Source organism: Ascidiella aspersa, chromosome 2, assembly GCF_963924565.1.
Source record: "Ascidiella aspersa chromosome 2, kaAscAspe10.2, whole genome shotgun sequence".
Classification (NCBI taxonomy): Eukaryota; Metazoa; Chordata; class Ascidiacea; order Phlebobranchia; family Ascidiidae; genus Ascidiella; species Ascidiella aspersa.
In genome coordinates this window covers 26,425,375-26,568,459 of record NC_139448.1, presented here as the reverse complement: position 1 = coordinate 26,568,459, position 143,085 = coordinate 26,425,375, and the positions used below count along the sequence as shown (strand labels likewise).

The window sequence follows — 143,085 nt, the reverse complement described above, 5'->3', positions numbered from 1 at the left end:
ACGATACTTAATTGTTCTATCAGATTGTTTAACTTAAAGGCTACATTAAATTTCATAACATTTGTTTGTATTTCGACTAAACAGAATTTTATTTATCTTTTTAGCAATGCATCAAGTTCTGAAATAATGGAAGATCATGTGCTCGAGGATTTCATGGGTAGGCTATGCAAAAAATACGTTTGTAATTTATCTGAACATTCATTTGAGTTTTGCTTAGATAATTATGCCATGCATTTAGTTATTGCAATAATTAATAACAATAGTCTGATTACCCATCAATTTATGATTTATATTGAATGAATTTATTGAATCGTAGATGAAGCACTGGAGCACCCAGGAGATGAAGCACTGGAACATCCAGGAGATCGTGATCAAAATATGGACTAGTAAGTGAATGTTGGAAGTACTTGTAACATCTCAAGTTTTTTATAGTGAAAAAATACAAAACAAAAAAAGTAAGATTTACCAATAAGTGTAAATATAACCTACAAATAAAACATAAATATTGAAACATTTCAGTACGATTTTCTTTATTTATTACTTTTGTATATTTTTTCGTTTTCAGATGCACGTAAATACAGATAAGAAGAATCACTGCCTGCGTGCTTTTATTCCCAAAGTGAACACTGAATAAAATACAAAAAATGAAGTGTTGTTGTGTTTTTTGCCAATGACTTTTCTAAGGGTTAATATAAATTTGTACGAAGTAGTCGATTTCGCGAATCATCTTTGCAATTTAAAAATAAATAAATACCTATTCAACATATAGGGTAAAACTAAAAACGTCTAACGATTATCAAATATTGCGAATATATTTGATTAATCAAATAAAAGTTTTTTTTATTGATATACAGTTAATGTGGGTTACTGCTAGCTGTGGATGTCGGATAATACGAGTGATACCCGATAAAAAATTATACCCGATGTGGTAGTACCGGTACTCATCTGACACTTGGGTTATGTCGGTGCTGACTGCTGATCCATATCAATTTGATTTAGGAATTTCCGACATGATTTGCGAAAATTAGCATAGGCTATAGTAACGATTGCAAGAATCACAGTCACTAAAGGCTGTTTTTACCGAAATGCGCGATTTAGCAAACGAGATAAAAATCGCGCTTTAAGAAAACAGTTGGCTTCCTTTTAGTATGGCGTAAGAGCAGGGGTTCTTACACTTTTTAGGCTATGAGGGTATTATGTAAGCACATGCTTCAACAAATACAATAGAACGATTGAAAAGTTTTCTGAATAAGTAGATAATTTAGCATAATTTTTGCAATATGCTATATAGGCTATATGGTTGTGTTAAAGGTGAGACATATTCTATTAATTATAGGATAAATTTAAGCCTCATTCGGTAGGCCTACTTTGTGTTTTATTCCGATGCCGATGAACTGTCATTCAAAATATACCAAATAACGTATTTACGAAAGTCAAATGAATTATTAGAATAAACCAGAGAATCGAAACGTTTGACTTTTCCGTATCAGCTTCGGGTTCAAGTATTTTTGCGGAATACGGTTCCGTTCCAGTTTCGGTTGAAAGCGATTTAAAAATTCCTGTTGGGCTTCGCTTCGATCATTGTTTTAGAATTTTCTAACCTGTTCTTAAATTCCGGTTCGGCTACAATATAAGTTGCATTGAATCCAAAAATGTGGGTTAATAAATTTAGCAAAAATTATTGATTTGTAACTCGCATTGAACCAAGTTTCGATGTGTTTTAAAAAGCAAGCAGCTCATTATTAAAATGTTAGAATCAAAAAGCAACATTTTATTTGATAAATAATAATTAATTTTTAGAATATTTTAAAAATACTGGTTCAATTAATGATTTGGCTCCATAAAAACTCGTAAAAACTGTTCAGGTTCGGGCAAAAATGTCCCAAAACCCGTTCTTAAAGTTCCTGTTCGGTTTGACTCCCTGAGATAAAAACGGGTAAAATTCATGGTTAGTGATTTGGTGAAAATTTGACCAAAACGCTTATTCACATTTCTCCAGTTATATTGACCTAATGTGTGGTGTTGTTAAGGTTACTTTAACTTTGTAACGTAATCTCGCGACAATTTTCTGTGCGGCCCGCCAAAGCCTGAGGCAATAATATAAAAAACTAGACGGGGTTGCGGTTGTTGTTTATTTTGTCAGGGGGTATACTTTCAAGGTTTAGTGCTATTTTTTTTTTACTTTTTAATTTTTTTTTTTTTTTTTTTTTTTAATATTTTTGATTGACTTAATTATTTATTTTTATTTTTCAATATTTTTATTTTTTAATATTTTTATTTTTATTTTTTATTTTTTTTATTTAGTTTTTTTTTTTTATTTTTGTTTTGATTTTTAATTTTTTTAGTTTTAATTTTTAATTTTTTATGTTTTATTTTTATTTTTATTTTCATTTTTTATTTTTTTATTTAATACTTTTTATTTTTTAATATTTTGTTATGTGTATTTTATATTATATATTTTGTTTTTCATTTTCCTTAACTTGTTTCTGCAAGCAAAAACAGATATGGGCCGAAAAATTCCCCACTTAACTTATGCCTTTGATGCGAAAGGGATTCAAATATGGCGTAGATTTTGGGAAATGATCGAAACATATATTTGATAAATAGAATTTACTTAGATAATGCATATGGCTATTTTATTAAATTTTGACCAGCTTACGTGTTTGAAAATCAAATATTATCATTCTCTTAAAGACTAAAAATGGTTTAACGCCTATGGTTTGCTATACTTTTGCAAACTTTCACTAGGTAATTTTTTACCATAGCTTGGTCCGAGCAATCACTGTTAAAACAGGCTTTAAATCTGTCGTTTCAAACAATATGAAAAACACTATTACGTGCCTAATACGCAAACTATTAAATCGAAAGTTTTGCTAGATAAGTTTAGGCCTGATGTTGGTATGCTGGTTGGAGCAAGATGCACAACAGGTGCTAACAGAGAGGCGTAGACTGCCTTAAGATTTCGCATTTAAACTTGCGGCGGTAAATACACCCTATTGACACTTAATTATTAGGCGAAGCTTATCGCGAAGTAATTGGTCGCCCCAAAAAATGCTGACGCCGCATTTAAAGCAAGCATTATAAATGTGTCGCCGATATTCTGCCTTGAACATCCCTACTCGAAATGCTTCCCTCCGTTAATTGTACGGTGGGTGAAACTTTATTCACGGCCTTACCTCTTTGTGTATTACCGCGACAATACGATGAAATACGATTTGGAGAATATTGGAAACATCGTATTTGGAGAATATTTGCTATTTGCACCTGTTCTGTATGTTACTCCAATCCAACATATCTACACACAATTATAAGTTGTGTATAATAATATAATAACTTATGGCTTTGAAGCGAAGGGGGTTCAAATATGGCGTAGATTTTGGCAAATGATCGAAACATACATTTGATCAATAAAAATTTACGTAGATAATGCTTACGGCCATGTTATTACATTTTGGTCAGCTAGCATGTTTAAAAAGTCAATATTTTCATTCTCTCTAAATGATTTAACGTCTATGGTTTGCTATACTTTTTCCAACTATTACTGTGTAAATTTTTACCATGCCTTGGTCTGAGCAATCACTGTTGAAACAGAGTTTAAATCTGTAGTTTTGAGCAATATGCAAACACGTTTATGTGCCTAATAAGCCACGTTTTATTTTGAAAGTTTTGCCAATTTAAATCCAATAAACGCAAGATTTATTTATTTATGACGCCATGTTATGACGTAGCTTTGTAACGTCGTCGTTAAGAATGCGTTAAACTTAAGCTTTTTGTTTTGCGGTCCTTGTATAATTATATTTGCTTAGACCTAGTGTTGATATGTTTGAATGGTGCAACAATTACAACATGTGCTAACAGAGATGTGTACACTGCCTGTAGGATTCGCATTTAAATTTGCGGTGGTAAAATATTTTGTGTTGTAAGAGCAATAGGTTTTTTTACTTAGAGAGGCCTCTTTATGAAAGGCAAGTCGCATGTGCATAGTTTTACTAGGCAAGCCACTTCCAACACAAATGTTGCACGCGCGGGACAATAGGGCGCAGCAGGGATGCCAGCAGCCGCCTCGTCGCGACGCGAGCTGGACAAAGCAAGCGAATATGAACGAATTCTGTATGAAAGTTTTTCTGCTGCTAGATGGCAGTTGTTAGCTACAAAGTGCTAAAACGCAATATTTCAGGTTTTTACCCCCCAAGCAAAGGCCCCTGGGGGTGCAGCCTCATAAACTTTTAGAAAGCACCTACATACCACTCTACGCCATGTCTGAAAATTTGAAGGTTCTACGATGTATACTTTTTCTATAAAGCTTCGGACAAAAACCGGTCTGAAACATACCATAGGAAACCAAAAAAGAATAGCGGCAAAAACAAGATATGTCCCGAAAATAAATTTTCGGCCCATATAAATAGCGGCAAAAACAAGATATGTCCCGAAAATAAATTTTCGGCCCATATAATAATAATAAAATTGCTTAAATAGTTTAATTATATACATTGTAGCCCGGCCGGCTTCTCGGTCAAATAAAACAATTGTCAATTTCTCTCATATAGTGTCATGTCTGCCGTACGATAAATGTGTGCTCCAGGCTTTAGGTTGCTAAACAGTCAAATACGTCACAATCGAAATTTCTGAGTTCGGCCTGTCGCATCACAAGGGATATCTTAGGATTAGTAGCTCTAGTTGTCTAGCATTTTGTTAATTTATGAGTGATGTACTTAGTTTAAAATAGTTTTGTGCGTGTACTCAGTGGTGTAACCAGCTGAAAATTTTGGGGGCCAAAAAGTTTGAACTTTTTTGTTTAGCTTTTATCATTGTATTACCTGCCATAACGAACACTAATAACAATGCAGGCAAACCGTTTTCGAGCAACTGACTGATTCTTAACGATATACTCAAAAGCCATTCAAAGAGCAAAACTGACTAAAAGTAGTAAAGCTACATTAATGTATAGCAAACGTATGATTAACAGTTAATCATTAACTACATCGTTTGTGACGCAACAGTGCATGACAATTAAATAAGAGGCATGCCCGTGATCGACTGTTGTGGACTTGTGGTACTCTCACGCCAAAATTGGTCCGGCCGGGTCGATTTTGGTCGTAATCAAGCGCCAAAACTGGTCCGGTTGGATCGATTTTGGCGTTGGAACAGCCGCTAAAACAGGTCTGGCTAGGCCAAAACTGGTCCGGCTTTTAAAATCCCTTATTTATTCTTTAAAATCTGATAAGAAGCCTGCAAATAGTTCAAGTGGTTAAAGTAAACTATGCTTAAAGTAAATATACTAAATATTACCGTACAAACGAAAATAAATTATCGAAACACTAAGTATAAAGAAAATCTAATCGGCTTTTGGGATATTCTATTTTTCAGTTCGTTTAAAACTAATAGCGCCCTCTAGTAATTACATATTCTGTCTAAGATCTTAGATATTATGTGCAAACTGAAAACGTCTTGGGCCTATTCAATAATGATTAATAATAAAATATAGAACGTTAATTATTATTAGTATTAGTATTTTAGGTTGTTGTCATTACTGCTATCAGTATCATTTTTTTGCCTTTTGGGCAAGTGGCCACCAAGGGCCTCTTATTATAATAGTATAAAACAACTATCCTACGCAGAGCCATGTATATTTTACAATGGAATAATGGAAGATTCCGAACCGAACGCCGATTTATTCTTGCACATTTTTAATCTCTTCGTTTCGATAATTTATTTTCGATTTTACGGTAATATTTAGTATATTTACTCTAAGCATAGTTTACTTCAACCATTTGAACTTTTTCCAGGCTTCTTATGACATTTTTAAGGATAAATAAGCGATTTAAAAGGCCGGACCAGTTTTGGCCTAGCCGGACCTGTTTTAGCGGCTGTTCCAACACCAAAATTGTTCCGACCGGATCAGTTCTGGCCCCGGACCAAATTTCGCGTTACAGTACTGCTTATAATTGCTACAAAACAAAATTTAATGAAAAGCTCGTGTTTTTACTACTTTATATTTCATGCTTTGCCTTATAATCTCAATTATACTATGGTGCGGCCCTCGAACAAATTCAGATTTTGAATGCAGCTCTCGAGACAAGAAGTTTGCCCACCCCTGATTTACACAGTTTGAAATCGCTGAAGCTGTTTCTCAATTGTTTGGGAAAGCTGCAACTGTATCACTAGCTGTAAATGCATTTAATAAATGTGGAATCTGGCCGATTAATGAAGATATATTCGAAGAACATGAATTTGCGGCTTCTGCAACAACGGACACTTCTGAGGAGGATTTTCAGAACATTCAACCAGATGTTCCTGGTTCGTCAACTGCAATTGAATCAATAACTGTTGAACAAAGGCCCGAAATTTCTCAAGAAGCTTTCACTTCTTTGCAAGATAAAAACGCTAACATTGAGGGTTTAGAATCCATCTCGGTTTATGATGTCAGTCCTCCACCAGTTGCCACTAACCAGAAAAAGAGTAGAAGGGCGCAGTCGTCTACTTTGCTAACAGCATCACCGTATAAAAAGACTTTGAAGGAAAAGGGAATTGGAAACAAAAACAATTACACTGCAGCAGGGACGTGCAGTCAGTGGAGGCAGGTGAGGCACTGCCTTCATACCAAGCGTTCACGTGGTCGAAATCATTCAGGGTTGCCAGATGGCCAAAATAAAAAAAGCCAAACTTACCAAAAAAAAAGCCAAATCTACTACAAACTCTAACAAGCCTATGTTTTTCCTTAAATTAATAAAAAAATGCAATAAATGGTCATACTTGTACATTGAATTTCGCTTTTTGTGGCAATTTTTCTCAATTTTTTGTAATTTTTTTGGAAATTTTTTCTATATTTGTAATTTTTTTTGGCAAATTTTCTCTTTTTGTTATTATTTTTTCTTTTTGTGATAGCTTGATCTCTTCTTAACATAACACTCATGTAATTTATGAATAAAGTAAAAAAGGCCTAAAAAAGCCATATTTCATTTGGATTTTTTTTTGAAAAAATAAAATCCAAATAAGTTCAAAAAAAGCCAACATTTTCAAATTTGGCTTTAAAAAATCCTCACTGGCAACCCTGAAATCATTAAGTACGCGAAGAGAGGCAGCGCCAAGCCGTGCCTCTCTTTAGATCGCAAATGTGCCATACACTGCATTATGTGTGCCTTTTTCTTTCGCTAATTCTCTCGGAAAACATGATGAACGATTTAGCTATGATTTGAGGCATGACTCAATTATGACGTCCACGCTATAAAACCTTTGTATGTCCAGCTTAAGTGCCCGCATATTGCGTGTACATTGACTTTTTGTAGTGTAAAGCTCTAAAGTGGAAGTCATAAATAAAGGCAGACCTATTGCAAATTTAAAAGTTTTGCATCAGACGACTGGACAAAAAAAAATAACACGCAACTTTCAAAGAGATTGATAAAGAAAGAAGCGGATGTGTGGCTATCACAGGCGTACCCAGGGTGGTCATGGCCACCCAAAAATTTATAAATATTGTACTCTTAATAATTATTTTGTTATGTAGCTTTTATGAGCAATAGTCTATACCACAACAGTCCATCACAGGCTTCCTACTCCATCAAATGTCATGTACTGTTCCGTCATAAAAGATGTAGTCATTATAACGTTTGCTATATTTAGGTGGTTTTACTACTGTACTTTTTGGTGATTTTGTTTTCACTCTTTGAATGATTTTTTAGTATTGCGCTAAAACTCAGTCAGTTGCTGCTCGAAACGGTTTGCTAGCATATTTATTTGTGTTTGATACGCAGTTCATACAATGGCAAAAGCTAAACAAAAAGAGTTCAAACTTTATTTTTATTTTTATTATTACGATACCGTTTTTGTAGTTGCAGGGAATGGGCACATGAGAAATGTGCTGACCCAGAAGGACCACTCTTTATATGTGATTTATGTGCATAATAAGCTCATGACTGTCAGTTTTAAACTTCTAATATTCATTGTTTTAATAAATTAAAAAAAATGGAAATGTCTGTTTTTTAAATGAATATTTTGAAATTTTTGTTTAGTCGAAGGTAAATTGAAAGCTTCTGTATTTCTTATGGTATACATCACGGGCAACCTTCCCCTACGATACGGAAATCTGATATTTTGAAGACAAATTACGGCAATCCGATAATGAATCACGATACTTTTGCTAATATTAACTTTCTTAAGTCGACGTTAAATAGTTACACAGCAGGATAGCCTTTTGGGGACTCCGGTGTTCTACAAAATTCAACTTCTGCCGAATTAACAGAACTTTTTTGCTGTTTGTGCAAATAAATAAGTCTGAGCACTATCGTCCATACCAGGGGTCGGCAACCTTTTGTAGGCAGTGTACCAGTTTATGAACAATGTCAAATGTTAGCAACTCGCGTGCCCAACATTTTTCTATGTTTGGTTTCGCACTGGCAATCAGGGCTACGGAGTTGGTTGAAAACAATCCGTGTCCGACTCTGGCCGAATATGAGATTTCATCGCGTCCCGAGTCCGACTCAGCCTCTGTATTTCACCAATTTCGTAACTAAAATAAGGTGGATATTCCGCAATCCACTCATAGGGTCATGAAAAATATGCCACGAGCATATGCTATTCCACCTTAACAATTTACAGTTTGCTGCCTAAATCAGTTTCAAAATTTGGTAGTGCGCATGCCGCACACGTCGGACTCGGGTAGTTTTACCTGGTCTTACTCGAGTCCCGAGTGCGACTCAGTAGTTCTGCTGTGACCTGACATGTAACTTACGTATCGTTTTTAAAATATACTTCGATGCATTTTAAGCCGATACCTGGAAGTGTTAACTATCAGTTTCGCTTTTTGTTGGTTTCTCAGTCGCACAAAAACACACGTGCTTCCTTTTATTGTAGAACAGTGGTTCTCAACGTTTTATGCTTTCGGACCGGTAAAATTTTAAAACAATTTTTGCGGACCGATGGACCTTCAAAAATTAAAATCAAACCAAAATGTAATTATGACAAAAGTATAAAACTTAAAAGCAAATAACGAAAACTTCAATGTAATGAGAAATTTGCTGCTGTCTTATTGATATCACACGTGTTATACGTGGTTCTATTGAAGTTTTTCACATACAACTGGTCTTAAAGTTTAAGACTTAAACAAGTTGTAGCCTACTTTTAAACAGTTGGGCACAATACTTGTAGCATTGTGACGTACGATAAAGTCCAAAGTAGAACATTTACTCTATGTTACGTCACAAAGCTGCAAATTACGGAACTATATATAGATTCTAAATTTGATGGACAAGGCTTCAACATCTTGCTTTTTGCAATTGAGATATAAATTTGTACTATATTTGGCGCACCGGCAGGAAAGTTGAGGCATACCGGCGGTTGAGAACCACTGATGTATAATGCCCTGCTTTAACGTAGTAAACGTTACGCCAAATTGGGGCATTGTGACGTAATACGAACGGTTAGTGGCAAACAACAAGTCTAAAGCCCGATTCCCACTGGCGTCGTAAGCTCGTCGTTAGGGCCTTCTGATCCGACAACGACGAACGTTAACGACGGCCTATGCCCACTGCGTCAGAGCATACGCAGAGCGGCTGTTTTTAGCGATGCTTACGACGCGTTAAGACGAGCTAACGACGCTACGACAAAGTAGAAACTGTTTCTACTTTGTCGGGCCTACGTAAGGACGTCGGGAGTGAAGTAGGCTAGTCAAATCATGGTCTGACTTGTATTTAGTTTTAACCAAGCATAATAATAGCACAGGACAAACAAACAGGGTAAAAGTATTTACAACTTGTATTGTCAACAACTGATTAATAGTCATACATTTATAAAAAAGTAAACACACCTTTAGTTTGCATCATTTTACATAAAAAATGTCTTTATCCTATCAATGGCAAATGCAATTATTGCGTGAAAAAGTTGTGTTGGTTCAACTAGAAGCAGCTTGTTTGTATAGTCTCTTGAAAACAAACGAAGCCAGGTATGTTGAGTAAATAAAGTTTATCGTTTTTCACAAAAAAACAGTTTTTTTGTAAGCAGAGAATTCTGGGCCGATGAGATTTTCATGGAAAGAGATAGTCAATCAGAATTTCTTCTTGTGGACAAACTACTTGCAAAAAAAAATCCAGAAAAATTTAGGCAATATATGCGAATGAACCCTGATCAATTTAATTATATTTTGGAATTGCTATCGCCTCATATAGCAAAAATTACAACAAACTTTCGAAAACCAATAACTCCCAAACAGAGGCTTGTATTGACTATCAGGTATGACATCAATATATTAAGTATAACATAAAACAATTAAAAACTAAATAATATAAATTCATCAGGTATCTGGCAACGGGATCTTCCCAAAAGCAGTTGTCATACTCTTTTAGAGTAGGTCATTCAACTATTGGGAAAATCCTTAGAGAAACCCTTTTAGCAATTTGGAATGTCCTTGGCAGACAAGTTTTAAAACCACCAAACCAGGAAGAATGGATCAAAATTGCTTCTGAATTTGAAACTCTTTGGAACTTTCCAAATTGTATTGGTGCAATTGATGGAAAGCATATTCGAATAAAAAGTCCACCACATAGTGGATCAGAGTATTTTAATTATAAGGGTTATTTTTCAATTGTCTTGTTGGCTGTGTGTGATGCACACTACAGATTTATTTTGGTTGACATTGGGGACTCTGGTCGTCATAGCGATGGAGGTATTCTTTTCAATTCTGAAATAGGACGAAGACTTGAGAGCAATCTCCTGGGTATTCCAGCTCCATCCAAATTAAAGCAATCCAGTATAACAGTTCCATACATGCTAGTTGGTGATGATGCCTTTCCGTTAAAAAAGTATCTGATGAAGCCATATCCTGGAAGATTTCTAACAAAGGAAAAAAATATATTCAATTATAGACTAAGTAGGGCCCGCAGAGTAGTGGAAAATGCGTTTGGTATTTTAGCTGTAAGATGGCAGATTTTTTACAATTTAATAAATTGTAAACCTGAGCTTGCAGAAATGGCAGTCCAAGCAAGTATTGCACTTCATAATTATTTGCAGTCACCATCCAGTAATTTTGGTGACATCCCAGATGAGTCTGGAGAGTGCATTCCCGGATCCTGGAGAAGTTCGATTCCCACCTCAGTCAACCTTAGCAGGGTCACAAATATCGGATCAAACTTCTATGCTAGAGAAGCAAGATTTATTAGGGATGAACTGTGTCAGCACTTTAACACAGTTGGTGCTGTGCCATGGCAGTGGACCATAGGAGACCATAATTAGACCTTACACTTATAAAGGCAATGTTATAAATGAATAACCACCGAGACAGTGTACTTTTTTCAGTCTTTAACATTATTGCAGTTTCAGACAGTGTAATAATTGAAAACAGCAATGTTATAAAAGTGAACAGCAGATGTTTTATTTCTTTGTGGAGAATATTTACTATAAAACATATTTGACATATTGTAAAATTGTTTTTGGTTTTCACAGCATAATAATTAATTAAGTACTGTATAATGGAGGAAGAGACTTGGAATCGGAAGCTGATTGACATTGTGTCAAGCCTACCTATTATATACAATCAATTTCACCCTGACAAAAAAAATAAAAACAAAAATGAAAGTACCTGGAAAGAAGTCGCTGCCAAAATGAATTCATCTGGTACTTTTGTTTTCAAAACTTTTCATTTAATATTATATTACTGTTATACACTATCTACTGCTCAAATCAGTTTACTGATATTCTTAAGTTAAAGCAATGCTTACCACTATTTGTTTCACAATACGCAGTACAGTTCTGCCAGATGCGATGGGGAAATTTGAGAAGCACCTATGCACGAAAGCATAAAAAGGTATCTGGTGCTTTAAGTGGATCTGGTGTGCAGGCTCCGGAAGCCTGGCCATACTTTTCACAGCTGTCTTTCTTGGAAAGTTATATAAAACACAGAAGGTGTGACTTGTTTGTACTCCCAGAAAAACTTCAAGGAAGAGTTATTAGAATGCCTTTAAAATCAGTGTTAATAGCATGTTTCAAATACTATACAGATTTGTTGGAAATTCATGCATTGATATTCATACAGATTTTGTTCCTTAAAAAATTTCAAATTGTAAGTTCTATTCCAGCACCAAATTCAGCCATAAAAGATAGGTAGCAACATTAAACCATATAAATATGCAGAGCTTTAGACAGATTTTTTTTCATTGTTTTCATTTGACAAACAACAAATATTTCTGCATCATTTTTCTAGCACAAAGGACAACTTTTTCTCCCAAGAAGTCACAGAAACTGAGGAAATGGTTACAGTTTCTGAAAATTTTGGTAAAAACACTACTTTATTGAACCTCTATCACTTTATGACAATAGTATGTAATATGTATATATTCAGATGATGTATAAACATTTTATTTCTCGAGTCTGAGGAGTGAGAATCGGTAGTAATTTTCGGACAAAGGAGTAGCATTAAAATGAAAAAAGGAGTTCTAAGTTACACAAATATTTAAAGCACAAATAGTAAATGTATGACTATTTATCAGAGTTATAATTGAAGGTTTCAGGCACAAGGTTTTAAATCAACTCCACAGCTCTGGTTGTAATGTAAATAGTTTTCTTCCTTTATATTTCAATGAATTTGCTTTTATATACTGCAAGTACAATACAGATTGTAGTGCCTTTTCAAATGGAGAATTGGAGGGACAGTTAAACAACAGTGACACTCCAACATGCAGTGAGACAGTTTATGATGCAAACGGCAGCAAGAAGAGGAAGACAGTAAAAGAAAGTGATCAAAGAGAATTCCAGGTAAATACATTGTTACTAATTACCATGTAGTCTTTTTTGCAGTTTAGTATGTAAAGAAAATGTTAGGTGTTTGGTCTATTGCAATATTACCATGCTAGTATTTTTTTGCAGAGAAAAATGCTCAATGTTTTAGAAACGTCACACTCAAGGTTGGCAAGTTTAAGTGAGCCCAGGCAGAATGATAGGTTTGACAATTTTGGTGCTTTTATAGCATCAGAGTTGAGAGCCAAGTCCCCACAGCATGTAACTCTATACATGCAACACATGACGCAAGTACTTTATGCTGATATATCTTCTGATTTTTGATACCATTTTGTATTTTCCTTGATGATTGCTTTCTGTTGCTCCTCTTTTTCTTTTGTGTAAAAAAATCAAAATGAAAAATGAAACTGAGTCTTATTTTCTGAGGTATATGATTATATCCAAAGCGTGAAGTAAGCCACGTGCACTGAGAAACCCTGCTTGAATAAGATATAACAGCTCTTTTATTTTAGTTAGACCTTGTTTTTTTGCATAATACCCTTTTATGCTGATCCTACGATCATAGTATATTAAAATTAGGTATGGTGTTGTTTTAAAACATTTTTATAGATACAGCTTAACATACTATAGCACCGTTATAAGTATTGAAATAAATCATTTTTTACTTGGTTACAAGTCTTTGTCAAACTGAAAATTTATTTACATGTAGGGCTTGTAGGCGTACGATATATTAGAATAAGGTCGTTTCACAATCGTAGCAGTGGGCATCGACCGTACGTAACCAACATCGCTGTCGGATCAGTCGTGTTTTTCAAAATCGGAGGAAGCATGGGGATTCCCCGATCGTAGTCGTATCGTTAACCAGTGGGAATCCCGCTTTACGTCCACAAAAAATAATGTTAAGTACAACACAGTTAAGACACTTATTTGTGACACAAACTGGCAGTGTGTGCAACCATTTAGTTAGCGCTAGTGTTAGTGATGTAATAGTAAGGTTAAAGATGTGGTAGTGATGTAATAATTGTTGCACTTTCTTAAGGTGATATGACGTGCGCGTTAAATCATTTGGCGTGCCATGCAAAATCATATTGCGAGCTACAAGTGGCACGCGTGTCAGGGGTTGCCGACCCCTGGTCTATACTACTGTATCGATAGTAATACCTAAGCAACTTATAAAATAATATAAATAACACTAATAGGTTTAATTACTTACAGATATCAACGTATTATTAAAAAAAATCAACGCAAATGATATCTGAAATTCTGACATCAAATTGATATCGGATCGGCACCGATACGGCACAAGTGTCAAACGTGTACCGGTAGCCAAGAACCACATGGCATCGGGTATCACTTATATATTATTATAGGACATCCCTAGTTAGCAGTAACCCACATTAACTGTATCTCCAATTAAAACTATTTTTATTTTAATATTCAGAATCATTCACAAATTGATGATTGAACAGTCGTTAAACGTTTTTCGACCCCTTGTCCTTTGTTTAATGGGTATTAATTTATTTTCCAATGGCAAAGATAAATTTTGAAATCAGCTACTTCAAATTAGCTTGCATTAAGCCCCAACAAAATCATTGTCAAGAAACACAACACCACTTCATTTTTTGTATAGAAAAGACACACAGGCAGTAATTCTTTTCTATCCAGTTACGTGCAGCAACTGGAAACGTAAAAAATACAAAAGTAACAAAGAAAGTGGTACTGAGATGTTGGAAGTATCCGTGTTTTTTTCCTTGTATTCCTGTTGGTTATATTTACACTTAATGCTGAGTAACATTCACTTATTAGTCCATATTTTGATCACGATCACGATCTGTCTCCTCGTGATCCAGTGCTTTATCTACGATACAATAAATTAGTTCCATATAAAATATAACTTACCGATAATTATGACAGACTATTGTTATTATTAGGTACTGCTATATAATGCATGGAACAAATTATCTAGTCAACTATATACCTAGACTCAAATAATAGTAGGATAGCTTAAAACGAAAATACTCGAACGAATGATCTTCCATTATTTCGGAACTTGATGTATTGCTAAAAATATAAATGAAAACTTATAATTAGTCAAAACACAAAAGCTCCTCAAATTTAATTTAGCTTTTATTTATAACTTAACTTAATGTAGCAACTTTCATTTAGTCCAGTGCTTTTCAACCCGTGGGATGGTACACACTTGTGTGGATGAAAAATATTGTAGGCCTAATGCGGATTACTAACGTCGTGCGAATAAATGTGCAAATGAAAATGGTGCATATTATTGTTTTTTATGATGTGTAATAGAGTAATGAAATAAGCTGGTGCGCCCACTTATGCGTTACAGGCTTAAGCTATCTATTTGATATCGGTCAAGGCTTAGGCACACGGTTTTAATACCCAAACCCTTTCATTGTTATTTCACAAATGAAACTAAAGGTTTCAAGCTTACTGTGCTTGTTTCGTGCGGATGGAAATTTTCCGAAATAAAAAAGTGCGGATGGAAATTTTAAAGGTTGAAAAGCACTGATTTAGTCAGTTACGAATTTCAGCAAGCAAAAACCAAAAATACACTTATATTATCCAGATTGAAACGACGACTGTAACGACAGCGCCTTCTCCACTACGCATCGGTTTCCACTAAAAGTAAAATGGAAAACAACAGGGAAAACACAGCTAACTTGTTCATAGTTTCTATTTCGATTTTCTAAAAGAGATAACATTGCTATTGCCAGTTATAGTTAGCATTTTATCACAGACCCAAATAAACTGCACAACTTTACATTTAACGTTAGCTTATATAGGTTGTACCTAGCATTGCTAACAACATGGTTAAAACTATAGAGTCTAGTAATAATTCCCAACATTTCACGAAACCCATATTTCGAGTGAGTCTGCTTGGAACACTTAAACTGCGGGTCTAATATCGTTGTCCGTGACACGCGGTTTAAATAGATTGCTATATAGCAGGGGTCGCAATACTGTGGCTGCTATTTCGTGCTTACTTTTAATGCAGAATGCCCTGCTTGAACGCTCAAAAAACATCACGCCAATGTTAGGACATTATGACGTAATACGAACGGTTATTCGTAAACAAGTTTAACCCCCACAAATAATAATGTTAAAATACAAGAGTTAAGACCAGTGATTCCCAAACTGTGTGCCTCAGGAGATTGTCAACTGTGTTGCGAAACTTTTTGTAATTTCAGAAAAGAGAGTATTTGTATTCCCAATAAGCATACACGCAAGCATTTTAGACTTAAATACGCACTATTTATTACGAATTACTAATATTGAGACATTGATATATAGCTTGTCGTGTGTTAATGGCGATTGTAAAATTACGCTTTTGTTGTTCTGTTAAAAGTGTGCGGCGAAATAGTTACGATTTTTTAGTGCGCCGCGAGCCAAAAAAGTTTTGGAACCACTGGTTAAGACACTAATTTGTGACACGAAACGCTTCGGATCGTGAGAAATAAATTTATTACGCTTTTCGACCAAAGTCCTCGCAATATGGTTTACGAAACGCGGTTACTGTCAAATGACAGTAGAAATTTAAAGCAAGGTTGACTTGAACCAAGTTTTTCCGCAAAAAAAAATCATTTTGTGGAACAAAACCCACATGTCGCAGCGCTCACAGCCGTACTAACATATGTTTGTTATACGCTGGGAAAAGTTTGACCATCCCAGTTCCCACACTGTGTGTGCCAATTGATTATAACCTTTGCACGTACCGCATAATGTTTTTTGCGTATTAGGCTACCTTGTTTTACAACACTGCTGGTTCCTAACCTATGGTTCCGCAGTCATCTAGAGCAGGGGTCCGCAAATAGTGGGTCGTGATCCAAGTTTGGGTCGCGAAAGCTTTGAAATATAGCATTATCGGCCTATTTGTGGTAAGTATTTATTGTGTGCATAAGTAGACAAAAAAAATATACAAGAGAGCCGTTTTACTTTGAGCACGACCAGCTTTGAAACTCGACATATACAGTGAGCCACATGCAAAGTCGTAATAATTGGACCGAGGTGACGGGGACCTTGAGCTACAACATTAGTTTTAGCCAACTATAACTACCAAACTCCTTTGATTAACCGGTATCTGCCTCTGTTTCCTAGTTTTTTCTTCTTTAAGCAACCCTTTTCATCTCGTCAGCTCGTTCACTGTAGCCAAAGCGTCGTGAGCATAAGTTGTACTCTGAACAACCTAAGTTGTGCCAACTTAATCTATAGATATAGGATTTTGCATCAACTTAATAGAAAGGTAATTTAACTTAGCTCTAATCTTTTTTGTGTGGTTATGTAATCGTTTATCCTTCTAAAATATAATTGCAGCAAACTGTGGGCTGCGACCATGGGCGCCGCACGGGGGGTCAAGGGGGGCACTTGCCCCCCCCCAGGAATTTCAAAATGCGATTATTAGTATTATTTATAAGTGTAATATGCATTATTTATGAAGGTTAAAAATATTATACATTATCCATTGCCCCCAGAGGCGTATCCAGGGCGGCGGGAATTCTTACCCCCTTTTTGTAAGTGATTTTATCGTTTTTTGTTCGTTTTTGTCATGGTTTAACAAACTGTTCGAAGCGGCGTGCTTTTTAAGCAATTGGGCCACGCGCCTTAATCTAATGCGAAACCAAAATCGAGGGCAAAACGCCGTTTTTCGTCTTTTGTTTGGTCGACCGTAAACGCTGGATAGTTTTTCTCTTTCGTTATTTGTTTGGATTGACTGTTTAGCAAGTGTGTATTCCACAATTGACAACTTATATTTACCAAACGTGTAGCGCCAAAAACAACTTATTTACCCTCAACCGCAGCTTGTAATGTAGCTTACTTGGCACACAGCTCGGCGCAGATCTTGTGCTAATCGTGGCGTAATAACACCCGTAAAAACGATCTTCGTTTAGTATTGCAGGTGGTGAAAGACGTCCTCATTCATTAACGTCAGAAGAAAAACAGGGGAATTCACTAAGTTGAAAATTCAGGACCCTCTCTTTTTGATTTTATGGTTATGTCCCTGATTGCCCCCCCTGGGAAATTTTCTGCCGGCGCCCCTGGCTGCAACCCAAATCTGGGCCACTTTTAATTTTTTCAGATTAATCGCTTATAGCTGTGTGCAATGTTCGTACCATACTTTTATTGTACCGTATTTGAAAAACGGCGTGGTTACGGGTTTGGACTCATTGGGGCATCATATTATCACCAAGGTATGGCCCCCTAAAATATACATTTAGCTAAGTTTAACTACACATTTTTTTCATTTTTAATTGAAACTTTCATTTTGTAAATTTTAATCCGTTTTAAGAAATAAGTCCAAATGTTCTACGGCTACTATAACACATTTTTAAGATTATTTGTTAGATGACGTAACTTTGTGACGTCATTCTAAAAATTCCATCCATCTGTAAAACATAAATCCTGGATCCGTGCCTGTTGTCGTAGTGATTAAACGTAGTGGGACGTCAAAAGCTCCTAAAAGTGCATTTCAGGTTACAATAAAAAAAATACCGAGCACGGTTCTTAACGAAAAGTTTAACTGAAAACAGATACAGGCGACTTGTTTCTGCTTTGTGCATTGAGTTCGTCTAAACATTGCAGGGTTTCCCAAGTTGCTTGTGTTATAAAACACACGGCTTTTCGAAGCTTTAGGGATCTTTCAGATGCTGTTAAAACATTTTCTCTTTTAACACAAATAAACGCACGCCACACATTTATCATTCTAATTATGGGACACATTAAATTATTGTATTTTTACCCCAGATATTCTATTAAAAACAGATATATTTGGATCGCAAGACCTTGGGACTTGTTTTTTCGGGTCGCGTCAAAAATTATTTATGGCCCATTTAATTGCTCTAGACTAGGGGACTGTGAACCGTAGGTTGAGAACCAGTAGCGTTCTAAAACAGTGCTCCGCAACGTTTTTTACTTGCGGCACACCCAGACCGGTAAACAAAATTGGCGGCACACCTACGAAATATATGACGATTGACAATAGACAACAAAAGCATTATAGTAGGCTGTCCAGAGAATAATGTGCAATTTGCGATTTAACGCGCCGGAGGCGCCGAAAATTTGACGTTTTACATTCTTTTATCTTCTACTAATACCCATAGTCATATCTTTCTACTAATACCCATAGTAATGGACTAATACCCATAGTCATATAATATTGTCAAATCGGAATAAGTCCTAACCTGTCAAAATTAGACCTAAATTTCGAGAATAAGGCGTATACAACCTTTTACCTAACCTCAAAGCCTACCCCTAAATTCATCACTAACTCCTCAACCCCAACCCTAACTTAATATTTAACCCCACTCATTACCCACCACTAATTCCAAAAAGATGAAACAATCCAATGTTAAAACAGAGGCGACTTAACAGCGCCGTAATCGCCGTTCAAAATTGAACGCCGAAACGTTGACATCCAATGCCAAACTGATGACCCCAGATCATTCCATAGCATTTCGTTACACTTTTAGGCATTGTTGTCAATTTAAGCATTATTCCCATCAACTTTAAGTTTATTCCGACAGGTTTACCCATTTTTAGACGATTTTAGATATATTTATATCGTGGTTAGAAATCATTTCCTGAAAATTTATACTCCTGTTATTGAGTTAGTTAAAAAGATGTTTTAAAATTTGGCTTCCGACGATTGAACGTAACATAGGTCATAGTTTTATATATTAGGGAAAATTTACATCGCTTATTGCATAAAGTTAAAATGCCTGCCTTGATGCACCATTTTCGTTATAATCTGCTGTAAAAAGTACAATTAAAAACGCAAGTAACACACATACGGGAACGTCGCAGCACACCTGACATGGTCTCGCGGTACACCGGTTGCGGAGCATTGTAATCTAAAACAAGGTGATATGTAGCGTAAATGAAAAGCCGTTACATGTGGTACGTGTAACGCTAATAACCAAATGGTACACACAGAGTGGGAACTGGATATAGTCAAACTTATTCCCAGCTTATAACAAACATATGCTCGAGCAGCTGTGAGCGCTGCTCCATACGGGCTTTGTTCCACACAATGAAGTGATTTTTACAGGAAATCTCTGTTCAAATTATGCCCGCTTTAAATTTCTACCGTTATTTGACAATGACCGCGTTTTCCAAAAAAAATTGCAAGGACTTTGATGGAAAAGTGTATTAAATTTATTTCTCACGACCAGAAGCGTTTTTTACATGAAAAAAGCCTATACAACAGTCAATTATATTGATCGTCCAATGTGGGTAGTGACATAGAAAAGCGTTTGCAAAAGAGCACAATTGTGCGAACGAAACTTTTGGTCATGTTTTGAAAGAGGTTTAAACCGCTTAACCTCGTTAAAAATTAAGTAAAAAAATCCTGCTATAGCAATCTATATAAACCGCGTGTCACTGATCATGACTTTAGACCCAATTAGGTGTTCCAGCCAGACTCACTCGAAACATGGGTTTCGCAAAATGCTGGGAAAAGTATTGGTTTAACCATGTTGCTGGCAATGCTAGGTACAACCTTTGTAAGCTAACGTTGAATGTAAAGTTGTGCAGTTAATTGGGTCTGCGATAAAATGATAACAATAACCTGGCAATAGCACTGACATTATCTCTTTCAGAAAATCGAAATAGAAACTATGAACAAGTTAACTCTTTTCGCCCTGCTGTTTGCCATTCTACTTCTAGTGGAAACCGATGCTTATTGCTATAGGCGACGTCGTAGTTTTCGTCGTCGTTACTATGCTCGTCGTCGTCGTCGACGTTCTGGAGAGTAGGTTTCCTCATTAATTTACGATACTTTATTGTTCTATCAGATTGTTTAACTTAAAGGCTACATTAAATTTCATAACATTTGTTTGTATTTCGACTAAACAGAATTTTATTTATCTTTTTAGCAATGCATCAAGTTCTGAAATAATGGAAGATCATGTGCTCGAGGATTTCATGGGTAGGCTATGCAGAAAATACGTTTGTAATTTATCTGAACATTCATTTGAGTTTTGCTTAGATAATTATGCCTTGCATTTAGTTATTGCAATAATTAATAACAATAGTCTGATTACCCATCAATTTATGATTTATATTGAATGAATTTATTGAATCGTAGATGAAGCACTGGAGCACCCAGGAGATGAAGCACTGGAACATCCAGGAGATCGTGATCAAAATATGGACTAGTAAGTGAGTGTTGGAAGTACTTGTAACATCTCAAGTTTTTTATAGTAAAAAAATACAAAACAAAAAAAGTAAGATTTACCAATAAGTGTGAATATAACCTACAAATAAAACATAAATATTGAAACATTTCAGTACGATTTTCTTTATTTATTACTTTTGTATATTTTTTCGTTTTCAGATGCACGTAAATACAGATAAGAAGAATCACTGCCTGCGTGCTTTTATTCCCAAAGTGAACACTGAATAAAATACAAAAAATGAAGTGTTGTTGTGTTTTTTGCCAATGACTTTTCTAAGGGTTAATATAAATTTGTACGAAGTAGTCGATTTCGCGAATCATCTTTGCAATTTAAAAATAAATAAATACCTATTCAACATATAGGGTAAAACTAAAAACGTCTAACGATTATCAAATATTGCGAATATATTTGATTAATCAAATAAAAGTTTTTTTTATTGATATACAGTTAATGTGGGTTACTGCTAGCTGTGGATGTCGGATAATACAAGTGATGCCCGAAAAAAAATTATACCCAATGTGGTAGTACCGGTACTCGTCTGACACTTGGGTTATATCGGTGCTGACTGCTGATCCATATCAATTTGATTTAGGAATTTCCGACATGATTTGCGAACATTAGCATAGGCTATAGTAACGATTGCAAGAATCACCAACAGTCACTAAAAGCTGTTTTTACCGAAATGCGTGATTTAGCAAACGAGATAAAAATCGCGCTTTAAGAAAACAGTTGGCTTCCTTTTAGTATGGCGTAAGAGCAGGGTTCTTACACTTTTTAGGCTATGAGGGTAGTATGAAAGCACATGCTTCAACAAATACAATAGAACGATTGAAAAGTTTTCTAAATAAGTAGATAATTTAGCATAATTTTTGCAATATGCTAAATAGGCTATATGGTTGCTTTAAAGGTGAGACATATTCTATTAATTATAGGATAAATTTAAGCCTCATTCGGTAGGCCTACTTTGTGTTTTATTCCGATGGCGATGAACTGTCATCCAAAAAATACCAAATAACGTATTTACGAAAGTCAAATGAATAAACTTATTAGAATAAACCAGAGAATCGAAACGTTTGACTTTTCCGTTTCAGCTTCGGTTGCAAGTATTTTTGCGGAATACGGTTCCGTTCCAGTTTCGGTTGAAAGCGATTTAAAAATTCCTGTTGGGCTCCGCTTCGACCATTGTTTTAAAATTTTAAAACCTGTTCTTAAATCCCGGTTCGGATACAATATAAGTTGCGTTGAATCTAAAAATGTGGGTTAATAAATTTAGAATAAATTATTGATTTGTAACTCGCATTAAACCAAGGTTCGTGGTGTTATTTTTCCTGTTTGTCCTGTTACGTTGTGTCATACATTCAAGACTGCCTATCACTTTCAATCTCAAGGATAAAAAGTTCTGCAAATTGCTGATTTATTGGTATATATTCCATTCGCAATATTTGAAAAATATAATGTTTTGTTTTATTAAGCATGAGGAAAAAACATTCATAATTGTTTTATGTAAACTATACTGTACAATTATATTTGGCATTCTTTCGTCCGGACCAAGGAAAGGGGGTTCATAAAACAATAAGGTTATCTACTCAAGTGTCAAGAAATGTAAAGACTTATAATTTTAGGAAAAATACGAGTGACGAGATAAACCACGGGGTAGATAAAATTAAAACATTTATAACCGCATACAAAAAGTAAAAATATACATTTGAATTAATCTATGCTATTCACATAATCAAATGTTCGCCAGGGCAACTGACGCAAGTGCATACAGAACAAAATATTTTCAATATCCTGATAGTAATAGTCGCTAACGAATAAACAGACGGAGATATGGTCAAAAAATTCACCAGTGCAATAAAATGTTTTAAGTAAAAATGTTGCTGCGTGTAGTGGTGTTTAGCTAATGCAAACGGTGTATAACGTTTTTATATATGGATTGTGTGGCCCCAGTATAAACGCAAAATCTCCGTAACTGGCTTTAGTTACTTATATCAAAAAGTTACAAATCATGCTGCGCGGTAAAACAACAAAAACAAACTCCTTACAGAGAACCTGTGACGACTAAAATTTTACTAAAACGGTTAAAATATTTTTACTGCTCATGTAATAGGACGTCGGCAATTTGTGCACGTTCCTCCTGGGGGCTGATTGAGCGTTATAATTTCCGAATTGGTCTTGCAATAACGACAACGAGCTTTCTTGAGAACTTTGATAGACTCAGCCTCGGCTCCGTTGTTTGTGTTGAACCCAATGAAGAACTCAACCCGGGTACACTGTTCCGAAAATCGGGTGCCGTGCAGCTCGTACTTTTTAGGTGTAAAGAAGAGCCTCACCTGAGACTTTGGTAATGGAACGTCAAGATCGAGTGAAATAAATCCAATAAGTGGCTGGCTGGATTTAATTAAAGTCCCGGTGCAAACTTTTAACTTACTAGTGGCTTCAGGGTCGCTCCAGGTTTTGCGCTCTCTTTGCCAAGAGCCCATCTTGCGACGCGGTATTAACTTTCGGATGGTTAGCTTGTCGTGGTCAGCCAACAGTTCCTTGCTCTTTATATAGTGCTGTTCGTACTTTGACCGCATTTTTATGGCAATTTCCTCTGCGTTTTTTAAATGCTGCTTTCTCATGTACTCCCCTGCGGAAAACATGGTCATCAGGAAGTGTACCACGTAAAGGTAGAATGTGGCGAATCCGAACTCTTTTCGGCTTTCCCACTGCTCCATCTTCTGAAGCACATCTATAAGATCATACTGGTCCGGGACAAGACGGTGTCGAATGGCGTCGAGCCATTCCTGCATTTCAACTGTAATGTGCAGTCGGTCGTAGAGGTCATTTGAAAGAACCTTTACGATAGTTTTACTGAGCAACTGCACCAACGTTTTTATATCTTTTTTGTCTGAAATATCATCGATATGATTAGATTTTTTACGGCCGGATGAATGTTTCATTTTGATCGCGGCAATTTTGCTTCGAACAAGAGGAATATCTGGATAGGTGTCGTCAAGTGTTTCTAGGGTAACCTGAACTTCCTTAAAGTATACATTAAACTTGTTGACACACTTAAAGTAGTCTGGAAGATTGCGCAGTTCGTCGGGCGTCGTGTATTGCTGACATTCGACCAAAATCTGATCACACACTGAGTGAGACTCTTTAACAAAGTCGCGCAGACGCACGTCTTCTTTGTTCACAGGACCGTTAAAAATTCTCGCAATATTGTACTTCTGGTCAAATATTTCAACCATAAGAAGGCGAACTCTCACTTCACCAAGATAACCGTACAAACGATTTTGAACGACGTAACGTCGACCCTGTGTAAAGTTATCTACCGCTAATTGCGCCGAAGTCAGTGCCTCTCTGGACCGATTGCAATCACGCTCGTATTCAACTCTACGCAAATAGGAATAGCCAAACATGTGATGGAGTCTTGCGCGTACATTGTCCCTTTGTTCAGGGTCTCTTTCTTTTCTTTCTTTGACGCGAAGTTCAACTGCCTTTGTTAGATAGGTTTCAGCATCATCAAATTTCTTGTACATACTACAGATACGTCCTAAATGTGCCAGGCATTCTGGCTGATCTGGAAAAGCTTTTGTGAGCTCCTTCATTACCGTTATCCGATCCTCTTGTGAAATGATGTCGTCCAACAGTCTTGAAAGCATATTTTTCTTTCCTTTACCATCGGTGATGTCGACGTCAACGTAATCTCTGGTGGTGACCATGTGGAAAAGTGGCTTTAGCAGTTTTTCCACTTTCATTTTTCCAACCCTAGATTTAATATATGTAATGAACTCGATAACAAACCAATGAAGTTTTCCTTGAGCCTGCTTAGATAATCTACCTGGCTTCGAGGTGGATGCGTCTCCACGAAGAGCGAGAACGAACTCAAGAATCTCTTTTGCCACTGCGTTATAATTGATTTTCCAATACCCTTTAGTTTCATTTACGAACTGCTTTCCCGCATGCAAACTTTCTCTAGATACATAGCGCTTCGTGTCTGTCAACATTGGCCGAAAGACCTCTCCCGGAATTCCGCATTGACCGTAGTACATCAACAAAGAAAGATAACCCACTATTCTCTGCCAGCTTTGTAGCCGGTCAGCCTTTGGTTCCATGTAACCACGGACATAACTTTTTACACCCTTAAACTCATGATTAAATGCAGCTAGCCCAAACTCAAAAACCTCCCTTGGTCTGTTTTTGCTTACATCTTGCGCCAAGCGCGTCAGAGCGGTTTTGCTCTCCGGAGCAAACTTGGTAAACACTTTTGAAAGTTGGTTGGCCTCCCCTATTTTCACATTTCCCGCCAAATAACAGCAACCTCCCTTTTCATATTGGCTTCGTTTAATTTCGAGGCAGTATCTTTGAACATGAATAATAACAACCGCGAATTTTCGACTTGTATACAACCTCTCTACGTCGAAATCGCTTCTTCCGTCCACTAGGATAACTACAGGCAACTGGGTAAGCTGATGCAGCCAGTTAATGCGTTCAACTAAGTCGCTTAATGGCATGATGAGTGTAGGTTCCATAACGCAACATGGAGCTGACTTTCGAAGTTCCCAAATAATCTGGCGACCAAATGTGGTACCACCACCACCAGGAGAATGTAAAATTCGAATTATGGTAGATTTACATTCCTCAATAGATTCCTGCAAAATAAAATCACACAGTCTTTGATGAATATCTCTTTCGACTGCGATTTCGTGCATGCTAACACTGTCCCACGCAACCGTGCCTCCTTTGACAAATTCAATTGCAATATCATCATTTGTCCGAGCCACTATTTCTTCCATTGGAGAAACGATCTCTAGTAAGTCCTTTACCCATGCTAATTCCTGCCTCGGAACTGGCACCTCAGTTAAAGTGCCGTCGTCATGACGTTTTGGTAAACACATTGTTGGTGCTTTACCTATGTTTGGCGTTTCAAGATTTTTCAACCAAAGTCCAAGAGTGTTTTCTGTCACATCGATCACCTTTTGGTCAAGGTTTTTTTCAATTTCTGTAATTCGCGAGTAGGTTTGAGGAGTGGAGGGTACACAAAGGACCATTTTAAAAGAGAGATCGTTTAATTCAAGCGAAAATACTTGGTCAATATATGTCAAGAGCTCCTGCAAATATTGCGCGCTTTCTTCGCTTTGGTCAAACCATGTTACCAGAAACACCGGAGTTTTTAGATACAAGCAATGAGTCATCATATTTTCACAGTGTTCCTGGATAATCTTAAAATATTGCTTCTTCCAACGATAGCAGTTGCCAGTATGGATGTTGCTGGCCTTTTCCCTCATTCCTTTCATAAATACCCAGGAGATAGATTGGTCAGAAATGGGCTGCACTGCGTCGGAAAGGTCAGATATGATTAGACGTTTGTTTTCTTTGGTTTGGTTTTCGACCAGTCCAAGAAGTCCGCTTGTCCTGCTGTCGGGATCAAAGTCAAACACTTGCAGAAAAGGTATTTTGGAGATGCTTTTTAAGTGTTTGGCTTGATCAAGTTTGCTACTTATCAAAAAAAAGGCGAGCCGTGTGTCCAATAGATTCATTCGTATTTTGAATGACTTCTCTTGGTCACTGATTAAAGGAACCTCTTTTTCGACCGGAAGAGGATCGTTTGATTCTTTTACCCATTTTTCCACGCGACTTGCGTCGGTGTCCTGTACTTCTTCACAGACGGAATGTAGCTGGGGATTAAACTTCTCTCCTCTGTGTTCTTGCACCAAAGATGTAACTTCTAAATGCGACAATGGCGGATCTTCGTTTGATTTGATAACCCTCAGGTTCCATTTTGAAAAAATATAATTGCCTTCTTTTGTCGTTAGAACTGAGTCACTGTCAGAGCCCTCAAACTTAAAATACTGAGAATTTATCAAAAAATTCTTCAACCCTTTAACCGCCAACTGACGAAATTTTCCAATTTGACGTTCGCATTGGTTGGTTAACTCCAGGTAAGTTAATTCTCCTGAATTGGATTTTAGGCAATCGCAAACTAGCAGAAACGCAAACAGTTCCATTTTCTCGCCAGGGTCCACGATACGAAGGTCATCTAAAAATAAAACACCTTAGAAAGAAACATAAAAAAGTCGAACTTACCGGTAGGTGCGAAAATTTGTTATCAGTGTAAGATTTTATATAACTTCTGGGAATCTTTAAAACCACATATAAAAAGTAGGTTTCAACTTTTATGTTATGCAAAGTATACCTTTTTCAAACTCAGTATTTAAATTAATAAAATCGTTATCAGCCAATTATTTTTGTACATCTTAGGACAGTAAAAATATATTTGATTGCCCATGCTACCGTTTGAAAACCGTACGAAATGCACATATAAACAAAAGAATAAGAATTGTTAGCGAAGTATTGTATTGACTTATTAATACAGGAAAAAGTTGATTACACATCGTTGTTCTACCGAAAACGTTAAATTGCCGAACTAATACGCAAGGTGAACCATTTCAGCTAACAACTTCTAATATTTGCCACGAGGTCAGTTTGCTGTCAGGTAAGTCTGTTCTTGCGGCTTTCCGCAGATGTATGTGTTACAACTATATAGGGATGTCCAATAACTCCGGTTTGGGGCCGATACCAATTGCCAAGCGGTAACATCGGTATTCGTCCGATACTATAAAGTGGAATCAGTACCGATCCGATACTAAATTTACGTGGGAATTTCAGAGATTTAAATTTAACCAACTTATATCATAGGTTAATAACTGGAGAAAAAAACTTACGAACCCTAAAGCAAATTGTGGTCTAATAACCTGGAAAAAAGCCTTTGAATGTTTCAAGTTCACCTATTTTGCTTGTTGGAGCATAGTAAGAACGTCATTTGGTTTCGTATAGCGTTTTATTCAAAATTTTTGGTCCAAAATATGGGGGTAAGCATCGGGACAAAATATCAAGTATCGGACATCCTAATTACAACCGCATGAAAAATTATTACGACTAATTGGTAACTTGCGGTACTCTTTTATTGTTTTTAACATACCTGACAATGCTACTGATTCGATGTAACGGATAGCATGCTTGACCACGTTCAAACAATTAAAGTCAATTTTCATTCTCTGGAATGTTCGAAAGTAGCTCTGGATGTGTTCAGTTTTCACATCAGTATCGTGTAGGACCAGCGTCGAGTGTAGCGGAAAATATGAAGGATGTCTCAGTGGTGCCAGTTCAGTTTGACACTCGGTCGAATTCTTGTCAAGACAAACTATTCTGTAGAGGCGAAAAAAAATTATGTCAGTAATTAAAGTCAACTAGATCTTAAATTGTACAACATGTTACTTTCCGATCCTCGAACAATAGTCCAGCTTTCCGTTAAAAAAAACAATATATAAGAATACTACTTTTTCCCGTTCCTATTAAAAACCATGAGTTCTCAATTTAGGACAGGGCTCCCACTGGTGTACTTTGGCAATTTTTCGCAACGGAGTGGTTAAAAGAAAATGATGCCTTTGTTTATATGGCGAACGACAAAAAGCTTTTCCGCTAATGTAAACAAATCAGCCACCACCTATTTTACAAAATGTGGGCACCAGGCCGCAATTGTTTCTGACACAGAAAACAGATATTTTGAAATAAGACTCATGTGATATGGACCAAAGCATTTAAATGCTGGATTGTCGCGGAACACACCTTGAATAGAAATGTGATCAAGGCAACCTTTTTTGCCCGAGAAAAACACATAGCCGACATTCTCAGTAGCGCAAATTGATAACATAATATAAGGTTGTAGTATTGTTTACTTTTCCACAATTATTAGATTTTATACGTATAGGCAATTGGAATTGGTGATTTTATTAACTTTATTTTACTTAGTTTGGTGCTGTGACGTCATGTCTTGCACCTAGTGTTGTAATAACCTGACTTGACTTGACTTAAGTCTTTTGTGCAAAATGACTTGACTTGACTTAAGTCTTTCCGAATGAAGTGACTTGATTTAAGTATTTTGGATAAATACTTTGGATTAAAATGAAGTGTTTTTTGTAAGCATTTTTGTTATAAAATCGAGATATTTATCGTAATTTTTGCGCATAAAATACTTTGCTTGCTATATGAAGCGTTTTTTTGTTTTTTACGTCGGTCAGTTAATAATCGTACTACATTAACAATTATGACTTTGACTTAAGTTATTTTACAAATGACTTGTTTAGGACTTAAGTCGTTCTAAAATGACTTGTTTAGTGTTTACAACTCTGCTTCAAGTTACCTACAACTAACATAATATATCATACCGGTACTATAACCACTGAAGAGTTGCTAAACCACAAATTTTACGTAATTTTTATCATTTTTATGGCGCATTAATGACGTCATAACTTGATTTAATCGATTAGGTCAATATAGACTGTTTAGCTTCCCTCCTTTGAAAATTTAAATATTTTGCCAAATCATATGTGATTATAGACCTAATTAGGTTAATGTTTAATACATTAAAATTTAAGGTTTTTGAAAACTTGAAAGGGGGTCGCAACATCAAAAAGGTAGGCATCCACGTATCTAGTGTTTATATAGGCCTATTTTGAATTTCATAACCCACAAGAAATACGGATAACGTCATTATGGCGTGTCTGGGAAAAAAGTCGAAAGGACTTTATGGCGTTCTTGACACCTTTCTCGTTATGATTTAAGAAAAAAATGTTCTGTTGCAATTGGTTTGATTTTTACACTACATGTTTACTTGCTTATGACGTTCCTTGTGTCCACAGTTTGGTGTGATGGTCCAACCTGAGTTTGGTAATTATTAATCTCCTAATGGCCAAGTTGGTTGGTGGACCTAGATAAGCGTTTTCTCTAGCAATGGAAATTGGCCCGAATACTTGTAACAGTAAAATGTAATCTATTTACTGAATCAAAATTTATAAAATGTTATTAAAAAATGTTTAATTTATACCACTTAACCTTTTCTTTTTCAGGGATTTTATACTTATGCGCGGTTCATTTTCAAGCGACAGTCCTGATGCTCGGGCGCTGGGAATTCAAAATATTTACCGCCAAAGAAATATCGGCCTATATATTAATGAGATATTTACAATAAGGAACTTAAAAATACTAATAAACGATACATGATGTCTTGCAGTATAACGTTATCTTTAACAAAAACAAAATAATTGATGTTAGTTGCAAGACATTGCAAGTTGCAACTGATGCTTTGTGTGACACGCACAATGTTAACAAACTCAATCGTTTAACAAATTAATTGTGTAAAAAATGTAAAGTTTAAACCTTGTTTTGCTGTGTTTTGCGCAGGTCATTAGGTTGGATATTATATGTCTTCCACCGATGAGACATTTTGCAACCTGATAGTTCTTCGAAGTCAGCTCCAATTCTATCTCATCCCTAAGTTTGGGCGACGAACAAAACACTGCTACGTCAAACGTAGTTTCAACCCCAGACGAAGATGGCACTGTTACTGTTTAAATTAAAATATTTGTACACCATTCATTATTATTATATATCGTTTTCACTTCATTATTACAAAAACAATATCTGCTGTGTGGCCAATAACCTCTTTATTTTTATTAACTGAACGTTAAGTCGAAAATAATGTTTACTTACAAAACAACGTGAATGTAAACGATATAGTCATATTAAATAATGCACATTAAAATGTTACCTGAGGTGCTAGATTCATCGTGAAAGCTCATCTTTTAGCTTCTTGTTCGAAAGATGGTGCCCTACATAAAGCATACAAATTTAAACCACAAAAAACACTGGTCTCGACAGATTGATTTTAATAGGGGAGAAGTGGGACCAATGCACCAGTGGGACCAATGCACCAGTCCTGCAATTTGCCCCCTTAACAATTAAAAAAAAATTTCAACACATTTATGGAATCGAGATTTTTCCAAAACGCGTGTTTCACGTGATTTTTGTCCTCTAACTTTTAAGGATTCATGGTAATGACAAATATTCTAATTTGTGAGGCTAAACTAAATATTTGCAGCTGTCTTTAAGTCGCGCTATCTCATAGTGTTTACTTCTTAGAAAGTTTTAGTTTAGTAACAAGCATGTCATAAGCTTACTTTAAGTTGTGAAAGTGGTTGTTTAAACCAGACATAGTAGGTTTGGATTTTCTAGACTATGACAAAAAGTAAAATATGACGGTGATGGGACCTATGCTCCACTACTCCCCGGGACCAATGCACCATTGGTGCAATGGTCCGACAGGTTATTATTTATTCTAAACCATTGTGACTATGGTATTTTATAGAAAAAATGCCGACATTTAAGAAATAGAAGGGTATAAAGGGGCAGTTTTCGGACTACCAGCTAAAATGTGCTGTTAAACATGTTCTGGAAAATGGGACACCATTAGGTAGGAAGAAAGTCGTGGAGTAGGAAGAAGTCGTGGAGTCAGTTACTGGACCTTACGAAGATACGTATCCAAAGTGCGTAGTGGAGAAAAAAGTGCTGACACAATTAAAAAGTTATCCAGGGCGCTCTGATAGTGATGTTGATTTTCAATGTCAGTTCAACAGTGATGATTCAGAGACGTTCTTTGATATTGAGGATGAACAAAATTCAGCAGACCAGGAAACGACCAGGACTGTTCCGAGTACGGTCGAAAATGGAGCATTTGTGGTCGCACGAGTATACTCATCTCAAGAAAAATTTAGGAATTTATAGCACAAGTAGTATCTGGACCTGATTTTGACAATGACTACGAGGTAAATTTTCTTAAAAGGTCAGAAAAGGTTAAAAGTGGCTTTGTGTATCCTAAACATGAAGACTTAGTGTGTGTGATGCAGCCACCTTCACCTGTAGCCCAGACCAAGCGCCTCTCTGGTATCCTGAAATTTTCTGTCGATTTATCGCATTACAATATTGCTTAATTTTCGTGATCTTTCGTAACATAACACCAATTTAGTTTCAAACATGGCTGTCAATGTTGAGCTGTGTCTACCCAAATGACTGATATAAAAAATACGGGTCTGAATCATGGGCGTAATCAGGAGGCCATGACCCCAAATTTCGAACTTACATATTCAGAACATTACGACATGTGGCCCTAAAATTTTGCCTGGCTACACCACTGCTGCCTCTAACATTGTAAACGTTTTAATTCTTGATCGCTTGACCCTTGCAGCAATTGTCTCAATATGGTGCATTGGTCCCTTGCCCCCTCACTTTTCACAAATAATATAATCAATTAAAAAACAATCGAGCCATTTTTGGATTTGCTTACTGCTTGGTTAGTTTAGTTACGTTTGTATGTTGTACATAATGTACAAATTTTAAAAACTTTCGTTCTAAGAATAAAAAGATACAACAAAAAATGTGGTAAGTGGTGCATTGGTCCCACCTCTCCCCTACGCTTGAATAAATACTTTAAAACTCTACTGATCGGTAGGAAAGCCAAAAAATAGCACTTTAACATAAAACGTGGCAACGCAAAAAAATACTTTTCAACGCAGAACGAATGCAAAACGAAAAAACTGTTACCTGCGTTTTATTACTAAATGAATATAGGCTACTTGTTCTGCGTTTTTAAACGTGTTTTGAGTACTGTCGTGTGTTGCCGTGTTTTATCTAATACCGTGTTGGTAAAACAGGATTTTCCTCACTGATTAAGTTTTGCGTTACTAATCAGGGTCTATTTAGGCGTCAAACTGTCGTAGATACAATTGTAACGCCCAAATTGTTGCCCACGCTTTTATTTTACAAATCTTTCGCCTACCTTCCACTGAATGAAATTACACTAACTTGCTGTGTATGAAATGTTAGGCAATATATTAATTATGAATGGAGCCTAATTCACCCCAATTAAGAATAAAGTATGCATAATTAATGATGTAAAAATTTTGCACACTTCATTTAAACTAATTCAGGTTTGTAGATATTTCACCAGTATAATCCAAATTATATTACAAATAAACTGGAAATTGTAAGAAGCAACACCACAGTTATACCTATTCAACCTATGTCTTCATGCAACGTTGGTCATTTTTCTGGCACCTTCAAGACAAAGTTTTATATAACTAATATGCTGAGCTATAAAGAAAGGTAAGACATAAATGAGATTTTATGCATTTAGAAACACTTAGATTCACACAAAACGCAGAAATAATTATTTAAACTAAAATAAGTACTGTATGTAGAAATTACATGATGAAGTCTAAGCCTACACAGTGAAATAAAACATATTGGCGCGAGCACACTTTATTAATTTCACACAAGCTTTACATCTCCATGTAAATTGTTTCTTTTACTGACATAATTTGGATATGGAATTTTCAAGACGCAACTTCCCTATGTTCACATTACTGCAAACTTGTGATTTGTGTCTCGGAATAAACGTTTTTTTTTTATATATTAGGTACGGTACCCCTAATTATGAATACCTACAATATGATTAAGTATCATTGAAAACACACACAATACAAATGTGATTCACGCAAAACGCGAATCATTTTTGCGTTTAGGTCGTCTAAATAGGTAAAACAGATAATTTTAGGGTGGCAATACCCGTGTTTTGTTTCTTATATACACGGAAAGCAGTTAATATTATCGCGCTTAGAGTATGTTTCGTCTTAACCAAATATATTTATTCACTTTTGCACAATGCTGACAGCTGCTACGCTGCATACCTTAAACGCGTGGATGTTGAATCAACTACATATTGTAATTGGAATATTTTCGTATAAAACCGAAGCTTGAAAAATATGCTGGAATCACTATCAATATATAAGTTCCGTAAGTAAATTTAAGTGCTTCGAACGAGGCTCTTCGTATAGGACTTTTATGGTTCTTGGCCCCCTCTGAAAAGCTATCTACCCTCGTGACCTCCCTGCTTATAAAATACCTAGCATTTTGTTTAACGCCTATTAATTGTTTTACTTCTTCACGTTAATAACAAATACAGTCATATTCGGCTCCGTTTTGTACTAAGCCAAGCATTCATCGAAATGATTTCTCGAGTTTCGTTTTATTAATGCGTTACTATTACCCTTTGACAAATAACTGTGCATAACCTCGCTGAATGTAAGCCTAAAATTGACTTTAAGTAACCCTGCAGCGTAGCCTACTTTATGCGTTTTACGATGGAGTGTTTCTTTTGCAAACTAAACGCCCTGTAGCGTATTTTTCATCGTTGTACCTGGCATTACACGTTAGTTTCTCGCCCAACAGCATTTGTCGGACACTCAATGATTAGGTAAAGGGTATAGGTAAGTAGCCCAGGGGTCGGCAACCCCTGGCACGCGAGATGATTTTTCAGGGCACGCGAGATGATTTTTCAGGGCACGCCAAGTGATTTAACGCGCATGTTATATCCTTAAGAAAGTACAACATTACATCACTACCACATCAATAACATTATTATTACATCACTAGCGCTAACTAAATGGTTGCACAAATTCACACATTTCCAGTTCTGCAGTGTTTGTGTCACAAATTAGTGTCTCAACTGTTGTATTTAACATTATTTTTGTTGGGGTTAGACTCGTTGTTTACGCCGAACAGTTAATACAACGTCACAATGCCCTAAAATTGGCGTGATGTCGACTGCGTTAAAGCAGGGCATTCTATATTATTAAGCATGTGCATTTTTGTGCGACTGAGAAACCAGGCTAAAAGCGAAACTGTGCAGGATTAGGGTATCTTTACAGAATGAAATTAGATTTTTAATAGCGTCTCCCAAGGTACGTAAATTAGATGTCAGATCACAGCAGGGCTGGGGGGTTGGATTCGGGACTCGAGTAAGACTAGTTAAAACTATCCGAGTCCCGAGTCCGAATTTTGATACTGATATTACTGCAAACTGCAAATTGTAATGGTGGAATAGGATTAGTATATGGTGGCATGTTTTCCATGACCCTTATGAGTGGATTGCTGAAAATCCATCTTATTTTTGTTGCATAAATTGGCGGTACACAGGCTGTAAAGTCTGATCCGGACTCGGGACTCGATGAAATTGTACATTTGGCCGAGGTCGGACTCGGGTTGTTTAAAACCAAACATGAAAAAATGTTTGGCACGCGAGTTGTTGATATTTTAAAATTATTTATATACTGGCACACTGCATACGAAAGGTTGCAGACCCCAAGTAGCCCAATACTTGGCCGCGCGACAGATCGCCCCCTCGCTCTGAGGCCTCGTGGCATTGCACAGGCTACACTTATGGTAGCTACAGCCCTGGTTAAGATCGCTGGATTACACATTGTCAGGCAAACACAGGATATTTTGGGTTAACGTAACGACTTGATACACTGATCTTGCCTTTTTTCAATTCATAACAATCCAACACTTAGCTTTGTCAATGCATTTCTATTTAAACTATCATACAGCCTCTCGCGAAAACAGCTACAGTCAAAATGAGGAACTAGTCTTGATAATGTTTTTGCTAAGACTGTAACTGATATGGTACCGTCAGCTTCCCAAATGTGTAGTGTTTTGAAGTCGTAAAACACTTGTATAGTGAGAACACATTCTCTTATTACTGCTTGGCGGATATTTGTACAGCTATTTTCGTGTAATACAATTTATAGCAAAATATTATTATAATTGTTTCTCAGTCAGTCAGTCCTATACACTTGGAAACTTGTTCTCTTCGGGTAATTACACTTTAATAGCTATTAACTATTATTCTTATCACTGAAGTATAGAAATGTTATATCATTTCTAAATAACCCATAGCATTATTATCTCAAACCCATTAACGTATTCAAACTTTTTTAACCATAACAACGCCAAGGACTAATCAGTTGCCGGCATTTCCTTCTTTTCTACACCGCGCGAATACCTCGTCATACTTGACCGAACTCGACTAACCTTTTTCCCCACACTATTTACCAGATACAAATATATGTTGTTTTCGGTGTATATAACTTTTTTAATATGCTTGGCATTGAAATGTATTTCATTAGGTGGGTTAATAAAAACTAGTAGCTTAAAAAACTGTTCAATATAACTCGCGCTGCGTTTCAACACTCGTAAAATAAGCGTCGCGCGCATAGACAACAAATTTTATTTTGCATGTTGGAATTTTTTATTGGGAAGTAGGGATCTTTAAAATACAACGATCATTTTAGGGGCGTTTAACCTGCAGCCCACGGGCCACATATTTCACGCCAAAGCTTTAGCAGCATTTATTTGACTATTACCTGAGTTTAGATTATTAAGATATGGTCTTGTTATCATCCTGCTTTAATCATACGATGCGGGTAATTCTGCGCCTTTAATGAAGATTATGTTGTTGCAATCATAGTTACATTGTGGCAGAAGCTTTGCTCGTCGTATCGAAGTGTTGGGATTTTACATCATTCGGCTATAAATGACTTACACAAAATCCGGATCTTTACATTTCATTCATTGACCTTTGGTGAAAACATGGACAACAAATATACTAGCCTATATACATACATCAATATCTGAGCGTGTATTTTTTCTATTTTAACCATTAAGAACTAGATGTGATAATTCCCACAAAAAGGAACGTCAAAGGTAGTCATTTAAGCTGTTTTTTCTCAACTATCAACAGTCTGATTTTTTTTGTAAACAGCCATAACTGTGCATGGACTTTCAAGCAATGGCGGTGTTTTGGTGCTCTGGACGTTGATGCGTGAATCGACTGACCCAATGGAAGTTCAGTATCGTTTATTATGTTACTAATTAAAGACGTCACACCATACAGGATAGTGTCAATATTGAGTTATTATCGGTAAATGATATAATAGGATCTGTGAAGTTGTTTCGTTGTTTCGAATAAATAAAAAGAATGCCGAGGTAGGTCCTACTATATTACCATGATCTGGTTTAATGTTGTTGTTTTTTTTTCCTCCTATATTTTGTATTTTTTTGACAACTGTCTCGTTTTTTGTTTCTGCCATGTCACGCTTGACTTAAGTTTTAAAGAATCAAGAACGAATACAAAAATGGCAATTGTTGACTATAGTAGGTCTACAGGTGGTAACAAAACAAATATAATTGGAAAGTTTAAAAGTCAAAGGAAATTGGAAGTATAAAACACACTTTACAACAAATTGAGGCATTAACTTTAATAAGTATGCCTAGGCTATTTTAACAAAGTATAAATAATACGAAAGCAGGTTACTCTTTTTTAAAACCAACGGAGACCTAAAAAAATATCCACCACATATAGAAACAATGGAGGAGCCCGTCCAAGAAACATGTCACTCGTGTGGTTTGTGCTCGAAATATCTTAGGAGTTTTCTTAACCTTGCAATCCACTAAGGAGTAAAACGTGGTGCTGTTGGTAGCTTTGGCCGTTCTATATTCAAACCTGGATAACGGAATAGAAAGATTCTTGTGCAGGGCTAAACTGAGTCTGTTAGGGGCTGAAACTTGTTACGCTAAGATTAGAATCCGAATCCATTTGTTAAAGGTTGTTCGAAGGTTGCGTGTTTTAACAGTCCAGCATAATAACTTCTGTCCGTTACATTATTTTAGTTGAGTGAGTTGAGCCATTGTCCAGTTGTGTTCAGTTCAGTTAAGGTAAGTCAAGTCAAGTTAAGTCTGATTGAGTTTAAGTCTAGCTTGGCTTTATGCAAACGGCTTTGTAGGCCTACACATCGCCTGGCCAAAGAATCGTTAAGCAGAGGCGTGTTAACGGAATGGAAATAACCGTTTCGTGTTACTTAACGCGGTTAATGTTTTATGGTGGCAGGACTGCGTTTAAGTCACGTCATAAAGTTGATTTTAAAACTAAGTTTCAGATAACAAAAACAAATAGTAAGACGACCCCTACACTGCTAAAGCTAAAAAAAATAAATAGCGTGTTTTACATTATTTGTAAACAAAAATATTATTATATGAAGTATACGCAGATTAAGAAAATACAACGTTATTCACAAGTGACATTGTTATTAAAAGTATGCTTCACCTATCGTTTAAAATTGATAGTATGCATTCTTTGTCCAAATTCATGTTATTAAAAATTTACAGACACAAAATGGAGTACTTCTTGGTCGTGCAGCGTTTCGTTTTCGAAGCAAGCAAGTCACATTGATATACGTTGACGAACTTAACGTTCGTCACATCTTGCATAAAAGAAGTATTCATGTAAAGCTATATTTGATGTAATGTTATGGTAAAACAAGTGGTTTGTAACGATTATGTTTGCTTTTTTTATTGTATTGTTTTGAAATTGCCTAATTTTGGCCGAATATCCTTAAGGTGTGTATTTGCTAGTCCAGCAGTCTAATTTTTAACTATAGGGCTACCCAATTGCGGCGGTCGGAACGCTCACTAATTTAAGTGTTTGAGGTGTTTAAGCTCATCCAGCTAAACGCTACATGTTACCCCGTTAAAACAATTATTAAACCAACGCACAATATTTGAGTTAGAGTGGGGGTTAGTGTTTGGGTGAAGGTGGGTCAAGTGTTATTATACTTAATAATAATACTGTGAGCGTTCCGACCATTCATCTTTCCGTAAATTAGTGTTACCCCTTTTTGCATTATATATCGTCCTATTTTGGCGTAAGATTTTAGCCGAAAAAAAATTGTGGCATTATTAGTTTGCAGTCCGGTATAGGGCTAGAACTATTTTTGCCACTATTGGTCTGGAATCCTACCCCTTTTTCTCAGTAAAGAAACATGTTGTCAAAATTAGACTACAAGGACGAAATCAATATCAAAAAATAAATTTATTAAGTCGCACCTTAACCAAATACTATAAGCAAGGGGTAATACTAATTTACGGAATGATGAATGGTCGGAATGGTCGGAACGCTCACTTATTTAAGTGTTACCCCGTTAAAACAATTATTAAACCAACGCACAATATTTGGTTTAGGGTGGGGTTAGCGTTTGGGTGAAGGTGGGTCAAGTGTTATTATATTTAATAATAATACTGTGAGCGTTCCGACCATTCCGACCATTCATCATTCCGTAAATTAGTGTTACCCTAAGCAAGGAAAAGGCTTTTCAGCCGGATACCAAAGTAGTTTAAATCGACATATGATCATTGATCACTAATAGGTGCAAGCGTTAAAAAGCGATTTGGTCAAATTGCCACTTCCTAAATTAGCAATATAAGACCAGCATCCCCAAAATGAAATATGTACGTACCTCCTATATCTATTAGGATTCTTTCTTACATTTACTTATCAGCCTTGGTTTCAAATTGAGATAAAGTTTATTAAATTATTGTACATAAAACAACTTTAAACATCAGGAGAGTTTTGGGTATTGATCTGAAATTGCACCACTTTTTTAACAGTAACCAATAAAATGAAAGAAATAAATTTGGGGAGAATAAATTAATAATAAATCTTGACCAACCTAAACTCAAACATTAACTCGCACCCTAACCCAATTTAAAGATTATCAACAAAAACCCTTCACAAAAATGAGGTGATATTCCAGACCAGCACACAGTTTTATACATCAGCAAAAAAACAATTTCTTGCTTGCAGTGGTTAGGTAGTAATTTATATTAATGCTGCTCAAGATTTATCTAATGAAATGTGTAACATTTGTGCCATTTTTTTAGCATTAACTTGATTATCCAACTTTAGGCTGTATAAAGATCTCGCCTATAGGTACAATATAAAAAATTTTCCAATCTTGGATAAATGCTTGATTTCCGTTGATTATTGCTCCAATTGTGCAGGACTTATATTATGCTTTTGGCGCTTGTTTACTTATGTACGTGAAAATTAATAAAAAAAAACTTTTTTCAAATGCCACATACCACAACACATATTGTTTGGGTTAGGGTGCGGGTTAGCGTTTGGTTGAGGGTGGGTCAAGTTATTATTAATAATAAACATAATATTACTTGACCCACCCTCACCCAAATGCTAACCCTCACCCAAAGAATATGCATTGTGGTATGCGGTATTATTTTGTTTTGTTTTTTGCATAACTTTTCTCATACATAAGTAAAAGAGCGCCAGGTATTCACCCCTGCTCTAATCCTATTCCTTTTTATATAGTCAAGTCAACTGATTTCAGAAACTTTGTCACTGTGATGGCGTTTGTTTGAGAAGTCCTGCTGGTTTGAATAAAAATTTATTTAAATGTAGCCAATGCAATATTGTTAGTGTTCAACATCTAGAATAAATCTATTTAAACAAAGGTATCTGTGTAAGTGAGTAAGAAACAGAGTGATAAGTTCTGCACATCTGTAAGGCGTGGCTCTTTGCAGTTAATCAAGTAAGAAATGTGACTATTGGTCTCTAACATGTTGGCCACTATGTGGTCATTAGATACAATTTATTATAAGATACATTTGAGAGCAAGCTTTAGAGTAGGGGTCACCAAACCCTTGTCTGTGGGACTGATCTATCCTGTCTGTTAATTTTTTTTACCAGCAACATATTTTCCAAACGATTGAAAAATACAGTTAATATTACTTTATAAGGTGAAATGTTTGTCGGATGCAAATAACCTACTATTTTTTTAATTTTTATCTAAACAACAATTTCATAAAACTCAGCATGAATTCTTTTCATCATTTTATAATAAATAAATCAAATAAGGTATACATCTGGCCCGTGATCTTCATTTTTTTAAGACTGGGGTCGGCAACCTACGGCCCACGGGTTGCCGACCCCTACTTTTTGACTATTTTAACTAAGTGAGTGCAAAAAGTTTTCGCGCTTCGCGCGACTGATCTTTCCGGTTTGTCTACGTTTTGATGCTGTCTTTTCAACTAGATCAGAACCTTTTTCCCGTTTCGCCGTGAAAGGCTGCCAAGTGCGTCGCAGAAAAACGAAAAATGTATTCAAAAATATTGGACATATATTTTCTATCATTTTTTTTATTTTCGGCAATGTATAATAAAACTTGCAAGAAATGTGGGTATATCAAAAAAAAATCACGCGCGCTTCGCTTGCCAGGTGTGCCCTGACTTACGAAGGTTAACAAACACTGAACTAGATTAACTATTAAAGTTAAATTGCGTTTTCTCAAAATAGTTTTATTACAAAAGTTTTTAAGTGCAACAAAAAATCGAAGCCCGCCTGATTCACAGTTGTTCTAACATTTCAATAACACATTTCTTTAACATTTTGTGCGGCCCGCAGAGACCTTTCTGAGGTTGGTTTTGGCCTGCGACTAGAAAAAGGTTGCCGACCCCTGCTTTAAGAGTTATCAGGCTTGCGATCGCGAGTCCTTACCATTTGAAAAAGGTTTGGCATTTTAGAGCAAACCTAATTTATTGTTGCACACTTATAAACATTTCTATTTAGAACGGGCTAAATTTCACGAGACGCAATGATTTTAAAAGTTGAGGCAATTTCATAAACTTGTTGACATAAACTGCAACATTTTTTTCAGTTTTATACACAGTTATACTGTGTTTGGCCCATAGTGTTCAATTTGCTTATGTTTGTCAGTTTACAATAGACATGCTCTGAAGCATTGTTTGTTTCTTTACTGTAGGTTCTATTTTCGCTCTAAATGCCTCCTGTAACTGATTATTCCGTGTTGCCGAAAACAATGGAAAAACAAACGTCAAAGAGTGGGGGATCGAACATCTGGTCTACATTGCTCAGTGACACTTCTGTTAGTTCATCGCATGTCTCACTGCTGGTTGACAAAAGTGTGGTTATACTTGGCAATGACCTCAGTGGCAAAACGGTGCTAACAACAAAGCTCCAAGGCCTAGACAAATCTCACAGAGGGTCCGGCCTGGATTTTCAGGCAATTGAGGTGCAGGAAGACGATGTGGATGAAACTGGCTTGTGTCGAGTTTGGATTGTTGATGGACATCTCGCATACCGCAATCTATTAAACTTTGCAATACCAAAACCTATGGTTAGCCACTCAATTTTAGTTGTCGTTGTCGATATGTCCCAGCCCTGGAACATCCCCGAAAACCTACAGAAGTGGATTGATGTGGCAAAAGACTACCTAAACACACTTGAATTGTCTGCAAGTGAGAAGGAGTCTCTTAATAAAGAAATAAGAAGCGCCTTTCACAATTATGCTGAACCTTCAGAGAATGCCCTATCTAGTAGAATTCAAACTCCCTTGCCAAGTGCAATTGTGGACGATGGACCAGGAAATGAGTTGGCTTTATCATCTGTATTTGGAATCCCATTAGTTGTTGTCTGTAGTAAATGTGACAACATGGAATCTTTGGAACTGGAGTTTGATTTAAAGGAGGAGCATTTTGACTTCATTCAGTATTACCTGCGTATGTTCTGCTTGAAGTATGGTGCAGCACTGGTTTACACATCAATGAAAGAAAACAAAAACATTGAAGTGCTTAAAAGATACATTTTGCATAAGCTGTATGGCTTTACATTCAACACCAGTGCATCTGTTGTGGACCGTGATGCAGTGTTCATCCCCTCTGGTTGGGATAGTGAGAGTAAAATAAACATACTTAAGGACAACTTTTCCTTTAGTGGGGACGATGCGTTTGAAACAGTAATCTCTAAACCTACAGCAACCAGAATGCATGACATGAAGGAAATAACAGCAGATGATGAGCAGGCATTTTTGGTAAAGGCTCAAGCAGCGCTTACAAAAGTGTCATCAACCAGCAAGACCCTGCCTGGTGGAAAGGCAGCCAAAGACGATAGAACGGGCGTTAGCAGTCCTGTTACAAATGTTGGTGGCATGAACAAACTGAAAATGGACCCAACAAAGGCCGGAGCTAGTAATGAACGCATGTTGGCAAGCTTTTTTAATTCTCTGCTAAACAAAAAACCTGCTGGGCCTTCACCCTTGAAAAACATGGGGGGTAGTCCTCAAGGACGAGCAAACACAAGCAAATCTGAAAAAAGTTAATTTTCCATTATTAAAAGGATGCCTTTTTTTAGTTAGATAAAAGCAATGTATATGGTTAACAGTAAAACTTGGTATATATATATATGGGATACATTAATTAAATCTTTTTAACCATAACTAGTTCAAAGTACCCTCATATATTTTTTTACAAATAAATAATAAAATAATTTCGCAAATTTGATCATTAACCTTTGTTAATTGCTGCTCTTACTGTAGTATTTTCATTTGTGTAGTGATTTGTTATTTTGTTATATATTAAATGTCTGTAAAAGTGCTTATATATATTAGTTTATTATGTGCAAAGGCATGAGACTTAGCTGTATGCTGGACCTTGTGTGTTTGTTTGTCTTCTACGAAGTAGAATTTGCTTTGCAAAATCTTTGAAGAAGCTTTCATCTTGCAAGTATTTTCTTACATGATAAAATTGTATTTTGGTATTACTACCTGTAAAGTTTTTTGAGTGTAAACTTTAATCAAGTTAACCTACTATACATTTACATAAATTATCAAATTTCACTTTAAAATGTTTATTTATATTTAATAATATTTGTTTTTTTTAAATTGTCACAATCTAAATAAGTGATATTTATATCAGACATATCAAACCCAACATATTTAAAACCAAATGGAATTATATGTACTACCTTTTCTATATTGACCAAAATTACTAGCTGCATGCTCGTTGTGAAGCTTTGCTCTCTATGTACTGAACTTTCTTATTTTAATTTACAAAACAGTGTTTCTAACTGCACTGTCCAATCTCATGCTAAAAAATAATTTCTTTTTCGGTCACTAACAAAGTTCATTATTGTTTTTCGCATGTTAGGTTTTAGTCTTCTGTAAATTAATAAACAAACAATATGGCTGACACTGCTGCAGTGGCAACAAACGAAGGTGCTGCAGGCGGCACCGAAAACCAGCAAGCTGCTCCTCAGAGTCGATGGAGTGTAGTCTCTGGAATGCTCTTCCGCTTTTTTATGATGTGGATGTTTATGTCGTGGCTTCGTGGAGGAAACAAAACAACCCCTGAAAGTAGCGAGCAACTTCCCAGCTTTGCGGCTACGAACATTTTCGCTTATGGGGATAAAATGTCAATGTGGATCTTTCTAAACGAAGAGCGAGTCTTTTCAGAGTTTAACAAAAACTCAAATCTTTATTGGTTTGAAGATTCAATTGAGTATGGCTCTTGGGATGCTGGGCCTGCTGCAGATGGGTCATTCTTTTATAATGGAACCATTAAATTATCAAAAAATTTACAGAACAATGGTTCTATGTTTATGCATGTGTTTTTTACCAAAAGTGGATACGTTCCTGATCCAGCAATGGAAGGACAATATTCTGAGCTTCACACTCTTTCCGTGACACAGCAATTGAACAAGTACAAAAAAAGAAACATAAAGAAAACCCAAAACCTTTTAACCGGTGAAACTAAGACTGATCCGGAGTTGCTAAAGCGCCTGGAAGAACACGGAAACACAGAAATTATATCCCACTGGCATCCAAACATCACAATAAATTTGGTGGCTGACCTCACTCCGTGGTCCATGGGTAAAGTGCCTTCACCTTTGGACAAGCATGTCCACTTTAGAAAGGTGGGAAACAATGCTATGATGTATGAGCCAATTGTTTATGTAAATGATTATTGGAACCTGCTTAGAGATTACTTTCCCATAAATGAAACTATCTCAGAAGTTCAATTCTATGTCATGTTGCAGCCAGTCACACTTTTCAAGTTGCAGATGTATGTTTCGCAAAATATGAGAAATCAATGGTACAGTGTGTTGGGCGAAGATTACGCTCAAGACTCGGACGAAGATCAAGATTCTCTGAAGGAAGCCATCTTAGAAACCAACCCGTACATGCTTGGACTCACTGTCATTGTTTCAATAGTGCACAGCGTATTTGAATTTTTAGCCTTCAAGAATGACATACAGTTCTGGAAATCCAGAAAATCGCTGGAAGGACTATCAGTGCGTTCGGTCATATTTGGTGTTTTTCAAACTCTCATTGTGCTGTTATATGTAATCGACAACGATACTAACTTTGTCATCAAGGTCAGTCTGTTTGTGGGTTGTATTATCGATGCTTGGAAAATCACAAAGGTTGTTTCAATCGACATCGATTGGAGTAATCGCACTTGGGGGTTTCTTCCCAAGATTGGTTTTACGGACAAGTCAACTTATGTCGAATCCGAGACCAAAAAGTACGACCAACTGGCTTTCAAGTACCTGGGTTTTGTGCTTTTTCCGCTTTTTATCGCTTACGCCATTTATTCGATCATCTACGACGAGCACAAAGGCCTCTACTCCTACGTTCTAAGCATGTTGTACGGTTTTCTGCTGACCTTTGGCTTCATCATGATGACGCCGCAGCTGTTCATTAACTACAAGTTGAAATCGGTCGCCCATTTGCCATGGCGTATGCTTACCTACAAAGCCCTGAACACCTTCATCGACGATATCTTCGCGTTTGTTATCAAAATGCCTACCCTCTACCGGATCGGATGCTTTCGTGACGACATCGTGTTTTTCATCTACCTGTACCAAAGGTACGCCTACCGCGTCGACCCCAAGCGTATGAATGAGTTCGGCACATCTGGTGACACCATCGATAACGCCGTTACAGATGGGGACGGCAAGGACTCCGCTGTCGCTCCAACTCCCGATAAGAAGAATGATTAAATCTACACAAACCAACGGTAATTCTCTGTCACTTTTTGTGTGTTTGTATTCAAGAAGACGCGGTTTTGTCCAGTTGTGTGTCAAGTGTACGCGTGTGTTTGTGTATCGCTTGTGCAAAGTTATCGACTGTTTTACGATTGAAAATTCTTGTGCTTTTGCGCCGAAAATATTGTTCATCACATTTTCCACCCTAATTTAAAACCCCTGCCGCCCAATAAACTGTTTGTCAATTAAAATGAGTTATATGTGCGTGTGCTCGGTTAAACTTTATATACGTGTTTAATGTCTGCGATTTCATTGCATTTATCGACATAATGGATAGAAACGATAATCGCCATAATCTGATAAATTGGGATTAGCTCAATTTTTTTCAGTTATCGCTATAATCCGGTTGATACGATCCAATGCGATGACAGGAAAACGGTTAGCAATCCATCATCCTAAAGCGGAAGGGATTGGCCTCAATTTAACGAAACGCTGGTCTGTAGGTTTTTGAATTGACATACTCAAATTAAGTTTCGTCACTAATCTTATCAACGCGAGGGCTCAATGATTAATTTGCGCTTTACAATTTTATATTCTTATTTATAATAAGTCTTTGTAGGCGGACGGTAAGAGTTTTATCCTGCAGTATTAACGTAAATTCTCATGGCCATGTCCTGTGTATATATTTCAGTAGTTGCTCTTTAAACTGTAGCTCACAAAATGGTTTTAGAGAATCATAAACTGGTAGACACAAATAAGCCTAAATATAATCTAATAAATAGCGTAAAAACTTTGTCAATAGTCTTTTACAGTTGATAAAAGCACTAACAAAGGGCTACAACAGTGTCTCTTAACCTTTTTCGCGGCCACCTAAATACTTGGTGTATATGTAACAGCTAAGCATTGGCGACCCAAATTTATTCACTGAACAAGTTTTTGTGCAAAACATAAGACATTCGCTTAAATAATTTCGAATTCAATCAATAGCCTAGGCCTTATGTTTATGGTACATATATTTTCCGCAATTTTTTTGATTATTTTAAAATCTTGCTCAGAACCCATATCATTAAATCTAACCACGTAAACTACTGCATTGGGCAACCCAACCAAATCAAACGACGACAAAATTTTAAATCGCGACCCATACGCTGAGTTATAGGGTAATAGCGATTCTACATTGAAAGATAAATTAATCAAAACAGTAAGTTAGACCAGTGGTTCCCAACTAGTTTTTAAGGCGACTCATTTTGAAAAAAAAAATTGGTAGGGGAAGGTTGCCCTAGATGGGACGTTGTCTGAGTCGGGACTTGGGGATTACATCGACGTGCCATTAGGTAGCCCAAATTCTTAATTTTTTTTTGAAGCACACAATGGTAGCCATCATTTTAACACAAAAACATTTCAGTAGGCTGACGGCGTTTTTAGAACATATCAATCTAAAGAAAATAGGGGTGTTTTCTTGCTGGTTTTATTATTTTTATATCTGAGTTATTTCATATTTGTTGAAGTTGCATAAAATTCATTTTTTGCTAATATATGGGTATTTTACCAGGCTTACTTATACAGGGAAGTTTTTCATATTATCTTGTTGGTACCTATAAGCAGCCAGTATATCTTCTGTATATGGCGATGTGGGGTGCGTAAGATGGGACAGGCCGTTCCCAACTGAGGAACTATTTGTTGCAACCTACATTTTGGGTTATTGTGACAAAAAAATGGACTTGCCATTACTTCTTTTTAAGAAACTTACATTTTGTTATAGTTCAAAAGTTTTCAACTAACAAATTTTAATATGGTTAGTTTTAAATTTTTGATGTATGACGTAAAACATTATATACCGGTACGGTTTCCCTATCCATAAAATACGTTAAGAAATGCACCTGATTAAAATGGATCACCGTGTCAACAGGTTTGTAAGATTGCAAATGCAGGTAAAACTTCACTTCATATGAAACTCTGGTTTCTTAAAATAGGACACAACAACGTTTTTTCTAAGACGATTTTATAAAAAAAGTTAGAACGCTAGAGGCAAAGTTATAAGTCTTTTTTAAACGTTACGGGCAGAGGTATCAAGTAGGCATAATATTATTCAAAATTATTGTTATAACTGAGAACTACAATCATTTGAAAAAACGTGTCCCATCATGGGCATCCTTCCCCTATAATAAATCTTGCGACCCAAAGAAAAGTCGTAATATCATACAATATTGCGTTACAAACAAACTGCACTACAAAAGCAGTTACTTTTCCGAAAATAATATGTTTATTGTTTATCATATCACTAATCATATAATTGTGCTCGATCGCTCTAGGTGAGTTTTTGAAATCGAGGTGTTATTTTGCTTGAGCAAATAGAGTCACGCATGTCAGCTTAAACTTCCAGTCGGTTTCGTTGTTTAGTTTTTATATTTTTGTGTTTAGCAAGTTTTGTGATCTTTTCATGTTTTAAATTTTTTATTGTTATTTTTTCGCCCAAGATACAATATGCCTGAAAAACAAACGACCCCCAAAAATAATCAGGCGACCCAACTTTGGGTCGCGACCATGCGTTGGGAACCACTGAGCTAGATTAACAACGTGGGGTAACCGAACTGCTTTCAGCTGAATTACTTTGTTCCAGAAATTTGGAAAAAATTACCTATGTAGTTTCAATTTTATCTAATTGCTTATTATGCATAGTAATGACGGCATTGGGTATCTGATCGCAATACTTTTTCTTAAAAATAACGGGTATCAGTATCGGATACCCAGTTTAGACAACTTTCCTGTTTTGAGATCATGGGCTACCATGCTTTTTAATAAAGTACCGAACAGTGGTCAAAAAATAAGTCGGGACGGTCCGGAACGGTGTTTCGCTAAAATATTTTTGCAGATCGCCGTAGGCCTACAGTTAAAATCTATTTGTTTTCACCAGGCTATCCCGCCTTCTCGTTTAAATAATTTGAACTAATACTTCAATTGAATTTTTGTGCACTACATCGAACGAAAACCTCATGTTTTCTAACGCTAGCCTACTTAATTGTTTAAATGTTAGGCTACGTTAGACGTAAATTGACGTCAACCCCAAAAATTTTGCATGCGTTCGAGTAAGAAAATGCTTCTACTTTCACCCTTGGAAGTTGGACCGAATACTTGCAAGGATTGACAATCGCGGGTATAGGATATAATATTTGTGTCGAACTTTGTTAACTTGATTATCATTAAACGAAGCAAAAATAAATAATTATTTCAAAAAACCTAGGCTAGGGTTACCATATTTTCAGCACCCAAAAAGAGGACATTTTCTTGCCTGTAACTAAAACGAAAGTAGAATTGTTACGTTTAAGAAAAACGTGCCATCCACAAGTATTGTATTCAGCTTCAAAATTAACACTTCCTTTTCTGAAACATCAAGGATACCTACTTCTGGCGTAGCTCATCAGTAAACAGAGTTTTCTTTTTCAACATTATAATGTATAAATAATAAAGAAAATGAAAACCACCTGTATGCTATAGACCGCAGTGGTTCTTAACCTTTTTTCAGCCGCGCCCCCCTTGGTAATTTTCCTATGCTTTGCGCCCCCTCCTCCAAATCGACATTTTGAATTAAATATCAGTGAGACAACTTGAAAATAGCCACGTTTGTCGTCAGTCGCGCGAAGCGCGAAATAAATTTGGGTATGCGTCGTTTTTCTACAGGTTTAATTGGCACTAAACTGTAAATTCGGGAGATTTTTAGCATTGGACACACAATAAATTACTCGTGCACCAGCTGATTTTGACAAACGTGTTGTGAGGGCATTTACTCCACAATTGTAAGGCTGCGATGTCGAGCGCAAAAATTAAACATTGCGTTATCGTGTTTCGAAATGTGTGACGACACACAATATAACGGCAATATTGCAAAAAACATTATAGATTCGCGCAAAAAAGTTTGAGTCCCCCTGTTACTGGACTGTTATCCAATTATACAAAACATGGATAAAAGGTAGTTCGAACGGTGAATGAATTTTATCGTTTATCTATAAGTTAGCAAAATTGTAATTAAATAGGGCCGTTATACCTTCAATGCTATGAAAACATGCAATGGCACTCAAAGAGACTTTGTGTTAAAAAAAGTTAACATAAGCATAAAACATAAGATTAGCGCGGAGCGCGTTTTTTTGCCGTTTTAATGTTAAAGTTGGCAAATACAGAGTTTGTACAGCGCCGTAGGAGTGGTGTACAACCCAACGAAACCATTAGTATCATTGCAAAAAAATTACATATTAACTTAGAGCTAGCGCCCCTCAAGAAATGCTTAGAGCCCCCCTAGGGGAGCTCGCCCCTCGGTTAAGAACCGCTGCTATAGACTAACTACAAAAGCTTCTGTAAGGAATAAGAACATAGCCTTCCATACAGTAACACTGATAGTAGGTTAGGCCTACAAAAGTCACACCTTTGCTTCATTAATCGGCGTTTTTCAATGTGAGGTTCTGTTGCCGTTTTTCGGGCGCAATTTTTGCTGTAACAATCAAGAAGGTAAGGCTGGTAGGACAATTTGTTGGAAAATCTGTTATAAATCAACAGCATGTTTCATGGCTACAGTATACTTTTGGAAATAAATACAACGTCTCGCCTAGTCTTGTTGAAAGTATAAGCAACTAACTCGAAATGCCAAAAAAGAGGACATTTGGATACTTTTGAGCGTCCTCGGAGGACCATTCAATTTTCTTGAGAAAAGAGGACAAATCCTCCTAAAAGAGGACATATGGTAGGTCTAACCTAGGCTAGTGAGTTGTATAAAAATGGCATTCAGTTTAAATTTTTTTTTAATTTAGTAGATCCGACAACATTTAACCCGGATTTTTAGCTTAAATTTGCTGAGCGCTGAAAAAATGCATCCGCTGATGATAGTGGTCACAATCCCTTTATAATATAAAAAATATATAGTATAGATATGAGGAGGGGAATACCCAATGATATCACCAACAATTTTTTTTTTTTTAATTTTGTAAGGTTGTTATAAGGTGAGATTAAAGTTTACATCACGTTTGTTTGAAATAATAAATACCTTTAGTGTTGCTTTTCCGAAATGATGTTTAAATAAAATATAAACTGAATGCCAAAATTGTGTTTTTTTTTGTTTGTTAGTTGCCATTATTAGGTTGAATAAATTTGATTGTGTGAAAGATTTTTACCATGGCTAATAGAACTGTCAAAGATGCTAATACAATCAAAGGAACAAACCCCCAATACCTTATTGAAAAAATTATACGAACAAGAATTTATGACAGTCGGTACTGGAAGGAAGAATGTTTTGCTTTATCAGGTAAAGTAATCGAATCTGACAAGATTGTTAGACCTATTCATCAAATTGAACTGTATGGATTGCTTGTTCTTTTTTAATGCAGAATTTTAATTCACATTTTAAGGGTTCTTTAGTTAAAAGACATTAATTTAGGGAAGATGCTATTTACCTGGAAACCAAAAATTAAATCAATATATAATCATTAATGACACCTTTAACCATCTTGATTGTGCACTTCACGTTTCATTGCACACCTGAGGTTTAGAATTCTAGCACAATCCAACCTTTTTTACCAAATCTAGATTTTCTGAGGCTATTTACCTGGCTAACAAAATTGATTAGAAGATAAATCATAAAAAATACGAGAATTCTAAAACTTAAATTTAATGTTACCACCAACCAAACATTAATATATAATCCCTAATGGATGGATGCATCCTGGAGCGATGCTAAATTTATTCTGTTATTTTATATTTTGTTTATAAACCCATATTTAACATGGTTGCTAAGTTATTACAAAAAATCATTATTTGTTTTTGTGTAACACAATTTTCTTTTTTGAATTATAGCGGAATTACTCGTTGACAAAGCTATGGAACTGAAATACATTGGAGGGGTTTATGGAGGAAACATCAAACCAACACCATTTCTTTGTCTTATTTTAAAGATGTTGCAGATTCAACCAGACAAGGATATTGTGGTAGAGTTTATAAGAAATGAAGACTTTAAGTGAGTTGTGTTTTTGAAAATAAATTTCTGATTTTATGAATTGTATCGGTGAATCAAAAGTTAACCGTTCACATGTATCAGATATGTGAGATGCTTAGGAGCATTCTACATGAGATTAACAGGAACATCCCTTGATTGCTACAAATATTTGGAACCATTGCTCAATGATTTCAGAAAAATAAAGAGCCTTAAACGAGATGGAAGTAAGGTTTCACACAAACATACTTTTAACTCATAATACTGCATACACTAAATTAATATTACTTCTCTTAGATTTTATGTTGACACACATTGATGAATTTGTTGATGATATGCTGCGCGAAGAAAGATTGTGTGATATTATTTTACCAAGAATTCAGGTTACTTGCTGACAAAGATAATTCAATTTTGTTTTTTAAAGAAGTTTGACTTTCAAAGTATTTTGTTTTTAACTATAAAATTGCTGATTTTTACAGAAACGACAAACAATGGAAGAAACAGAGAAACTGGAGCCACGCATTTCAGCTTTGGATGATGATCTGGATGACCTTGGAGAATCAAGTGACGAGGAAATGGTGCCAGAAGTTCCCGAAAAACCTTCCAGACGAAATATGTCTCCATCAAGGTTAGTGAATATATTATAACCCCATTGTTGCACCTCACTAAATAATCTTCAATTAATCATAGTCTAAAGCAGTGATTCCCAAACTGTCGGCCATGACCAAGTAGTTCGCCACCAAACCATGGAACCTTATTTAAAAATATTGCTAATGAATATGTTTGGTTTTACTAAATTGTTAGTATATCTAAAACTTTAGCACGACGCCTTTTGCATAATGTTTGGCTATTTTTGAACTACGTAAAGGCAATAATTTTCGGACGTCGCACGATTCTTGCTTTTACATAGTTTGTGCTTGACCGAAACTCTTCAGGCACCATGCTTACTCTGGAGCTATCAACAAAAAAAAATTGTCTAACTTACAATTTCACGTTTCCTAAAAGTTGTATTACACATTTTTCTTGTGATCATTGGCGTAACTTAAATGAAAATATATCGAAGACAAAAAAAGTTTGGGAACCCCTGGTCTAACGATTGTTGCACTGAGTCATGTTCTGCATCTTTTCCCTTTTCGTAAGATGTTGCCCATTTACTCTGTACGACATAAAATTTCGCTTTAAATTTATTAAAAACTCTGATCACAATAGTAGCCTACTTGACAACGATTTTCTACAGAGAAAGACATCGCAGATCGCCGTCACCACGAAGGAGAAGGTCTAGGAGCCGTTCGCCGCGGAGACGAAAGAGCAGGTATGTGGGCCGGATACAAAAAAGCAGCAAAATACTCGTCCAACGGCCCTGGCAATATTAGATGTTGTTTGTTTGGCCTTGCAGAACTCCCCCGAGAAGACATCGCTCCAAGGAGAGGGAAAGAGCGCGCTCGCCCCATCGCTCCTCGCACAAACACAACGACGACGATGGAAGGTAAGAAATAGGCTCGTGTTATATAGAGAAGAGTTCAGGAATACCAATTGTGTTTTTTTTCTTGCACTAATAAAAGGAAGAAGAAAAGCAGCAAACGACGCAAGGACGATAAGTCCGAAGTCAGTCAGGAAATCAAGGAGGCCAACGAGCTGCGCGCCAAACTCGGACTCAAGCCACTCAAGATGTAGACAATCACCATACAGCTGTCGCTCGCGTGTTTTTTTTTATTGCTTGCCAGCAGAGCACCCTCAAAGGTACAAGCTGGCGGCGAAAATAATGTCCCGCTTGATGAGTCGAATCCCTTCGGCGAACTTGTTCTCGAGATGCGTGTTGCCGATTGCCTTGGCCGCGTGGCACATTTCCCGCAGAAGCTCCTCGAGTCGTCGCATGCACCGGATTATACTGCCTGTAACACGAGCGAAATAATAAAAATATCATGTCTTTTCATTAAAAAATGTGAAAACAGGGAAAGTAACATTTTGGGACGCACATTTCAGTTAGACAAGGGCATACGAGGTTAGTCACTGACTTAATTGAAGTTTGAATTATGCTGTGTTACGTATCCTTAAGGGGCCTACAGCAAATTCCCCCAAAAAACGAGCAAATTAACTATCAGTTTGCGTTGTGAATTATTTCCTTTTATCAAGATGAGTTGTAGATGGATTTAAATAAGGGAGGGAAATGAAACCAGTAGGGTGCATAAAGACGGCTACTTATTAACGTTCTGGGCAAATTTTCCCGACTTACCTTCAAAAGTGTCGGTAATTTCCGCAACCTGCGCAAAGGTCGATCCGTTGCACCACATGTACACCACGTCCATCAACATGGTCTTAAACGATTGGACGTATTCCTCTTCATCTAAGGGAAGTTTGGCTTCGATAGAAATCTAAGTGGCAAGCCGTACAATAGGTTTCAAAATGCTGACCAAACGCTTACCAAAACGAAAAGTTTAACCAGGAGTTGCTTACCTTTGCGATTCTTCTGGCTGCTTCGTGCATTTGTCGTAGAGGACTCGCTAGGTCTTCGCTCAATTTCGGGACGCTTTTCGACTAAACAATAAAGTTTGCAATGAATTTCACGCCACGCACTTACAATTGTCTCCAGGACGGCTCACCTTTTCGTCGAATACGAAACAGCTGAGCAGGGCGCAACACTGGCTCGCAGTTAAAGTGTTGAACACTCCATTAAAGACGAGTTCCGTGAGAAGCAGCTCGTCGGCGGCGCTTATTTCGCAGGCCACGCGACCTGTTTGTGAAAAATTTTGTGTTTATCCTTTGGTTACAATTAGAGATGGTGTCAAAATTAAATTACTCTAATTTGGCCATTAATATCGATTGGGGTTGCTGATGGTGAGCCCAGCCCTTAAGGCTTAAGGCGAGGACCAAAGGCTGCTAAGAGACGGCAGGCCACGCGACCTGTTTGTGAAAAGTATTGTGTTTATCCTTTGGTTACAATTAGAGATGATGTCAAAATTAAATTACTCTAATTTGGCCACTAGTATCGATTGGGGTTGCTGATGGTGAGCCCAGCCCTTAAGGCGAGGACCAAAGGCTGCTAAGAGACGGACCAGGCCGCTAAATATACCTGTCCTTAGAACTTCTTGAAATCTCGAGAGTCACTTCGCTCATACATTTGACAGTTATATGAGTAGAAAACGTGGTTAACAGCAGAGACCGCTCGTTTTGGGTATTGCTCACACGCGAGAAAGTTTATTAAAAATTTAAGTAAAAATAACAAGAAATTTAATACCATTTTTACGATTAGTTTCGATTTTTGGGGGCAATTGAACTGCCTAATTTAAAATCAAGGACAACCGATGTTAGTCGAAGTAATTTGCTGACCACAGGCGAAAACAATTTATAAAACACAGAAGTAGACGTATTATGAAAATTTTAACCTTTTGTTTGAATAACGTCTGCTACCGAGGCGTATTCAAGCCTTCGCAATACCCTCTTTCTGCATTTGAGTTCGTTCATTTGAAGTATGGTCTGCGACTTCTTTAGAGCACGCTTCGCTTCTTTTACTTTAGTAGCAAGCTAAAAAAACGATATAACAAGCTTTTGACAGAAATAAGATTGGCTTGTAGGTCTTTTAATCGTAAAACTTAAGAGGTTGTCCAAATAAGTACTATTTAGACTACAATATGGCCATCAGGGTAAACTTGCAAATAAACAACCATTCGTATGGCTTTAAAGCAGGTCATTGTTAACAATCAAAAAAATTGTATTGACAGTTTATTATTTAATTCAACTGTAAAGAACTACTGTACGTCACTAGAATTCCATAAAGAATGAAACTGGCTTTGTATACTTTATTTTATAATACTACTACATCAATTCTTATTGTCCTAAGTGATGTCACGTCCCTCCTAAGGTTATTTAGCATAGGGATATCATATGAAGGTAAAGTTTTTTTATGAAAAAAGTATTACTTAGATACTACAATTCATAACGCGCTGTGACTACACACCAGTCCAACTAGTAACGCGAAAACAAAACCGCCCCTCAACCAACCTGTGTTTTGCGATCGCACAGCTTGTAAGTTTCCTTGATGCTGGCGCTGTTGTGAAGCGGGTGCTTGTAAAGACGACGCTCGAAAGCCTCGACCTTTCGCACAACCGACTTGAAGCGCTCGTCCTTGATGCACATGTCTTCCATCGGATCCAGCGAAGGAATGCCGTCCGGGAAACGTTTGTGCACTTCCTGAAATTTGCATTGTGATTAAAGCTTATTATTCTGCAAGTCTGAACTTCACGTGCCCAAGTTGCGGAGTAAAGTAGTATTTGCGCGATCTAAGTCGATTTGCAAGCTGACCAGTAAAGCACAAAAAAATGGTAGGATCGCAATCGCGCCCTTGTACTACATTCATGGTAAAGCTGTACGCCAAAATAATTGTTGAAATAACGTTTGTGGGAAAAAGGTCGGAACATGTAATGAATTGCAAAAACAACACACAGCAGCAGCAAACGCAAGGATGAGGAATTGCCGCTTATACATTGCGAGTGTCGTGGCTGAAATTTGTCAGGATAGGTTGAGAAAAAAGAATAGACGGTGATGGCAGTTATAGCGCGACTATCACAACTGATCTTCTCAGGTTCAAAAGGAAAGTTATTGTTCCAGTTCGAATGTAGAGCTTTGATGAAGGAAATCTAAAATACTAAATCCAAGTATTTATTTAAACCCATGTGTGCAAAATACTAATGCGGTCTTTCTTTGGAAGATCTAGAGGTGGAGCTACTTTATTTTTCGGGTTCGTATTGAAAAAAAAAACGATATACCTTTGCCATAATCAGCGACATCATATTAAAATAGTTAAGGGAGATAAACTCAGTCTTCGAATAATTGTTAGAATAACAGAAAAACAATGACCAGTATAACCACCCACCTGCAGGGAGCGATAGAGCGACTGGCGATTGTCGAGCGGGCGCAGATCCTTGGGCAGAAAAAGTCGAATAGTGCTGATGTCGGTGACGAGCTGCAGCAGCACAGGCACCACGGCCATCTCGCCCTGACGCTCCTGGCCCGCTTCGGCCGGCCTCGGGATGCCCAGGGTGGTCGAGCGGATGCTTTCCTTGCTGCAGTGGAGCAGGGCATCGACCACGTACTCGGGATCCGGCTCGTCTTCTCCGGCTCCCGCCCGCGACCTGCCACCGACTGGCTTGGGTTGCTTCTTCTGGAAGTTGACCGCCACGCCCCAGCCGAAGTCGTGCTCGCCGTTGCGTACCTTGATTCGCGACGACAATGAGTTATCGAAAAAACGAGAGCGAGTATACCGCTATGAAACTGGCCGTGTCATATGCTTGGCCTTGTACAGCGCCTTTTTTCGAGACCTTTCGAAGTTGGTTTTAACCCGCGACTCAGGCAAGGTTGACGACAAATGGGAAAGGTATCAGGGTTTATTCATTTTGTTTCAGTTCACAACATTTAAAAGCTTTTTTCAGCCTGTAGATTTCCAATAGTTAAAAGGGCTATTTAAGCTTAGTCCTAGCTTCGTTTTGTTAGGTTTTATCGCTGTTTTAAATAGGCTTTATGGTGCATTTTTTTATATGTAAACTATCCCGGACGTATAACAAATATTTAGGCGAATATTTTCTATATTTGTTTGTGAAACTGTGCAAAGAAAACTATATCTGGCTGGGTTATTCGCAAAAGAGTTTCGAGAACAAACCCCTTTCACGATTTATTTTGGTAAAAATTTGCGTTGAATCGAACTACCTCGCAGCAATAAAAGCCATTTAGAACTGATTGCTTTGCCTATGAGTCGCAACCCAATATGATTAGGTTGGGTAACCGATTTGAAGTACATTACATGGTTAGATTTGTTGATATGGGTTCTGTGCAAGATTACTCCGAAAATTAAAAAAATTGTAGAAAAAATACGTGGACACGGTCCATATTCATAAAATTCAAGTTTATTTATGCCATTTGTCTTATGTTCACTTACAAAAAATCGATAATGGGAAATTGGTCGTCAAAGCTCCAATGTCCTACTAACGAATGGTATTTGGGTTGCCGTGAAAAAAGTTTGAGAAACACTGGCCTAGACATTGTTTAAACAAACATTGAATTTTAGCCACCCAGAAAACAATGTTTTAGGAATCCCAACAACGCACCTTAATGAGCCTTCCGGGTTGCAGGAAAGGCAGGCAGTACTTGGGCATGTGAATGAACTCTTCAAGTTGCGAGCCGAGCTTTTCTAGTTGCTGCCGGATCCTGTAATACGTCATTGCTTCCTCCTCGCCTTCAATTTGTACCAACGAATGCTCCTTTTCCAGAGTGGATACCTCTGTGTTGGAAAAGATGTGTTTATAATGGTATGCTGCTGCGGGAAACCATTTAACAATTGTACTGAAAATCAAAACAACATGGTATCAGAAAATACTATATTAGCCAAACATAAGCTCTAAAGTTTACAATTACAGTGTACATAACTAAAATCGGGAGCACAAAACTTGAAATATTCATAAATTTAAATAACCTTACAATTAACATGTCAGCATACAAAAAGATAACTCTACCGCAAAAATCTCCTCTGTTTACAAAACACAATATTTATGTAAGTTTAATTTCTCTTTGCACTTACTCTCCATCATTTCAGGGATTGCTTGGTAGTGCTGGAACTGGTAGAAGGACTTTTCGAGCATGTACTCTGGGTTAATTTCTTCCACGCGAAGTAAATTTAAAACCATGTTGTACGTAAGACGAAATGCAGAGTTGAGAGGATCTGGCGAACCCTGAAAAGAACTAGCAGATTTAATAGCGGACTTTACAACAATATAAGCATAATGAAAGATTTTGTTAAATCTTTATATTTATAACAGGCCGTTGCTTTCGTCATTTCCTGTACTGTGTGACAGGTATTTTGCCTCAACTTAATTGTACAATCCAAAGTACACCGAAAAGCCATCGCAGACTCGCCGAATCTGTCGATCTATGATGCAAGCAGAGCAAGCCAGAAAAACAACTTGCCTGCAGTGAGGTTCGAACTCACGACCTCCGGTCAAGCCGGGACCGTCGCTCTACCAACTGAGCTATGCAGGCTCAGAGAGGAGCGAGTCGAGAAACAACCATGCGCCAATACTTGCACATTTTGTTAGTACAAGCAACTTCACACTGGGGGATCATCAGTCCGTATCAATCAATGAAAGACACACACAAACATATGTGTTTAATAACATCTGTGATCTAGCCCCTCGGAAGTTGCTTTATGACCAACGATTACGGCTTCCGTATCAATAGTACACCGAAAAGCCATCGCAGTAGTGGCGCATGGTTGTTTCTCGACTCGCTCCTCTCTGAGACTGCATAGCTCAGTTGGTAGAGCGACGGTCCCGGCTTGACCGGAGGTCGTGAGTTCAAACCTCACTGCAGGCCAGTTGTTTTTCTGGCTTGCTCTGCTTGCATCATAGATCGACAGATTCGGCGAGTCTGCGATGGCTTTTCGGTGTACTATTGATACGGAAGCCGTAATCGTTGGTCATAAAGCAACTTCCGAGGGGCTAGATCACAGATGTTATTAAACACATATGTTTGTGTGTGTCTTTCATTGATTGATACGGACTGATGATCCCCCAGTGTGAAGTTGCTTGTACTAACAAAATGTGCCATGGTTGTTTCTCGACTCGCTCCTCTCTGAGCCTGCATAGCTCAGTTGGTAGAGCGACGGTCCCTGCTTGACCGGAGGTCGTGAGTTCGAACCTCACTGCAGGCCAGTTGTTTTTCTGACTTGCTCTGCTTGCATCATAGATCGACAGATTCGGCGAGTCTGTGATGGCTTTTCGGTGTACTATTGATACGGAAGCCGTAATCGTTGGTCATAAAGCAACTTCCGAGGGGCTAGATCACAGATGTTATTAAACACATATGTTTGTGTGTGTCTTTCATGCAATCCAAAGTGTTACTACAACCAAATACAGTAGCACAAACCTTCACAAGTGCTTTCCCCACACTTGGTGAGAGCTTTTCGTCCACCACCATAATAACAATTCCTTTTTCATCCATACCTCTTCTTCCAGCTCGCCCACTCATTTGAATGTACTCTCCTCCAGTTATCTGACACGAAAACAAAATGGCATGTTATTGTTACTGGGCACTTATCAAAATCTTAAAAGTTTGAAAGTTTGTAAAACAAGGTGGTAATACTATTCGAAAGTAGTGTTTAAAAATATCAGCAAAATGAAAATAATCAGTATTAATTCTAGCTTTTTTATTGGCATCGAGCCTAGACACGCACCCATCTGAAGTCTTTTCCATCAAACTTTCTGATACTTGTAAATACCACTGTGTGAGCAGGCATGTTGACGCCCATTGCAAAAGTCTCTGTGGCAAATAACACCTACAGACAACAAAGGTATATGAGTTGTGAAAATATATATAGTTTGCTTAACAAACTGTTTACAATATCTTTAAAATCCAACCTTGATGAGACCTTCTGAAAACAAAATTTCAATGGTTTCTTTGATAATTGGCAGAAGGCCGCCGTGGTGAATTCCGATCCCGTTTAGTAAAAATGGTAAACTTGCTTCAACCTGTGGAAGCTTGCGATCTTCGTCAGACAAGGAATCCATTGCCTTGTCAAAAACTTCCTGCACAAGTTTTCTCTCTTCAGCTGCAAATTTAACATTTAAACCTAACCCTGACAATTTAACTAAATACTGTAGTAGCAATAACTAAAAGGTGTAGTAAAGGCCTCGCTAGAATAAAACATTAAAAACTATTATTTTTACCAAAAATTGAGGTAAGATATATAAACATTTTTATGTCAAAGTAAATTAAGCCTTATTAACACTTTCCACACAATTAAACTAGGCTTTAAAACCTACCTGTGTTAAACTCCAATCGAAAGACTTGTTTGGCATAAAATTCACATTCCTTTTTGCTGAAAGAGAACACAATAGCAGGGAGAAACTTTCGCTCCAAAATAAGCTCTACAATTTGAACACAAGCACTTCTTCCCTGAAATCATAAATCAATTGTCATACTAAATGTTTGGAAAAAATGAGATTTTTGACATTGCTACCTGTTGTCCACCTTTTCTTCCTCGTCTATTGAAGTCACTTTTTGCATTGTCGCCAACGTCACGTAGTACGGTCATGGCAGTGTTAAAGTTTTCTTCCCTAAATGTTCCCTGAAATCACAAATTATTGCAACTATAAATCAAACAAAAGTTTACATTATTTGGTATTGATTAAAAAACTGTAACCGCTGGGGGCTAAAAGAAGCTGGTTTGAAACAACTCAACTCCAGCCTACCAATGAACTCCCGGGGCCTAAGTAACTATAAAGTCAATAAGCAACATAGCACCAAAGTTACACTTAGGGGGCTGCCAGGCGTATGTATGAATCAATTCACTTATAGGCCTGGAAACCGACTCGGATGAGTCACGCTTCGACTCCACAACCCTGATTGAAACCATTACGCTGCCTAAATCTCTATTACACTGACTCAAAAAAAAAGAATATTTTTGAGCTTGCCAATTAACTCAAAACAATAAAACTTACACTATCATCCACCACCAGATGCAGACCGTCACCACCTGTTGGGAATATGTAATGTTCCAGAGGAGTTGGTCTGTACTCTGTGTACACAACATGACAAGGTTGCTTGTGTAGGTGGCATATCCATGAGGCAAACTGCCTGGCATTTGGAATAGTGGCAGAAAGAAACACATAGTGGACATTGTCGGGCAAAAGTATGATTGTTTCTTCCCAGACCACGCCACGCTCTTTGTTTCGCATGTAGTGAATTTCATCAAACACTACCCAGGCCACTTCACGCATAATCTCTGACCCTCTGTACAGCATACTGCGCAGAATCTGTATATATTTGTCAAAAAATTAGCTATTAGAGTATATGATAAAAATATAAGGTTAAGTATATTGTTCTCTCAGTCCTTATTTATTGCTACATAAAGAATAAGAAAACCAGCTTATAAATCATTTTTATCCAATCTGAATTTGCTTATAACAAACTTACCTCTGTCGTCATAACAAGGCAAGAGGCAGTCGGATTTATTGTAACATCGCCAGTCATGAGTCCCACATCCGCAAACTCCTCATACAAGTCTCTGTACTTCTGGTTGCTGAGTGCTTTGATAGGAGTTGTGTAAATAACCCTCTGTTTGTCTCTCAGTGACATTGCAATTGCATATCTTGGTAAAATATTTGTTGATTTTACAATGTTTTAACAACAAAGTTTAATAATTAAGCAAGTGACAAAAAAACTTTTTTGTGGATCAATTAATCAGTTTAGTAGTAAAAACCTGAAAATACAAATGTTGGTAAGATCTTATTTCTACCAAACATAAAAAAGTAGTACACTGGTAATGTACATCAACAGATGTTATCACATTTGAAAACATTTGCCGCAAAATTGGTTAACATTTTAACAAATATAAACTGTTCCAACAAAAAGAAGTTAAAATGAGGCAGAAAAATACAAATATTCACAGAAATGAAAAAGTTCTTACTCTGCAACCACAGTTTTTCCTGCAGAGGTGTGAGCTGACACAAGGATTGACTGGTTGTTGTCCAGGCATAGCAATGCCTCTTGCTGAAAAGGATCGAGTATGAACTTGTAATCTTTGGCAGCCTTGCCCTCCCTTGGACGAAGGACAGGAACCTCGGTTCCAGACGTAAATGCAACTTCGTGGGAACAGCCACTGACCAGCGCACTTAGGGACTTTGTTTCCACTTTGGGCAACGAATCTAATATACTAAACATCAGGTTTGTTATTACACATCAGATAATACAACTAAAGTATTTCGTTAAATAATATATAGTTTTAAAATAAATAATCCTAAATATTTATATCCACCAACCTGCCAATGTCATCTGTTTCATCCGCTGGAGCACTTTCTTCAGCAAACTCTGCTGTATCCATATTTGTCTTTGCAACATTTTCTGTAAAAAAACACTTTTTAAACTTTTTGACTTCATACATATAAAATTCCATGTTTTACAACTTTGTTTACCAAAAAAAGAATATTTTAGAAAAATCTAAGAAATTTCTATGCGTAGCCATAAACTCAGGAGAGTCCCAGCGGGGACAACCAAATGTTACAAGCTTAACAAATATGTCCCTAGTACTACTCCTAGTACTATAAAAGAACTACAATTCAATAAAATTACAAAAATTGTCTAATTGTTCTGTTTGATAAAAACAAACAAAATTTTTTTGGTTTTCCAATCTCCAAAACACTGCCATATTATAATATAAAACATACTATAAAACGAAGAATATACACATGAAGCGCGAATTTTTTTTTAATTACCGGTAGATACAGTTCAAGTTGCCAAAAAATATAGTTCAACAGATTCCTGGACCACAATTGGCTCATGGGTAGGGATCAAAGTAGAATATTGAATCCTTGGATTCGAATCCAGATGGGATTTGAATCCAATTCTGCCGTTTATTTCGGGTAATTGGAACCGATATAATTTAATATTTTACCGCGGATTGTTGCGCATAATTGCACAAACGCGTGTGGTAAGTTGGCCTGTCGCCGCGACGACCAATTTATAATGCTTGCTTTAAATGTAACCTGGTAGTGCAGTGTCAGCGTTTTTTCGGGCGACCAATTACTTCGCGTCTGGCGATAACGTTCGTCTAATAATTAAGTGTCAATCAAGCGTTATTGGGCGAGCGACTAACGTGTAATGTCAGGAGCGGAGTTCGCAATTTCCCTAAATGCGTTAAGTTGCAAAAGTAACACGTGCTGGCCATCGAGAAAATGCGTCCGCTATAGGGTTACTTAAGGTCAACTTTAGGCCAATATTCAGCGAGGTTATGCAGTTATGCACAGCGTAAATTGTCAAGTATTCGTTATGTCAATAGTAACTTTGTATTCTTTGCAGTACATTATTTGACTGCATAACAGATCAATTAGTCAAAAAAAGAGAAAGCGCTAAGACCCAACAATGCTTCTAAAAACTGTACCGAATTGCTAAAGAGTTCTGTGTGCAGTGTTCCATCGTCCTCACTATTGGCAAAAATATAAGTTTTGGCAACAACCTGGACAGTGGACATGTATTACAGTTTGCACAACTGCTTCAAATGACAGTTGTTAAGAATGTAAAACATTTTTTATTATAATGTACACATGTTAGCAATTTGTTTGGGCGATTTATTGCTGTGATTGTGGGCCCTGTCCTGTGGGGTAGATTAAGATTAATCCATTCCCCAAACAAAATCGAGGTTAAATAATTGAATAGAAATATACTAGGATTCGCTATTCTGGATTCGTTATTCTAGATTCGAAACCTATTATTCTAGAATACCTTGGTATTCTACTTTAAACATCCCTACCCATGGGCCTTTCCAAGCTACACCAATTTAAAAATTCTATGCCACACCAACTTTTAAAATAAAGTGCAATGAATGTACAACTATCACACGGCCCACAGCTACATTATAAAACAGCGTGGTCCAACTGCAGGCCCGCAGGCCAACTTTGGGAGTTCAGTTTTTTTGGCCCGCTAACTGATAGTCAGCTTTGCTTCAATCTGGCAATATCACTTCAATTTTTGTTTTTTTAAGTTTTTCGTGTTGAAATTATTTCATACCTACTGTAGCTGAACGTAGGTGTACATTCCATCAAGTTAGTATATATGCCATAGGCTATGTATAATTTGCCAGCAATAACACTTAGCTATACACAGTTTGCCGACCACTGATCTAACACAAAGTTTACCAGTTTGTATTTTTATCTTTTTAACTTCTTTGTAAGAGGTTGTTGTTTCTTGCTTTTGCTCCCGCTTTTTGCCAGATCTAACAAAATGACAAGGTTAATCGTTTGTAATTAGTCCTATAAGTTCAACTATTTTTTTTTCTTAAAATAAATTCTGTACCACATTGCCTATTTTGTTGCTATTATACATTTTAAAATCATTTAAATTTGGTTTATACCTTGGTTTGGATTTTTCTTTAACTTCTTCATCAAATACGTTAAATAAGTCTTCTCCAAAGGATGCCATTGGTCAAGGTAATGTTTAGTAACACATCTATTTATTTAACTCCAAAAATAAATTCAATAGGTATTAGTCTATACAAGTGCACATGGTGCATATTGTTATACAGAAGTAAATACTAAATAATACACAAACAAACATGATGGGTTAGTCCAGGTGGGAATAGTAGGCCTGCGCGGGAGATCTATCCTTTTCCTGCTCAGCTGCGATCATAGCCCGCATTTCATGTAAAATCAAGGAAAATGCAGTCAGCCGCGAAAAATCGCTCAAACTTACATTGCGCTAACGGTTTTCAATATAGTTCTCAATTCTCAGCCATGCAAAGTTTACAAATAAAGTTATTAGAGCAGCGCAGATTTGGGCGAAAACGTTTTTAAGCTGCAAAATCGTCTCCCTGGCGCAAAATCCAAAGCTTCCAATCTGGGGGTTAGCTAAACATATTTTTCAATCAGTAATTGAAATAAAGGCGCTGGTCTAGAATCCTACCACAACGAAACATTATTTGAATTAGGGCGCGGGTTAGCGTTTGGGTTAGGGTGGGTCAAGTGTTATTATTAAACAAAGAATATAATAATCCTTGACCCACCCACACCCTAACTCGCACCCTAACTCAAACTTTGTGCGTTGATTTTATAACTGTGGTAGGATTCTAGATCAGCGCCGAAATAAATACTATAGGACTCCTAATAAGATGTTTTAGTCTGTCAGGACAAAAATATTAAGAAGTGCAATTGATCAATTCAGGGGTGCACATATATTTAATTAAAGTATTTTTGTTCTCAAATAAAAAAAACGTTAATTATTATTGTTTTTTTTTAAATTATTTTTATTTTATTTCCTAATAGTACTGACTACTTGTTTGATAAAAGTAATAAATAAGACCAGTAAATTGAATAATGTTATTTTAAAAGTTAAACAAAAAACATACACTATTAAGCAGATTAAATAACACATGTTACTTTAGCGCTGCAACTTACTAAACGGTAATTATATCAAATATAAGCTCCATTTTTTGTCACAAACACTGGAAAGGGGAAAAACCTAATTTGAGTCATACTTTATGCTTGAAGCATGTCTTGGGGTGGAATATGTAATTTTGAGGAGGAAATTTGTTCCAGAGAGGATTTGGGGAACAATGGATGAAAAAACGATGTTATTTAATCATTTACTTTTATAATTTTTGCCTTCGTTTGTCCGCCAGTTTCCGGATGCATGTTGCAAGACAAAGACTGAACAATGTGCGCGACACAGCTCCGTCACAAGCGAGAGGCATCGCGATGCTCCTAACTAGAAATAAATTCATTGGCAATATCTAGCACGCAAGCTAGGTTATTACGCTCTCCGTAACGTTAGACTATTTGGTAGCATGTTAGATTGCCACACTCAATTTTTTAAATCATCGGTAAAAACATGCGGCTTTAGCAAATTGAGGCGGGGTCGTTACAAGAAATATGTGATAGTTATTACGTAGTCATAGCTTTATTGGATCTCACATTTTGTTTAACCTATACCGCAGACTGATTTGGCACCGGAAATGTATAGATAGACGATCTGCGCATTAGATTACAGCCGAGGAGTGTTACTGCAGTGTTTCCATACGGGCCACGTCCGACTTAAATTGTGAGTAAAGGAATTTAGTGTCAGTGAGGAACGCTAAAATGAGTTTCCGTGTATTTTAAATAGATTAGCAATAATTTTACAAATCTCGGAATTACGTCTTACACGACCCTGTTTTATTTACATGTTTTTTGTTTTTTTATTTATAATTAGATTGCGTTTCTCTATTGAAATAAGTTACAAACTAGATTGGATATTTTATTGTTGCCCATTGTCACAAGTTGCAACCAGTATAAACACCAACTGGGTTAACCGTTAACGCCTAGGCCTACTCTGGAAACACCTGGTAAGAGGTGTCGCAATCCAAAAATATTACTATTTATTGTAAAAAGGCTTGATAACTCAACCTCATGTTTAAGATTTAGTGCCTCAGATAATCTAAATTTAACGCAAACATAAAGCTAAACAGAAAAAATGATCGCGCATTTCGCCAATAAAAGATATTAATCGCAAGCTGCCGTAGAACGGTTTCTTTGCCATTATTTATTTATTTTGTTAAAACTGAATAGTAAGAAGAATGTGTTGCCGTGGAACTCTTTGTACTTTTGCCAAATAGCCCACTGTATTATAGACATGCGTTCAGGCATGTGAGACTTATACTTATGATTTAATATTTGGGGGTTAATAAAGTGTGCCGCGATTGTTTTATTCCGTATTGTGCCACAGGCTTAAAAAACACTGCTATAAAACTATAACAATATAAAACGCAATTTCCGGAATAATAGTATCGATGCCTTGTTCCAAACGCCAAATTAAAAACAATCGATGAGAGCTTCGTGGGAAGTTAGGCTATAAATGAAGAGTCCCTAAAGCTTTAATTAGACAGGATAATGTTTTTAGGAAACCGAAATACTGATCCGACTGGAGCGTTGCAGGAAAACGAAATTGTTACAGACACAGAGAATGAGCCTGGGAAAACAGTTGTAAAGACAATAGAATGTTTAACCTACAAATTATGGGAGCCGGTTATTTGCTTAATTGGTAGCGTCACTGGAGAAACATTGAAATCATGTCGTTGATCAACAACTTAAAAGGATTTTTTAACAGAAAGTGGGAGTGTTGTTGACGTTAGTGAACAGGAGGGATAAAGAGTAAAACTATTTTATAACATTTACAATTAAAATAGGAATCTTAAAATGCAACTTCGGAACGAGATATATTTAGAACTGGTCAACGAAACCAAAAACAGTGACACGACCAACAAAATTAAAAAAACATCAGTGTTGTCTCGAATGGCTGAACTGATTTTTTTGGACAAATGAAATTTATTTACGAAGTTAATCAGTTTGCGAAGTTAATTACTTGCTATAGAATTAGTTTTTTAGGTTTGGTTTGCGAAACATTGCCTAAATATAAAAGAAAATGAATTTATTGTATCCGTTCTTTAAAATATATTTGATGCTAATGACTTTGATATGGATCGTTTTGAAATGACGTTACCAATCTGAAAACACTGATCGATCGGTTACACTACATTAATAAGCACGCTAAGCCGCGAAACAACAATTTAAAATGGCAACGTTTTGCTGTTATCTTGATAATTTCGTTTACGCAAAAAGACAAAACAAATCATTAGGACATGCTGTCGAACCGGTGCTACGATGTTATATTAGAACACATCAAAAACATCAGCACCATCTAAGTTCGCCGTTGACCAATTGCACACATAAAGCACTACTATAGACTACTATATGTTACTCTGCCAATAGAAGGTATGTCCTGACAAAAAGATATTACACATAGAATTAACAGGTTGTCAGTGTCGCATTTCACAGTGGAGCAACCTGTTGGCCGGTTGGGCACTAAAACAAATTTTGTGTAGGACTGAAAGCCAATTTATTTTTACAACTTCTTGGTGATAAACAAATAAACAAAATTGAGAATGGCGCCAAAGAATTGCCTAAACCAGCGACGGTAAGGCATGCGAAACAAATATAAAATAATAATTAAGGCAGAGTTTTGTTACTTCAAATGAGTGTTTTATCAGATAATATAACATGTTACAGTAAAGCAATTTTAATATTATGTAGCACATAAGCATGAAGACATAAAATCGACTCGGGTTGGTCTACAGTGGATTTCTTGAAGTAAATAGTAAAAAACACCATTATTTGAAGTTATAGCTTTACAGAGCGCTGGGCGTTATATGAAACTCCGGTGGGAGAAACTCTAGGATACAAGCGTGAAGTGAGATCATATTGTCATCTTGACAAGCGTAAAGCGAGGTGAGTGCACATAAAACGGTTTGACATAAAACGTATAAAAAATGTTATGACCTATACAGAGCGCATTATGGCGAATGTTGTGGGTCGAGTTTAGCAGCCTTTACATTTGTCTACAAGTCTTGGTGTTTTTAGCGTCGGACCATCGTGGTAAATGGTCTGACAGCCGTCCAAAATTAGCCTAATTTTTTTTCTATTGGCTAGACTCGCTCTGACGTCGTGCTATAGGCTCAAGGCTATCAATAGATCATTGTGGTTAATCGAAAATAAACGTTAATAAACAAAAAATGCCTTCGGTGAACACAACGACCCTGTACAAACATACAAGGCTCAAGGCTATCAATAGATCATTGTGGTTAATCGAAAATAAACGTTAATAAACAAAAAATGCCTTGGGTCAACACAACGACCCTGTACAAACATACACTCCCTTAAAATTGATTTCTTAAATCAAGATAGAATGATTTGGCAGGACGATCACCAATTAGCTACTACATTGCGGAACATAATCTGCAACTGGGCGAGGTAATTGGAAGAAGGGAAAACACAACAAGCAATAAAATATATTTTATATATATATCTGGCACAATTGCGCTTTTCAAACGAATTGTCATGTAGTTATGCTTTCATAAATAATTTATTTGTATACAGTGCAGGAAAGGACTTGCTGCATTTCACCTGGCGCCCGAAAAAACGGCCGCCGTCTTGCACAGTGAAGGCCTATTATGACAATTACGCAAAAAATTAAAAACCTGGCAAGGATAAGTTTAGTGTGACGAACATTGAGTTGGCAATTTAATCGCTTTTTATTGGCGTTGCGCCAGACGACAAGGTCCTGGCCTCTTGGCTCGCCGCCGCCCTTCTGCTTCGCATTATGTGCTTGTACATTCCGGAGAACATCTTCCAGAACCAGTTAATGTTGAGGATGTCCAGTACCATGCAAGTTCCTATCCACGACACGTGGATGGGGGTGGATACACTGCAATAATGTTAAAACACGTCACATTTTTAGAAGCCGAAAAGTCGGCTTAGATGAAACCACAAACTTAATTAGTGTTAGTTAAATATAACGATAATCAGTTTTTGAACCACACTTGGCCTTTACCACTATGATTTTATGCTCTTATTTGCATATTTAAAGTTCATTTTTAATTGTTAACAAAGCTCACCAACCTGGAATACGATTCCAACTGTGTTATGTAAGGTACCATGATGTAAAAGTAAGGCATGGTAAGGATTCTCGAAATGAAGAAAGATGCAGTCATTACAACACCATTCCAAAAGTATAGGTTACTTTTTTTGTCTCCTGTTATAGAAAGGCACCATCTGCATACAAAGAAAAAACACTTAAATAAGCACAATTCAGGAAGTTGTCCTTGAATAAAATTAAAATAAGTCAAGTGGATGATTTGTAATGCTATATTGTATTCAAATACAGAGCTGGCTGAAACATCAGCAAAGGTTTAAAATGTTTTGATGTTTTCATGTTGTTGCAGTTAACAGTATATTTGCAAAACGATGTATATAAATGTATATTATATATAAAACGATATATATCCATTACTCGTATATCTATATATCCACCATGTATTTTATTTTTACTTTAACAAGGTGTATACAATCTAATTGTTCTGTAACATTTAAAACTTGTTACTAACCTTAAATTTACAAAAGGTGTTGACAGTTCTGCCAACAGGCGAAAGTTGGCCACAGAATATAACACTCCAGCACTCTGCAAATAAATAAACAACATGTATATAGTAAATAACATATAACAAAACATGTTTAGCCTAACAAATTGGATTGGCTAATACACTGGGTCTGTAGACATACACCATGCATTTCGATTTATTCTATCAAATTTTAAGAAATAAACTTAAAAAGAAACTGATTGATAATGGATAATACATAATTTTATTTCTTAAAAGTGTTTGTCTTCCAGCTTAATAGAAGCCAATTCTGATGGCAAACAGCAAGAATTAGACCTGCAATAAATCACAAACAACAACTTGGCAGGTTGGACTTTGGTCAAGGGGCCTTCACAAACAACTAGAGATTACTAAGCAAGTGGAACACCATAGCATACATGTTTTTGTTTAAACAGTATCCCAGGATTAAACCTGTTTACACAGCTTTTATTACATTTTATCAAACTGCTAATTACTTCTTTGAGATTCCAAAAACTTGTACTTTTAAATTTATATAAACCATTGCGAAATCTTAGGGATTTTTAACATCCACAGGTTTAGTTTATTTGTAATGTAAATAACTTACCAATGAATAAATATAAGCATAGGCAGAACTGGCATGGTGCACTATCATTCCAACAGAACCACCAACCTGGTCATACTTAGTAATCATTATATATAGATCTAAATATAAAAACAATTTATTAATAACTTAGTTGCAAACCAAACAGATTGGTAAAAACAAACAAATAATTTTGTTTAAGTGATTGGTTAACGGTTTGTTATGTACATTAGATATATATATTAATTGTAATATTAAATGATTAAGTATTTGAAGTTGTAACACAAGGAAATATTAAACTTTTATTTAAAAAAACAAATACATATATACCTGCTATAAGATAGCCAAGAGTTATAGAAATGTTGATTTCTGCTATTTTTGACTCCCCCCTATGCAAAAAAACAAGTTCTAAAGTTATAGATGAGTCGTCTGAATGTCCTGGGCCGACTAACTCAAACATACATCTACATAACATTAAGGATAAATCAAGTAGCAGGCTTAATTACTTTGTAAATATACAGACCATAAAAGTAACACACTGGAAAATCTACATTGTCCATGCTAATATTTCATAAAACACTGCAATTCTTACCAAACTAAATCATTTCTGACATTTTCATCAAACATCAAGATATATATGGCAATAAGTGTGACTGTCGCAGCATGTACTGTAGAACTGTTCCTATGGAAGGAAAAGAAAAGGTAAATATAATATCACTTTATCAACCAACACTCACAAGGCAAAACATTGATTTATAAACATATTCAGTTTCCGTTATTGGTAAAAATTTTAGGTAATAATATATCATGATATTCTTGGATGCACGAATATAGTACAATTATATATAACATAGATTCAATAAAAAGATTGAAAATGAATTGGGATAGAAAACTTACAAACTATAACCTACAATACCAGCTGTACACCAAAATACTAGATTAACTAACGAATAAAAAAATAGGTTTAATTTATACATCCTAGAAATCTCTTATTACACACATGTAGAAAGTTAATAAGACGCCATGTATCTATAACACTTGTAGAAGTGCACATTTTGGCTTACAAAACAAGTTGAGTCTGTAAGGGATCACCATCAACAGCATGTGCTACTGCATGTCAATTTTAATGAAAACAATTTGTGCTCTTATCTTTACCGAATTAAGGTAACCCTCACATTTACATTCCTGCAAAGGTGTAATACTTCCTTCGTAAGGATTTAAGGTTAGTCAGATTGTAAGAAACAATTACGAAGTTAACATACTATACAAGTTCCACAAAATTTTAAATCAGGCCAGCTGCTATTTTTTGAAGAGGCTATTCACCTGGACACCAAAGTAGTTCAAATTAACATAATAATCACAAATGGGTGCAATTACTAAAAAGTAATTTAAATCAATTGCCAAAGCAATCATTGAATTTATGCAAAACTCGGAAAATAAAGTATAATAGCCCCACCACCAAACCCAATTGCTAACCTTAACCCAAATCAATAAATAATCACATTCTCATGCAGGCGTAAAAGAGCGGTCTGATTAAATAGTCCCTTCATTCCTTATAGTTAACCGTCACTTTGAGATAAAGTTTGGTACCCGTGCTTCATACATATTTTTAAAAAGTTTTTATGTTATTTCCTCAGATTATTATCCTCATATGTCAATATTTGCCAGAGAGCCACAATGCCTTACCAATCAAATTTTTTTTGTTAGGAAAGTGGATCATATTAAGCGTTTTATAACTTAGATAAACTAAGGAAAATAATAAAAAAACTAATAATTGTGTAAAATAGTGTTTATATTCAAAAGAAGCAAACCACATTTTCAATTTTTCCTAATGTATTTTCATGACTTGTTTTATATTATTAAAAATTTAACAGATAAAACACTTTCTAATTTTTTGTCTCCAGGCATTAATTTGAGGTAACTGAAAAATTCTTGTGAGTCTACAAATGCAGAATAACTAAGGCGTCTTAGATCCAGTTTGCATATTCCTAGTGTACAGCGCCCTGATTGCATTCATAATTTGTGGCCGCCAAAGATTCAGTCAAAAAGCTTTTTGCCGAAATCCTATGTCAAAATAGGACAATATGGCAAAAATGGTTAATGCGGCTACTTCTAGGCCGGCAATATTTCATGGCAAAAGACAGCACTGGCATGGTTTGGGGCAAGAATTCCACACCAAAGATCTTTGGCGGAAAGGCACTGGAATGCAATTGTATGTTACAGTGTTACTTTCAGGTGTCAAATTAAGGGCTTTTGTACACCAGAGGTTCGGAATCTTGCAATAACTCAACATTTAAGCGAAAACATGTGTAATTTACTAATTTAGGTATGTAGGCTATTTAAAAAAAAATTGGTTGTTACCTGCCACAAAATGCAGCCTGGTCTTAAATTAAAAAGCAACATAAAATATTCGGCGCTCTTTCACTATTGTACATAAAAATTAATAAAAAAATTTTTTCTTTAAATGCCGCATACCACAACACATATTGTTTGGGTTAGGGTGCGGGTTAGCGTTTGGTCGAGGGTGGGTCAAGTTATTATTAATAATAAACATAATATTACTTGACCCACACTCACCCAAACGCTAACCCGCACCCTAACCCAAACAATATGCGTTGTGGTATCCGGTATTATTATTATTATTTTTTTTTGCATAACTTTTCATGTACAATAGTGAAAGAGCGCCAAATATTCATGGTTAAAAATAATGCTGAACATATTGCATTGTTATTAGGTAGTTTACCTGGTATGCCACTCCAGTTTGTGGTTCTCCTGCAATTTGTTAAACATTGGAATGCTGTTCGATAGGTAAGGACTCACTTTTATGGTAAAGTACAGAAAGAAAACCATACTTATTGTAGCATACAGAATAAACCAGTACATTTTATTGTCCCACTTGCAAGCCAAAATATACCTTAAAATAAAAAATGAGTGTCACAACTGAGAATATTGTCAAACAAAATTTCAAACAACCTTAAACGATGCATTAACGTCTTATTGCAGACATATACAACACACAAGTGGCACAATAAGACTTTTATAACAAAAAACAGATTGCGTAATAAAGTCCGATATTTAGAAACCTTCGAATACCACAAGAAGATTACCAAATAGTTCCATGTAGTTTAGATAAATTAAAAAATACAGTAAAATTTTAACAAGTATCTTATGAAAGTTAACCATATTTTCAATTTATTAATAAAAACTTTTTTTTTTGATATAGTATTTAGTTAGCGTTCGTGTTGCTTTTGCAGTACAAAATAAAATGAATATCTCTACAATAAAAAACATGTATAGAAATACGAACAGTTAAACAAAAATGAACATACAGTATTTCTCCAAAAATCTAAACACATAAAAATATACAGAAACATTTATTAAGGTTAGTACTTTTATAGCAAATAAACTGTTTTAACTCAAAAACATTGTTGGTACTTTCCCTAAACTGGAAGAGCCTAAGTCTGAAAAAAATACTTTTTATCTTTGAAATGCGATTCCTACCAAACAGCTGGCATTCGAATAATTTAATAGAGAAAATTGTTTGCGGTAACTATTAAAATAATGCTGCGTCTACGATCGACCCAAAATAAAACAATAGACTAAAGATAGCGTTTGTTTTAGTTGATTCCTGACATAAACAAACCAAAACGATATTAGGGCTTACAAACAGGGGAACAGGACCTCCAACACCCTGCATATGCCACTGACCAGGGGTTGTTAAACAGGGTTGGATCCTTGGTGGTCCAAGGACTAGTTTTTTTGCTCCATGCTCACCTTTTTTTAAAAAAAAAGAGTTGAATAGAAAAAACGCTCCTTCGCCTTCTGTTGATTGAATTTAGACTTTATGGCAGTTTCACAATACAGTTTGTGTTTTGCTGGACCGTGAACACCAGGTTTCTTAGGCCTATTTGTTATATGACGTCATCTCAAAATGTTTCATGCCGACCGTGGTTCGCGCGAAACAAAACTTGTTTTTAGTGGTGTGCGTTAAAAACAGTTTAAGAACCCCTGAACTTGACTGTCACACTGATGTGCATGCAGCTTGGGTCGACAATTTTGCAAAATTGTTACTTATAAAACTGCGGTTTTATTTCTAGACTTTTGCTGATATCAGCCGAACATGTGTAATTTTACCAAAAGAGATCTACAAACATAGGCTACTTTGGTATTAATCTGAGAGAGTAAGTGCTGTAGCCTACTTGTGTAGCCTAAGTGTTGTATAAAAAAATCCTTTATATCTGTAAAGTTGCCAAAAATTTCATTTTTAAGGGTGCGATGGGACGCGGGCGCATTCGGGCTAAAACATTTTACAAATTTGCTCAGACATAGGCTACTACACACACATTAGGCTACTTTATCAATAATAACAGGAATGTTGGGGGATTGGTAAAACGATTTGTGAAAGTAACCGGCGTGACAATGTAAAAATAGTATATGGTGAAACATTCCAACAATGTAATGTGGATGAATGAATTGTATGACACCCCTATGAGGGAACTGCTGAATATTCACGTTATTTTAGTTACACGTAAATGGGTGAAATGCAGGCTGTAGATTCGGAACCCGATGAAATCACACATTTGACCGGAGTCGGTTTCGGGACTCGGAAGTTGGACTCGGGTTATTTTTAACCGACTGCAACGCCCTGGAACAAAGCAGTAGGCCTACAAAATTTTGGCGCTCATAAATATGACAATAATTATTTTAGTACAACAAAACATGTATTATTGCAAAAAGCTCTATGGCCCACTGAAATTGGTCTCGTGGCCCACAGTTTGTAAACCACTGATCTAGCGCGTCAAAAGTACCATTTGTCAACTTATTTACCTAAACCAATTTCAAAGCAACGGAAAACTTTAAAACTATTATGTATAATTAGTTAAAAATATAAACAAAGCCTACAAAACACTTGGAACCCTATAGCGCAAAATATGTTGAAGTTAGTACGTGGTGTTTAAACTAACCCATAACAGATTAATAATAAATTCTACTAGAAAAAATTGACTTACCAAAGCCGTTTATTCAATTTTTTATATTAGCCTATTACAGTGGTTCCCAAACTGTGGGCCATGGCCGAGGAGCGGGCCACAAGACAATTTTTAGTGGGCCATGGAGCTATATATAGCAACTAAATAAGTTTTTTATACTAAAATAATTGTTAGCATATCTAAAACAATATAGAAACGAGGCCATTTTCCGTAATTTTGGCTATTTGTGAACTATATACGTAAAGGCTAAATCTTACGACTTATGTATTTATTCGCTACGCAGTTAGCACGGCAGTTTATTTAAAATTCAGTTTGTAGTCATAAAGATATTTAATTCTAATCTATAAATGAACCAGAAGTAAAAACGATTATTTTTAGATGTTGCTAGAATCAATGCATTTATTGATTAAATTGTAGATGTTGCTAGAAATCAATGCATTTATTGATTAAAAAAACTATGTAGACGATATTTATATCAGCCAGATTGATATCCTTTTTGGAAGATGGGCTAAAGGGCATACAAAAAAGGTTACGGCACTTGGTGGGCCACAAACAGTTCTATAAAAAGAATTAAGCCACAGAATAAAAAAGTTTGGGAACCACTGGCCTATTACAACGTTTCATAACCTGTCCTAGGGCAAGAACTTCGCATACTGCGTGCTTGATTACGAATAGCAAACGCATATAATTTGTAAAACGTCGACACTCTTACGTTAACGCAACATTTCCTCTTTATATTTACACTAATGTATTTCAAAATTGTGTCGTCCTTGTGTTTCAGTACTAATACTTTCTCAATTACATTTGTTGTACTCTTTGCAGGCGAAATTACAATTGTTAAAACCGTTAGGTGGCGAATGTGCTGCAAGTTTTAATGTTCATGTTTTTCTAGGCAACTGACGAAGGTTGAATTTTTTTTTTTGACATAGCTTTATATAATCTAACTTTTGTAGTCTGAATCACCGCTGTTAAACGTTTTCCATGTATAGCTAAAACATTTACGAAAAGATTTATAAATAAATAAACACAGAAAAGTCGTCAAAGTTTATCTGGTATCTCATGCCTTAAAATCGTTCACAACTTGATATACAGCGGATTTAACGCCTTCTTAATTACTGAACAAGTTTTGTAAGTGACAACATACCGTGGTGTGCTATTTAGACACACCAGTTTAACGCAAAAATCATAAAAATATGTGTGCTATTTAGACACACCAGTTTAACGCAAAAATCATTTAATTTTTCAATCATAAAATTAATAAATTGTTAGAAATCCAATAAGTGGGTGTGTTTTTGGTAAATAAATTAAAATGTTGCTTGAGGGCTGCTGCTGATTGTTGTTAGAGGTTAAATGTCTTCAGTTTCACTTTCACTTACGGGAGAAACTAAGTAATGAAAAACTAGTGAATCGAAACTGATATGAACCCTTTTGATAGATACTCATTGGCCAAAACAAATCCCTTGACAATGATGTACTGTTAATTGCGTTACTCGGAATGGTTGCCAAACGTCTTGTAGCCGTCAGTATGTACATGTACATCATAGATATAGCAAACAATGGTATCTAGAAGACCAACTAAGTTTACCCAAAGCGATTTTTTGTGTTTTTAACGCGATTTCCGATACAAAGGCAAAGTGTTGTTGTTTGTTGGTTCTTTAAACCGATGCCAGTTGCGATTTTTTAGCCGTTCGTGACTCTGGAAGTCGTTGAAGACTACGATTTCCTGTCACGAAAGCCTAAACATGCGATGAGCAACGTTCCTCCTTTTGCTAATATGGTCGCATCCACTTATCCGATGTAAAACGGGGTGATACCAAAGAATCGTCGCACAGTAGTCGAGCCTATACGAAAACTTTCTACATCTAAACCAATTTTGCGCACTCAGCGGAAACTGTTTAATACAAGGGCCTTGTTTGGTAAGTGCATGGAAAATTCCGGTAATATACGCGGAAATCGCATGCATTGAGAAGCATATAGATTTTCGCGCATTAGCGCTATCGATTTTATAAAGGCCTTCACAAAAACTAACTTTCAAAAAAGATTTTAACAACCCTTAGTTGGACGTACTATGATTTAGAAGGAGAGGTCACAAAATTACGGTTTAACTGCGATTTTATTAACCAACCACCAGTCTATCTTCTCGACTTGCCATTTAATGGCACCGGACTGTGTGTATATTTGGCATGACTTTCCAAAAACGAACATATTTAACAATGGTTTTGGAAGAGGTTGTCAGGGCTGTCAGGCATAACCTGTAACAAAAGCTTTTGACACAGTTTAAACGTGAACGGAAGCGACGCCAAACGTAATCGTGTGTGCTTTGTCTAACGCCTGCTGTGTGCTACATGTTATAGGTATATAGGCTCGCCAATACGGCCGGCGGGCGCATGCACACGCAAGAAGGCTGCGAAGTGCTGCTGCTACTGCTTATACAGGCGAGCTTATGCCGGAAGTTTTGACATATCTGCCTCGTGACGTAGCACACCAAAGCGTTGTTGAACACAGCCTGCTTTGCTTTGCATGTTGTCTGGTCATTTGTTCAGCGAAATCTTTACAACTCTTTGTTGTCGGTGCTTGCATATGACGTATACGTGCCTTGCAGGTCATTTGTTTTTGTTTACTGATGTTTGAACCGCGTTAAAACAACATTGTTTGACTGCTGGTTTTATGTCATGCAAGTTAACTAGAACCTAGGTGATATACACTGAAAACATGGTTAAAGTGATCTTTGCTTTTAAAAATATCGCCAAGAAAACAGCCTGATATGTCGTTTCTGAATCACTTGTTCAACACAAAATAAACATAACGAAAACGTAGTGCATTTATCAAAAGCGAAAAACATATGGAAAGCGATAAATAGGAAAAAGAAGGACCAAACTGACCGCATTGCCATCGCACAAGATATCTGGAACTGTATGGTGAATGATACAAAATCGTAGGCCTAAATAAATACGCGGTTAAAAGGAAAATATATACGAAACCGTGTTTCTGGCTAGAATGTTAAATTCGCAGCAGTATTGAATGAGATAAAACAAAAACGTTGCGTGCAAATTCATCATACCAGCAGTGGGGACCTTTGACATGCGCGCAAAAGCGAACAATGCCTGAACGTCTGTGTAAAGTCGAAAATAATACATGCAGAAAATAGATAGCAGTAGGCCAATAGATTAAGTCGTTTACGCGACATACGAAGCGACGAAGGCATAACTTATAAACGGTAACTATAGGGTCGGCGATATATTTAGAATAATTTCTGAAGTGAATAAATAAATAATTGTCAGCGCAGCAGTGTCGTGATCGTCTTCCGAGTTCTCGGCCCTCGGCCACAAAACAAGTTTCCCATACGTGGCGCGGAATTCTCGCTCCTAGGTCGGCGGGCGCGTCTCAAAACGTCACCTGCTGCTGGCTCATCATGAGCTGGCAGCCCGAGTTGACGTGCGTCATGACCTTGGATTTGAGTTCCGCCACCTGCTGTCGCAGAAGGTTGGCGTTGGACGATAGCTCCATGTTCTGCGTCTTTAGATTGTTCACCTTGTCCTCGAGCCGCGAAATGCGCTCGAGCTTTCGCTTGCGGCACTTGCTGGCGGCCACGCGGTTCCGCAAGCGCTTTCGCTCGGTCTTGATACGCTCCTGGTGTTCCAGGTTGATGGGCGACATAGGCGGGCTCTTGGCGATAACTGGCACGGTCTGCGGAGGCTCTTCCTTCATATGGGTGATGACGGATCCGTGTGGGGGGATGCGGACGTTGGGATGGTGCATCTGCCCCATGTGGTGGATGGTCGGGTTGCCTCCAAGGCCGCTGGTGCTTGGGTTGTTGTCGTGCTGCTCGCGGTAGTAAGGGTCCGGCGAGCCGTAGGACTGCTGCTGCTGCTGTTGTTGCTGCATGTGGTGCTGGGCCAGCTGCTGGTGTGGGTGGGAGCTCATTCCCGACGTGATGACGGAACAGTGTGACGCGCCGCTCGGCGAGTTGGTAATAATCGAAGAAAGGTTGGAATTGCTTCCGCTCTGCGATTTGAGACGTTCCAGCTCGCGCACGAAGCCCTGTGCGTACATCTCCTGTTCTTGCGTTACGGCGTTGCGCGGGTAAAAACTTGTGCCTCCGTTGGAGTGCTGCTGCTGGCCGTTGTTATTTTCCGACGATGAACGCTCGAAGTCGGGGGAACTGCTTTTGAGCATGTTCAGCACATCGGGCGTTGAAATCGAACCCGCCGTCAGGCTGCCGCTGTTGTCCGGTATGTTTAGCGACAAGTTGTCGAGCGCGGCGTAAGAGTTCGTTATGACGCCGGTATGCTGAAACCCGCTGGCGGGTAAGCTGCTCGGATTCGTTGTTATAACACTGCCGTTGGGTAAACTGCCGGACACGCTGTAATGCTGCGCTGGTCTTCCGTAATCGACTCCCTCGCCGTTCAAAGATAAACTCATCCCTTTTAAGGCAGCCGCTTTGTTGAAGTCCTGCTCGTATTGACGATAAACTGGCGGCACTGAGGCGATCGCAGACACGGGGCCTGCGTCGGTGCTGTTTACGCTTTCCACTGAACCTGGAGACGACTGCGGGTCGTACGCGCCAGAAATACGGTTGCTTGGATCGTCGTGATAAAACGCTACTTCCATAACGCTGTCACAACGTGCACTGGTCTATAGGTAGTAGAACGCGACCGGCACTGATCTAAACAATAGCGGGGCTTGGCGCGCTCTCTTGAGGCGCAATGAAAGAGAGAAGCGGGCGCTCGGCGAGAGATTTAGTAGTGGGCAAATGACTAGTCTTCTTCCTATCTGGTTTCTGTTGGTTGGCTCGGCGGCTTGCTGTTGTGAGAGATGACTCAGAGCTCGTTGATGACGAGTGCGATGCACGCTCGTGGGTGCAAAAACTCCAACACACAGTTAGTCAATTCACTTCTTGAAAGTTTGGACGGTGTGCGATCAACCTAAATAATAAAGTCCCGTGTATTTCCAAGGGTGTTTGACGGTGGCTTGCGTTTGTCGTTGGGTAGTCTTGGTTTGCTTCAAAGCAATAGCTCGTTGGCCAGATGGCGGTGGTCTTCAGTTACTTCCTAGTTGTTGCAAGTCTTGCTGTTGTATGACATCCGTTTCAGCGGCTAGTTAATTAGCTCACAGCTTATGCTATCGCGTCTGTCGAGAGAAAAATGAACAGTGGTTAATTAACATACAGTCAAATCATGATTCGGCCTCTATGAGCAACACCAAACAATTAAATTTCCCACGCTGTCTGCTCTACGTTGAGTCGCACATAATACTACACGACGTGACCTGACAGCACTGCTGTTTAAACAAATTCTATCTTATAACAAATAAAACACAACGGCGCCTTTCCTATTGAAATTATACCTAATATTGTTAGCCTTCTGCTGTTGTGTTCCTAAATCACACCTACAGGCGCACCCTGCTTGGGCGAGATGCCTTCCGTGTCTGATCGACTCGAGAGCTATGTGCGACGATCTTGTAGTAAGTGCGAGCCTTTTTCGGACTTGAATATACCGCGCGGCGGCGCGTAGAAAGAAATGGAAGCTCCGAGGTATTTTTACCGACTGACGTCTGCGCGCGCGGCAGCCATTGGCTGCTTATGACGTCAAGCGGTCATATGATCTAGCGCTCGGCGATTAGAAAGAGACGGCGGCGGCGGAAGAGCGGCGGAACTTTTTCTCGCCCCTGTTTGCTGTGCGCACCGCGACAAGCGAACAACCCGAGCCTTGCTGCTCACGTCAATAAGCACCTAGGGAGAAACGCACCGTTCGAGTGAAATCGAGCGTGTTCGACACACACACTCTCTCGTTGCTCGTTCAACACCTCGGTCAAAAACAAGTATTCCAGCAGATTAATATTTATAGCCCTTGTCTGAAAGATCACCCGGGGCACTATGTACTTTCTCGGCGACCGGTTTTCGAGGTGAAAAGTTTCCCGACCGCATTCGGTTTTATTGGAACGCGAGTCTTCTGAGTAAATCCTGAAAAACACAACACAGGCGCGCAAAATACGCGTTACCTTGACGCTAAACTCGGTAAACGTTACCACAACGTTTGCAGTAAGCTTCGAGAAAGTAACTTCGCACTGCCTAAAGCTGCCCGGATCTGTCAGCAGCCAAAGGGTTCTGGCCACCCACCAACAGCACTAACTGCGAACTAATGATCTCTCGTTAGATTTGGAGTCACACCAGTGTTGCAATGAGACTAACGCGCTTTATATATCGTGACCAACGTCTCTGGGCGTAAAGAAGGGCGTTATTCAAAGTTACAAGCCAAGAGGAGGGTTAAATTTCAGACCAATTGACGTGAACGAACATTGTTTTCACGCGACAACAAATGACAAACGAAACTGATATTTGTCAAACACGGTAAAGTTTTTTATAGGTATACCTTACGTAATTTTATCTCCTCGTGCTCAACAAAATACGACACGTGCTGTAAGAGGTCTAGGTCTGTTTGCCTGCTGAAAATAAAGCCTTTACCTTACGCTAACAATGCTGTACAAGGACATCGTTATCGTACATCAAATGGTTTACAACCCGTCCATGGTACAAGTCATTGTCAAGTCGTAAAACACGATGCCAGCTGATGCAAGACAAACGAATGAACATTGTAAGCACATACATACAAACATTTAACGGGCGTGACGCTCTGCTGACCACGCTGGCACTGCCTTGGCCCCTTTCCTTGCCCAACTGAACCTTGTTGACGCGCAGTTTTTCGCCGCCTGTTGTAGGTAGCGCTCAACGAGTGAGATAATGGGCGCGGGGCTTTCCAGGTTCGCTCTCTTGTCGAAAACAACGCCCCATCGAACTCGCGCGGCAGAGCGATCGGTTACCGCCCGTGGCCCGCCTTTTCGCTTGTTGTTCAGGTGGCAAACTGGAAAATTTCCGCCGCAGTAAAAACAAGACACACAGTGGCGTTTTTGTAAGGTCGGCCTGCCACCGACCTCGCCCTTTTCATTTCGAAGTTTCAAAACACCTGTTTCGATGCAAAACACGATAAACTACTTGTTTGTGTGTGGTGCTACTGGGTTTTGTTGAAATGCGATCGCTCAAATTCGGTAATAAAGTGTGCGATTATAAAACACAGCTTAAGAACTAGGTTTAAAAATAGAGCAACTAAAACAGAGGTAAAAGTAAAATAGGGTAAAAAAATAGCTAGATAAGTTAAATAAACAATGCTTTACCGCACTAAACACACCGGCCACAATAACACTCCTATTATCTGCAAATAATAAAAAAAACAATCCCTGTACCGGAAAAAGCAGCTTGACAAATCGGCCTGTGCGAAAGCGATTAAACGAATTACATCGTGATTCAGACGTGCAAACCAAAACAAACGTGCCTTGGCAAATTTCCGGCGATTAGCAAAATCGACCAGCCAAGGCGACAAACTTCACACCCAGGAGAAGAACTAGCAGAAGAGTGGCGGCGACGGAGAGGAGAGCGGGCGCCCCTTAACAGGAGATTGTGTGTCGACTTAAAACGTCGGCACTGCGAGCGCGTTTTGGGGCCGCGTTTGATCGGGTTAGGAGCTGCCCAAACGAGACAGTGAGTCACGACGGAGGAGACATCCGGCGCAGGGCGAGATAAACAACCCGAATATCGGGCGAAATTACCCGACAAACAAGAAAAGAGAGGCTCAACTCGAATTTCGCGTCCGCGGATGTCGCCGCATCGTCGTTTACTGACGAGCCTTAAACCTGAACAAGTTTTCTTCTAACAAGGTGTGGGTCGTGACCGCAGGTGTGACGTGTAACAATACTCCTTTTCCCACCAAGGCCGCCTTGGGTCAAGCGTGTGTGTACGAAGCGCCGCAAAAAGTCACGACACGGGAAAAACGCAACGCGCGCATACGTTCTGTAAACAGACAGAATCGTAAAACCTTGGGAGCATCGCGTCGAACGCTTAGCTACAAAGACGAATCCCCGGTTAATTAATGTGCCTCTCAGCAACTCTGTTCATGCCCGTCCTGATACTGAGAGCCTATTGTCAACCCGTGAATTTAACGATTCCCCGGCTTTGATAAGATTTATACTTTCAAGGTTGCCCTGAATTTTATCATCTGACATGTGTATAAAAGGGACGGCAGATCGGGCACCACCCGCGACGTATGTTGGTATACGAGCCCATGCGATTGGCGGAATAACGGCCTGTTCGTTCGGGCGCCTTTCTCCTAACCATTGAATGGATTGCGCCAGAATCGGCGAAGGTTTCTCGCCGGTTTCGTTACGGTGTTGAATGGTGTAACTACCGCCGGGTATCGCACTTCGGCCGGGTAAACAGCTTTGCCGGCGACGGGGGAATTTTTCGCATTCCGTTCCGTTTGAAGAACAGTAGCCGGCCACGTAGAAATAAGCTTTAAGAGAACTGAGAGAAAAGGAGAGCGAAATTCCTAGCAAATCGTCGAGCCCTGCGCATAACACCCTTCAAATCGAATGAATGTGGCAGAAATATGCCGGGCCTGTTTGTCAGGCTGCCGTGCAATCGATGTAACGCGCTTCTGCCGGGTGACGTTAAGCGTTTTCCCCAGCATAAATTATTTAGCGACGTCGACTGCTCCTTTGGTCGAGTGTTTTTGGCAATTGAGTTACCTCAGCTCTTAAACCAACAAAAAATAACACTCAAAATGATGTATAATACTGACGTAAAATATGTTTATTTATTCTAGGATAGTAGAAATACAAATGTTTTAAAGCAGTTGTTTTGTGTTATTCTTAGTGACGCTTTACTCTAACCCGTTGTCAAAACTCTTATTTATACGGGGCATTGTTTAAACATTACAACATGCCAGTGCACGCAGAATCGTTACAACTTCGAAGCTTATTCAATATTCATGTTGTATTACCGATAAGATCTCATTAGGTCTTAATTCGCGGAACTGCCAGCACTAATCCAATCGTTATGGGTTTAAATCTACACATAAGCTCCAAGAACCGTGAAGCGAACATGCTGAATTCGCTGTAATCTTTTTACGCCGAAAATTGGAACACATCGCTTCTTTGGCTAAACAACAAAACAAGCAAGAGCCTCACTTGGCCTGAGTTCGCAAAAACACACTTAGCGCCACGTTACTGTTTTTCTCGATAGATACTGTCAAACAACAAGCTCCTTCGCCGAGAGAAGGCGAGTCTCGATTACCTAACAACCCGAACGCTAATCTGTTGCCAGTGTCAAGTTACCGCTTGCACAAGACACGCGCGCGCTCTCGCCCAGCTCGCTACCACGACGTTGAAAGTCAGTCGACAACTGTCTCCGCTCGTCTGGACGCGCTAGCGCAAAACAGGATCCTCCAGCACTTGCCAGGCGACTTTGGAGGAGCGCGAAAGAAAGACACCGTTGTGAGCCAAGCGGTCGGCAAACAACTCGCCCGGTTTTGCGGTGGCATCAGGCTGTGGGCGTCGCGAGGCGGCGAGTTGCTCGGTTTCCTGACTCGCATCTTGCCGCCCCCAACGCTGACTGATGTTTGCTGCTGCTGATGCCGCTGCAAAACAACAAGGTGGGCGGCCGCGGACGCGTGAAAAGCGTTTTGCGCAATTTGCTAGCCAACCACGCAGGCAGAAACGCGACACGACGCCGCTGCAATAGGAAAAGGTGACGCTCACAATGGATACCGGGCTGTTTTCCCTGAAAGTTTGGGAACACAAAGCGACACGAAACTGCCTCACGCCTGACTGGTTGTTTCGTTTCGCTAAAGTAAATTTTGCGGAACACCAACTTTGACAACTTTTCGTTTAGTTAGCTTGTTAAGTGGAAATCAGGATCTTCAAAATAGAAATGCTAAGGTGGAAAATAAAGCATTGCGAACATCACAAGTGTTACCTTCATTGTTGACAACTTAGTATAAAAGCATTAAAAAGAAAATAATCACACGTATGTTTTCATAATTTAGTCATAGATGCGGTTTTATTATTAAACATACCTCTTATACGCCTATAGAAACCACATAGTGAAACAGAGTAAGGCAATGGGGCACAGATACGCGACAGCTGAAAAGACAGACGCACGTCGCCACAAAAGTCAAAAACAAAACCAATCCAGGCTTCGGGTGCTTTCCAGTCACGTGATGCCTACGTCAATCGCGCTTGGATGGACAAGTGCCTGACAACCGAAAAGCTTTTAAGTAAATAGCGCCCGTAGGTTTCAAAACTAGACGTTCCTAATCGGCGATTGCGCCACTGAGTGTCTTTGAGTTATGCGAGGTGTAAAAGCAAGCTACATCGTCCAGGAGCACAAATTGCGTCTATATGTTTCATGGGTGCAAATTTCGTATTTGTTTTAAAATTTCCAGAAAAACAAAATGGTGTGTCAGCCCATTTTTATACAAGAAAAGATTCACATTTTTATACGGAAAAAAATCGATTTAAAATCGAGTCGCGAGGCTGTTGTTTTTATTATCCTATATTGATGTTAATGTAACAACGATAAACCGTGTATTTTAATAACGAAAATATTCTTTTATGTAGTTGCGGGTTTCTTCGGGAGTGGCACGCGCGTTGTACTCAATGTAAACAAAAACCGGGATCGCGATCCCAACTCACGTATATGACAGTGACGGATCGATCCCGATGCCTAAAGCCCTTTAACGATCTCATCCCTCCCCAAAACCGAACTGTGGCGGAGCGGGGAAAAACAGCTTAACGCAGAAGTGGCCAAAAAAGGAGTGTCGCCAACACTGGCTGCTTGGCAGGCACACACCGTGTCGTGCCAGGCATTGTTGAAGGTGGCGCACGATCGCCCAAAAGTCCCCCAACGCTCCTTTCCCCACTGGATTGGTCGGCGATGATTAATCCGGCAGCCATGTGTCCCCACACTACGGTTCCTGAGCATTCTAGCCTTGGGGAATTTGTTACGGTGTGCTTTATGGTGGAACAAATGTGTTAACTGCGACAGTTTAAAAAAAAAATCCTGCATGGCATCTGTTCTGGTTGCTGAGACCGCTTCGCACTTTCATGATGGCACCAATTAAAGTAGCCCACACATGTTAATTAGTAAATATTCATTTTCGTCGGTGCCAGAATATAATTTTTTACTTCAGGTTTTAAATTGCGTTTGGTGTGTTTTTGGTACAATTTTTGGTACAACCTGTTACCTATGTTTCGCAAATGAGTCTTTTAAATGTAGGCTAACTTACTGAGACGCGAAGCTTTGATTCCCTATACATGCGCTCACTTTTTACCATTTTTCCAATTGGTAAAATCCATTCGCTTTAAAGAAGTGGATGACGCCCTATTTTACACTATTTGTTAAATCAAGGGTATTTTGTTGATTTAAAAACTTAAAACGTGTTTGTTCAAACCGATAAACAAACTTTGTTTGCTGTTACAAGATAAATCAAGCTGGCAACGCGTAAATTTTCTAAGCTGGATTACTGTGTGGTCGAACTTTTTAGGTACTTCAACAAAATTGTTTTATCTCAACATGAAAGTGTTTCAGGCCAATCGATCTTGTCGAGGTCGCGGTTTTAAAGTAGGCAGAATTCCACGTTGTCAAGCTCGCGGCTACTATCTTTAGCACAATCGCAAAAAATACATAAGAAAGCCAACCAAACACTTTCAAAAAAGACCTCGGCGACAACTAAATTTACAACGCGCACCTGGTATGAATCATGTTCGATGCCTGTTAAGCTGCTTCGCCGCTGACAGAGGCAAAATAAAGATGCAGCCGGTGCTAAAATTACGACAGGCGGCTATATTGGGACGCCGTAAAAGCCGGCAGCGACCGCGACGAGCACGGCGACGAAAATCATTTGCCAGGCCAAGGGCTAACTTGTGACGAAGTCGCGCGCTGTATACCGAAAAGCTAATGGCTCGCCGATAGCTTCTGGCGAATCGAAGCAGCAACAGCATCCCCGTAACGTCGTTATCTATGCACCTTGACTTCGACCACAACAACCGATGCGCTATGCTCATGACCAGAAATTACCTTTTATGGTAGCGAACGTTGCGCCAATGTGCGCGGTTTTGGTACCGGGTTTCAAAATTACCTTCGGCGCCGGCTTTTGCCATTCTCGCATTCGCATATATGCTCCACATAACTTGCTATGAACCGTGTTTTACAAGTCCCTGGACTTTAGACCTCGCAAAGAGCTAAATTAAAATTCTTGGATATTAACCCTGGAATGGATTGTTCTGTTTTCGGAGTACAAAATTAAATAAAAGCTAAAATAAAATGCAAACAAGTATAAAATTTTTTTGAATGTTTTTCATTTATAGGCTACGTTCGAAAATGGCCATATTGTTTACCAAAACTAGATTAGTCTTTAATCAATCTTCGCTGCTGGAAAACACAATAATATGTAATGTACTCCAAAGGTGACAAACCAGTTATTTCGAGCAGCCTACTAGTTAAACGTTTATATAAAGGTCCGAAAATTATACCTTCTTCGCCGCAGTTCAAGTGGATATAACAATTTAGTGATAGTTACAGGAGTTTAAAGAGCGCCCTTAGTTAAATATTATTCGACTGCTTCCAAATATAGAAGATGACGTAGCTTGGAAAGCGGCATCAATGGACCGAGTGAAACCGAGTATTTTTGAAAACTATAAGTGTGACAGTCTCGTAAGTAATTGAGGTGATTCCCGCAACGCAGGTAATATAATAGGAAAGAGGACCTGCTGTTAACCGATTTCCAGGAATTTCTCATAACTATAGGGCTATTATTTTTTGACTTAAAAATTCAAAGTTTGACAAATTTTGACCTACTAGAAATACATTGATTTAAACAACAGATTGTTGTTTGAAGTACTGTATTAGCGTCTTGGCGTCGTCAACCACACGTTTTAGATGTTTTACTGACTACCCGTTGATCACAAATAAAATATATTTCGAGTTTGTGTACATAGTTTGTCATATAAAAAAGACAAACAAACAAGACGTTGGTTATTTTTTTTTTAATTTTGTGTAACAGTTTAAATAGGTCCACAAGGTAAAAATAATCCCAAAAAATTAACAAAGCTTTAGTTATCGAAGTAGGAAATGGAATAATTGCAAATCCCAAGAAAAAAAGACAGCAAACACTGTTCAATACATTTGTTCAAATCAGAGATAAACAACCATAATGCAAAAACAAAGTTCGAGCTGAGCCTAATGCGATAAACTAGACATGTGTGGTTAATTCTGCAAGCTCGCGTATACCGTATATTGTTATATTGTTCACAACACAGTTAAACTGTCGCTCAATGTAACCCAAAACTATTTGTTTGATAAAAGTTTAACAGAACGATAATTTCGAAAAGCTGACAAAAGTTTTTTTTAATTTTGTAAACGATTTCTGTGCATTTTTAATCAATTTTGCCTCGAAATAAATTTGACAATTTTGACCCAACGTGTAAATTTGACAAAATTTGACTTTTTTTAACAAGTCAAAGTGATCGCCCTACTCATAACTAGTAAACGCGGTCAAAACTGCGCGGAATTCTACCAAAAAAATAGTAATAGCAAAATGAAAACGAATTTGCAAAGGTGTATTAAATATAACATAGAAACCCTGTAGCATCATTTTTAAACTGGCCAGAATGAGATACGAAGTTACGCGTGTTGCTGTTATTGGATTAGGTTGTGGACTTTGCAAGAATCTTTGTTGAATCTTTGCTACAAATTACACGTAATGCCAAACTTACCAAATAAAAATGTCCCCCAAAATATCGTCAAATACGTATTTAATTCAAGTTAAGTCCATGTATTTTGGTATTACTACAACATAACAACTTGAAAAAAATATATATAGGATACCCATTTATATCGTGTTTAAGCGCAAACAAAAACATTACGCCGCGTCGCTATTTCGGCCAACGGTCAACAACAACGCTCGCTATCGCGTACCTCCGTCACACAAGCGCGGGCATCGGCGATTTCTCTTCAATGCGAGAGCCGCGGCTAAATTTACCTGGGTGCGAAGGCAGGTGAAGCCCAAGGAGAAGGCCTTCGATCGCTATAGTCGCCTGCACCCGGCACTTGCCTTCACGCAATGAGCGGGCGCCGGCTGACGCACGAGAGAGAGATCTTACTACGCCACTGCGCTGCTTACGCGCGATCCGCTAGCGCCCGAGGAGATTCTCACGCCATATGAAAGCGCAACGCCGCCTTTCGCCCTTCTCGTGTGTTCGCCTCCAGCGTGCGCGGCGCGACGATACTGCCACAATCTAGCAATCCCACAATCCTGGAATCACTTCAGGGCAGTTTTAAAACACTTTTCACGCAAATTATACCTCTGAAATACCATTTTTATAGCTGTAGGGAACACCTAGACTTTTTATAGGAAACAACCAAAAAAACATCTTCTGTTTTTATTAATTCACCGTGTCTAATGTTTTTAGCTTATCCCTTTCTGTGAAGAAGATTTCCGCTTTTAACAATGAAAAAAATATATTTCTGTTAAATCGGCGAAAGAAACGGGGAATGCTAACCAATAAGAGGAAGACCTTCTGTTAAATACAGGCTATACTGGTCACCACGTTCATTGGCAAATTACTACCAAAGCAGGTATAAACAAATACAACCTACTGTGATAGAGGGCCTTAAAACCTTTCAATGTTGGGTTAACAGGGTTGGAGAGGATACTATTCTACCAAGGAAAACGTTGCCTTAGCTGACATTTACGCTCATTGAGGTGGCTTCGCTTGACCTCATGCAAAATCCCACAGAGGAATGTTATCATAGGTCTGCGAAGTTCAGTTTACGTGTCTGTACATTCTGAGAACAGACAACAGTTGTCCAAATAACGTTGTGATGTGCTCCCCCGTGCCGTCTTCCCTTTTCCCGTTCAGGAATGTTACGCCTATGTACAGTAGCAGGTAAACTTAAATTTGGCTCAGGGCTGGGATTTTTGCATCAGTATACACGATTATTATCGCATCGACAGCCCAGCTCAGGCCGTGCTCCGATACCGGCCGGAATGTGATAAGGCAATCGATAGCACGAACTTTGCGCATGCGCATGCATTTTTTATGAGCTGGATTTCATAAAAAAGAAAACAAGAGCAACGCGGTCCGCCGCGGCCATCAGTCGCTGCTTATGATTCATATGCTAGATGTCCCGACCTTTGAGTCTATAGAGGATGGCGGATGTATAGTGGCGCTGTTGCACGTGGCCGCTCGTGCTACTTTGACTTCCCGAAACCGCAGAGGATTTTTTTCGATGTTTGAATTGCCTGTGTTTTAAAGTCTAAAAAGCCTTTTCGACTCTTATAATAATGCTACACATCATAAAGGCGATCAAAATATCCCATGCCAGCAGCGTGTTCGACGATTCCAAATTCCGATCAGCGACATGAGCGCGGTCATAAAATAACTATAAAAAATTGATTTTTATCGAGTCCAACTAACATCAATGCATTATGATTATCCGAGGCTCCCGGCTCCCAGGGGGGAACGGATCTGTCTTTAAGGGGTCAAAAATATGTTTACTTTGAATTATTAGATATATAGTTAAACACAATTTTATCGTTTTACGCAGTAGGATTAAGAGCAGTTGGAATACTTCATGTGCTTAAATCTGTATTTTTATATATTTGAACGGGAACGATTTTGTCAGTATCATATATCTGAAACGGAGTTAGAATACCTAACGTTTCTCATACGTGGCTCCCGGCCCCTGGGGGGAACATATCTATCTTCAAGGGGACAAAAATATATTTAAATTTGATTATTAAATATAGTTTAACACAGTTTTTATCGTTTTAAATAAGGCTTTTGAGGCCTCTCTTGTGACTATATTTGAAGCATTATTCTAATTTGCGAGCAAGGGTGCGGACAAATTGTTCAGAGCACATGGAAAGGGGCCACGACTCAACAGTTATGATCTGGTGACCTAGTCATTGAAGCGTCTCTTCTGACGGTTAATACATATGTATTCGTAGCTCATCTAAATATACAAATAATGGTAGGCCTATAGCGAAAATACCTCGATATGACCGTCTTCGACCTTTAATAAAAGTCGGTCGTCAGCAGAATGGGATTTGCAAGTAAATAATATATACCCCCGTTACTATAACGCCTAAAATGCCTTGGTTCCGTTCCAATTTGACAAGCACAAAAATTCGAATTCCTCCGACTATTTTGGGGATTTTTATTACCCAGGCGGAAATCGGAAGCGAATATTCTATGATTAGCGTGGCACCGATTTAGCCCGACGGCTGTTTATGCAAATTACCTTCTACGCCATCGTCACTTCCATGCGACAACGACGAGCAAGCCTATAAGGCGGGGGTTAAAGGGAAGCGACGGGGGTTCGCCGGGGTGTAATAAGGTCTCGAAAAATAGACTATGAAAATCGCGTACGATGACGTCGCGGTTTCCAGCGTTACTTTTCACGCCATCAGTTAATTAAGCCATTTTTCGATCCGCATGTCCGCCAAAGCCAGCAGCCAGCAGCAAGAAGTAAAGCGCGTTCGCCGGAAGCTGTCGTGGACATCACGTGGCAGCGGGCGCGGGGGCGAGCGCAAACTGCTGAGCACTGAGCAGCGCCGGATGTGGAGCGCGATCGATCTCACTGAGTGTGTGTCGCAGGCGCGCACGCCTGACACGGCAACAACGTGCAGACCTCTTACAGTTTCCGGGCCGTTTTTTTAACTAAAAAAATCGACGTGCTGAAAGGCTGCTGCTGGTGTTGTGGCTAAATCGAAATAAACCGTAATAACCTGATACGAAAACGGTGCCTTTTATGGTTCAGAAATGTACCGAACCAAGTTACCCGCTTTGCTGGTCAAATTATTCTGTTTACCAGCTGGTTAAGCGTAGTTATGATTATTTTAGGATATTTTTCATGACGTATTTTGATCAATGTCGTAGCGTTAAGTGACAACTTAGTGTCTAATTTTGGGGCGGCTCATTTAACATCATTTGCAAATTCATTTCCAGAAATCGCCTTAAAAATGTCTTTGCGGCAAAAAGTTAAACTATAATTATAGTAACACCAAATAAAGACTTTATCCGTAGCCTTTCAGTGAGGTTCTGTTAAAAATTCAAAGAATTGTTTAGCGTAACATTTGTACGATCAAACACTAACCCCGATCAACCCTATTAGACGAGTAAAAATAACCTCGTTACTTTAAAGCGGGAATTCCTTACATTCTGTGATGCGTGTGGTCAATTCCTTTTAATGTCACTATCCACGTTGTAAATTGTGCAAATCAATTCAGTTTCGCATTAAAATAGCTTATTTTCCACAAGTTGTATCAGTACAACTTCTATAGAAGTGCGTGCGACCACTAATTTAATGTCAGCTGACGCAATTGGAGGTAATTATGTCGCGGAAAGCATTGTAAATTCTAAAATACACTTAGATTTGCTTAATTATTCTGCGCCAATAGTTGTCGATCAGCTTATAAGGCTTATAATCTCGCAGTTCACTTTAAACGTCAGGATTCAATAATTACGCTAAGGCAATACTTAAATCAAAAGGTGGAGGTATTTTGACATTTGTTCACATCGGCGTAAAATCAATACCAGAGGCGCGACTCCTCGACGGTTATGAAACATGAAACAAACAAGCGCTCGTTTACACGCAACAGTTACAAGCCAACAGTCTAAAGAAAATGTTTTCTCTCTCCGAAGGCTGTCCTGTCTGGGATAAACAAATGTCCAACTCGCGGAATTTGGCGGCGGGCCGCGGGCCGCTTTATAGGGAAACCGCTCTGGTTTAGGTGGGTTGGGCAAACAAAGCGCGCCGAGGGGCAATCAACACCCGAGGTCCTTCAAATATTGGTTCGCGGATCGACTAAGAGTTAAGGCTTTTTCTCCACACTCCTCGCACAATGGGGACTGGAAGCGAGAACCGAGCCACAAAATTCAACCCGCATTGAGAACAAAACACACACCGGAACTGGTGTGAAATAGAGGATTGTATAACTATATGCGCTGTTGAGCTGAGGTCATGGGCATTGGGTCAGGTGGAATCCGAAAGCGTGATATGTCAAATAACGGAAACCCAACTACGCCTGACGAAGCCTCAGTCGCACGATTAACGGGTTATTTGGCACCTTAGGAATGCCAACTAGCCTAAGAATATTTTGAACATTCCAAAATTAGCAAGGCCAGCGCATTTGTATAGAGTCTCTCTAAATGCGGTAGAACAACATGACACGCAACAGAGGAGGACTCGCGGGCTTTTCGGTTGTATATCGCGCGTGGTGCTATTTCAGCTCGCCTACACAGGTCGAGCTGGATCAGGCAAGTCGACAAGAAACCAATAAAGTGCGATGAAAAAGTTGTTTGTGTGCTGACCCCGGCTGCCCCGACACCAGGCCCGACGTCAATATACCTGAGCGATGTGTCAGCAAGTTCGGGAGCCCGTAACGCCGGTTTACGATCTCGGCTGCGGTTGCAGGGCTCCAGAGACAGGTAAGGTAAAATTGACCTCGGTTGACCAAAGTAAAGCACTTTGAGTGATGCTGGCGATGAGTTGGGCGATAGGCTGCCGTTGGGCCGCGAGCGGTTGTTTGTTCGTAAGCGATTGGATTACGCCAACGCTCGTTAGCATCTTGTTGTTGTCGCGAGAAGTAACGGCCCAAGGTTTGGTAGCTTGGCAATTGGCGAACCGCGTCAATTGAGGAAGCAATCTGTGGCTCAACGTGCAGTGTCAACAGCAGTTTGTCGAGTATACCGATTCCTGTTAAACGCTTTCTCGTTCTGGAGCGCGTAAACAGTTTTGATATTTAGGTTGATGTTGGTATTACACCCATTTAATGACGCACGACGTGGTAATAAGCCTTCGCATGCTGTTTTCTATTGGCCAGTTGATCAATACAATTCGATTTTTCGTCTTATTTTTAGTGATTACTTTTTAAGTTAAAAAAGTTTAACCTTTCTCTATTCTGTAACTGAGAACTGCTCCCCAGTTAAAGAACTGCTCCTATAGTGTTGCGCATTTTTTTTTATTAAACTGCGTGTTCCCTAACCAAAACCACAATGCATACTACTCGCTCAAAATGAGGGGATCTTTCAGGTAATGGACCAAAACAACTATGCTAGGAATTCCAAAAACTCAAGTTTTGAGTTTCGAATTAGAGGTCTATGGGTTACAGTATTTTTGAACAGGTTCGAGCAACCATAAACGACTATTGACAACGCGAGTGGACCAGTGTTTGTTTGTAAAGTGATTCACAAAACGGGGGCGTATTTTTATAGAAAACGTGTCCAATGGGGGTAAAAAAAACTCACAATGACGTCATTCCCGACTAATCTAATATTTCGTTTCCAGTCTGATCGCGCAACGAAAAAAGATTTATTCGCGGCAACTTGGCAATGATTTACAGCCTGCTACGACGACAAAACGAAAAACACAATAACCCCAAAAATCTACGCACAGACAAAAGGAGAAAAAGAGTAAATCCGCAGTACGGACTTATTGCTAACGATAGGGAACATGAAAACACAATACAGCGAAAATCCGCCAGTTGTATAAAAGTCTACATTATTGCTAACCTCGCGGTAAAATCAGGCGGATTTTATGGAACAAACACGAAAAAACAGCATACTTTAATCTGTAGAGAAATGGAGTAGAGCGCTGGGTTCTCGAGAGGAAAAACCCAAGCGTTGGTGGTGTCGGGGAAAAGTCCGCGATGGTGGGCGAACGTTAAATCGGAAGCGAGCGTCAGCAAAAACAAGACACCCACAATGCAACGCGCGCGGGGACAACAGCGGATATCTGAGCACTCGATTACAAACGGCGGAAGCGGCGCAGCGCAAATTATCTTCTATATACCTGCCTGCCGCTGCCCACACGCGCGTTTCGCATGCACAACGCGATGTATTCCGAGTGCCTGGCGAGGTCCGTGTCATGCTTGAGTGTTATCCGCGGCTAACAAAGAAAAGAGGGGAAAAAGGAAAAGCAAAGTAAAAACAGGAAAAAAAACTTTTTGTTTTGTAATTTGTAGCATAAACACTTATAAGAACAATTCTGTAATAAGAGCAAATTTTTATAATTTTTTCTAGACGAAATACTCGCTCTAAGTATCAAACTGGTAAACTTTGTTCGTCATATTAACACCGTTGGTAATTTAAATACAAATAAATTCCCAGCGTTTGTCGTAAAAAACACGATTATAAATGCAAATTTTGCGACGCGCTAAAAATAATCGAATGGGGGACTAGAATTGCCTATAATTACTCAAAATACGTTCCGGTATCGCAGGTTTCAAAACAAAAACTCGTCAAAATAGCGCACGCACGCACGTTTCTACTGCGACACTTTTCGAGCGCCATTGCAGGAGACGCTTTTTGATGGCTGTCATGTCGATTTCGGTGATCGGCGTACATCTATCGATTCAGGGGCCTCCAATAACCTCAAGGGCGCAACAATGCGCTCGACGCTCGTCCAAACGATAGCTGTGTAGGTGAATCATAATGCGGCCCAACGGGCAACAAGGCCGTCGACAAGATTACGATTCGTTTGCCAACCGACTACAACAGGAGGGACTCCTAGCGTTTCTATTATGGCTAGGGCGCTAAGTAGCCAACAAGCTGCTGAAAAGCGAACAGGTCACGCTAGTTTAACCTGTTTGATGCCAATTTTGCAAGTAAGGATTCTTTTTTCGACCGACCAAGCCGGCAGACGAAGGGTGGAAACGGCACAGTACAGAGACTGTAAACGATATATGCTGTTAACTTAAAAGTAAATGCACATATGTAATAAATCATTTGGACCACAATATAAAAGTCTAAACGCGATTCACCCGATTTCGATTTTTGGATTGTAGATTAGAGTGTTTCCGTGTGGGCAAGTGTAAGTTCTAAATATAAAACGATCAAGTCCATGACAAGCCTGTCCCGTTTAGATCTAAGCAAATGTAGTTGTAGGCCCACACTTTAACTGTGATAGGAAGCAACGTGAATGCGCACTACACATTTTTTATAATAGTTTCAGCTCGGCAACCTTTTCCTAGTGGAACTCAAACCCAAACTAAACAAGGTTACAGCGGGCGTCGTATTATTTTAAAATAAATATAATAGTGTAAAAAATATTATAAAAACATGTGCTTAATTGCTAGCATTAACTTAACAGAAGTTGCGTGACTGAAGTAGACAATGGCAAACTAATATAAAATATCAAAAGCAAACGAAGTATCTCCATGAAATCATAATGGTTTAGTAGAGTAATTCTTGCACAAATAAAGCTTTTGATCGCCAAATTGAGAAAGAGCTTGCAGGCCGGATAATTTATGTAGGTTGCCGACACTTGTTTTCACATGATGTATGGTTGAAGGCTTTGGAAAAAGTTATCTGGTTTACCTATTAGTATTTTGTTTACATTAAATTGCATTGCTAAAGGCCCTTCAAAAATTCCCTAAACAAAGCATACTGTTACTTCCATATAATAATACCCTGAAAATGGTAATCTTTCCCGGGCGCCGTAAAAGTATATACCGAAAATGAGAAATACGCTGCTAGGCGAGATTCATTTCATAAAATATACCTATATGCACGCCATAACACTAACACGCAATATAACTAAATAATCGGCCACCACCTATGTTGTTTACCCATATAACAAACAAAGATTATAGTCCAAAGTTAAACACTGGGGGCTGCTAAAACCACTAAGAAAGAGTACAGCTTGTAAAAAAGAGAACAAAAATGTAACGCAATCGACGGAAGAAAGCTTGTCGTAAAAAGTACGACTCGCAGTATAATACTGATGCGGCGTGAAATGTACAAGTGGTCAACCTTGCCTGAAAGAGTTAAAACAGTAAAAGCGCGCTCAGCGAAGGTGGAAAGTCCAACTCTGGCACTTCCGCAGTGACGATGGTGATGGCGACGTTACGCGGCAAAGCGATTAGAAAAAAACTGCGCTCGTAAAAAACAACAGGGAAAACATGTTCAAAGGTCAAAAATTTCGCAAGTACAGAGGATTTCGTTTCACACTACAAAGTACAGGATTCAACGGCTGAACAGCGGTCGTTTGTTGGATAAATCATTAGTCGTACGCGATGTTATTCCCAAGGAAGCGAACTCGTAAACGGTACTATTGTCGGTGGTATAAAAAAATAAATTAAGAAAGTCGAATCAGGCAAGATATCGCTTCACGGCGATTCCAGCATTTACAGTATTTTATAAACACGACGGTCACGCCCCTCATTTTCAGACGGTCAAACGAAAAAAAGTAAATGGCCGTAATTGAGAGGGGGCGCGCATCAAAGGGGCCAGTTTACAAAGCGAAATCGCGTTTCTCCCAACCCGAACTGTATCGCTGGCTTTTCGAAGGAAACCAAAACACTTTGGAGCCCTGATAGCGGGCGATTGCCGGTAAAGGAAACATTTAAATTATTTTTTAACGAGCGACCCCGCTTGACCGCCTTGGCCACACCGAACAAGGCATGACGTCATGGAACTAAGGGCCCGAGGTCAAATGGGCACGCTTCTGGTTCCACGACGAAAAAATTGAAGGTAAAGCGGGTTCGAGACTTTCCTAGGCGAAGGCGCAAGCCAACGGGCTCGTTGTAAAATCCCCCAGATAGCAGTTACCCAGCTTCGTGCCACCACCTTAACCCGAAATAAGTTGAAAATTGTGAGATTCTTACTCAGACCTTCACAACATAAGGCCCGCTAACCTTTGAATGCGCCCCCTACGTACCATATTTTTTGGTTTATTTTTGCCCTTCAAACAAGTGTAAACCTACATTCAAGAAAGAGGATTTCAGTTGGGTTTATTTCAGTTGGTTTATTTTTCTATCTTAAATAATATTTTTTAACTATCTATCTTAGACCACCACACTAAATTGAGTTTTAATGCGATAATCTTATGTTCATTTAAAATTGAATAAACGTTAGAAAAATAATGAACAATTTGCATTATAAAAAAAACTAAAAAAACTTAGGCGCAAATTATACAGATCAGTTTTCCAGGTCGGTAACTCTATACGCAAAGCCGATCGTTGGATTACCCGAGGATTTTTAAGTCGCGAACACTGTGTTAAGGCATTTAAATTTGCGTATTGTTATGCTGTCATGCAGCCGAAAATCCCCGAGTTTCATATGCTGGGAACATTGTAGGCAGAATTTTAAATCGGAACTTCCGTCTACTGCATTAGTGAGTAGTGACGCGCGCGCGTTTAGAAATGGTCGTGTCATCGCACACAAGACGAAATCACCCAAAAAAAATCAACCAAAATGCAGCAGAAATTTTCCCAACGTGGCACGGCGATGTGAAAAACTTAAACACACTTGGAACACGTTTTTCAACACCTCACATCAATTTGCAAGTCGTAAAACGCGGTTGATGCATAGCAAGCGCTGGAGGTTGTGGAAGGTTACGGTGACACACGTCGACTACCTCTCGGTAGGTTGTGTTGCGCGGACTGGGTCTTCGCTGTTGTTGCCCAAGTTGCTGCTGTCTTTCGACGAGCGTAGCGCAGCACCTAAACAACATCAACACTGGTTGGAAGCTTGCCGAGAAAGGGCGCTCAATGCGGCGCACGACGCGACTGGGGAAAGTGACACAAACAACAACAAATCGTGGTCGATTACGTGAAAAGGAACGGAAGCAGGGGAGCTTTACTGTCGCCCGGGTCTGGTCGGCAAAAACAAATTATCAGGATAAAGGGTTTGGCTTCTAATGCCGCATAGAACAAGGAGCTCAAATTTTTGGCTGTGTTGGTAAAAAGGAAGGTCGGCCGATATCACTGCCTTGGACCGCTACCGATCACCTATTTTTAAGGTTATTTAAATATGATAATAATTTGAATTCATTAAACATATAAAATTATATCTAGTTTCTCTACCCATTTAATCATACCACAATGATGCTAACCACAGTAAACCAAAACTATAAGCAAGCCAGCAAGGGACAAATTTCCAAGTGCAAAACAATAGCAAGTTGGTTTGTTTTTAAGGAAAAGCTATATAATATTTTCGTGGTAAAATATCGGCAAATAGATCGGACAAAATTTACTGATACCGATATATCAGTAGTAGCTGAATATCGGCCACTTCCATCAGTAGTCCTGGCTTTAATAAAAACTCCCACTATACGAAGTCTTTGTGTTATTTTTCGTCTGGTGATTATTACTCGTGTGGAGTTTTTTACAGCCGTACTCAACATACGGCGTCTTTTTGCTTGCTAATGCTTAAACAACTGTCCATGGCAAAGCAGCACTACAAATAACTATTCGTAGACAGTTGTGACAGTTTGCGAATAGATGTATATGTACAACACACTACTCTGAATGTTATTTTTCGGTTCTGCTGTTAAAATGATACGAAACTTTCACGCTATATTTTTGGACTCTTATGTGCGTGAAAGGGTAATGACAAAGAAGCTCGCGTTATACGTAAATTTACAGAGGCGTGTCAAAAAAGGAACAAGGCCAAGCACTACATAACGTAAATGACACAAATCAAGCACGTTTAAAAAAGAACAGGCATCAGTCCGCCGGAAAAAAGGTATTTACAGGCATTTTTGAAGTCAGAAGAGCGTCGACGAAAATTGACAAGCTTTCCAAATTAAGGTCTAGGAGTTGCAACAGGCAAATCAGTCACAAATTTAGACCACACATGATTGATCTACTTCTTGTTGATAGCACCAGATTGGAAGGCCAGATGCTTTGTGTAAAACTGTTTAGGTTATTTATGGCAGCAACTTTATCGTGTCGTTTTATTCCTTTAAGACAATCGATTAAAGTTGCGCAACACAAAAGCAAAAAGTTTCCTGTCCATAGGCGCTTATTTTACGTTTACAGACACACATAATACTGGCATGGGGTCTACGTTTCAAGCCAGATTTCTTGACCCAAAATTCTAGCCAATAAAAAGGGATTGAAATGACCGGGAGTCGACCTATTTATAGAGGGTTCATAAAAAGTGCATCGGCGCTTTGTAACTGAATATTTACGAAGAAACAAAAGCTTGCGAAATTGTGATTACAAACGTTGTCAGTATTAAATTTCATGTTTCAGTTACCAACGCAGTTTAGTTAAACAACCAGTGGACAAAGGGCGCCTACTAGCGGTTCGAAAAGTGTTTTAATTGATGCACAAATGCCACTAGACGCGTGATCATAAGATTACGAGGATGACTAGCGCAGCCTAGCGGCAACAAAATAAATTTTAGCTTTGATGATTGTTTTAAAAAAAAAACTAAGATCATAGTTTTCTCAGTTTCATCAAAATAGAACTAGAGCAAAATTTAAAACGCACCAGGAAAATATATAGGCAAATACACCAAATTTTATCCTCAAATTCACTTAAAGAATATATGCGAAGCGCTGGCCTGGTTTGCATGAGGCTGACCTACATTTAGGGTGTTAAAATATGTTCTTGCAAAAGTCTAACTAAACCTCCAATGTGCAACGATTAAGGACGTCTGGCAATTGAAATTGAGGTATTTAATTAGATGATTTTAGGTCACATCTCTTCTCACCCGAAAACGTGTCTAGCCTTCCGTTGGAAGGTTGTATAACAAATCAAATTGTTTTAACGATCAGGCCTGTTACGTCTATATGGGTAGTTTCGATTTACAACAGCGCTGTAAATGAATGACACTTTGCAAACGGCTTACTGCAACCGCACTGGCAATAACGCATGGCCCACGGCCAACTATACCAGGCGTTTTTTTGCCCACTTGAACCCGTTGAACCGATCACACATAGCTAAAAAGAAATTCGTCCTAAAAACCGTCGTGATCAAAAATAAACCAGACTCCAAACCCAATAAAAACAGATCTAGATTAAAACCAGAAAAATTGAGCCGATATAAAAAAATACTAGCCCACTGAGTCTATTGGTACAAAAGTATTTTCGACAATAAATCTCTTTTAAAAAGTAAAAACACCATAAAACACGCAGTAAGCAACGGCGGCACGACAGACCATAACTGAAGTTGTATCGCCAACAGGTTAAACAACGCCCGGTCACCAAGACGCCCTGTTCATTAAAGGCAAGAAGTAGAGATCGACCGATATCACTTTTTTAGACCGATACTGATACCAATACCAACTTTTCTACAATTTTGTCAACCGATACCCGATACTGATTTTTTTATGCACTGTATCCTAGGAAATGATCAAAACTTGAATTAATTGAAAATGAAAACCAAATAACGTTTTATTACCTTTATTAATTATTAAAATTACTATTATTTTGTATGTTAACTTGGCATAAAAACCTTTTTTTTATTAAAATTATGTTGTTTGTTGTACTAAAATATCGGCCAAAGTATCGGCCCACATTTACCGATACCGATATATCGATAAAAGCCAAATATCGGCCAATATTATCGGTCTATCTCTAGTAAGAAGTAAAACGATAACGTACCGTTTGTGCGCAGTGCGTCTTGCTGACGCTGCTTGCCGGTTGGCAGTTCTGTGAAAGAGGTAGTGGTGTCTCCCATGCGGACTCCTGTGCCGTGCGAAGGATGTACCTCGGGAGGCGTATGGCGATCGGCAGGGTTTACAGCGTCCGCATCCGGCGGCGACGAATTGTGCGACGGCTCCAGGCGACCCGAAGACGGCGTCGGCTTGTTTGATTTAACTCCAAGCTGCTGTTCGGCAGACATAGGCTGTTGGTGAGCCTTGTGCTGCGGTTCTTCGCCTGTTGTTTTTTGATCCCCTGCTTGCTGCTCATATTTTGGCGACTGCTGCTTACGCAACTGCAGAAGGGAACGCTCGGCTTGGGAAAGGCGAGTTCCGAATGCGGCGCCGTCACTTTTCAGAGTCGAAACGCTAACGTTCAGCGACTTGAGCTCCTGCAGTAAATTTTATTTTTGGCCTGGATAAAGCAAAAATCTACGGCCGGATATCTGTTTTTTTTAGCATTTTTTTTTCGTTTTTTTGTTTACCTGGTTCCAATAAAGAAAACCGCTACAATTAACACATGTAAAGTATTTTGAGCCACAAATATCGGTGGTGATGAACTTCCAGCTTACAGTTTTTACTAAAGCAAGTTTATGCGCAGAAAACATAGCGTTGGTTTGCTAACCATGGCATAAGTGACGAAATAAAATTGGGAATTGCGCGATAGAGAACGAAGAAGTACTCTGGTAAGAAATTAGTATCAATACGACGACATGGCATATAGTTGCTCTGATAATATCGGATATCCGTAACTAGTAAACTAACAATAAGGAAGAAAGTAGTTCTCTTTGTTTTTAATTTCGTACATATCATATTTCTCGATTTGTGCAAAAACACGCCTTCCAAATTTATACTTTATTTAAAATTACCTACGAACCTTTTTGGTAAAAAATAAAACACAACCACAGGCGGCGTACCTACGAAACGTAGGTAACGAAAATATATGGTTTTGCCTTAAAATTTGATTTAAAATTACTTTCAGCATTTCTCAGTAACAGCATGTAATCACATATGGAGTTTCATCAAATACACAATATTGGGCGCAAAAACGATTGCAGTAAATTGCAAATCACCCGACGAAAAACACTCCTCAAGAAAAGGTTAATTTTAATTAAAATTCAATTAGGGCGAGTCTTGTTGTGATGTTAAATAAAATCTTAAATATAAAAAAAAAAAAAAAAAATTTCCAGAACATTATTTATAAGATACTGTAAGAAAGGTTATACGCTTTGCTTCTGTATGAAACATTTGCAGCAAAAAATAATAATCTTATTTAAACTTATTTAAAGAGCAGTGTAAACATCATCCGCACCTAAATCATAGCACCGACCTGCGTCATTGTTTCCACGTGTTTCTCAAACGTCACTTGTTTCTCGTCAATCGACGTCACTCTTTGCTTTAACACACCAACCTCCTCAACAGTCTGTTCAATCTACAATGAAAACAACGCGTTGCATCAGGCTGCACAAAACGTAAGCTATCGACTGTCAGTTCACACTAACTTGTTTTAAGAAATTAAAAAAAGAAAGATAAAAGACAACAAACTTTTTAGTGCATATATTTACCGTGCTACGGTGCTGTAACAATAAATTCTTGTGTGACTTTTTCACATTACCTAATAAAAAATATTATACAATTTAAAAACAAATTAGAAAAGCATTTTAAAAACCTTGTCCATCTTCAACACAATGCTATCAATTCTTTGTTTTTCAGCAGATGTTTCATCATTTTTTGCCTGGTATTGGAAATCAAAAATCAATATTTCTTTATGTATTCTTTCAAATAACAGTAATTGGTTGTAACAATAGGTGTTCATTAGGTTAATGCCAATGTTATGCAAGGTTTAGTCGTTTTAGCAACTCTGTTTAAAACACATTAATTTATTTCAATTTGTTGTGCTATACGATATACCTCTTCACTTTTCTTGACAAGATTTTGTTCAAGGTCTTGAAACAATTGACTAGTTTTGGAATCAGTAATTCGATTAGCAGTTTCCAATTCTTGCACAGACTGACGTAAATTGGATATTTTAGTGCTGGTATCAATCACACCCTGGAGCAAAGGTTTATTGTCACATTTTATGTATAAGAAGGAAAGCACAATTTTAACAAGATTAGAAAAATTAAGACTAAAATTGTACCAGACAGAGTGCTAGTAAGTTAGTTCACTAGTAACATATGGCAAAGTAAACTAAAGTTGTCACAAACTCAACAAGTTAGGATACAATAAATTTATTGGTATTGTAACGCTTACATTTTGCAGGTCAGCAATCTGGCTTTGTATTGATGTTATTACTTGTGAGTAATCCAAGCCGTTCTGCTTTTCAATCTAAACAATACAAGCAAAATGCACATTCATTCATTGATGATTAATCAACTTTTTGTTGTGTGTTTAATACAGGATAAAAACCTTTATTTAAAAAAAAATGAAAATAGTATTCAAGTTCTACAAAAGCATCAACAAATTACACAAGATAAATGCCGCTGTTTACATTACTGGGTTTAAAAGATTTTAGCCTTTTTTTACAAATATATCCCCACAATGAAAATTTTGCACTTTTATGTAAAAACAGCACAATTGTAAAAAAAAAATGGTAGAATATAATTATATTAAGTATTGAACTAAAGCAAATGCATGAATACCATTAGGTTTATTAAATATATTATTACCTAAATAGTATTGATATCTGATAGTAGCAAATAGGAGCCTATATGCTATTGGTAGTATCGGCACTCATTTAATACTAAGGGGACATCGGTGACAATCCAGTACAAAGTTGGCATAGCATTTTTTATTCAAGTTTTGTGATTTAAATCAAAAGGTAATTAAAAAAATAAAACTAGGTTAACAACTAGGTTATCAAAATAAAATGTACAGTATAGGCATCCCTACTGAATAGGGTTGGAATAACAACGGGAAAACTTTTAAACCAACAAGTTATTTTGTACCATTCAACACACCCTAATATTAAGAGAGTTTAGTTGAGATTTAATAATTGGAATTTCTTCTGTAAACTGTTGAAGCTGCACCACATCTTGCTGTAGTTGATTGGCAGCGCTTTGCAAGTCAGCTATCGTGGATGGCTGGTCTGATTTCCATCGTTCAACTTAAAACATGTATTCATTCTGGTATGATGCACTTATTTAAACAGTGGTCACAAGAGTTGTAATAAAATCCCAGTCAATCATGAGAAAAATAACTAGGCTTAAGCTAAGCTATTTTAAATAAATAAGAACAAGTCCCAGTAAGAGAAATGGGATACCCAGCCAAGTCTCAATCTAAGTTTTGCAGTACAGTCTGTCAACTCCAAGTCATGTCATTGGCTTAAAAAATACGGTTAAAAGTAGTAAATTAACCTATATAGCAAACACTAAAAGCAAAACAAACAGCAAGTAAATTACATAAAAAATATTTTCCATTGAAACATTAAAAAAATGTAGATAATTTGCATACAAGACTCAAGTAAAATTAAGTAATTTGGCTAAATGGGTTAAGTTAGGTCAAGTCATACTACCCCAAAGACTAATTTAAGCAATTTAAAGTGACTTAAGTTCACTTAAATCAAGTGATTAAAATACAGGTGAATGCCAAGCAATTTTCAACAAACAACAGTTAAATATGTAAAAAAGTTACAAAAAATAATATTGTGAGACCATTGGAGAAATTTAAGATACATTTTTGGCCAACCAAAACATCAAAAGATTGGTATGATATTTATTATAATTATCAAACTTTAAAGTAACCTGTTTAAAAAAAATTGTAGGTATTTACATATTTTAATAATACAAGTATTAAATATACTTTTAAAAATTCTATCTTGCACGCGATCTAGGTCAGCTTTTAGTTGTACTTGCATCCAAACAATTCCAACAGAACTTGTAACACAGGCAGCAAGTAAAGCCAGGACACAGGTTGGCAGACATATGTGAAATACTTTTTTAGACGTGCAGCCATATGCATCCTGTTGGGAACCTCTCATGTTTCTTGGAAAAAAGATAAAAAAAGCAGGAGCTGTTTAATTTTTACAACAGAAAAATTGTTTTTATTACTAAATGTAGCCATTTAGAACTAATTTTATAAATACACCAACAGTTTTATAAATACACCAAGCACACTATTTGCTGTAAAAATATTGCAGACAAAGTCAACTTAGACTGCACTATTAAGTTTTAAGGAATTGCTTTAAAATACTGTTTTATTACAAGTGGTTCAGATAATGCAATATAAGAATATTTGTCAAATTATCGCACAAATTGTAAAACAAATAAACAGCAATTTTACTATGAAACATGCACAATGCAGGCTAAATAAGATTGTATAGCGGGAACATATGTAACATATAATTCAATGTATTTTTTTTAATTTAGTATAACATATATTTACTACAACAAACAAGAAAATCATTACCGTTTAGAATAATTTCCATATTGCTTCATAGGAGCAAAGCTGGCTTCAACACCATGGGTGGAATTTCCGAAGCCATTAGATTTTATTGTAGATCTATGCATTGGCTGGTACAACCCACCCCTGGTTCGATCAACTAATGTAATAAAAATATAGTTATAGTTGTGTAAAACAATAGAGTAAGTATTTTATAAAAAGTACAACAAACGTTTTTGTATGACAATTTCATGAAAGGCACAGCTATATATTAAAAAACAATGACCGATCAACTATAAAGCACATCATTATATAATAATGGAAATTAAATTAAAGTGAATGTGTTTTTTAAAAGTAGATGCCTGTTTTGAACACTGTTATAAAATCTTACCTAAAAGGGCATCAAGTTCCCTTCTCTTCTTCATTCTTTTACCTGGTGCTGTAAGTTTGGGTGCTTGGCCAACATTAGAATACATGTAAATACACAATTTCCTTTATGCAAAACAACAATATTGCTAACTATTTCCTAAAGGAATCTGCAGACATACATGATACATCATATTATTTTTATTTTAGGATCATAACACATAGTTATAGCAAGCGGCTCACGGTCATACTGTCAAAGCTACAACAGGCAAAACCATTAGAATCTCATTTTCCGCAATATCGCTGCGCCCACTGGCGCTAAATCGAGGTTGCAATCGAGTTATTAAAAGTGTAGTTGAACAATCCGTTAGGCGTCGCTACAAAAGTGAAAGCAGCGATTTAACATTTTAAGAAAAACACAAATTTTTACGTTTTGTCGGCGTTTTTTAATAAAAGATTTGAAATTCGTTTCTCGGTTTAAGCCCACATCCCACATTTTTTCTTAAGTTAAATTTGGCAAGAAGTTACTTTGCCCCTGGCATATTGCCGCATACTTGTTATATTCATGCTTTTGAGAAAGGCACGCAAAAAAAATTATTCACCGGAACTGTTTCGACGTGCGATGTGCACCTTTTTTTTTAAATGTTTTAGCATTACGATTTATGTACCTGATTTTAATTGAAAAATGGTCATTAAATTGATAACTTGTTGTAATACTGTTAATGCAACCTAAATTGGTCGTTAGTCAATGTGCACTCTACAGGCGTCACTGCCTGATACTGGCGGGTTAGAAAATGAAATGAATTACCGTACGTTGGAATTTTATCAACAATGTTTCAAGGCCAAAAACTCCTATCGAAAAAAACAAATCATTGTAGACTGGCTTAACATTGACTTAATCTCTTGGGAGGGTGAGGTCAACCAACAGAAAGAATATTGTGTAAGCCATATGTTAAATATTTTGCTGTACAGCAAACTTATTTAATTATTGATAATTTAATGAATTTTAATATTGGGTTACTATATTTTTAGAAACCATTCCTTAAATGAGTTATTTTTAAATTTTGTAATGCATTAAGTATTCAGTTTATGGACACAATGTCGTTGGATTTTTCCCTGACTTCTAAGGTTGAAACAGCTTGGTCAATACAAGGTCCAGAAAAAGTGAAGTATGAAAATATCTTTGAGAGCCTCAAGCCATTAAATGGCAAACTTTCTGGAGAAGTGGTACGGTGTGTTTATGTCAATTATAAGTATCTCACTTAATTGTTTGTTTTTTCGTATACCAGGTACGGCCTGTTCTTCTTAACTCCAAACTTCAAATGGAGATACTTGGAAAAATTTGGCAGCTAGCTGATATTGATAATGATGGTTTTCTAGATAAAGATGAATTTTGTGTGGTTAGTATTTGTCCAGTTTAAATATGTTATAGAAATAATAATAGTTGTACGCAACAGCGCAGCCAAGCTGTCAGTGAATTTTTGTCAACCCTGTGTCCTCATCTTTGGAGTCAACATTCAAACTGTTACTGAAGCAATGCACAAAATTGTTAGCTGTAACCCTGTCTTCTGGACGAGATCTCTCTGGTGCATGCATGTCTGCATTTTGTTGCAGGTGCATGCACAATATTTTTTCTACAAGAAATTGTCTGCACACCTAAATTAGTATATTGCACACTAAGATTTTGAAAAACATAAAAAAATTGTGGTAGGATTTCCAACCCAAGGTGTGCAAAAAACATATTTGCACACCTGCACACCTCCAAATTTGATTCTGCACACCCAAGATTTTGGTGTGAAGTGCCATGAAATGCAGACTGGGGTGCATTGCCAAAAAATCGAGGTATCGGGATGCAACTAGGATAAAAAATGCACCCCTTACAATAACCTATATGGGAAAAGCGGATGTATATTCATTGTTTGTGGTGTGCAGGTTTAGTCTGTTAAAAAAATTGTGGGTGCACTTACTTCCCATAGTAAGACATAACAAAAATCATGTTTTATCAATTGGGTTGGCAAAATTTTATAAAAACATTTACCATCTAAAATGTTGTGATTATTTTTGAATAGGCATATTTGGGACCTTTTTTGAACAAAAATACACTAAACTGTTTATTGTTTGTAGGCAATGCACTTGGTTTATCGAGCCATAGACAAAGAGCCAGTTCCAGTTACACTTCCAATGAACCTCACTCCACCATCAAAAAGGGGAGCCAATGCAGGAATTGCAAGTGTTCCACCTACACCAGTGACCAATACAATTGCCAAGAACCTACCAGGTTTCTGTTAAACTTACTATCAGAAAAACATGCAGGGAGGAAGTTATCTGTACCATTGCCCTATTCCTTGATTACCCTTGTTTCTTAGATTGTTGTGTGTATTAAAATTTATTGTGTGTATTAAAATAATCATGTTATACCGGAATAGTTTGTCTTTTTTCTTCAAATTTTTTTTTAAATATAAAGTGGTTTGGTATATGGTTATGTTTAATTTTCATTTGCATTATTGTTTTTTATTAACATTGAACATGAGATGTTTTTTCATAAGACATAAAAATTATAACAAAAGCATTTATTTCCAGGAGCCATTGGTGTTTTACCACCCATTCCAGTATCACCGCATTTGCACACTAGTAGACAGGGGAGCACTTCTAGCAGCACAACAGGCATTTCACCCAAACATGTTCCAGTAAATACATTTATAATACACATATAATTTGAATAACCTCTGTACTAGTACTTATAACTTGGGTATTTGAACCATGCTATGTCTTGTTGTTTTGTTAGTAATACAATGGTTTTAATTGTTAAAATTAAACACAAGAATAAAACAAACATAATTCAGCAATACAGGAAAAACCACGTCTACATAATCTATATATATGTTTGCAGTTTATCTGTTTTTTTTAACTGTAACTCCCCTTGAGAGTTAATGACAAGTTTTGTCTTGTACACTTGTGAGTTAAGCTGGATTATATATGTAAAAAACGATGAACGTAAGTTTAAAATAAAAAACAACAGATTTCTTGTAAACCTTGGTCTACAATTTATGTGCAGTATTTGCATGCCTTACTAAACAGTTTAAAAAACTGAAAGAAACCCGTAAAATTTTATTTTTAAAAACTTTAAATTTATGTTTAAATAGACGGGTGCTGTCGCTGCACAGTGGGTTGTTAGTTCAGCTGACAAAGCTCGTTTTAGTGCAATTTATCAACAAAATAAGGATCCTGATGGTCTAATCAGTGGAGCAGCAGCCAGAAATGTCTTTGTGCAAAGTGGTCTTCCGCAAACAGTGTTGGCGCATGTATGGTAGGTTGCCTGAAGGGTCTTGTTTGCTTATTTGTTAGTTTGTCTGCTATATAAATGAGGTAAAGGTAATACTTATATTTGTTTAATCGTTTGTATCCCCTTATATGTAAATATGGATTTTCTTTGCCAAATAAAAAAAAGGATTATGTAATCCTAGATTACAAACCATTTGTTTTAAAGCCTAATAAAATCACACACTTCAAATTTTAATAATATTCATATATTATTTTTGTTTATTACTTAAACACAAATATATAATACAGACATGAGTACCAAATTATATAACTTCATTTATACAGCTATTCAATCCATAAACTTGTATCTTAACAGGTTTTCTTAAATAACTCGTTTCTGATCCATTCCTTTTTCTGTATGTTGATTTATGATCCATTCCTTTTTCTGTATGTCACTGTCAATAGAGGAGTGGTAGTTTGATTTACCTTGCTGTTTACTGTATGTCTTTGTTTGCTTTGCAGGAACATGTGCGATCAGCAACTCGCTGGCAAGCTGCGCATTGATCAGTTCATTCTTGCCATGCACCTTATATCACAGAAAGTCACTGGAGTCGAGCTTCCAAACCAAATCACTCCAGAAATGTTGGCGCAAATCAGCCAGGATTCTACATTTGGAGTAAGTTAAAATTTACTGCCCACACAATAAAAGTCTATTTTTTGGCTTTTTAAACAAACAGAAATCCAATTGACTGCTTTTCAAAAAAAATTTGTTTAAATCCAAAACGTATAAAAATGTGAATTAAGGGATATTCGAAACATGAAAAATGTTATCTACTTGCACTTGGTCTTTAATATAGCTTATGCCTAAGTGTGAAACCAATCTTGCAAGAATATTGGGTAATGTTTATTGTTTTAGTCCGGTTTTAATTGCAGATACCTAATCTCTATTCCAAGAGCAAGTTACTGTTTTTGTCTATTTTATTGACATTCTTTTGTGTGATTCTATTTATGCTAGTGCAGGAATGGCTAACTCTTAGCTGGCAGACGCAGCTCCTTGTCTGCTTTTGTGTGTCTCTGACGTTCATATTGCTTCGTGTTTTTTTTAGATGTACAGTGTATATCTTGTTTGCCTTAGTTACCGATTAGTGCCGGTTTCAACTCATTTTAAGAGGCTTTGGCAGCATGTTGGCATTTATTTAACATATCCCCAATGTAAATAACATTTTGAGTAATGTAACTATGCTGCAGCAGCCTACTTATAGTGTCAATCTGCAACATTTATATTAAATCTAACAAAGATATGCAAGTGATTTGAGAAAAAATCTAGCCACCATTGTAGTGCTTTACAAAACATAGACCTAGGATTTTATAGGGTGATAGAGCAAAGCAAATATGCACACAAAACACATGTAAGATAAGGGGCATTATTTAGAGCTATTACCCTGTGTGCGTTGTATAAATACATATAGCGTAATCTATTTTAGACATACTCATCGTCAACAACCTTAACAACCTTCTTACAAATTGCTGAATTGGCCTATGCATGTATACTGTATTGTAATTACCAAATTTGTTCAGTATATTCTTCTAATCTTTCTGCCAATCGCCTGTCAACAGATAAGCAGTCCTCTGTTAGAAAAAATAAGACAAATGATTATTTTTTTATTAATATAGGATAATGGAAGTGTATCTGATGGTAGCAGTGGAATTGGAGATTCAGCTGCTATGCGTGAGTTAGATGCTCTCAATCAGGAAATTGAGGAACTGCGGAAGGAAAAGGAATCCCTTACAGCAGAAATTCAACAGAAAGAAGCCACCATCAAAAATGTCAACAATGAAGTCCAGGTAATATGCATACTCTGCAATTTTTTTGTTTTTGTTTTTGTGCTTAAAGACAGTTAATATTTTCAACTGGCGATTGTGTTATGGTTTTTGTAACCTACCTTTTTGGTGTTGATTGATTTTAATTTGCTAAAAAACTAAAGACATATTCAACGCAAATAAAAAAAAAAATGTGTTTGCATCACAAATGATAAAAATGTATATATATTAACAAAATATATGTGCTACTGCAAGTTATGAGGTAATTGTAAACAAAACTGTAACATGCATTGATTTATCCTGACTGCTGTATTTAACCTTTTACACAGCTTTACAAGCACAATACAATTTGCCTAATTGCTTTTGCCTTTTATACCCTGCTTGTGGAAAATTATTGATTAGCAAGAAGCAACCACTAGCATTCTTATAAGCAGGCTATTTGCAAGTTATGTCAGTGGAAACATGATATTTGGGCAGTAGTTACTTTATCCCACATAACAGTGAGCAAATAAAGCATTAGAGCAGCATTTTAGGGTAGAAGCACCTCATTATTAATGCATGCACCTCCACCGTTCATCTGCCGTACTGCTGTAATTCTTCGGGGCACTGTGTTACACTTTATGTTGTCCAGAAAGGTTTTCTGAATGTGATGAAAAGCTTTATGGCAGGATGGTTTTACTGTTAGGCAGCTGGAGATTACTGATATGGGTGGAACTTGTGGAAAAAGACCTGTTAGTATATAGATATATTTGTTTTATAAACTAAAGATGAATTTTAAAAGTCCTCTGTTTTTTGCCTTTGAATGCTGTATGTTTTAAAAGTAATAATTTATTAGTATAACATGCATATCAACTATTTGCAAACATAGATCCAAGCTACTTGTTCATTTAATAAATAATGTGTCTTTTGCATATTAGTCAATAACATTCATCAATTTCCTTTTGTAGTGTTCCCTTGTTAGTTTTGGCACTGTTATAAATCAATATTTCAACATGTCATTGCCGAGCCCAAATTAGTGACTTACCTGCACTTCCATATTGTGAGTTTAGTTATGTTAGGAAGTATAACCCTTAGTGACAGGTTTATAGTCCAACTTAAACTGGAATAAAAGTGCTGGTTGGGCTGCAGTAGGTTGTTGATAGTCTTGATTGTACTGTGGTTGTTCTAATAAACCAACAAATACAACTCATTGTTAAATTTAACTTTAAATTGCAAACTATGTGCCAAAGAATGGTATATCAGGGATGGCGAACCACCGCAGATTTAAAAAAACAATTCTTTGTTAGATAGCACTATACTGTTTAAATCAGGGCTGCCCAATCTGTGGGTCGTGCAAAAGTCTTTAAGGGGTGGCACATAGGCCCCCGTCTAATTGTCTGCTTTTCTGCATGCATTTGTTGAAGTGCAGTTAATGTAGGCGTAGGCCCTATCATTTAGGCCCCACTTTAACTGCACTTCAACAAATGCATGCAGAAAAGCAGACAATTAGACGCATTTTGTTTATTGCTGTGAAACGTAATGGGTGGTGATCCTTTAAACTCGCCGACTAAAATTTTTGAAAATCCTGGTTAAACCATGCTGAAAAGCTGCTGCTAATCTCCTGTAGTCCTATAAAAATGCTGCAGCATTTGTTAACTATTTAGGTTCTTAATATTCTTGGAAATCGTCCAAAAACCCTATACTAGCCCAGACAATAACACTTAAAACGACGCAACAGGAAAGTACATAAAATTAGCACATAATTAAATATATGGCCCCCTTGTGCTTTTTGTAATGATTAAGGTTGTGTTTGTGATCCGCGCGATAAAAAGGTTCACCATCCCTGATATATATGAAGCAATACAACAAACCAACAATAATGCTTTGCTTCAATTGTAAGCGCTAATTGCCTTTTCCACATTTGTTATTTCCTACAAGTCCGGTTTCAATGGTATTTAAAATCAACACTATTTATGCCTTTTTTCACCAGGAGTTGCAAGACACTCTGGACAAGGACAGCAGCTCGCTAGCCCAACTGGAGTGTGACAAGGCAGAAGCTCACACACGACTTGAGGAACTTGAACAGCAGAGGAATAAACTGGACAGCATGCTCGCTGATGTACGGCTCAAGGTCCAAGAAGAAAATGAAAATGTGAGTTCAATGGCTTGTATTCTGTGTAGGGTCCCAAATAAAGGCTTCTGGGCTCTTTAATAAGATTGCCAAATAATTAAAATATTTCAGGCTAATTGAAATTAATAACTGTTTTGTAATCAAATGTCCGTATTCCCAATGACACTGATTACAAGCTTTATACAGCCATCATTCCAAGCAATGCACTTCTAAATGTATGCAATAAAATCAAAGTGTTACCTATTTTTCATATATAAATCACTCATTGCAAAAATAACATATGAAATACCGCATATTATGTCATGTTGCATTGTTTTATATAAATGATTTATCCATTAATTTTGGATAAGGGACAATATCCGACATAAAGCAGTTAAGGTACTTGTCACATGCTAGGGTGGGATTGGTGCTGATCGGATACCATAATAATTTCTGAGTTTCAGCCAAGGTTTGTAGTTTAACACTGCATTTCTAACCTTTTATATAGCAAATTAACAAGCAAGATAACTAAGCTTGGAAGCATTAAACCAAGTTTTAACTTAATTAAGATAAAATTACCTTATTTTTTTTTCAACTCACCCAATTGGCCATAATATAAAAAATCATTTGTTATTGAAATTAACGGCCGTACTTTTTGTCAAACTTATTGAATACTAATATCACAATCAAATAAGTAATTGACACCTCAGTATATGTTGCTTCTCACCTTATCAGATTAAGAGCTTGCGGGCACAAATTTCGGCGCAAGAAGCATCGGTCAACCAGCAGGAGACCGACCTAAAAAAGATCAGAAACGAATTGGCCGAGTTAAAACAGGAAGAAACTCAACTGGAACAAAGGCTGGATGCTGGAAAGCAACAACAGCAGAATGTTGACCGTGCTGTGAAAGATGCAAACGAACAAACAGCTCAGGTTTGTATAGTTTAATATCTAAAAGGCTAATTACTATTTTGTTGTGATTTCTTACTAAATATTTTTTCGCTCTTCTGGATACAATAAGAAACTCAAGATATAAACCACTTTTTAAGAGTTTGTAAATGATTTTGTATTGTTCGTAAGATAGCTTTAGAAGGAAATAAAGTAATACATACCAGGGTTGGCATTGAATTAAAATTTGAATTTGCGGTGTCTACTTACTACTCATACTCACTTGGCAGAAATATCACTTGCCAAAATGGCCAGCACTAGTTGTCGATCAGCACTCGCCTGGATCGAATTGCAACCGCATTTAGCGAGCAACCCTGCCTGTAAAGATTAGTGTAGGATTTGTAATTTTAGTAATTTGATGTACAAAAGAGCATCAAATTACTTATCTTCCTGAGTGACCTGCTTTAATGACTTGTTCATTGATACATAACAGATTATTATTCACACGGTAATATTTTCTCAGGTGCAAACTCAAATTAAACAGCTGAAAGATCAAGAGAAAAATATCACTGCCAATATTGAGCAATATGACAAGGCAATAACTGCAATAAAAAGTAAGTTTTGTGCTGCCTAGAATTATGTTTCTCAAAAAGATTATGATATTTATTTGTAGAATTTTTAATTTTTTTTGTATTTCTAGGTGAATCGAATGGAGATTTTGGCTTTGATGCTTTTGTAACCGTAAGTATTTTATAACAAGAAATTAAGGTTTTAAATATTTTTAATGACTAAAATAACTTGGCAAGTTAAGAAATGTGTTTGTTAGATAATCCAAAGAAATAAGAGTTCACTAGTATAAATGTCACTACTAAGTGCCTTAACAGTAATTGTAACATATTAATCAAGCTAGGACGTAGAATGAGATGTTCCAATCCTGATTTTTAGTAATACCACATTATGTTTAAAGCTTGTGTTAACATACTGTTGCAGCCAGTCATTGTATCTTTTTTGACTATTCAAAACATTTTTTTGTCAAAATTATTTTTTTCCATAGCTAGATTGATAAGGGTTTCTAGTTATACAATGACTGTTAACCTGGTTAAATTAACAGTCGCCATGTTTTTTGTAGGCAAATCCTGGATTGGGAATTAGTGAGAGCGTATTTAGTATGGGAGGTCTGCAGGAAAAGGTTGAAGACATTCAAAATGACATCAGCGAAGACCCTTTTAAAGACAATTTTAAAGGTTTATTTTTTTATAAAAAAGGTTAAAGCTATAAGTTGACTTCTAAAATTATGATTTTTACGTCACTGATTTATTTTATACTACTGTCTTATGTTTTTTAACTATAGAATATTCCCTGAGAATTACAAATCAGGAAAATGACAATTTATTGATTGTGTCCCCAATGCTGTATTACTAATACATCAGCACACAATTTAAGTAAATATTTGAACAATATTAATACCACTCCTAATGTGGCCAACGTAAATCAGAACCACTAACGTAGAATTTTGCGGGTTGTGAAAGAGGTTGACTTAATATTAAATATAGAAAATGGAGATAAATAATTATAATATGTAAGTTTGCTATTCTTGACCCATTTTTAAACGCTTAGATAAAATATTTTGTACTAAACTCATCGGTATATTAGTACAAGGGCATAATAATTGTCAAACGAGTGTGTCTTGATAAAAAAAAATACTTGGAACACGTAACATTGTAGAGAAACTCCCGTCGTTTGATTTCGCAGTGGGTGTGAATAACTAAAAACAAACTAAGGCCAGCCTTTTGTGCCTCGCAGCTGCCGACCCCTTCACAGAGAGTGATCCGTTCAGCGGAGCCGACCCTTTCGCTGGCGCCGAAACGACGGGGACGACCGCGGACGACAGTGACCCTTTCGCAGGCTCAGATCTATTTTCCGCGAGCGCTGCAACGCCTGCTGCCCCTGCGGCCGCAACTAAAACCTCAAACATCGCTTTCGATACGGACCTGTTTGCCAAACACGATGCCGCCCCCGATCCGTTTTCCGGCCAGGATCCTTTCGCAAGTATGTAATTTGGTTGTAGTCACGATGCGTCACTTCTCTCTTTGTAAGTTGTAATGTAATAATTGTTTACTTTAATACCATATTCGGTCTATCAGTTAGTAGACTTATGTTCACAACCTTTGTCGTTCAATGCGATTAAGGTTTATGTGATATTACACAAATTTACAGAGTATTATGCAACACTTGGTTTACACAAAGTTTTAGATTATATTATACAACTAAATAACCGTATACAATTTCCCTGGTTTATGTTTCGGCCGACTAACAGCGTTAAACAACTTCGTGCTTAGTATACATTATAAAAACACTTTGCCTTGTTTCTTAAGTTGCAACATCCAAAAGTCACATTTTACATTTCGCAGGCACAGATGCTGGGAGTGCATTCAACGAAACGTCAGCTTCTTCGTTTAGCACCGACCCATTCGGCGGCACAGCCGACATGTTTTCCAGTTCGGCCAACTCGACGCTGAACAAAACCAACAAACTCGGTACAGGCTCAGTGTGAGATTGCTTGAATCGCGCTCGTGTTTTAAATCGCACGCAATGTTTTGTTGCGTTTGGTCAACAGCGCCCGATTTCCATTTAATGGTTGCGGGCGAGGCGTTTTAGCTATGAGGCCAAATTGCAAATACGTCACGGAACTGCATGAAAATCTTATCCAGCCTACACAACAAAGCATTGCGTGGTTTTGAGTGTATATCTTTTTTTAATAATATAACGGTACGTCTATATGCTTTTGTGCTGATGGTAAAAAAAAAACTTAAGACTTGATTCCAATTTATAACCTGAAAGCTTTTTAATGGTATGGGTATGGCTTTTTTCGTATGATACAACAGCAGTTATTAGAACGCTGTCCGAAAGTGTTTACCCTTGTATTATACAACAGTACATTTTAATGACAAACGTGACCTACTAACTATCTTGCTGATTCTGCTGATATTTAATGCTTCAAACGCAAATTAATTAAAACTTCTTAAAATAGCTTTTTGGATGTTGAAAATCAAGCATGTAAAAATCAAAAGTTTCCAAATGAATACCGGAAATCACGTTTTTTCATGTGTTGATAATACTTGATTTTTAATGCAAGAAAGGATCTTAATTTAACTTTTTTTTTCATTTGCAATTTGAATTTCTCGATAGTATTTTCTGTAAAAAAGGTATTACGCACTCTCTTATATCTTGCAATATTTAGTCGAAATAATTTTAATAGCTTCGTATGTAAACTCAACGTATTTTTAAGAACAAACATCTTCAAAGTCGAATGTCTATGGCGGGCCAAAATCTAAGAAATAGTTGACGCTCCCAACCTAATAAAATTGGCAACAGTTTTCTGCTTTCTGTGAACTTAGCCAATAATTTAAACGAAATGGGGTAACGAAAGGCAGGGCCGGCTTTTAGTCGCAAAAAGCGCTATTTAAGCCAGCACTTTCTTCCCCGTCTTAAGGTTGAAGAAGGTACAGGCCAAGCGGTGGTCATCTTTCCATTCCCTCATAATTTCTTTCCATTCCCTCATAATGACAAGCCATCCAAAACGCGCTATACGAGTCAATTGGACTTGTTAACTGAATCAAAGCCTACGTTTTTTGGTTTGATTTATACAGAAACGACGTCCCAAAGTCCGGTGAACGCGGCAAGCGGCAATGAACAAACAGGCACAGGCGCCAAACCGTTTTTCGACAAGGGGGGCTTCGCCGAAGCCTTCTCGGACAGCAAGGGCGGCGAAAGCTTGTTTAAAGACATGGGAGCCTACCCGCCAGCCACCAGCACCAGCAGTGAGGTAAATTTAAAATGTGATAGGTGCAACAGCGAGGTTTTGAATAGAATGGTTTGCCGATATTAAAATCCTATTGAATATTGACATCGGTAAATTTGAACCGATAGTTTGTCTATCTCATGTTGTGAGCACATATAGCGTTTCTATGAAAACACTAAAGCTAATATGCAAGGACGCTTAATCAAGTACGTAGATAAACTAATGTAATTTGCATTAATTGTTCAATTAAATAAAGTTATTACCGAATCTCAGATAAATTAAAAATTCGGTTATCGGTTTCTTGTATCGGTTGGAAAAAAATATCAAAGGTCGATTATCGGTATCGACCCAAAAAAGTGACAAAAAGGTCGAACTCCAGTTTAAGTCAACAGCCACTGAATCTATTTTCCTCGTATCCGCACTGGCGCCCAGCAGCTTTTTTTACTTTTTCTCGTTTTGATTACCCATCCGGTGAAGCATGGTCTTTGTGAACGTGACAAGCAAGTGGTGTTTGCTAAAAAAAAGTGATAATTTTGCCTTAAGGCAACCTAAAAAACATACGTGAAGAAATCATTTGGTGATTCACTAAGCGCGGACGTAAGCAAAATGATGTTTTGTTTCTTAATTAACAAATGTGTGCGTTTCTCCGACGATGTGGACGTGACATCCCGCATGTTCGTGGATATGAATTAAATAACAAAAGGTCGGCAGTGGCGTCGGACAAGTGTGTCAGATCTGGATATAATTTTTACTGATCTCTTTGTGTTTGCTTGGCGTTGGTTTGCATATAATCTTACCTAAAACCCATTTAACAATGTGAAAACTTAGGATGTTTTACGCTGTGCGTTTTGTGTTGTGTAGACCGGTTCAGACCCGTGGGGCAGCGCTTTTGGCGGCAGTGCCTCGACCACAACAGCGACAAACAACAGCAGCGACCCCTTCGGATTCGACAGCTTCTCAAGCCCCACGTTTGCCGCATTTGGCGCCGACTCTACCAAGACAGAAAAGAAAGCACCACCGTCCAGGCCAGCCAAACCGGACGAGTTTAGCGTGTCTTCATCTGACAAGTCGGCCAAATCTGGAAGCAAATCACACAAGAGCGCCAAAAAGGTACAGAAGTTACAAATATAACAAGTGAAGGGATTTACTCCGAATGTTGGCTTGTTCGGCATTAAAACATTGTTTAACTCGTAACTGTTGCTTGACAAGTTAAAATTTTTTTAAATATATTTTTAAAACCCATGTTTATTCCGTTTGATGGCAGTAGACAGCCATGTGATATTACACAACTTTAGTCGGGCATAAAATTTATTCGATCTAATTAAGGCTACATTGGTTTAAAACACTGTTCTACAACCTTTTTTCGATGGCGGTACACAGCAAAATGAGAGCTGAAAAACTGATGAAATAAGCGACGATTAAATTCCTTCATCATTTAAATTTGCGGTTTTACGATCGTCCTAAAATATCCTAAACTGCCTAAAGTCCTGAGTATTTAGAGTTTTCAATAGCGGAAAATAAAACCTGACAATTGTGCTTATGCACATTTTTAATGGCATGTTACAGGTCGAGCGTGCGGATATTCTCTCCGCCTTGGTATTACGGTAAAAAAACATATGTGTATATATGTTGGACGCGGCAAGCGCCTGGTCATTTTTTTGTGTTAATTCTGGTAATATTAAATTGAGCCTAAGAAAAAATGCAAATAAAAACCTTAACGCTAAAATAAATTTATTTCGAAAACGAAAGAGCAAACATTCATCATTGTAGTATAATAATCAGATCGCTGATCAAAGGTCTGTTTATCGCCAAGTACAATATGTTTGCAGTAAGGACACAAATGGCGAAATCCTGTCACTTTGATTTTTATTTGCAGCACGGCATGTCGGAAGCCGAGCAGCTGGCTTGGGCACAGGAGGAAAGCAAAAAGGCCGAGAGCGAGCGGCTGAAGAAACAGAGGCAGGAAGAGGCAGACCTAGAGCTGGCCATCGCCCTGAGCAAGCAAGACGCCAAATAGCGCCGCCGGTCGAACCCTTTGCCTGTAAAGCTGCTCAACTAACACGGACGAAAGAACTCGCCTAACGTGCTGGCGCGATGCACTTGACAGGTGGCAACAGGCACCGACACATTTTGCCTTTTAATCGCGGACAAGCCTCTTGTTTTCCTGGGTGCTGAGTCAGGCGGGCGCGCCGCTACGTTTGACCGAACTTTCTACGTGCAAGCATAAGTGTGATCGAAATGTTTTACGTCGCGTTTTTTTGTCTGGGGTACATGATTTGCTTTTTAACGCACGGATTTTAACCCCACGCGATTTTTGCCAAGTTAGGGTTCGTAAAATTACCTGTAAGCGCAAATTGCGTTGTGAACTACCCAAGCACAAACCGGGGCAACACACGGAGGGTCGGAGGTATTTGTTATTGACAGTAAAATGTTTGCTTGCGAACACACAACATGCTACACTAGTAGTCACTGGAAACACAAATATTATTATATATGAAATATTATATAAATATTTATATGCAATTTTATTGTTCAGTCATCATCAAGTCTAAAAAGTGTGTGTTCGTTGTTTTGTCTGCTCTCTTGTTAAAATATCACTTTTAATTTTTTTATAATAAAGCTAGTTGCATATGATATTAATTTTGCTGTATATGTTCATCATTTTTTATCTTTGCCATGTATGTTTATGTCTGTTTGGCTTTATTAACTTGACTGCTTTTCGAGAGCCGCTTACTATGACTGTATGTGTGAAGCCAAAGCAAACTCTTTTGAACCTGCATAGGTTTTATTCGCACTAGCCTGGTGAAAGAAAATTTATGCCAAAATATGTGTTATCAAAAGTACAAATTCTTTGATGTGGGTGTTAAACTTGCCACAATAAAGAATAAACACAGATAGTCATCTACAACCTCATAATTTTGATTCTTATTATGTAAGACAAACAGCAGCTTATACCGAAAAAGTGATTGTTAAACTTTAAAACAAGAAAAAAATCCAAAACATCTATTAATGTATTTGCTTAAACTTCTTGCTCTAGTGCTAGTCTATAGTGAAAGTGTAGCAGCTAATTGTCAAATCTTATTTTAGCGTCACTGGTCTAAATTTGGAGTATTTTTTTATTAACAACCACATATAAACACCTAATATGGCAATATAAAACATAAATGGCAAAATGACTCTTCAATGTAAGCACAAGTTTCAAGTTAACGTTGTTGAAACCGATGATTCTCATTGTATGAATAAGCTTCTTCAAATTGTGGAACAGTAGCTGGCATGTATGAGTTTTTGAAATTCCTTGAACCAATCTTAAAAGTGCGGACAATCATGGTAATTATTTAACAGCATTTTTTTTCTTATATTTTTTTTCCCAAAAAAGCATAAAACAGTGTCTACCTTTAATTTCTCAAATTGTAAACACAAAATAATATAGTTATGTGTTTGTACATACTCTCAAAAATAAGTTTTTGCTTTGTTTTTCGCACCACAAAATAAAAACGAACTAAATAAAATGCATTAAATAAGAAAATAAGGTAAAAAGGCGAGTTTGCAGATGAGTAAATACTTTACTTTGACATCAAAACAAAATTCAGGATTTTAGACACCAGGTCATGATATTTAAGAGTGGACAGACCCACATAAACAAACCAAATGGTAAGTTTACAAGTGACCAACCTCAGCATGTGGCTTCAGAATGTGTTGTCCATTTAAAGAAAAAGATTCTCTAATACCCAATGGTGGTGTACTCTCCTCGCGTAGATAGTGATTGCGCACTTTATGCTTTGCTATTATGTGCTTGCACTTTTGTGTATGTTTTATATGTGGTGAAATATGGGCAGGAGTTAGGCAAGCTACTCTGGTCATGTTGTTTAGATCATCAACACTGATTTCTTCAGGTGTATTTTTAATTGCATCAGCTTGTATAAGGATATCACCAAAAGTTAAATCTTTGTCAGGACATGGAACTTCTCTCTTTCTCCCCAATTTTGAACTGTGCCTCCTAAAATGTTCACAAATAATTTTTAAAACAACTGCCACCATCAGAAAAAAAACAAAAGAGTTTACAAACTGGCAAAAATAAATGTCATTATAAAATTTATATTTACCTTGGCACCCTTACGCTCGCTGGTAACTTTGTATTAACGCTTCTTTTACTGCCAACAAGTGGTACAGAGGATGTCCTTACAAGACCAATACCTGGAACAATTAGCTGGGAAAAGTGGCTTGATCCAAATGAGTTGGTGGGATGTTGAACCTTAGGTGAATTAATGTTTGCATTTTCCTTTGTTTTTGGAACCGTGACAGGCTGTCGGTCTACAGGGCAGCATCTGTCACAAAAGCAATAAAAATATTTAACACTTAATACAGTCAATAAAACATATTGTTGATGAAATATTAATATTAAGAATATTTAACAAGAATTCAACAAGAACAGAATACTATATAGTTGCACAAATACCATCGTCAGTTTTGCTAAGATTCTGCAAACACAAAAAAATAACTTATTCAAACAGAATCTATTAAATAGTATTCTGCTCTTGATTAATAAAGTTGTTTTGGATCTTTTTTATACCCTTTGTGGTTTTTCTTGGATCAATAAAACATAGGCATACACAAAAAATCAGTACTGTGGAACAAACATCCGTTCAACAACTTAAACATAACTATATATGATTTTTTTCTGGTAATAAGTGTGCAAGCTGTGCTTTATTATGTTTGTGTCAATACTTCTCACCTGTGATCTTCACTTAGCCATTGATCAATGCATTCCCTGTGAAACAAATGGCCACATTGTGGCAGTTTTCGCACAAATTGACCAACACAAAATGCTCTCAAGCACAAACGGCACTGTCTTCCAGGGGCAAGCAACTGTCCGCCTGCTCTGACTTTAACTAGAGGCAAACGGTTGATGATATGTTCAGGTAAGCCTGCCAAATCTACTGGAATTTCTGTTGAGTTCTGAGGTCTGTAAATTATTGTAATTTGTTAAAACATTAAATGGGAAGTATATACATCAACTCAACTTCTTAACTCCTGTCTTAAATAAATTAATTTGAATTTGAATACCAAAATACCTTTCTAATTCCAACAGTAGTTCGTAATCCGATTCAGTGATTTCTCTTGACTGCAATTCTGTCCCAATAAGATTCAGCGTTTCGTTTGGTAGTTCGCTTCTTGAAGGGGCTGGTCTCCAACGTTGTGCTTTTTTTCCACGGAAGAAAAATTCATGTTGCATGTGGTGCTTGCTGTGGTAGCAGGTGTTGCACAAGTGATAGACTTTGCAAGTTTGACATTGGTAGCATTTTCCCTAAAAGAAAAGAAAATTAAAATTTAATGCAAAAAAAATATATATATATAAAATACCAACTAAACAATAATTTGTTTGCAATGTTGTTTCTGTCTTTAAGTACATTAACAATTTATTAAGGATTTTTACTCCAGCATCGATTTGAATGTTAAACTTAAAAATTTATGGTCAAAAATTGTGACAAGCACACGTATGATATTGAATGATATAAGCAAGCATAACAAAATATTTAACATTTACTACCAATTTGGTCTGATAACTCTATTTTAGTTATTTAGCTACTAAATATTACCTTTATTGGTGACATCCGGCATATCACGCAACATGTGTTCGGGTGAGAATCAAGCTGGGAAAGTTGTCTTCGCTCACTCATTGTGTTTCGCAGTTCTTTCGACAAGTGGGCATGGCTGGCAAAATTGTTGCGGCAGAATGGACATTGTATATCTTTGCTGTCTGACGATTGCAACTGATGGTCTGCCCACACTTTCATGCATTTTATGTGCACACTGTTTCCACAGCCATATCTACATATTCCAAAAAAAATTACAATGAGTTGCTTCAGGAGTAAGGAATACTTTTATATATATTTGCATATTTATATATATATTTTAATTTACATATGTATAAATTATATTATAATATTCAAATTATAATTGTTTTTAAGTGAAATAACCTGACCTGAGATACTTTGCATTTAATTAAATTTTAAGTTTATTGACAGCAACATTAAAGAGTATTGAGTTTATGTGTGTGCAATGTTTTTCGTTGTACTGCCAACAACCTTTAGTTATTGATGACTGCATTAACCAAATTTTTTCAAAGATGATTTTAGAAATTATGTCATAATGTGACGTCATATAAAATTTAATCTCATTAACACATCTTGTTCTCCAGTAAACTCATGAGCAAAATTTAAATAGGAAAAACTTTAAACTGAATGCAAATGGGCATTAGATGCATAAAAATAATAATCAAAAATGTTAAAAACAATGGCATTTATACTCCAATTCAAAAGAAAGGACTATAGAGTTTATTCGTCATGTGGTGCAACATGCCATAACATGCAGTGACATTCATACCAACAAATTTCATTGGAACAGACTAGAAGAAGTAAACACTGTAAATCTTTGCGCTAAACTCTTGTTTTCGCATAGTACGATTTGGCGAAAAATATAGTTTTGAGGGCATGGCCTGGTGGCCCCCTGAATCCCCTGCTAACAATACTGCTAGATTACCAGCAATTGGAGGTGGATATCTGGCATAATATACAAATCCTTCCTACTTTTCTGCTTTAAAATTATGGTTTCCATATGAAGTGGAGGACAAAACTATTGTAATTAAGTTTACCAAAATCTAGTGTATATTACATGCCTACAATATGTGACAGGTAGTCGCTTGCACAGAAGTTGATCTTGACATATTGGACAAACATCATCCTCAGATATTGGTCGTTGTTCCAATGCCTTATCATTACCATCTAAAAATAAAAACTATTTAAAAGGCAATCAAAATATTGAAGAGTCAAAACAAATAAATAAGAAAGCACTAAAATGATCTTTAAAAAATTACCTTTTTTTTACTATTTTATGAATAAAAAATGTGATTTGTTTGCCTCTTTATAAACTTACCCCCTGATTCTGCTTGGGGCTTGGTGATTGACAATATTTGTGATTTGGTTGGACCTCTAAGAAGATCATTTATTTCTCTCTCCACCAAACCTAGTTGGTACGATGCTGAAATTAAAAATTCCAGTTAAAAAGATTTTGTTCATTTTAAATAGGCATTACATCATTTTATGTATTACATTCGTTGTTTCTGTTCAGCTTGAACTTCTTTAAAAGAATCCAGCAGATATGCTTACAGGGCACTTTTTCTTTTTGAAATGTGGAACAATTGCAAGAGTGAGGATCTCCCAAAGAAACCTTAAAACGCAAACTTTGTGATTATACTCCGCAATGTTCATTTAATGATGCATGCCTTCTGTGCCTGTTCATTTTAGTTTATTTTTTAACTTGTTTTTAAAATTTAAAAGTTTTTAAAGTTTACATTAGATTTAAAAATAAAGATTATTGTGTTGTCTATTCTGTTCAACCCACTATGGAAATTATGGTAAGTGCACCTGCATTTTCTTTCAACAGACTAAACCTGCACTTCAAGAAATAAATATCGGACGGGACTCTAGTAAAACTACATAAAACTACCCGAGTCCCGAGTCTGACATGCACATACGCATTTCCAAATTTTTAAACTGATAAGGCAGCAAACTGTAATTGAAAATGTGTAACAGCAAATTATGGTAAAGATTGAACTAAGTACAGAACTTAGTAATTCACCGAAAATCAGTTTGTTCAGATTTTTATATATTTAATATATATATTATAACATCTAAACAAACTGATTTTCGGTTTACTAAGTTCTGTACTTAGTTTAATCTTTATCATTCATGTGCAACCAGTTTGTTTTCACCATTCGGATTTAGGCGGATTTTGTTATTCAAATGAAAATTCTGATTAATAGCAAATGGTGGAATATTGTCCAACCATGTATTGTGGGTGGAACAGTTGTATGACACCTCTATGAGTGGATTGCTTAATATCCACTCTATTTTAGCTACGTAAATGGGTGAAATGCTGGCTGTAGTGTCAGAGCCAGACTCGGGACTCAACGAAATTGCACATTTAGTCAAACTCTGAAAAATTATTTTGGCATGAGTCGGACTAGGGTTATTTTAAACCGACTCGGCCCTGCTTTCCAGATGGGTTTTCTCTAATCAATAGGCTGCAACATAAAATATTGAAACTATGTTGTTGTAGCCTACCTTAAACTTGTTTGTTTCTCCATCTTCTTTTAAAAGAAAAGAAGTTGGTCCAACTTCTCTGAGAATATAAATAGTTGATTGAAGAGCTTGGTCTTGATGCCAGCTTACGGCATCTGATGCGGTCCTTTGCCACAAAGTACTTCGACTCATTGTAACTATTTTAATTTTTTATGTATAACCATTTAACACAATGTAATATAAAATTAAAAGCTTTGCTGAAAATGAGTGACTTGTAAAGTAAACAATTGGATAACCATAACTATCTATTAAAATAAAAGGCGCTCGTCTAGAATCCTACCACAACGAACATTATTTGGGTTAGGGTGCCGGTTAGCGTTTGGGTTTGGGTGAGTCCAGTAATAGTGTTAAACAATATTACTTGACCTACCCACACCCAAACACTAACCGACACCCTAACCCGCATATTATGCATTGCTTAATAATTATTTCAACGTTGTGGTAGGATTCTAGACCAGCGCCAAATAAAATTTTATTTTGAAACCACGTGTATTGTGACCATTTATCAAATTAGTTTCGGCCCTATTCATTCCATTCCGACAATTCCGACTATTCCGACCATTCATCATTCCGTAAATTAGTACCCATACAATGCGGTCAATAAAGACATAGTATGTTAACACATTAGCAATACAGCTGCTTTTACATTAAGCTACAAATGTCTCCGAAAAGCCAATACACGTTTCCTTATCTCCGAAAGCCAATACACATTTTCCTAGTAGGTTAATGTATTTTCTAGAAGGCTACGTTCCTTTTAATAAAATAGAGAATGAATCTGAAGTGTGCGGCTTGCAGCACCTAGCAACAAAACAAGTTGAACTATGTACTGACACCTACCGTTAAATCTTATATTAGCAAATTGATATTTAAGAAGTAGTAAAAAATAAATTAATTTTATCCCAGTTTTTGTAAACGTTGTTATTATTACCCGACCCAAGTTGGTGCTGTTAAATTTTATTATTTGTTTAAATTTATTTTGTTAAGTTGATACGCATGAGCTACCAAAGTAAGCTCAGTTTGTAATTTTGTATTATTGTTTGGTGTAATGTTTGAGATTGAGAAAAGTCTTCTCAATATACGTATATCTCGTTTAACATATTGGTGAAGGAGTTGTATTTTTATTAATCTATTAACGTAGGAGAATAAGTATAATTATACGTGACCCAAGCCAAATAAATAGCTGTAGTAAGCATTACGTCATACATTACCCAAATTATTTTCCGAATAATTTGGTAATGGGATAGTATAATTACCCAGTTAGAAACTCTATTTTCCCAGAAAGTACCACTATACAGACCACACTTTAAATAAACTTGCAACCTAATTTTATATATATGTAGAATAAAACAATTTCAAGCAAAGTATCCATGTGCTCCAGAAACTGTAGTTTTACCATATTTTGTACATATGCAATATGTACAAAGTTGTTATTTCATCCCAATTTTATGTTGATGTATCAAAAGAACACACAAAAATAACAGTGTTTCTATTGTATATTTTTCAAAATTTAACATAGATAGACTTTGTTTAAGGAAAAATGAATTTACCCCATGGATTAAATCCTGGTGGAATGGTTCTTAAACCATCTCTCTCCAATGATTCGGTCCGTTTCCAAGTTGAACTGGAGTTTGTCCAGTGCCTGGCAAACCCAAACTATTTGAACTTTCTCGCACAGCGTGGTTACTTTAAGCAATCAAACTTTGTGGCCTACCTAAAGTATCTATTGTACTGGAAAGAGCCCAAGTATGTCAAGTACCTGAGGTACCCCCAATGCATTTACATGTTGGACTTGCTGCAGTACAAGCAGTTCCGGTCAGAACTTGTGAACACTCCATGTGCCAAATTTATAGAGGATCAGATGCTTCTTCACTGGCAGTTTTATACTAGAAAGCGAATAAGGATGCAACAAGCAATGATGGATGCCATTTTACAACGCCAGCAGCAGCCAACTTCAGAGAAGCCAAACAATTCCTCCCAAGTTGCAAAAACATTACCTGATGCCAACACATGATAGATGGTTAAATAAAACTGATCATTTTAATTGTGGATTACTACTTTTGTTTATAAAATGTATTCGTTTTATAAAAAAATAACTCTTATGTTTTTAAACTTATCAATGCTGCCAGTAGGTTAGTTTTCCATCATTAATTGTAACTTATATTTTGTCTAAATTAATACTTTGCATAAAGGTTTCTAAATTAAAAAAATATATACGGAAAACAAAAGTCACCAGCTTTATTTTAGAGATGTATCACCCTCCCTTTTAAGCAAGTTATCTTGTATCACAACGAAAATTCTATTTCTTAGTATGTTTGCTCCCACATTTGACCTTAACTGTCTTTATGTCCAGATTTTACGATCTACTGGCCATAATGTTCAATAAAATTGTATATAGTAAGTTCTGGAAGTATGGGGTATCAATCATAATTTTAGTGTTTGCAGTTGAAACTCCAGTCCAGTTACATTTATTTTTTTGTCTATTTTAAGGTTCAATTCCCATTTTTTTGTTTTACATACATTTTTCACAACTTACAGTGTCATGTGATATATCTTTTTTGGGGGAATACAAGATTGTTTTTGTGGCAAATAAAGGCATTAAAGATAAGTCACTACATGAATGGATCAACCATGAATAGGACAGGATTTATGTTTGTTAAGGCAAACAGCTACATACAAGTAAGTATATAGTTGTTATATAATATAGAAAATATGATGTTCAACTTTTACGTATTAAAATAAATTAAATCACTGTCTTCATACCAATAAATCAACACAGCACTAGTAAATATGTTTTTTTTTTCAGTCGGTGTGCTGGTATCATCCTTTGCCATTTAGCAAACAGTTAAAATACAGAATTGAGCAACATCAAAGACCAAGCTTGAATAAAAAATTAAATATAAATCGAAAGATTTGGGCAAGGTAAATGTTTAAATTAATTACCCTAAAACCAGGCAATGTAAAATACTGACAGTTGTTTATTTGTGAAAATTGTTTTTTAACTTTAGAGATGGCTCTGCATCAAACATTGACCCTGGTTCACTATTTCCATCAGTCAAAGAAATTTCTGAGGAAATTTTAGCTGAAAAAAGATGGTGGCCCACCCTTCAAGATATGCAGAAAAAGATTGAAAAGAGGAAATGCAAAACAGAAAGAAAAAAGGCTGAAAGGTTCTCTATACAATTTGAGATCTAAAATTTAAGCTTTATTTTCTGTGTGATGTGCACAATCAAGAATTCCCCAAAAAATGTAAACAAGTTGCCTTACAGACTCTTTCCATTTTTTCAATGATTTACAGTCCTTTAAATTTTTAAGAAAATTACCTTGAAAATGAAAAATACTACTCTACACAGGCCAATGTCAAAAGAAATACAATCATAATAAAACTAACAGGGATATTAATTGACTCCATACAACTGATTTAAAGACCCCATTTAGTCTGCAGATCCTACTTTGGCAACCAATGTATTAGATCCTTATTTATAAAATTGCCAGATGTAATACATTTTACCTACTACCTTGTTGCGGTTTGTACTAGAAAATTTTCAAACAAAATGTTTGTTTTTTTTAATTCTAATCTTTCAAGTTTACCTATCCAAGCAATAGAATCCACTGACTTTTTTATCAAAGTTGGTTATTTTTTTGTTTTCTAGGCAGTTTTTGTGGCATTAGCCAGGAATTTTAATTATTTTACAGGCAAAAGAAAATTGATATTAACATGTCAAAGATGCCAAAATGGATCGCTGAATATAAACAGCAACTTCAGGACACTGCAGAAGCTAAAAAAGCATATGCTGAAAAATCTAAGTGGAAATCAATTCAATATGATAAACTAAAGTTTAAGTTTGCCCAAACACCGGCCCACCCACAGCTTTCCAAGATATTTGAAAGACCCCAAAAAAGTCAACCGTCAATCCAGAAAAAGAAGAAGAAGTAGTACTTGATTACCACCAAAACATCTCCAAGCCCGCGTAAGCTGGTTTATTAAGGGTCTATCAAGACGTAGAGAATGAAAAGAAGTATCCTGATTCTCTCACAACTAAACGTTTAAGCTTTAAATAAATGTTATGATGCGAACACGCAGTGTTTTCTAGTGATACACAGTGCAAAAAATATCAAGAACTTTGTGTAAATGAAAATATTGTATGCAAATGACTAAAATCAACATTGTAAACTGCTCAAAGTTTATTTAAGTATTAGTAAGGAGAGCACCCTTTGAAGACCGGTACTAACGTAATTTGGTAATTTCATTTTAATCTATTTGACGTTAAATTGTTATAGAAGTCTAAAATTTATTTGAAAACGTTCTCTATACTACTTTAGGTTATTTTACCAGGTAAAAAGCAGTAGAATGTCTCTTGTTTTAACATACTTGTAGGACCAAGTTCTAGACAGCACACAATGTCAGCACAAAATTATAATAGCAAAAAAGACCTGTATATATTTGTTTCAATCTTTTCACTAAGATTTTTTTTTACAATAAGCTCTATAAATAACCATCTTTGTTAAATTTAAGTGCTGAACAAATGCATTCTTTCGAACAGAATTGGAATCTCATTCATGTGGTGCCTGATGCAGTAGCCCATTCTCGTTACCAGTATGTCTCACCCCAGTTTGATAAATTCGTATTCGCCTGCCGCACCATCAAGTTTTTTTCAGAAATTAAACAATAAAGAGTATTTTCGCTGCACGTGAATCAATAGCATCTTTGCAATAGCTTTTGCATTGAAAGTAGATGGGGAGTCGGTTAAAAACAACCTACTCCGGCCACAAAAATAACCCCGTGTCCGACTCCGGTCAAATGTGCGATTTCGTCGAGCCACGAGTCCGGCCCTGACTCTACAGCCTGTATTCTGTCAATTTACGTAACTAAAATAACGTGGAATTCAGCAATTTACTTATATGGGTGTCGTTTAGTTCATTTACTCACAAATCACAATACATGGTTGGACAATATTCCACCTTTGCAATTTCCAGTTGGTGGCCATATCAGTTTTAAAATTTGGTACTGCGCATACGCATGTCGGACTCCGGTAGTTTTACGTGGTCTTACTCGAGTCCGACTCCAGCAAAACAAACCGACTCCGTAGCCCTGATTAAAAGTAACACCTCTCTAACTAGAAGTTCAACAAAATAAACTATAACTGTGCAGTGAGATTACTTTGTGACGCCACATTTATAGGTATAACTTTGTGACGTTATGTTTTGACCTATCTTTGTGGCGTCACCTTGGAAAAGAATTTATGCCCCCTCCTCTCCAAACAAAAATTCTAGATTCTCGCCTGGTCAAAATCCCTTTTAAATTGAATTGGCGGATTCAGACATTTTTTGTTTGGGGGAGTGTCATTAAAGTTTTACGAGATGGCGTCAAAAAAGTTTCGTCATAAAAATGCAATAAACCTAAAGAAACATATCTACTGCTATAGTGCCATATCTAAAATAAACTATAGTATAAATTAGGGATGTCCGATACTGGATGTTTTACTCCGGTGCCCAATATTTTATGCAAAAGTTTCGCCGATTCAATACCAAATTACGTCATTCTTTTTTGAGCACAACTGGTCAAATTGTAATCTGCAGAAGTATTGATTTCTGGTTTGTAAAGCAAAAAATTGCATTGAAGATGGAAAACTTACATATTTAAATGTTCTATAATAAGTTACTTCCCCTTCAAGGTGAAAAACGTTCAGTTACAACAAAAATCATGCCTGTTATGATGCTCAAATTTATTTGTTACTGGACCGAGGCGGATTATTAACTTAGTATCGGACGAGTACTGATTCTACCACTTGGCACCAGGTGTTGGCTCCGATACGATATTGTCGGACATCCCTAGTATTTATATCAATGACATAATTTACCAAATGTGAAACAATATTTACATCGAAATAAGAGCAAAGGAGCTAGAAAAACCTTTGTAGTACACCTACTATTTTGAATCAATTTACCTTTGTAGAAAATCGCTGCGTTGTATCGCTAATCTTAGCTAAAATACCTATATTAGTTTAGTATATAGGATCGGCACCGACCCCCTAGTATCGGATGGGTGTACACTTTAACTTGAATGGAGTATCGGCTGCGATCTGATATTAGCGGCGGGAGGTCCGAACTAAACCTTGAAAAGGGCTCTAAGGGCAAAACGGAACGCAATTTTGTCAACAAAATACCAGTTTGTTGTAATCTGTTCCAGTCCATAGGCGTAGCCAGGGGCCAAATGGCCCCCACAAAATGTATAGACAATTTACTCTTAATTTGTTTTGTAGCATTTATGAGCAGTACCACAACAGTCGACCACAGGCATGCCACACCTTAAATTGTCATGCACTGTTACGTCACATACGATGTACCGTAGTTAATGTTACGCTTGCTATACCCGTACATGTAGTTTTACTAATTTTACCTTTTAGTTTTTTCTCTTTGGTAAAAGCTTAACAAAAAAGTTAAAACTTTTTTTGCCCCAAAAAATTTTCGGCTGGCTACGCCACTATTCCAGTCAAGTCAATATAAATATACCCCATGCCCTAATTGCCCTATACCTTTGCTTAGTACTGCACTAATTCCTGACGGATCGGGTGGTAGTTTAGTAACTGTAAAATTTGGTTCGTGGTTATGTGATTTGCAAGTTTTTGAACTATTAATTTTGATTAGTTCTCGGTGTCTCTAATAGGCTCACTTAACTCATATTTAAATCTTTTACGACGGATTTGGGCTTAGTTTGTCAACAAGGTAGTGCAGTTGACAGGGATCTAAGTTTTGCATAGAGGTTAGACACCAGGCCATGGTTCTCAGTATTTGAAATTTTTTTGCGATACGCGCGAATCTTTCGTTTTACAACTTTATTTTATTCCTAATGTGGAGATATTTTTAGCTCAAGGTATCTGTGTTTTGCTCTGTATGTTTTGTGTTTTAGGAAACTACTTGCTTTATATAAAAAACCTCGCGTTGTAATAGCTTTAAACTTTTTTAAACAAAATTGTTACAATTACCTGCGATATGCTTTTATTTGCAAAAAATAACTTTTCATGCTGTTTTTAATGCCTGAAAGGTTAGGACATATCGAAGATAAAACTTTCAGGCTATTTTTTTTGTAAAACAGTGTACAATGCAAATTACAATATACCCCGTAAAAGCAAAGCGTGTTGTGTGAACTAAAGGTTGGTTAAATTTATGTCAATATGAACATGAAAGACCTGAAGGACAAATTTGTTTCTAATGAAAGTTATCACTTCAAAAAAATACGCAACCCGTTTAAAAGTAAAAAATGCTTCCTGCTAAAACCGCTGCACTACGCGCGATAATTACCTCGACCATTAGGCAGTTACACAGCGCTACGCTTGACTAAGTCCGCCACACAAAGTTTTACAAACTACCAAGCGAAATCGCGTCTCAAGCGAGCGCAATTCTACAATTAAAGAGACTCATTTTATATCTGGGAGAAATTAATTAAGATTATTGCGACGCCTCTCGTGCCCTCCCGCGCATATTGCTCCTCTCCATTGCAACGAAAGCATCCGTCCGACAAAGCAATCAGCAAAAAATAATTACAGATTACATTTAACCAAAAAAACGGAAGTTCCGAACTAATTATTATTAAGGACTTGCAAGTTCGGTAAATTGGCAATATTAACAGAGTGAAATTAGTGAAGACCAAAAAAAGGTCTCCCGCGTTTCCAATTTGGGCACTTTTTTGTTGAAAATTTTGGACACTTTGCGTATTTTCGGCTTGTGCGCAAAATTTTGGGCACCTGCGAACATGGTAAAAAATTAGCGGGAACACTGCCCTCGACAATATAGAAAAGGTTGCCGACCCCTGATTTAAAGTCTTGGTGCAAAAAGTTGAATTTTCCTGGTAATGACATAACCTTGTAAAATAATGTGTGTATTAGGAATTAATCTTTCATGTTGAGCTAACGACAAAACTGGATTTTATTATGAAACTTTATGTTGAATCGTAAGATATATTAATTTCATTAATTTGATTCAATTTATACACATGCTCATGTAAGTTCCTATAGTAAATATATGTTAGGCCAGGGTTTCCCAAACTGTGGTCCGTGGACCATGGCGTAGCCAGCCGAAAATTTTGGGGGGTGCCAAAAAGTTTGAACTTTTTGTTTAGCTTTTGTCATTGTATTTACCGCCGTAACGATCACAATAACAATGTTAGCAAACCGTTTTCGAGCAGCAACTGAGTGTTAACGTAATACTCCATTTACAAGAAAACCACTCGAACAGCAAAAACTGACTTTTAAGTAGTAAAACTACATTAATGTATATCAAATGTAATATTAACACATCGTTTGTGACGTAACAGTGCATGACAATTAAGATGTGGCATGCCTGTGATCGACTGTTGTGGTACTGCTCATAAATGCTAAAAAACAAAGTATTAAGAGTAAAATATTTATAAATTTTTTGGGGGGCCATGGGTGGTCTGTGGCGATATGACAAGAAATTATCCAAGTTACACATATACGTTATACAGTATACGCACCCTTTCAAAGATAATTGTCGCAGTTATTCAAAACCTAATGATTTCTAAAGCTTTTGCTATCCAGTATCGTGAATATTACTTGTTGCGCCTTCGTTGTACCAATACCTATACAATATAAGCCTTGGTTGTACTCAAAAAGTTAATTACGAAAAATTCTCGTATTCCTCGTCTATGACGTAATAATATATTCTTATTGCACTTCGAAATTGACGGCTTTTGTTGAGATCATTCCAACCGGTTGCCTACACTAAAGTTAGTAAAACGATGAGATAAAAAACCGAACTGTCTCTTTGATGTTGTCAGTTTTGAAAATAAATAAAATTCGGTTGCTTTGTATTGCGGTCCGCAAAAAAACAGATTTACAAATAGTAGTCCGTGGTCTAAAAATGTTTGGAAACCCTGTGTTAGACAACTTAAAACATGACTGACAGCTTATCGAAACGAAGGTGCAGACAATATGATATGAGACAACGATTATATAATACTTAACTGTAAAGCATGAGGGGGGCGATATGAAATATTATGGAGCCCAAGATGGCACTATAGTGTAAAAAGGTTGGAAAACACTAATTTAAAGTTGTTATAATATCCATTATCGAACATTTGGTGTTTTTTAAACGGGTTGCGGTAAAATTTCAGTTTTAAACCGGTCCGCAGTGCAAAAAAACTTGTCGACCGCTGCTTGTAGTCATTTCAATAGAAGAAGTTTACGCAGGTAAACCAATTAGAGTCAATTTACGACAGTAAGCCAATTAGAGTCTTCCGGACGTTTACTTATTCATAACAAGGCTTCTAAATCGATACGAGGAAGCCCGTGGTAAAACAAAGGGACAGTCGAAAGATGGTGATGATTAGATAGACGATTGACACACAGCAGTGGTTCGCAAACTTTTTTATTCCGTGGCCAAAATTTTTTGTAACGCAGTTTATGGGGCAACATGAGCCGTGACACCTTATTTGATACACCAATTAGCAATAGGACCTATTTTAAATAAAATATATCAACCTTGGTTGGCTGATATAAGACTACATATTAGCTACAGCGAAATTGCTGGTTTACAATTTACGCCAACACAGTCGAAAAACTGAGTAGCGAATAAAAACAAAGTCATGAGACTATTAAAAAAATTAAAAAATGATTCGTAGGTTTTGTCAGTAGCCTAAGGCTATATTTCTCATCTCCAGCAATGGCTAGTGTAGCCTATACACCGATTAACATCAACTTTCCAATGTTTTAGGTATTTGTCTGCCATTGCTTCTAATTAGGCTACCGTACATTTAAGATAATAAAGAAAAAATGCGTTGGTTTGGTTTAAATTAAAATTGAGTCCACACGGCGTCATGATAACAAGGAAATGTTTAATAATTATACTTTTGGGAAACGCGATAATGTAGGCAGTTCAAATTAGTCGAAAAATATGGAAAACGGACTCGCGTCTTCGCAAAAGAGGTGACGGACCAGATGATATTTATTGGCAGGTCGCATTCACCCAGTGAACCGTAAGCTGCGGACCCCGGTGTATAAAATCGTGTTTCGTAGTCAAGAAATTTCCCGCTAAAAATGATCTCATGGTCCACTACTGGAAGATGGGCCACAGGTTGGGAAACTGATAGCCTACATAGGGGACGATCGAGTTTTAAACGTTTTTTTAGAGTGATATTGAATTCATCAAATTCAAAAATACAAAACTAAATAGGTTATCTAAGATTGAGCTAAACTCCAGCATTAGAGTGGATATTGGAATTCGTGATGAGGTTGACTTGTTTTCTATTTTATCCATGGGTTTGTATTTTATATTCAAATGTGTTGCATACGATTTTATATTTCCTGAAAATTTGCACCCCTGAAAAATCTTATAAATATTTGCATTTGATGTCGTGTGCAAAGATGCGTTTGAAAGAGATAAACATATTATTGGGAGTAAGATTTTCTATCATTTAGAAGAGGGGTTCTTAAACTTTTTTTACCGCGGACCCCTAATTTTTTTTTTGGCTTTGCATGGACCTCGGCAGACAAGAAATACTCCAAAATGACGTCATAAATTGACGTCACAATACAAATAGACTTCATGACTCTGTTATTCGGTCCGAAAAAAGTTAAATGGAGTCTAACTATACATTCAGTGCAAAGCCGTTTTATTTTTGATTAAATTGTTTTCTTTAAAAATCTGATTACTTTATGTATACACTAGTTCTATAATTAGGCCTTCATGGACCCCCTAAAGCTAGTTCACGGACCCCAAGGGGTCCATGGACCCCAGTTTAAGAACCCCTGATTTAGAATAAATAATTTGTTTATTCACTATTGTCTGATTTACTTCTTATTAAACAGTAGCTAAAATGTCAATTTGAGTTCCCATAGTAAGGGACATAATTGAGGGAAAAGTACCGATATTACCGCTTAGCAACGGAAATTGTCCACGATCCGATGTTAACGTCGATTCCCACCAGTACCGTAGTAATAATGTACTTAGAATATGACTTTTTGCTAATACTTTACCAGGCTACAAATGTTTATGAAACCCTTACAGAATTAAGGTCACAAATTAGTAGTATATATGCTGGTAAACTTGTGATCATAATTTAATTACAGTAACTTTGTGTTCTTGCTTATTTTTAGGTGGCAGGTAGATTAAATTCATATAGTCATAGGTAAACATATTAGTCAGCAGTTGAGACGAAAGTAAGTCGGGAACTGGAGTAGCGTGGTGCTTTGTTTAGCCAGCCAGCAATCAAATCGACTTGTTTTCCAAACCTGGCGTTTCGTGATGGCGAATCGCTGAAGCATATCCGTCTGTGTCGTGCTCTGATTGGTCAAACCTGCCGCGCAGTGTCCAACCACGTGCAGCCAGATCGAGTTGACGTAACGTCAGCGGGTAACGTGGATTTTCTATTGAATGACAAACCGTAGAATTAAGAATGTTAAATTCAACCGGTGTACAGGCTGTTGGGTGTACGTGTTTCCTTACTAACGCCAATAATCGCCAAAACAGACACAGGTCTTTTACAGCAGTAGATGTATTAAAGGAAATGTCCTACTCTAGAAAAGCGGTATTTTAGTGTATGTTGTGCATACTGCCCGTTGCAATTCAGCATCAGTGACTTAAGGAGTTTTACAGTTTGTACTATGTATTTATAGCTGTGTTGTTAGTTTGTTAATAAATGCACAGAAACTGGTAAAACCTGCCTACAAATTATTAACAAAATTGCTTGTAATGTTACAGGTTATTTATTATTTAATTAAATTAGTTTTAAAAATTAATAATATGAAGATTTTACTAATATTCACCATTTGTGCCCTTGCACTTGTGGAATCCACAATATACTTTAAAGAAGACTTTACAGAGGGTAATTTTTGTGTGTCTTACTACAATCTGTACAATACTAACCTTTGTTAACTCTTTAATTTTCATTCTCTAACATCCATATTATTTGGCAGGTGATTGGGAAGACAGGTGGACGGCGTCAAAAAGCAAAGATGATTTTGGAAAATTTGTCTTGACTGCCGGCAAGTTTTACAATGATGCAGAGGCTGACAAAGGGCTGCAAACAAGCCAGGATGCAAGGTATTTACATGTTGTATATAATTTTTCTGTTTTTAACCCCTATATTTGCCCATATCACAATTACTCTTTTTGTAAAGGTTTTACGCCTCGTCAACAACTTTTGATAAGTTCTCCAGCAAAGATAAGACCCTTGTTGTGCAATTTACGGTGAAGCATGAGCAGACGATTGATTGCGGAGGTGGATATGTGAAGATCTTTCCTTCCACTGTGGAGTCAACAAAAATGACTGGAGATTCTCCTTATAACATTATGTTCGGCAAGTATTTTTTTTAGGAAAACTTGGTAGCAAACCACTGGTTTTACAATTTCTTTAATGTTGTGTGTGTAACTTATGAGTGTGCTTTAAGGCTGAAAACCAAAATGTTTCAGTAAATTAAGTTATTTTTTTGTAATTTTATAGTTATTATGTAGTCACTGAAAAATCATTAGTTAGAACATCACTTCAAGGAATTTTTAAAACCAGGGAAAATAGTTTTTAGATCCAGGAAAATTAAAATTTATTTGTGTATGTATGTATATATATATATATATATATAATTTTGATAGTGACTACAACATAGTATTATCAAACTAGGTTTATCACGAAGCTACAATTCACATAACAACTAAGATACACAATTGCAACATTTTAAAAAAGGTATATCAATTTACAGGTCCCGACATTTGTGGTCCAGGAACTAAAAAGGTACATGTTATTTTCCGGTACAAGGGAAAGAATCTTCTCATAAAGAAAGACATCCGCTGCAAGGTAATTAAAATTTAATTGTTATAATTTAATGGTTTATTCTGCAAAATATATATTTTTACCTAATCTGTTTACCCTGCCTTGCTTTTTGAACTTATTAAATTTTTGCAACTTTTAGGATGATGATGCCACCCACATCTACACGCTGATAGTGAAGCCTGACAATACTTACGAAGTCCTGATTGACAACTCCAAAGCCCAATCTGGAAGTTTGGAAGAGGATTGGGACTTCCTCCCACCCAAGCAAATTAAAGACCCTGAGGCAAAGAAGCCAGAAGATTGGGATGACAAGGAAAAGATCCCCGACCCAACTGACGAGAAGCCAGCTGTAAGTTGGTTTGACATTAAAGTATATAATAAACGATACTGCAGTGGTCGGAAAACTTTTATTTCGGCCCATAGTATTTGTCAAGAGCTATTAAAAGGCCCGCTACAGAAAACCACTGACATTTAAGGGTGTATTCAGGATTTTAATTTAGGTCCTTCGAAATTTTTTAAAATAATGTAACAACGTTAGGTAAATGTCTCAAAACAGTCGAGCCTAGTCTAATGGGCGTAACTGTAAATGTTTTTATTTAGCAAAACTTTAATTTTAGACCAACGTTAGGTAAATGTCTCAAAACAGTCGACCCTAGTCTAATGGGCGTAAATGTAATGTTTTGATTTAGTAAAACTTTAATTTTAGACTTAAATGTCGTGGCCATAGCCAGTGTTTTTTTTAAGGTGTTTTGGGGGACCGAAACGGTCTCCCGAATTTCTTTCGGTCACCCAAATTTCTCCAGCGGTTTCCCAAATTTTGGACTTGCAACTTTTTGGTATTTAAATGAAACACTTGCGGTCTCTTAAAAACTACTTAGCGGTCACCCAAACCAAACCTAAAAAAACCCTGGCCATAGCCCTGGTGGCCCGGTCTCTTGTTGTTTGCTGACCATTGTCTAGTGCAGTGGTTCTCGAACTTTTTAGCTTGTTGCACACTAAAAAAATCTTTATTATTTCGTGGCACATTGTTAACAGAACAACAAAGTGGTAACTTTACAATCGCCTTTAACACACCACAAACTTTATGTAAATTACTCAATACTATTACTTTGTCGTGGAAAATGCGTATTTAAGTCTAAAATCATGTATGCTTTTCATGTATGCCACAAAATTCCGCGTCACACAGTTGGGAATCACCAGTCTAATGTCTCAAACCCTGTTATTAACGTACATTTTTGTTGAATAGGACGACTTACAAGTTGATTGTTCGCATTATAATTCACTTTCTGCATTGACAGGATTACGACCAACCAGAGCACATCCCTGACCCAGATGCCACTATGCCAGAAGATTGGGATGAGGAAATGGACGGAGAGTGGGAGGCACCCATGATTGACAACCCAGAATACAAGGGAGAATGGAAGCCGAAGCAGATTGACAACCCCAACTACAGCGGCCTGTGGGTGCACCCGATGATTGACAACCCCGAATACGAAGCTGATGATGAGCTTTACGCCTACGAGGACTTCGGTGTCCTTGGTCTTGATCTGTGGCAGGTAATGGATTACACTTCGCGGAAATGCCATTGCATTTATTATACTGCCATCGCATTCAACGTTAAACAATGCTAAGTAAATTATCCCAGTTGTTCATTTGTTAAACTTTCCTCAAAAAACAATGCAAACTTCCTTGATTACTCCAGTATTAACGCGTTTATGATCCCAGGTTAAATCCGGCACCATTTTCGACAACTTCCTGATCTGCGACGACCCGAAAGAGGCCAGCGCCGCGGCCGCCGAGATCCTCAGCACCACTGTGAAGGGAGAGAAGAAGATGCGCGACGCACACGAGGAAGAGGAAAGGAAGAAGCGCGAGGCCGAAGAGAAGACCAAGGCCGCTGAGGAAGAAGAAGAAGAAGATGAAGATGAGGAGAGTGTTGGCGATGTTGACGAGGTAAAAATCTTAACGTTTTTTTATATAGTTTTTTAATAAAATCTTAAGAATTTGCGGCGGAGTAGCAAGAAAGATAACATGGTCGAACTTTTTAGTACTGTTATATTTAAAATGGACTGAATATACTGTTGCTGCCAGCCAGTTCAGGGCCTTAAAAGAAGATTACCCGCACAGGCAATCGAAACGTCGGCGCCAACAACAACCCCTTTGTAATTAAAATTCACTGTTGCCTATATTTCACCGATTTCGGTATAACAATGTAACCTTTTTGTTTTCAGGATGAAGAGCCAGAACTTGATGGTGCTGAAGACGATGAAGGCGATGATGCCGAATCGGACGAAGCTGCGCCCAAAGACGAATTGTAAACACCAGCGATTATCACCGCTCTCGCAACAAAACCAAAGAGCCGTCTTCAAAAAGAAACAAATCACAAACTTAAACTCGTTGACCAATTGCTTTTGGGTTTAATTCTCATTTCCTCGCAATTGGAAAATATGCGTTACGGAGACCCGGCTTATGCAGTACTTCCCCTCTTATCCCAAACGCTGTTTCCAAGAGTTTAATTAGTTCAGCTCCTGAAGCACTTTTACGGCGCCGATCATTGAAGTTTTTCACTCTTGTTGACCGTGTTTCATCATGAAGCAATTTTGGACCGCTTTCTGACCCATTTTGCCGCGTCTTTAAAAGAATTGAATAAAATATATTCTATGCCTTACGTGAATTTTTTGGCAGATTTCTTTCGCGGATCGGGTTTTAAACACTTCAGTTAGTTTCAGTTTAGGGTTTCAAAACAATTTTTCAATCGGTGGTGCCACTCCCGGCATAATTTTAAAAAGATCTTTAGGAAAACTTTTAAGCTTAAATTAATAATCAGTTTATTTTGCGGAGAACAAAAGGTTTGTGTTGCTTAAAAAAAATGTAAAATCTTGTCTGTTTCAATAAGCAATATATTTGTTCGCGTACCACAGGAGTAGGAGAACCCCGTAGTTACGAAAGCCTTATGTCGCAGTTAACGTAAGTAGTAAAGCGTAACGAATAGTGCTCTTTGACAGTTTCCTGACATGCAAATTGCCTTTTTTGCCTTGCAAATTTGACCTAATTCTCGAGATTTCATAAGTTGTTGAACATCCAACATGGGCATTCTGTTCTGTTCTGTGGTCACAACACCTTCGGTTGTTTTTTGCCACACAAATAAACAAAGTATTTTTAAAATAAAATTGCTTTTCATAGTTCTTTTTTTTTATGCTGGAAAGGTTTAACTTTTCTTAGTGTTTGAAATTTTAATAACAAGACATCCTTGAAGTAACTATTTGAGGTCACGTTGAATACCAGTAACAAAAACATTTAAAAAACTATTATAAAAATGCTTATAGTTGGAAGATAGATAACTTTCATTGTATTTGATCTGTAAGCTGTTAGTTTACAAGTAACTCCTTATAGGTTTATGAAACGCGCCAGAAATAACAATTATATTTTCAAATCAATGTGATGACAAAAAGTAGAAAAAGCTTTCTAATGATAACAGCTTTAATACCGCAGCCTCCAGTCGTAACAGGAAATTGACTAATTCTATTGAGAGTGACAAATAAACTTTCCGATTTAATTTGAGCTGACTAATTGTATTCTGATTTAACCTAAATCAGACAGCATTGCCTTTCGAATTAACCTAAATCGGAACGAAATGTCCTATTTGATGTAAATCGGACGAAATTACACTCCAATTTATGCTAAATCGGACAAAAAAGTTGTCCGTATAAGCGAAATAGTTTTTTCCATGCCATACGTTATGCATAAGGCAAGTAAAGTGACTATTTTACTTGAGTTGTTGGGCTATTTGTGTAAAAATAAACTGCCAGTTATTGTCGTGAGTTACATGCCATTATATCGCGAAATCTACTCATTTTTTTATGTTCCCAATGCCTCAAGTCTGCTTCAAAATAATGTTTATAATTTAAATGAAATAAATGTATTTATTCCCCCAGTTAATTTTATACACGCTTGTTTTTTATTAGTAGCTATCTCTAGGCCTAAACAGTAAACAAGTAAGTAAAATGAAA

General features: G+C 37.2%; 13 protein-coding genes and 2 non-coding genes across 16 annotated transcripts; 8 read left to right on the top strand and 7 right to left on the bottom strand.

Moving 5' to 3' along the window:
* Positions 1-23,014: 23,014 nt before the first annotated feature.
* LOC146164570 (uncharacterized) lies at positions 23,015-32,896 on the bottom strand. The gene is made up of 5 exons (XM_083380757.1): positions 32,813-32,896; positions 30,517-30,577; positions 30,126-30,312; positions 27,889-28,115; positions 23,015-26,946 (listed from the first exon to the last, which is right to left on the bottom strand). The coding sequence occupies exons 2-5, from the start codon at positions 30,545-30,547 to the stop codon at positions 23,015-23,017; spliced, it is 4,377 nt and encodes a 1,458-aa protein (XP_083236883.1). The 5' UTR covers positions 30,548-30,577; positions 32,813-32,896.
* An 8,361-nt stretch (positions 32,897-41,257) lies between these two features.
* On the top strand, positions 41,258-43,433 carry LOC146164569 (cytoplasmic dynein 1 light intermediate chain 2-like). Its single transcript, XM_083382327.1, has one exon. It carries the CDS (start codon positions 41,270-41,272, stop codon positions 42,605-42,607), a length of 1,338 nt encoding a protein of 445 aa, XP_083238453.1. The 5' UTR covers positions 41,258-41,269; the 3' UTR covers positions 42,608-43,433.
* On the top strand, positions 43,433-45,518 carry LOC146164568 (putative lipid scramblase CLPTM1). Its single transcript, XM_083382321.1, has one exon. It carries the CDS (start codon positions 43,468-43,470, stop codon positions 45,286-45,288), a length of 1,821 nt encoding a protein of 606 aa, XP_083238447.1. The 5' UTR covers positions 43,433-43,467; the 3' UTR covers positions 45,289-45,518.
* Positions 45,519-50,405: 4,887 nt separating this feature from the next.
* On the top strand, positions 50,406-53,015 carry LOC146164567 (pre-mRNA-splicing factor 38A-like). Its single transcript, XM_083382335.1, has 8 exons — positions 50,406-50,563; positions 51,112-51,271; positions 51,353-51,474; positions 51,545-51,630; positions 51,727-51,875; positions 52,485-52,559; positions 52,644-52,733; positions 52,810-53,015. Exons 1-8 carry the CDS (start codon positions 50,434-50,436, stop codon positions 52,919-52,921), a joined length of 924 nt encoding a protein of 307 aa, XP_083238461.1. The 5' UTR covers positions 50,406-50,433; the 3' UTR covers positions 52,922-53,015.
* LOC146164564 (exosome RNA helicase MTR4-like) lies at positions 52,594-64,240 on the bottom strand. Its single transcript, XM_083382314.1, has 20 exons — positions 64,140-64,240; positions 63,925-64,001; positions 62,053-62,134; positions 61,701-61,946; positions 61,208-61,382; positions 60,733-61,047; positions 60,252-60,359; positions 60,055-60,187; positions 59,650-59,840; positions 59,466-59,567; positions 59,159-59,284; positions 57,816-57,966; positions 57,346-57,518; positions 56,118-56,456; positions 55,247-55,435; positions 54,631-54,769; positions 53,848-53,978; positions 53,702-53,782; positions 53,481-53,619; positions 52,594-53,139 (listed from the first exon to the last, which is right to left on the bottom strand). The coding sequence occupies exons 1-20, from the start codon at positions 64,205-64,207 to the stop codon at positions 52,982-52,984; spliced, it is 3,123 nt and encodes a 1,040-aa protein (XP_083238440.1). The 5' UTR covers positions 64,208-64,240; the 3' UTR covers positions 52,594-52,981.
* On the bottom strand, positions 58,199-58,273 carry Trnaa-ggc (transfer RNA alanine (anticodon GGC)). Its single transcript has one exon. It is a non-coding gene; the product is annotated as a tRNA-Ala (tRNA).
* On the top strand, positions 58,869-58,943 carry Trnaa-ugc (transfer RNA alanine (anticodon UGC)). Its single transcript has one exon. It is a non-coding gene; the product is annotated as a tRNA-Ala (tRNA).
* Positions 64,241-67,190: 2,950 nt separating the features above from the next.
* LOC146164563 (TLC domain-containing protein 4-like) lies at positions 67,191-73,306 on the bottom strand. The gene is made up of 8 exons (XM_083382338.1): positions 73,264-73,306; positions 73,034-73,204; positions 70,883-70,972; positions 70,621-70,679; positions 70,315-70,412; positions 69,699-69,772; positions 69,214-69,366; positions 67,191-69,019 (listed from the first exon to the last, which is right to left on the bottom strand). The coding sequence occupies exons 1-8, from the start codon at positions 73,275-73,277 to the stop codon at positions 68,836-68,838; spliced, it is 843 nt and encodes a 280-aa protein (XP_083238464.1). The 5' UTR covers positions 73,278-73,306; the 3' UTR covers positions 67,191-68,835.
* A 4,737-nt stretch (positions 73,307-78,043) lies between these two features.
* Positions 78,044-81,728, bottom strand: LOC146164562 (transcription factor Jun-like). The gene has a single exon (XM_083382331.1). The coding sequence runs from the start codon at positions 79,887-79,889 to the stop codon at positions 78,663-78,665; it is 1,227 nt and encodes a 408-aa protein (XP_083238457.1). The 5' UTR covers positions 79,890-81,728; the 3' UTR covers positions 78,044-78,662.
* A 12,743-nt stretch (positions 81,729-94,471) lies between these two features.
* On the bottom strand, positions 94,472-106,459 carry LOC146164561 (uncharacterized). The gene is made up of 10 exons (XM_083382326.1): positions 106,318-106,459; positions 105,954-106,086; positions 105,348-105,529; positions 104,507-104,652; positions 103,800-103,874; positions 103,458-103,598; positions 103,216-103,281; positions 102,877-102,978; positions 101,509-101,938; positions 94,472-98,617 (listed from the first exon to the last, which is right to left on the bottom strand). Exons 1-10 carry the CDS (start codon positions 106,400-106,402, stop codon positions 98,529-98,531), a joined length of 1,449 nt encoding a protein of 482 aa, XP_083238452.1. The 5' UTR covers positions 106,403-106,459; the 3' UTR covers positions 94,472-98,528.
* Positions 106,460-107,196: 737 nt separating this feature from the next.
* Positions 107,197-121,541, top strand: LOC146164560 (epidermal growth factor receptor substrate 15-like 1). The gene is made up of 18 exons (XM_083382315.1): positions 107,197-107,232; positions 107,372-107,519; positions 107,582-107,692; positions 108,417-108,570; positions 108,873-108,979; positions 109,436-109,599; positions 110,076-110,229; positions 111,228-111,398; positions 113,344-113,505; positions 114,199-114,396; positions 114,875-114,965; positions 115,052-115,092; positions 115,481-115,595; positions 116,155-116,400; positions 116,763-116,888; positions 118,002-118,177; positions 119,015-119,263; positions 120,030-121,541. The coding sequence occupies exons 2-18, from the start codon at positions 107,382-107,384 to the stop codon at positions 120,168-120,170; spliced, it is 2,544 nt and encodes an 847-aa protein (XP_083238441.1). The 5' UTR covers positions 107,197-107,232; positions 107,372-107,381; the 3' UTR covers positions 120,171-121,541.
* On the bottom strand, positions 121,258-126,487 carry LOC146164559 (E3 ubiquitin-protein ligase ZSWIM2-like). The gene is made up of 10 exons (XM_083382320.1): positions 126,277-126,487; positions 125,263-125,380; positions 125,087-125,191; positions 124,830-124,935; positions 123,751-123,982; positions 123,226-123,458; positions 122,886-123,116; positions 122,257-122,478; positions 121,826-122,150; positions 121,258-121,458 (listed from the first exon to the last, which is right to left on the bottom strand). Exons 1-10 carry the CDS (start codon positions 126,424-126,426, stop codon positions 121,357-121,359), a joined length of 1,824 nt encoding a protein of 607 aa, XP_083238446.1. The 5' UTR covers positions 126,427-126,487; the 3' UTR covers positions 121,258-121,356.
* Positions 126,488-127,815: 1,328 nt separating this feature from the next.
* On the top strand, positions 127,816-128,781 carry LOC146164558 (mediator of RNA polymerase II transcription subunit 31-like). The gene has a single exon (XM_083382343.1). It carries the CDS (start codon positions 127,832-127,834, stop codon positions 128,303-128,305), a length of 474 nt encoding a protein of 157 aa, XP_083238469.1. The 5' UTR covers positions 127,816-127,831; the 3' UTR covers positions 128,306-128,781.
* Positions 128,774-130,925, top strand: LOC146164557 (large ribosomal subunit protein mL64-like). The gene is made up of 4 exons (XM_083382342.1): positions 128,774-128,970; positions 129,098-129,213; positions 129,300-129,461; positions 129,988-130,925. Exons 1-4 carry the CDS (start codon positions 128,908-128,910, stop codon positions 130,226-130,228), a joined length of 582 nt encoding a protein of 193 aa, XP_083238468.1. The 5' UTR covers positions 128,774-128,907; the 3' UTR covers positions 130,229-130,925.
* A 6,878-nt stretch (positions 130,926-137,803) lies between these two features.
* LOC146164556 (calreticulin-like) lies at positions 137,804-141,749 on the top strand. 2 transcript variants are annotated; one of them, XM_083382329.1, is made up of 8 exons: positions 137,804-138,133; positions 138,225-138,351; positions 138,429-138,607; positions 139,005-139,099; positions 139,215-139,424; positions 140,374-140,631; positions 140,801-141,008; positions 141,338-141,749. In XM_083382329.1, the coding sequence occupies exons 1-8, from the start codon at positions 138,001-138,003 to the stop codon at positions 141,391-141,393; spliced, it is 1,266 nt and encodes a 421-aa protein (XP_083238455.1). In that variant the 5' UTR covers positions 137,804-138,000; the 3' UTR covers positions 141,394-141,749. The 2 variants fall into 2 exon arrangements, with proteins under 2 accessions (XP_083238455.1, XP_083238454.1); XM_083382328.1 differs by having other exon boundaries at positions 137,814-138,133; positions 140,801-141,028; positions 141,307-141,749.
* The last annotated feature ends 1,336 nt before the right edge of the window (positions 141,750-143,085 follow it).

Coding starts and splice junctions, on each gene's coding strand:
- LOC146164567 (XM_083382335.1), top strand. CDS start 50,434: ATGGCTAATAGAACTGTCAAAGATGCTAATACAATCAAAGGAACAAAC. Junction 51,475..51,544: donor GAGCCTTAAACGAGATGGAA/GTAAGGTTTCAC, acceptor TACTTCTCTTAG/ATTTTATGTTGACACACATT. Junction 51,631..51,726: donor TTATTTTACCAAGAATTCAG/GTTACTTGCTGA, acceptor TGATTTTTACAG/AAACGACAAACAATGGAAGA.
- LOC146164560 (XM_083382315.1), top strand. CDS start 107,382: ATGGACACAATGTCGTTGGATTTTTCCCTGACTTCTAAGGTTGAAACA. Junction 108,980..109,435: donor TTTCACCCAAACATGTTCCA/GTAAATACATTT, acceptor ATGTTTAAATAG/ACGGGTGCTGTCGCTGCACA. Junction 115,596..116,154: donor TTTTAAAGACAATTTTAAAG/GTTTATTTTTTT, acceptor TGTGCCTCGCAG/CTGCCGACCCCTTCACAGAG.
- LOC146164564 (XM_083382314.1), bottom strand. CDS start 64,207: ATGGCATCCTTTGGAGAAGACTTATTTAACGTATTTGATGAAGAAGTT. Junction 59,285..59,465: donor ATGGAAAAGACTTCAGATGG/GTGCGTGTCTAG, acceptor TTTTCGTGTCAG/ATAACTGGAGGAGAGTACAT. Junction 55,436..56,117: donor CGCTCTATCGCTCCCTGCAG/GTGGGTGGTTAT, acceptor TGCAAATTTCAG/GAAGTGCACAAACGTTTCCC.
- LOC146164557 (XM_083382342.1), top strand. CDS start 128,908: ATGAATGGATCAACCATGAATAGGACAGGATTTATGTTTGTTAAGGCA. Junction 129,214..129,299: donor AATCGAAAGATTTGGGCAAG/GTAAATGTTTAA, acceptor TTTTAACTTTAG/AGATGGCTCTGCATCAAACA. Junction 129,462..129,987: donor GAAAGAAAAAAGGCTGAAAG/GTTCTCTATACA, acceptor ATTATTTTACAG/GCAAAAGAAAATTGATATTA.
- LOC146164558 (XM_083382343.1), top strand. CDS start 127,832: ATGAATTTACCCCATGGATTAAATCCTGGTGGAATGGTTCTTAAACCA.
- LOC146164561 (XM_083382326.1), bottom strand. CDS start 106,402: ATGTATTCTAATGTTGGCCAAGCACCCAAACTTACAGCACCAGGTAAA. Junction 103,282..103,457: donor TTGTCAAGAAAAGTGAAGAG/GTATATCGTATA, acceptor TTCCAATACCAG/GCAAAAAATGATGAAACATC. Junction 102,979..103,215: donor TTGTGTTGAAGATGGACAAG/GTTTTTAAAATG, acceptor TTTTCATTGTAG/ATTGAACAGACTGTTGAGGA.
- LOC146164556 (XM_083382328.1), top strand. CDS start 138,001: ATGTTACAGGTTATTTATTATTTAATTAAATTAGTTTTAAAAATTAAT. Junction 139,100..139,214: donor AGAAAGACATCCGCTGCAAG/GTAATTAAAATT, acceptor TGCAACTTTTAG/GATGATGATGCCACCCACAT. Junction 140,632..140,800: donor TTGGTCTTGATCTGTGGCAG/GTAATGGATTAC, acceptor TTATGATCCCAG/GTTAAATCCGGCACCATTTT.
- LOC146164569 (XM_083382327.1), top strand. CDS start 41,270: ATGCCTCCTGTAACTGATTATTCCGTGTTGCCGAAAACAATGGAAAAA.
- LOC146164562 (XM_083382331.1), bottom strand. CDS start 79,889: ATGGAAGTAGCGTTTTATCACGACGATCCAAGCAACCGTATTTCTGGC.
- LOC146164559 (XM_083382320.1), bottom strand. CDS start 126,426: ATGAGTCGAAGTACTTTGTGGCAAAGGACCGCATCAGATGCCGTAAGC. Junction 122,151..122,256: donor GCGAGCGTAAGGGTGCCAAG/GTAAATATAAAT, acceptor TGAACATTTTAG/GAGGCACAGTTCAAAATTGG. Junction 121,459..121,825: donor TTCTGAAGCCACATGCTGAG/GTTGGTCACTTG, acceptor CGCACTTTTAAG/ATTGGTTCAAGGAATTTCAA.
- LOC146164570 (XM_083380757.1), bottom strand. CDS start 30,547: ATGAGCTTTCACGATGAATCTAGCACCTCAG. Junction 30,313..30,516: donor CGATGAATCTAGCACCTCAG/GTAACATTTTAA, acceptor TAATTTAAACAG/TAACAGTGCCATCTTCGTCT. Junction 26,947..27,888: donor CGAATCAGTAGCATTGTCAG/GTATGTTAAAAA, acceptor TTTTATTTTTAG/ATGACCTTCGTATCGTGGAC.
- LOC146164563 (XM_083382338.1), bottom strand. Junction 69,367..69,698: donor ACACCTTTTGTAAATTTAAG/GTTAGTAACAAG, acceptor CTTTGTATGCAG/ATGGTGCCTTTCTATAACAG. Junction 69,020..69,213: donor CAGTTGGAATCGTATTCCAG/GTTGGTGAGCTT, acceptor ACATTATTGCAG/TGTATCCACCCCCATCCACG.
- LOC146164568 (XM_083382321.1), top strand. CDS start 43,468: ATGGCTGACACTGCTGCAGTGGCAACAAACGAAGGTGCTGCAGGCGGC.